The 144,179-nt window shown below is 29.5% G+C and overlaps 3 protein-coding genes across 4 annotated transcripts; all 3 read right to left on the bottom strand.

Annotated features, from left to right (window-relative positions):
- Positions 1 to 37,448: 37,448 nt before the first annotated feature.
- Positions 37,449 to 76,526, bottom strand: LOC107456247 (putative sodium-dependent multivitamin transporter). Of its 2 annotated transcripts, none has more exons than XM_087153247.1 (11): positions 76,062 to 76,526; positions 67,280 to 67,345; positions 65,571 to 65,690; positions 62,881 to 63,038; positions 61,142 to 61,282; positions 57,278 to 57,416; positions 55,471 to 55,678; positions 53,087 to 53,241; positions 50,827 to 51,014; positions 50,317 to 50,414; positions 37,449 to 37,706 (listed from the first exon to the last, which is right to left on the bottom strand). In XM_087153247.1, exons 1-11 carry the CDS (start codon positions 76,395 to 76,397, stop codon positions 37,477 to 37,479), a joined length of 1,839 nt encoding a protein of 612 aa, XP_087009373.1. In that variant the 5' UTR covers positions 76,398 to 76,526; the 3' UTR covers positions 37,449 to 37,476. The 2 variants fall into 2 exon arrangements, with proteins under 2 accessions (XP_087009373.1, XP_015929555.3); XM_016074069.4 differs by lacking the exon at positions 37,449 to 37,706 and adding an exon at positions 48,891 to 49,259 and having other exon boundaries at positions 76,062 to 76,520.
- An 815-nt stretch (positions 76,527 to 77,341) lies between these two features.
- LOC107456245 (putative sodium-dependent multivitamin transporter) lies at positions 77,342 to 110,857 on the bottom strand. The gene is made up of 11 exons (XM_043053909.3): positions 110,474 to 110,857; positions 108,338 to 108,403; positions 106,888 to 107,007; positions 105,267 to 105,424; positions 103,177 to 103,317; positions 99,344 to 99,482; positions 97,337 to 97,544; positions 91,934 to 92,088; positions 83,903 to 84,105; positions 79,214 to 79,311; positions 77,342 to 77,659 (listed from the first exon to the last, which is right to left on the bottom strand). The coding sequence occupies exons 1-11, from the start codon at positions 110,807 to 110,809 to the stop codon at positions 77,538 to 77,540; spliced, it is 1,746 nt and encodes a 581-aa protein (XP_042909843.1). The 5' UTR covers positions 110,810 to 110,857; the 3' UTR covers positions 77,342 to 77,537.
- Positions 110,858 to 115,698: 4,841 nt separating this feature from the next.
- LOC107456244 (sodium-coupled monocarboxylate transporter 1) lies at positions 115,699 to 143,457 on the bottom strand. Its single transcript, XM_087153246.1, has 11 exons — positions 142,996 to 143,457; positions 137,975 to 138,040; positions 136,165 to 136,284; positions 134,841 to 134,998; positions 133,852 to 133,992; positions 130,605 to 130,743; positions 127,673 to 127,880; positions 124,024 to 124,178; positions 122,199 to 122,377; positions 119,720 to 119,817; positions 115,699 to 115,925 (listed from the first exon to the last, which is right to left on the bottom strand). Exons 1-11 carry the CDS (start codon positions 143,329 to 143,331, stop codon positions 115,843 to 115,845), a joined length of 1,683 nt encoding a protein of 560 aa, XP_087009372.1. The 5' UTR covers positions 143,332 to 143,457; the 3' UTR covers positions 115,699 to 115,842.
- Between the last annotated feature and the right edge of the window lie 722 nt (positions 143,458 to 144,179).

The following is a 144,179-nucleotide window of genomic DNA, read 5'->3' as shown; positions in this document are numbered from 1 at the left end:
ACGATAGCAACTGATGTTAAATTTCAAATCAAGTAAGATCGAATGCTTTAATTTTTTGATGAAGAATAAAGTAGTTAAAGTTAAGTAGTAAAGTTTATTGAGTCATCAAAGTACAAAATACTGTTACATTTCAAATCGTGTCAGATTGATCTCTTCAATTTCATCAGTATTTACAACAGCGTCTAAAAGGAGGCATTGCTCCTGAAAAATAACGGCCATTTTTTGCTTACATAATTCATTATCTTGCTTAGCCTGTTTCATATTTCTTGCATTGAATATTGAATTGAACTCTTTTTGCAATGAATTGAAAATTTATACAGTATAATACATTAAATGCCGAGTTCTTTAAGTTATAGATACAAACATGCAATAAGTAAAACGTTTACGGCAAGGTATTATTCCTTGAAAAATAAGTGCCATTTCACGCTGGTGAAAGTTTTTATCTTTGTTTAGCCTATTTTATACCTCTGAATCAAATATTGCCTTTGGTTCTTTTTCAGATATATAGATTATAATGCGAGTATACTGTGTAAAATTGAGCTTTCTAATTTCCAGAAGAAAAGATTATAATAAGTACATCAGCGTTTAATGCTACAAGGTATTGCTCTGGGAATATTGATTTCCCCTACTCGCTGATACTAATAATATATTATTTATTCTGTTTCATATCCATAATATTGACTTTGTCTGTTATTATGCATTAGATGTAACGCTCGTAAAATGGAGTTTTTAAAATGGTAGAAGCACATCAGCGCTTACAGGTAGGTATAGCTCGAAGAAAAAGGAGGCTCGTTTTTCGCAGATAGAAGTTAACATCTTGTTTAGCCTGAATATTACTAGCTATGAATTGAAGAACTATGATGGCTCAAGGAATAAAGACAACGCTCGACTCACAATGAAATGAACCAGGATTGAATCCCAACGATGACTGGTCAATACAAATTCTGCACCCGAATCACTCCGACTATTGTACTGACGCAAAATATCTTCAGTGGTAAACGGATCATGGGTTAGAGTCCCCTAGCCATCTGGTTAACCGTTGTTGGTTTTAGTGGTATTCCTCTCCATGTAATGCATAAGTGGGGCAATTCCACTGAATAGTCCTCGACAAATGCGGATTAATTTCACCAAAATTCTTCAACGAAGGCAAATTTTTCCCAATACTACAAAAGTTCCTTTGTTTTCTGAATTGGGTTCAAAATTGTAAGGCTATGGAGTTGAACATTGATAATCATTAACTCCATTTTGGTGGTTCAATGACTGTTATAAAATATAAACCATGAATTGAATAGTATTTTGTTTCTTTTTGTGTTAAACTTTAGACACATTGATTCTAACTACAAAAACATAAAAACCTTAAACATCAAAGTTTTTTTATTTGGAAGCTTAGATGCCAGATGAATTTTATAATCTTTGTAATCATTTAGATTCTCTGTAAAAAAAGTAAGTATTATGTTACCTTTAACACTTGGTAAAAACACTTCTAATCTTTGCTTAATAAGTTTGCTTGAATGTATAGGATAAAAATAAATAAGGTTATGCTGTATGCACAGTAGGTGGGTATTTCAAAATGTAATTTGGTTCTTTGTTTATTAGAGAAAAAACAATCGAAATATTATACTTAAATATATAAAATTGAATGAATGATAAAATGCAAATTTACAAATAAAAAGAGAAAAGAGGTCACAAATATTACAATATCACTATTATATTACTAATATTACAAATATTATTATTATTCGAATATTACTAAGGAGATTTTGCCCTACAGTGTATAGCTGATGCCCCTAGTCCATCAACGCGCTTAATCGAGAATATTAATCAAGAATTATATTCTACATCTTAAAAAAATTTTAAATAGTTTTTAAAGAAATTAATGTCTGTAACAAATTGTTATCGAAATGTCTAGACATGAAATTTTTCAAACACACCAATAGCCTTTTTCGAAAACTTTTTATTTAGAACATTGAACTTATTTTTATGCTTATGGTGCTCTGGTCTTGACAATATTCAACAAAAAATAGTAATTTATTATACGTGCTATGAAAAAAGTTCCAATGACTACATTTTGCCAATTTAATTTTAAAAATAATGAAGTATTAATAAATTTATTGTTTGAAATGAATACAAACCATTACTGTAAATGCATACTTTATTATAAGCTCATGAAATAGCTTCATTTAATTTCAAATAAATAAATAATTCAGAATAGTTAACTAGTGGAAATAAATTTCAGATTGGTTTAGTAAATAAACATTCTGAGAAAAATGTATAATGAATGGCTATTTTACATTTTTTACTTACAATGAATATTCTGGAAAGTGACTGCAAATAATTAAAAACACTGGTCCAGCAATATGTTATGGATATAGAAAGAAAAGAATTTAACTTAAGTTTAACTGGTTAAGTGGAGATTACAAGTCACAGTCAATTAAATCTCGAATAATTGAAATTATTCCATTTTTAAATACCTAAAGCAAGTAGGCCAGACAAATCTAAGTCATTTAGGGGTTGATGTTTAAAAAAACAATATATAATTATGTAATAAATAACTCTTCTAGTGCAGTGTCCACAAGTTTCGTTCGCTATTACGATTCACTACACTGATTACTTTTTACGGTTAAAAGCTATTTATTTTCTACTCTGATATTTTTTTAAGTTTGATGACAATTGTTAAATATACACTTGAACATTTCCAACAGATTCTTACCAACTTAGGTGTAGGCAATGAATTCTTTTTGAAGCTTTAACCAATTCTAACTGGATTTACTTAGTTTATTTATTCTTTTTTTACCGTAATAGAAACAGAAAAATTTGTTTAAGATAATTAGTATGCTGAGGATGTGATTCTTATTTAATGTTTCAATTTCTGTTTTTTGAAACAACACATAATACAATTTTCTACAATTTATATTTATCCTAATATGGAATGATATGATTTAATGTTCAACCAAATTTTCAATGTTTCCTCCATTATGGTGACCATATATTTGCTCTTAATGTGACATGGGTTAGATGGTGGCATGGAGGCATGGTTAAGGAAGCGTCTAATTTTTAAAAAATACCCTTAGATGTAAAGAAGTAAATACCCAAAATCTTTAAAAAACAACATTTGTTTAGTTTAAATCATGCTAAAGTGCAGGTATATAGTTAAAAAAATGGAAAACTATTTACGAATTTTTATAATTTTTGCGATTAGGAATTATTTTAAAAGTTTTTTCAGATTAAGAAATGAGCCCCAAAGTTTTCAAAAATATCCATTTATGTAAAGAAATATATATAAAAAATTTTAATAAGCAATTTTAAGTTCGCGCAATGTTACGTAAAGCGTAAGTATATAATTAACATAATTGAGGACATTACGCAAACTTTTTGTAACCTTTTCCTGAAAGTTTCTATGAGAAACTTTAGGAGTAAAAATTGATTGCTTTTTAAAAATTTTCAGTACTTATTTTTGACTCGTAAGAGTATTTCTTTAAAAAAAAATTGACACTCAATTTATAATCTAAAACAAGTGTAAAACTATTTCTTCATTGTAAAAAACCAAAAAAAAAATTCGCAAAGTTTTTTTAATACGTTAACTGGGGGATGGGATAGCCTGGTTCGTAGGGCAGGAGTTCGAGGGTTCGATCACAGGTCAACCGAAGACTCCCCGTGTAGTAAATGGTGACTGGCGCGCTTTAAATCTGTCGAGTCGCAAAATCCTCCATGTTCCCATAACAAATCATACCTCTGGGGGTACTAATCCAGGAGCTTCCTTGTCTTCTGGATTGATTCAAAATTACAAGACTACAGAGTTGAACATTAATAGTCGTAAACCCAAAATTGGGTCGACTGTTCAACGAAGAATATATATAAAAAAAATATGTTTACCGTAAATATGCACTTAACATTGTATTGTTTGGAGTAAACAAAAAAGACTAAATAAAATTTTGAGTATTTATTTCTTGAAACATTTCAGGAAAGAATTAGAAAAAAAAAGTTTAGATTAGATTAAAAAAAGAGTGTCTTCAAAGAAATCCATCTTGAAAATTTTGATTTCTTATTTCGTGGCACATGTGGGTATTTCTGGAAAAATTGGCACTTACTTTGTGTTTTGGAACAAATTTCGAAAAATTTCTTCACTGCAAAATTTTTTAAGAAATTAGCAATGTATCCATTATTATGCTAACTATATTAATGCTCTGGGTATTTTTTAAGAAAGAAAATTACGCTCCTTTTTATAATCTAAAACAAGTTTAAATATTTTTCAGTGCCAAAATAACATGCTGCTGCACTAAACATGTTAGTATTTTTCACTTCCAAACTTCCACTTTCCCAGCCAAAACTCTATGTATGAGTTGGGTGAAGCATCGTACTAGCTACAATGCCACCCTGGCGGTGGCAGGGGCCAGTTCTATGGATCCGGTCGTCGGTACCGCGGGAAGACGGAAACCAAACCTAGTTTCGTTTTTCCGGAGACCACATTTCTAAGCAGAATTCCTCCTTTTCCTTAAAATCAGGATTAAATCACCCCATCTTAATCTCCACCTAATTTTTAATATTACCATGTCTCAACCTCACTCTAACCATAACTATTTCATTTTCCAAATCTCACTCCAAATCACCAAAATTATAACTTTTCATTAACCGAAAATGGTTCACCATTTATCAATTAACGTCATTCTCAACTGTTCAGTCAGATAATTCTAGTATTACATACTTCTAAAATTAAACTCCAAAGCTTCTGCATTCTCACGATTTTATTCATTATCAATTTTTGTAATTGTGATATTTATGTAATATTGTAACTTTGTCTAAACTGCTGTACTGTTGTTATTTATTACCACTAGTTCAAATGATATTCAACGCCATTAATTGTAATGTCATCAATCTACCAATTTAAGAAATTGTCAACTTTGTCCCACGATTATGTTACTTCGAATTGATTTTTCGAAATTAATTTTGTTAACAATTGTAATGTTATGTGATTTTTACAATTTAACCATCGTTGAACCTTTTATTCCGTTCATCCAACACTGATTATTTGATAATTGTGATCACTTCTCCCCACCCGACTCTAACTTTTTAATTTTATTTGTTATATCTATTTTCAATTCGGGTAAAGGTTTTTTGTATCCTCAATCTCAATTGCCCCCTTTTTAGTTTTTATCCCCAATTTAATTTCTAGTGTTACCATATATTTTTATTGTTATGTTAGTTGTAATCTCAATTTAATTTTGTTATTTTCCATGTTCTAACCTTTCAGCAAGGTCAGACAGACGAGCTTAATGGATCTGTAGGGTTGTACGATTAGGAACTAGGTGCGCGGGACCGCGCATGTGTCTTCTGGGTGACGGGTGTGGGGTTTCCGTTCCCGAGGGTCCTGGGTCCTTCTGACCTATGGAAGCGCAAGAGATGATGTTTTACGCAGTGGCTGGGAAAAGCTGCAAACGCGCTCCGTCGCTTGGCTGGCCACCTCCGCTGACCAAACAATACTGTGTTAAGAGCACATTTCTAGTTAACATGTTGGAGGACAATTAACAAATTTTTTACTATTTTTGGAAATGAGGAATTTGCTTGAAACTTGTATTAGATTGCAAAGTAAACGTCACATTCTTTAAAAATACTCATGAATGTGAAGAAATAAGTAAATACATTTTTTAAAGAAGTATTTGTTAGTGCAAACCACGCTACTTTAACAGCAGTAATATAGTTATTTTAATGGAAGACAATTGGAAAATTTTTTATAATATTTTTGCAATGAGTAATTTTATTGAAACTAGTTTCAGATTACAGCCGGCCAGGTGGCCGAGCAGTTAGCGTGCCTGACTGCGAAGCCATAGGCTTCGGTTTCGAATCCCGCTCTGGGCATGGATGTTTCTCTCTCTCTTTATACTGTCCTCTGTTGTGTGTGTGCATGATGTGTGAATGTGACCCACCCTATAAACGGGTTTGTGGCAGTGTGGCGTGGACAATGTTGCTTGCCTCCGTGACTTTGGTTCACAGGTGCCTACTGGTTAACGCGAAATGAGCAACAATTCTGGCATAGTATAGGCAAAGATACAAATTCAGTGCCTGCCATTGGGAAAAAAAAGTTTCAGATTACAAATAAAGCGACCTTTTTTCAAAAATATCAACGTGTTTCAGAAAGTAAGAACTCAAACTTTTTAAGAAGCAATTTTTAGTCCAAACAATGCTACGTTATGAGCATACATAGGGAACAAAGCAGGACATTTGGCGAATTTTTTATAATTTATTGTAGTGAGTATTTGTTTTTAAACTTATTTCAGAGGGGAAAGTTAAATTGTTCAGATTTAAAAGTGAGCGTCACTTTTGTCAAAAATAAAAATTTGTTTACTCACGATATGAGCATACTTAATGATAACATAATCGAGAACACTTTGTGAATTTTTTTAATATATATATTTGCAATTAGAAATTGCTTTAAAACTTTTTTCAGATGAAGCGTAACTGACAAATGTTTCAAAAATACCCTTATTTGTGAAGAAATAAATACTCAAAATATTTAAGAAGCAAATAAGTCAAAATCATGTTATGTAAAGAGCATACATATAATTAACTTATTTTAGTTTATTTTGCAAATTTTTTAAAAATGTTTTGCAATGGAAGAATCATTTAAAACTTGTTTCAGATTACAACCTGCGCATCAATTTTTTCATAAATACTCATATGTGTTAAGATATAAATACTAAAAATTTTGAAGTTTTAGTTAATTTATTTGTTGAAGTGAATGTTAACTTCAAACAATATTGCATAGAGAGCATATATGGGTCATTCTCACGAAAACTGTCATTTTTCAGTTCATAAAATCCCAAAAAAGTAAAGTCAATAAAAAGCTCTGAAACTTTTTATATTAATAGAAATATGTAATGGCATTATAAAGAAAGTATTTATCCTATAAATTATACTTAATATTTGAATTAATTAATTTTTTAAATAATTAATTTATAATTAATTAATTTATTATAATTAATAATTAATTAATTTAATAAATAAATAAATTAATTTAATAAATAAATAAATTAATTTAATAAATTAATTTATTAATTTTTTAATTTATTTTTCAAATTAATTAATAAGTAAATTAATTATTTTCACTATTTAAAAAGTTAGGGAATGGCACTAATAGTGAGGGAATGATATTTTACTTTAATACATGTTTTTATCTAAGTTACATCTACCTAAAGTTTGAAAATGATAACATACTAAGTATATCTAATATTTATTATAATTTAGTCTTATATATTTAATAGTTTTTACAGGTTTGGGAAATAAAATTGGCTGGCACGATTGAACAACAAAAAATTTGATAATATACTCATCTTGAATCATTCCCTCACTTCAGCGTCATTCCCTCACTTTATACACTAGTGAAGAAATGACGAATTCAATAAAATTTTAAAATAACAGTTGGGCCTAATTAATTTCTGAAGTCAATCACATACAATTATATTCATACAAGAAAGTAACATATGATTATCCACTTTCTCGATGAAGTTGTATTTTATTTTACTCTAAAAAATGACATGAGGGAATGACAAATGTAAAAAATTTTACCTGGTTTGATTCATTCAAATTTATTCCACAATAGAGCTTCTTTAAGTTGAAGATGGAAACATACTGCAATTTTGTTCTCTGATGCCAGTTGCTAACTTATGAAGTTTTAATTAAAATATTTTTATTCTAAGAAGATTGCAGGTGATAAGAACATTGATGTGAGGGAATGACGCGAAACACTGGGGACAAAGTTTAAAATAGTGCTGTGTTAATATTTTTATCAGAAATTAAATTTAAAATTGATTTTCTGAATTCTATATTTCAGTATTCTGAAATAAAAAACACGAATTTGTAAAAAAATTTTTTTTATTTCAGTAACAATTTTTTTCTTTTTTTAAATCAGCAGTGGGGACAAGTGAGGGAATGACATATTCGTATATTTTAATTACCTAAAATAAATAAAAAATAAAAATTGATAATTTTATTTTTATTCTTTTGTTAGTTTGCATTCTGAATGACACTTTCTCTGAATTTTTTCTTTTCGTAAGCTGTAAAACAAACATTAAATATACTGGGGACATGAAAATGACTGTTTTTGTAAGAATGACCCATATATAGTTAACATAATTGAAGACACTTTCCGAATTTTTTATTATTTTTGGAAATGAGGAAGTTATTTGAAATTTGTATTAGATTACAGAGTAAATTTCAAATTTTTTAAGAGATACACACAAATGTGAAGAAATAAATACCCATTTGTTTCAGAATCATTTCTTAGTGCAAACCATGTTACTTTCGGAGTATTAATATAATGATCTTAAGAAAGAATAAATTGCGACTTTTTTTTAATAATTTTTTGTTATGAAGAATTAATTTGAAACTCGCTCAGATTACAAATAAAGCGACATTTTTTAAAAAATGCCAATATGTTTCAGAAATTAAGTACTCAAAATTTTAAGAAGGATTTGTTCAATCACGTTAAGAGCATATATGTATAATTATTGTGAAAAAGGACAATTTGCTAGTTTTTTTTAAATTTTTTGCATTCAGGAAATAATTTTAAACTTGTTTCAGATCATAAAACGCGAGTCAATTTTTTTCAAACATTCCACACGTGTCAAGAAATATGTACTCAAATATTTTAAGTAGCAATTTTCAGCCGGAACAATGCTACGTTTTGAGCATGTATATGAAAATAAAACATGAAAATAAAACATGAAAATAAAATATTTTTTATAATTATTTGCATTGAGAGCATACTGAAACAAGTTTCATCATATGAAACTTGTTTCAGATTTAAAAGTTAGTATCAAATTTTTAAAATATATTCATAGTTTTTAAGAAATAAGTACTCGAAATTTTTAAGAAGCATTTGTTTAGTCCAAACCATATGCTGCGCAAAATGCTATGCTACAGGAGTTATCAGTGGACTCTCTTCCATACTGAGGAAGTTGGATGTAGCGCTCATCCTGAAACGCTCTAGTAAGTGAGCTCATTAACCCTGAAAGTAGGGTGTAGCGCTCATTTTTCTCTTACTTTCGTATTTGACAGTTAATGAAAAAAATTCTGACTTGAAAATCTTTATTTAAAAAGTATTATTGAAAAGTATTATTACTAAAATAAAAATTTTAAAAGTGTTATTAATAAAATATTAGTTTCAGTGACAAAATTGTATTAAATATTGTTCAATATTTTGATCACTGGGTCTCTCTCTCTCGGAATTATAAGGTAATTAAATTGCGTTTTTTTAAACTATAACAAATTATTTAAATATTAAGAGGGAAGAACAATTAATATCCATTGCTTTTTTTTTTTTTTTTTTTTTTTTTTTTTTTTTTTTTTTTTTTACAAAAATAGCGATTAGATCGTAATCTGTTTAAAATTGAAAATTACTCAGTTTTGTCAAATCTACAACGATGAAAATCTGTTATACCTGAGAGTTATTACGCAAAGAAGATGGATGGGTTTGGGAGAAAAACGGTAACGTTTACCATAAAATCCGCTCTCCTTCTCAGAATCAATTTTCATGGATAAGAACCGTTCTTCCAGATTGATCTTTTTTTTCAGTGTTGCTATCAATTGAGCTACTTAGTTAATAATAATTCTATGATTTATCAAATAACAATAATAACAAGGAAACATAAGAAAACAGAAACAATAATCGTCGAAAACTGTCATTTTTATTTAATTAAATACCGAAAAAGGCCAAAATTGAAAATTACATCATTTGAACATGAAATGAAATTCATCTGCCTCGATAAATGACAGAAACGATGGCTTCGACGAGATTTCTTTCAAATATATCTTTCTGAGACTGCGTTAATCAGTTTCATCAGTCACTTTTCACCTCTAACTATTCTTTGTTTTTCCTCAAGCAGGAACAGAAAAACTTGCGGAAGAACCTTCTAACACGTTTCTTTTTTGTCTTTTTAATCTTTTTCTGTACCCCTGCTTCACCAATCTCATTTTTGGCAGTCTCATAACTGCTACTCCTAAAAAAAGAATCAATGCGTTCTAATTCTGTATAGCAAGGCTAATAAACAAACATTTATATCATATAAAAATGAAAAACTATTGATCATTTATTTTAAATTTTACGAGCATTAAACCTTAAATGAAATTTTGTAATGAAATGCAGCAGCAGAGCGTTAAGCATTTTAACTTTTAATGATTTGTAACTTTTAGGGGGAAAAAAAAGATATGAATATTGACAAATAGGATGCCTGCAAGTGACGTAGTGTGGGTATCTCAATCCTGATTGGTCAATTCTTTTGCTATGGATTTCTAACTTAACATAAAGATAGGCACTTAGCTATGTAGAACGTAAAAAAACTAATTATGCATCGAATTTGCCAAATACACGAAACAAAAGTATATCACCGTTACAATAAAACACCCACAACTAATAAATCTAATTTAAGTAAAAGATGTACACGAGAGAGAATTTTATTTTTAAAAAAAATCTCTGTGTGAAACGGAGTTGTATTTAGTTATCTTCACGTAAATTAATATTCTAACTTATGTAAAGAAATTCAGTTCCATCTTAACACCCCATCCTGTTTATAAACAATTAGCAGGTGCTGATGTCTGAAGTCACAAGTACCCAATTGACCATAAAGATGCACCTACTCTTTTATTTTAGTATTTAAAAGAATTCGAAAAATATTATATCTTATTGCACTACAAGGACATTATTCTAATGTAATTTACATTATGTACCGTAATCGCCTAGAATAAAGATATATTTTTTAAATTTCAGTTAGAAATAAATTCATTAAGTATCTTTGAATAATTTTATTATTTATGAAGTTAATTTCTCAAATAAATTTGCTCATTAAGGTTAGTAAATGAATAAGCAATTAAAATAAATAATTAATGGTGAGAAGAAGTTCTCCATTAAAATCTGGCAACTTATTTGCGTGAAGGGGGATATTAGAATCATTAGAACTACTTTCATTGCCAGATGACTCTTTGAAGTGCTACTAATAAATACCTCTCAATTTATCTGCAATTACTTTCTTATTCTTTATTAATTTAAAAATTGATTATTTTCCAAAACTACTTAATAAATGGAATAGAAAGACCTTTAAGTATAGAAAATTTGGTATTAAAGATAGAATAATTAAGTTGAGGAAGATGATTTATAGTTAACTTTAATTCACTTAACTTTTAATTACTTAAATTCACTTATTTATGATTATTTTGTTTATGCTTATTTTGCTTATTTATGCTTATTATATTAATTTATTTATGCTTTATTTATGCTAAGCACGAACGAGAATTACAAGATCGTGTTAAACACCCTTTTTTTTAAGCCAAAATGACTAAAATTGCTAAACTTCTGAATAATATCAATTGTATAACAAAGAAATTTTCATTCAGCTTTAAACATTGTTATTTTAAATGACAAAAAAATTTAACGAAATTGGTACAAATTCTCATATTTTAAGTAGACGTAAACTTTAAGTTTGATTTTTTGACCACTATTAAATCAAAACTTTAACCGACTTGGTTTAAATTATGATTTTTGTCATGCATACATGATTTAATTTAGCATAGAAATTTGCATACCTTGGATCAAAAAACTATAATAATAAAAATAAACTGATAAAAATTCTGATGAAACTATTGTAACATTTCAAACACAAACTTATCAACTCAAACAAAAATATAATACCTTTCTCTGCCCTCATTTCCATAACCCAGTTCATGGGTGAAATTGTCTGCCACAATTTCAGGTTTCACACAGGATGCAATTTCCACATCCAGAATATCAACACTAAAACTATAAAAATCCAGTGTTAAAACTTTATTTGCACAATTCAATCATTTCCGAAAATTTTTTTTATTTATTCGTGCAATTTAAAAGCTATTCTATATTGTAATTTATTTCTTCTAATTCAATATCGCATTTCTGAGAACAAAGTTTTATGAATATTCAGTATTAATGATTGGTATGGATAAAAGATTTTGGTATGTTTAAACAATGATTAAAGAAGAAGTAAAAAACTATTTTCAATTCCAAATTAGAATATGAAAAAATTTAAATCCATTTTTTATGTGCTCAATGCATTTTTTTTCCATCAGATTTTAAAATCTATTTCGTATTTTTCCTGTAAAAATAAACAATTTAAAATTTGTAATTTAATTCCAATTATCATTAATTTACTTTGTTTAAACTAACATATATGATCAATTATATGTTTCTGAGAAATCAAATACTAGAAATTTTAATAAAATGAGCAAAATATTGATATCATGTAAAATATAATAGAACAAGAATCATATATATATATATATATATATATATATATATATATATATATATATATATATATATATATATATATATATATATATATATATATATATATATATATATATATATATATATATATATATATATATATATATATATATATATATATATATATATATATATATATATATATATATATATATATTCTATAAGTTAGATTTAATTTAGTTAAAAATTTAAGTACCTTTCACAATCCACCTTTGCGAAACCCTGATTATGGGTGAAAGTTTTTTCAAAAATTTCTAGCTGAGCAGATGCTTCAGCTTCCTTTTCTAAAAGGCATATTCCAACTCTGAAAATGTAAAAAGCTGTTATGAACTTTCTTTGCAGTTTTTCCTAGATAATTGTTAACAGATAAAAAAAAAGCACTGTTATGCATGTCATTTAAAAAATAACAAATAATTTAAACCCCAATTGTCGTCGAGAATCAATTTATCTGAAAGTCGAGCATTAAATTAAATATTTTATTTCTGAAACCAAATATTTTGCATCCAAACGTTAAGTCTGTAAAGTCCCTTATCAGTAAAGTCCATGATTGCGTACCGAAAGCTTAAAGTTTTCTTTCTATTTTAACTTAAATTTAAACATGAAAACTAACAGAACCACTGTTTAATGGTCACTCTATATCAGTTGTATGTAAAAATCAACTTCATGTTTTTAGACAGAAACAATAGAAGTTTCGTTGATAGCTTCATATACACCTTTTTTAAATTTGCATATAGTTCCTGAATTATCCTTTTCTTAACAGAATACAATAGAGATTACAAAATTAATTTCATAAATTTCATTTATTTATTACATGCACATTTTCCTTACATATAATAACTCGGAAAAATATTTTTAACTTCTAAGTCAAAATATCAGTAAATTAAAGCATAATATGGAGTAAAATTTGATGTAAATGCTTCAGTTCGTCATAATATTAAGTTTGTAAAAAAAAATTTAAGGTTCAAAACCTTACAATTTACCAAAAATGTAGCATTTTTGGAGTTCTGAATTGAAGAATACAATTTTTTACCACATAGAAAGTTTTACTACTCTGCTTTTAATAAAAATAAAATGTGTAGTTTTATTTCCATTTTAATGTTTACTTGCAGGTGTTTTAAAACGTAATATTCAAATAAAAAATTATGCATCAAAGTATTTTAATTTGTTTAATGTTCGAAATATAGATATTTTTCGAAATTTACAACATTTATAATTATGAGCCTGTTTAGCAGATCTCTCTCTATTGCACAATTTTGATGGTGTTGACAATAATGTTGTAACTGAAAAGTTTCAACAATTATTTGCTTTTTGATGCTGGCAAAAAAAATATTTTTTGCCTTATCTTTTAAAAGGTTTCGTATGAATTTTTATTTTAAAGTAAACTTGCAAGCAAAAAAAGAATGTTCCTAAAATGTTTTTCTCAGAATTGATTTTCCAGAAGGAAAAAGGAATCAGACTTTTTTTATATTTCAATTAAATAATTTGCATTATGTTCTAAAATAGTTATAAAAATAATTAATAAAAATAAAAGAAATACAGGCTGGAAAAGGTGTAATATGTATTAAAATGTATGGGGATATTAAAATGCATTTATGACAGTACATGTGTTTCATTGAAGATGTTTCGATAAGAAAAATAAGTAGTTTTCGGTTGACGTTGCGAAATTTTTTTATTGTTTAGATGTTTCAGTCTTTGTCATTTCTGGTTCCATAATTAATTAAATAAAAATATTCATTAATCAATCAAACAGAATACAAAATCATTTTAAAAGTATTTAAGAGCTGAATTTTTGTTTTTGGAAAATTTTTTTGTTACCAAATCAGGCATGACATTATTTATAAGTATTTATATGAGAAATCGAAATATATAATGATTTATAGTTTCAAAATAATATTTGAGGAATATTTAGCTGGAATGTGAAAAATATTAGGTGATATGGTGACTTTGTAGGAATTGAAGTTTTTAAACAAGAAGAAAAAGACAAACTGAAGTTAAATACATACTTTAGTAATTTTTTTTGTAATTATAAATCTTGAAATATTAAAAAAAATATTAAATTTCCTTTGTTTTACAAATGAAAATAATTTTTGAATTTTTTTTATTACATTCATCTTGATGTAATAAAAAAATTGATGCTCAAAAGAAACAAGATTTACACAATGTCAACTAAGAATTTTATATTCTGTTGATTTTATCATTAATTAAAAACTATTTGGTATGGTTTAAGTGTCAAATTCATTTTTTGGAGAAATTTTGTTCTAAAGATTTAATACATACCTTTCTGTTTCAGCATCATCCTCACAAATTTGCACAGAATCACTTTTTTCTGCGAAATATGATGCTTCAGAATCTACTTTCCAATAAATATACCTAAAATAATAAAAAAAAATATTTTTAATTTTTCTTATTTTTCGAGGCAACTAAAACATATGAACACGTGCTTTTATTCCCTTTTGTCATTAGATCAAAATGTCCTTTTTATAATCAAATATTATTATTTTTTAATTATAATGAAAAGAGCATAACACTTAAGTAATAAAGAGTTTTCTACTTCAAATTTGAAAAATAAAAAAATGCTTAATCCTTATAACAAGTATAGAAGTCCTCGACTGCATTTTTTTTAAAATGAAATTGTGATTAATTGTGAAAAATTATGTTTACTTGATTAATTTATTTTCCTTTTTTAACTGTTCTAGAATTACTTTATAAACTTAATGAATAGATTTGATAATAAATTGTTATTTTATGCGTTTTTCTGAACATTTTCTATACTTTTACATATTTAAGACATAAATTTTAATGACAAGTCGTAAGCATACAGATAAGCATTTAAAGACTCGACTTTCAGTAGAAAATGTTTAGATATATGCATGCATGTATAAATAGATTTTTTTCTTCCAAAAATTTAACTTTTTTTCATTCCATGCAACCATCATTTATTTTTTGAATTAATTAATTTAAATGTATTTAATACCGAAATGAATTATTATCCTTAGTACAATTTATGACATTGAAAAATATGTTTCTTTTTTATTTTAATAATAATCAGAAACTACTTATAAGTACTAAATATAATTAGAATAACTGCACTGCCTTCTTTAGAAATTATTGTTTTGTTGATATAATAATTTTAATGTAAGAAAGAAACTAAAGAATATATCTATTGAAAAAATTTTTTTTAAAGAAAACTTTAATTTAAAATTTTGAATAAATACCTTTCATCATCAACAACCTCACTCACCAGTTTAGGAGGGACACTTTTCTCCACATAGGCATATTCGAAAGAATCGAACATCACATCATCCCATGTATTCTCATCGAGTCTGAAGTAAAACAATATAGAGTTTATTTTTTTTTGTTTGGTTAAATTTTAACATTGAAGTTCTTACATAAACTCCTTACTTATTTATGTTATTTAAATAAGAAATGTAAATTACTAGAATAGACGAATTTTCTGAAAAATATTCAAAATTAAAAACATACCTAAGGTTTAGTAAGCTTAAGAACAGCCTTTAATTATTTTTGTAGCTGAAATATGTGAAAGTTTTAAATACAGCTGTTAAACGAAAATAAAAAGTAAACTACCTCAATCACCTCTGTTCTGATTTGTTTGAGGGCCTAATATTGAAAATGATAAATAATTAGTTCTCCTGTCGAAATTATTGAGACTTTATTTTCAGAATTGTGGCTAAACTAATATAATGAGAATTAAGAATCCAAATCTATGGAAAAATGCTGTCGTCCGTATTTGTATCTTAAAATATCATATACAGTAATTAATTAGCAAAGTTATATGCAAAATGATTCTTTTGAACCAATAAGGGTTCCTAGTATGTGATTATCTAATAATTATAACCAACGTTATTCAGTATATTCGGTTTTTGAATGCACTATACACATTGTTACAAAGTATACTGTAATAAAATAGATTTAAGTATCAGCTTTAACAGTGCACTTTTGAAATGGTCAGTATTTAATAATTTAATTAAATTTTTAAATAAATGTAAACATAAAACTTAAATTGCAAATTGCAAAAATCAGTTATTTTTAATGCCTCTTTAATATTTAACAACAGAGCTTTTAATAATTTTTATTAGCCTAGTTTCTCTAAAAACTCTTGCTCAGATTCAGTTTTTATTTTTCATTCTATAGTGATGAAAAAACTACATTTTTTATGTATCAAAATATTAAAAAGGATACAAGCGAAATATTATGAGTCAAATATTATAAATAATATGATATTAATATTATGAGAAATAAAAAGATAGATAGATATACCTATGTACTCTGACATAATTTTCCGGGTCCCTTTTCGGAAACCACTTGTTAATAATATTCCAAAAAGAAAACGTGGACTCAGGTAGAATGTTTGGCTCTACAGCATCGCTAATCACACTGTTTGGAACATCAAGTTCTCCTCTAAAATGAAAACATGGTGTTATAAAACCTTATTACTTTCTTTATCTATTCTTCATATATGGTTACACTTATAAGATTTATAAATATATATACAGAGAAGGAGTAAAAACAAAACAAAAAAAGATACAAAAATTTTTCAAACGAAAAGAAAAAATTATAAAAATTTCTTTTTAGAAAAAACATTTATTTCAAAAATAAATAAATATTTGGAAAATAAATTAAAATTTGGAAAAGATATAAGTTTGTCATCAGCTCACACAGTTATATACGAAAAAAACAGTGTCTTCTAACATGTCATTAATATAGCCGAAGCAAATTTAATTTTCTTCAAATTCATTTTTCTTATTTTAATTTTCTTGCTTAATCTCTCTTTTCTTTTATCCCATTTGTCTTAAAAATGTTATTATAAATATAAGTGAATAATCAGATTGAAAGACGTTATTAATTGCAAGTTAGGAAAAGATGATCATTCGACCGCTCTGGCCTCTGTAAGTTATTTTTATAATTCTTGTTTTAGTTTAAAAATAAATTTAATACTTTTGAGCCACAACATCATTCTTTTTTGATTCGGAATGTGTTTCTTTCAAATCTTTTTCCACTGAAACCTTTTTTGCACTTTCCATTCTAAAATTGTAATAAAATATTGCTTTATTCATTTAAGCATCTTGCTATATATTCATTTGAAAAAAGAAATTTATTCTATCGAATTAATTAATAAAAATATTTCAAAACATTTGGTGAAACATCCAATTATGTGACAGCTTAGAATTGAAGACTGCTCTAAATAAATAGGTTATATCCTAAAAGCTTAGTTACAAGTTAAAAACTGTAATTTGTTTCTGAAATTGAAAATGAAAATCTGTAAAATAAATTGGCAAATTATAAATTCTCTCTTTTTTCTCTTTCAGAGTTTTAATTAATCTTTTTAGTTAATTATTGTTACGTTTGTGAAGCTCTGCTTAAAAAAAGTTGAGGATTTCAATTAAACTTCTTTTATTTGAGTTAATGTTTTTTTTGCCAAATATTGTATTTTCAGTCAATGAAAAGGCTTCTTAATTGATATACGAACTTATAATACCTACATAATAAAAATTCCTCAATATCTCGAATATTTTCAACAAGTTTTAAATATCAGAAACTTTGAATTTTCTAGGAAACTAGTGAGCTCATCAATAAGCAATTTCGCAGGAACAATTAAAAAACATAGAAAGGTAAAAAACAACAATTTTCTATATTTTAATTAATAAGTAAGAATTTGTTTTTAATTCTTATTTCATAAAGACTACGGTGAAGTATACGAAGAAAAAAATTCTGGTAAAATCTCCTAACTGTATGACAGTAATATTTCTGGTAAAAAAAAAGCAGAATTATAGTTATTAAAACCAACATATACGTTATTTAAACTTTTCAATTGGAAATTTTTCCTGCTCATATCTTAGCAATTTACAGAAAATACTGGTTTTTAAAATTATCGTTTAATAAAACATTTAATAAAAAATACACATTTAATAAAAAATACGCATTTAATAAAAAATACAAAACTGAAAAGTAAATGTAACCGAATAAGCAATTGTACTATGCTCTAAAGTATCCTAGTTCAATTGCCAAATGTCACGACCAATTTTTACATTTACCAAATTTTATCACATATTATAAAGCTATATTTTATTATTAATTTTATCGAAATCATTACTAAAGCACTTCGCTAAAAATTACCAAAAATTTTTAATGCTCTCATTGAACTAGAAGCACGGTGATGAATTTTACCATATTATGGTTGTTTTAATCATAATTGTTTTCTTGGTGCATATGCTTAAAAAGTTATCCTTTACTTGTAATTTGTTTCATTTTTTTATTAGCAGTAACACTGAAATATTACTTGCTTGAATCATGATTTGCTCAGATGCCGAAATTAATATTTTTTTAAGTTTTTGAAAACCCTTCTTAATATTTCACCCTTTCTTCCTTTTCTGCGAATGCATTTGAGCTCTTCAACTCCATTCATAAGTCGTTAAACTGTAAAAATTATTCCTGTTCCTTTCTTTAAATTTACTTCTTGGTTATAAAATTATGGAACAGTGATAGTGGAAGGTCTAGTTAGAAAACGGAGTTTTAAGTTAGAAACAGGGGGTTATATTTTTATTCAACTTTACATTTTAAGTAAGAATCAAGAAGAATAGTGTCAGGGTTTAAGTTTTATTTTTTTTAAATTTTTTCAGTACAGAATAGTTGATATGAAAAATATCTAAATAAAATTTAGTACAAGCATTATTTTTAAAAGATTTGTTCATACCTTTCTAATACTACACCATTGTCACCTGACTTTTCAGAAACACATTCTTCAGTATAGATCAACTGTTTAGAACCATCGTCCCACATAAAATCTCTAGAACAATAAAAAAGTTTATTTTAATGCTTTCCATCGGCCGAATTTGAAGCATTTATTAGCATTTTGCAAGTTTGAAGCATTTATTAGCATTTTGCAAGTTTGAAGCATTTATTAGCATTAGCAAATTTGAAGCATTTTTTAAATTTTTCTTTCATTTATGTAATAAAATTGAAAGCAAATGACCAAAAGGATATTTTTTTTAGTTTCGGGTAAAAATTATCTTGTTTGAAGTAAAAATTAACTCTAAAATGAGAAGATAATTTTTAATTACTTTAAAACTTAGTTTATGTTGAAATGTAAAAAAATTAATTTATATGGACTAATTTTTTTTTCTTTAGATTCCTTTTTTTTTTAAAAAAAAAGCCCTTAGGAACAGACTTGTTACTAGTATGTTATTTTACGCTCGTATAAAAAGCAACGTATACTGTAAAGCATAATAGATAAATGCTGAAAATGTTAAAATTGTTGGACAGTCAAGTAGCTTAAAAATACAAAATAATTTCCTTTTTTTATTGCAAGTACCAGTATTTTTTAAAAAAATTATCTCAAATAGTAGTTTTAAATTATAATTTTGTTCTTACATTGAAACATAAAACATTTAACTCAAATCTTTTGTCTGTAAAAGGCTCAAACCGTTTAGGGATAGCATGATTTATTCGGAAATGGAATTCTTCTGAATTTTTTAAATGCCACAATTTGTACTTTTAAAACCATCTGTGATACAAATACGTTTTTAATTTAAATTAAAAAAATTAGTATTTAAGATTTTCATAGATACCTGTTGTTTTCAACAACTTCATCTCCCAATATAGGATGGAAACTTTTTTCCTCCCATTTGTATTCATCAAACTCAACCATCGAATCATCGAACACTCTTTTATTCGGTCTATAATAATAATACAGTGTATCGTTAATTAAATACTGGGTTTTCTAAGACCTTATGACAGGAAAATAGTTTTAAAAAAATTTATAAAGTTCAAATGGGACATTTTCCTTAAATTAGCACTTTCGATGACTACATGTTTTAAGTAAATGTTGATATATATCGAAATTGGTATTTTGAAAATAAAGAAATGGCAGCATTTTTAACACGTCAACTACATTGCTAAGTCCCGGACTTCTTAGCTTCCTACTTTACTTTAATTAAATCAACTGCTGATGGAATTTTTTTTTTAAATTAATGTAGTTGAGAAATTGCACTATACATGATATAAAATAAAGCTTATCAAACATGCACGCGAGATTTAGTGCTACAGGTGACTACGAGCAATAGGGTGTATCGATCAACGATAACGCAATGACATACAGTGGATGATAATCTTCTTGCATAGTGGATGATAATCTTCAAGATTAAACAATTCAGCATACAGAATGTCCTTCTAGATCACCGGATTTGAATCGCATCGATCATGCTTGGAATGTTTTAAAGAGACGCGTTACTGCTCTTAATCCTTCTTATGAGACCCTTACGACGCTTGCAACTTTGTAAAAACAATGGCTCGCACTTCCAACAGAACTAGTTGCCCACTTAATTGAAAGCATCACTCATTGCTGTATGTGGTATCTGTTACAGGAGATTATATTTCATTCTGAAGGTGCTTTTTCTATTTCAAACCACACCAGATTTATTCATTTCACACGTATGCTATTTTATGTAACACCATAACTGTCTGGTTAATACATTTTATGTTGTATTATACATTATTATGAGCATTAATTAGGGGACAAAGTTTTTTAATTATCTGCGTAACGTCTTGAGTTAGGGTCATTTTCACGATTTTTCCTTAATTGATGATAAACAGTTTATGAGGATAGAATTGCATGTAAGGACAGAGTTGTTTACAATGACATTTTAAGTAACTGATTTGATTTGAATAAAATTACGATACCTCCAACCAATTATATTCCAGATGGAAAAACCAGGTCCAGATAGAAACTCTGGTTCAACATATCCACTTATCTCATCATCTTGAAGACCTAAGTCTTCCCTAAAATTATAGTAAGGTATTTCAAATTTTTTACACTTTATACATGTTAAAAAAAAGTATTATAGTTTCGGCATATTATAATAGTATATATATATAATATGCCAAAACTATAATGAATGATGAATTTTCTTTTTTTAATATATCAAGAAATTCAGATTTTATAGATCTAAAAACAACTGAAAAGCGGTACTTCATCCAGTTCAGACCTTTGATCAACATTTCAGTGTGAATATCTGAACAGGAAATGATAGGTAATTTAATTAGAAATCACTTTCTTTAGTTATATGAAATCGCAATAATTTTAGCTTAAATGGTCATTTTTTTTTATTAAATTTCCTCATGAGATGCAGAGATCCAGTAGAAACCTGATTACTCTAGATAGCTGGAAAGTGGTTCCAATATTCCACTCATTCACACATCCGAAATTGACTTCTTTAAAAATGTAGCTATAATATATCACGAGTATGAGTTGTTGCCAAATTTTTTCAACTTATCTAGTTTCACTACAATACAGCAATATATCTTTATTTTTCTACATATCCGTTTAAGAAAAGCTTTACTTATGAAGAAATTCTAACACAGCAAATTTCATTAAAAGTACTTACTCAATATTATCCAACTCATCATCATCAGCATTATTAGTCTCCTCTGAAGCTAAAAATAAATTAGAAACATAATTTTTATTTAAACCTTTCTTGTTTGAATATAAATTTAATTTTTCAAGTCAGAAAATTTGGCCAAGAAGAGTTTAAAACTCCACATTCTAGAAACTAACAGTATGGGAGTAGCCATGTAATCGGCATTACATATCGGCTAGGCAAGTTAAGACCTATTGTTCAAACCTGTTAGGTTTCAATCCACAGTCCAGAACAGAACTTCTGCCCAACACAATGGCATATAATTACTTTAAATATTTTACCATCGAGACTCAAAGTTTACTGTACAATAAACAAGTTATATCGGAACCATTATTTATCTAATATCAAGCATAATGCCTTTCAATAACAAATAATTTTCTACCAAATAAGCTTCATACATGAAGCTTTATCAATATGAAATGTGTAATTTCATTAATTATACAATTATTCAGTAATTATACAATAATTAAAATATTCTTATAAATCCTGAAGATTTATGTGCATTCAATATATTTCTAGTTGCTTTTGGAACTCTTGAAGTCAAAAATCACAGCTGTATAAGGACATATCTAGGGATACTTAAAAATATTAGAACAAGATGTATACATAGTATTATAAGAATTTAAAAATTATAATAGTTTAATAGGAGAAAGTAAAATTTTGTCTTTGTACTTTTTCACGCATCCAACAAGTGAGGTATATGTTCCTAAGCATTATTAGTAGGTGTATTTTCTCTTTGCATTAGATACGACCAAATACGAGTTAGATAAATAAATAGTTCAGAAGTTAAGAATTTCTTATGAATAAAAAGTATATGCTTAAGGGGATACTTAAGGGGGGGATACTTAAAAATATTAGAACAAGATGTATACATAGTATTATAAGAATTTAAAAATTATAATAGTTTAATAGAAGAAAGTAAAATTTTGTCTTTGTACTTTTTCACGCATCCAACAAGTGAGGTATATGTTCCTAAACATTATTAGTAGGTGTATTTTCTCTTTGCATTAGATACGACCAAATACGAGTCAGATAAATTAAGAATTTCTTATGAATAAAAAGTACTTTTTTCTTGTAATTATTCCCTCATCTAGCACTGCTATCGTGTTGCTGTTTCGACACGAAACATATCTTTATGATTAAATTTAAGCAGCATGAAATTTTCATGTATAATTTAATATGTGTAAATTATGTGAAATATATGTGAGATTAAGATTGCTTTTGAGCAATAATAAACTTTGACTACATCGAAGTCGTAGAAAAACTTTTGAAGTTAGTCCTGCTGATAGACTCTATAAATTCTGCTACCGGGATCATATTCTAATCATATTTGGAAAAAAAAAGTTTTTTAAAGTTCCAAGAGTTTAAAAAGTTCGTGGTTCATACATACCTGTTATTTGAGGAAACTTTTGCACCTTTTGGAGCCAGTAATTTAATACTGCTCGGTTATATAAGAAGCTCATAATTAAATATGAAAATCGCAGTGAATTCAAGCACATTCACCAAGTAAAGTTCAAAAGAGAATGATTAAAAAATTATTTTATGCTTCTCTGTTGCTATTCTTAAAAATGCATGTATTGTTAACAACAATGATTGAAAATATTTCAAACAATGTCTCTCAATTATTTTTTGATAGTTTTCGAATATTTCCAAGAATCGAAGTATTGTTGTAAATGGTTTGTATTTGATTTTTACATTTGAATTACGCATAAGAACTGACATTGTTGGTAAATCTTAGTTTAAAAGATTTTTACTAACAAATTAGAAATTTTTACCGAGATTTTTCATGTAACTAATTAACAGTATTAAGCAGTTTTTGTTTAATTTTATGCGTTAAAATGTGCTCAATTAAACTTAGTTGCACAATTTTGAACTTTAAGATTATAAGTTTTCTTGAAACAATAAATTTGAAAAAGTTTCATAAATGCTTACATCACTAAACTTTGAAATTATTTCATTTATTTCAGTGTCAAAAAAAGCAAATTCATTTATTATTTATTTATTAGGTAATTATTAATTAAAATAATTAGGGACATATTATTCTCTGCGGATTACGATTTAATTGTGATTGGTAGAAAAAAGTTGACAGACACTAATACGTTAACTAAATTATTAAATAAAAGCAAATATTTAAACTCTTTATTCAGTTATAATGTTATTTACTGACTAGATACTTAGAATGTACGGTTGACTTTGGTTTTTTAATGTGTGAACAGTGTGCAAGAAGAGAAAAAAACGGAACACCCTTAATAACTTTTGTTTTAATGTCATCAAGTTCTAGGATTCATTCTTAATGATTTGAAGGGGTGACCTCAAATACGCTTATTAATTAGAGCAGATATCAATTAAGTTATGAAATCAGACACAAAAACGTGCTTTCTCTGAATAAACATACCTTTTTATCGACGGATTTGGATTTCTGATCCCCAAAATATAATGGGTAGCCACAATCTGGGAAATACGGTCACATTAGTTTGATCAGAAGAACGGCCCAAAGCTTGAACCCCTTAATGTTAATTTTACTTTATGCGTATATCGCCATGTCTCGAGAAATTTTTAAGCGAGTTGAAAAAATTTCGCCACAAGTATCGAACCTGCTTATCCAAAGATAATTGCTAGCATAAAATAAGTTTTCATCAGTATTTATTATTTTTTATTATTTTATTGAATATTAGTCGAAAACATTTCGAATTGTAAGGTATAAAATTTTTAACATCATTTAAAAAAATATAATTTTACATGACTAAAAATAAAATGTGAGTCAAATCATTTGAATAGTTCCAGAGAAATCAAATTTTTAAAATGCGATTTTTTTAAAAATCAATTTTTCAGGAAAAATTCGACCAATTTTACTCAACTTTTCATTATCCCTAGTTAAATTATATTCTTTAATATGATGTTAAAAAATTTATACCTCGCAATTCAAAACGTTTTCGAATAATATTGAATAAAATAATAAAAAATAATAATAATTGATAATAATTCTAGGAAGTTTTCTTTATGGAATTATCTTTGGAAGAATTAACTTTATAATTGTGTGCAAAAACTCTTCAATTCATATAAAAATATCCTAGAAATGAGGACAGCTCTCCTGACCAATTTATTGGAACCATGCTTCCGAGATTTCGAGATTCCATTAAATTTTTCGTTTACCTACAAAATAGTACTACACTTTAAAAATGTAAATTTCAAGTCGTAGAAGTAGTTAAGATTTTTGATGCAGAGTAAAGCATAAAGCTATTAAAAAAATGAAATAATATATAGTCCAAAGGAAACTAAAAAAATTCAATTCGCTTACGATCGAGCGTCTAGGATTCTAAATGCACCGTGAAGTAGCTAAGTATAATGAATCATTAAACTGCAAAATGATGCCACGTAATAAAAAGCAACTGAAGACAAATTTCAAATTAAGTAAAATTAAGCTGTAAAGATTTGTGCTGCAGAGTTAGGTTCTTAAAGCTTTTGGGACATTAAACTAGATGCATGCATGCAATAAACAACTGGTGTCAAATTTCGAATTGTCCAAGATCGAGTTTTTAAGATTTTTACTGCACAGTAAAGTAGCTAAAGCTGCTGAGCCATCAAACTACAAAATACTGCTGCATAATTCAAGAGCAATCGAAGTGAGATTTTAAATCGCGTAAAATTGAGCTGCTAAGATATTACGTTGCAGAGTTAAGTAGCTAAAGCTGCTGAGACATTTAACTACAAAATAGTGCCACATTATTCAAGAGCAAGTGAAGTAAAGTTTCGAATCCCGTAAAACTGAGCTGTTAAGAATTTTTGCTCCTAAGTGAAGTAGCTAAAGCGGCTGAGTCATCAAACAACAAAATAATTCGTTATAATACAATAGCAACTGAAGTTAAATTTCAAATCATGTAAGATCGAATGCTTTAAATTTTTGATGAGGAGTAAATTAGTTAAAGCTACTGAGTCATCAAACTACAAAATACTGCTACATTTTAAATCGTGTAAGATCGATCTCTTAAATTTCATCAATATTACATTAATTACATAAGGCATTGCTCCTTAGGAAATAAAAGTCCTTTTAGATTCACAAAATTTATTATCTTGTTTAGTCATTTTCATATTCATGCTCTGAATAATGAATTTAACTCTTCTTGTAATAAATTGCAAATTTATTATTGTAATGCATTATTCATTAGACAGCTACAGACTGTTTTTTTTGGATTAAAATTTAAATAATTCGATCATTCGAGTTAAACATAATGTTCTGTTGTCAACATTTTGTTTGTTTATTATTTCAGGAACTAATATATCCGTAACAATTAAGTTTGGAAACAAAACATTCAACACTCTGCCCATTTGAATGTAGAAATGCGTTGTCATCACAAGAGCATCTTTCGGTAAAAATTTATAAAATTTTTTCCGTCTTGTTTCTGATTTACTTTGAACAATCTGAAAAGTAAACGTTTGCATAACTCTATCAATACATCTAACAATAGTAATTTTATACCGATGGGAAGCTAAAAAATTGAATGTTTCATTGCCTAAAACAATATCAAATTGTTCTTCGTCAGATTTCAAAATTCTTCAGATTTAATTTTTAGTTGCACAAATATTATTACCAAGAAAATTATATAAGTAATTGAATAACTATATTTTATTTTAAGAATACTCCTAATGTAGTTATCCGTGATCTGTTAATGATTAAAAGTTTTAGAACTCTGAACAGTTTCTAATTCCGTTAATTTGGATTTTAAATTAATCCCGAATGAAGTAATTAACAGGCATTTGTATTTTTATTACAAATTTTCTTTAGGATAGTCCTTTTGAGTTTACGACTGCAAATGTTCAACTCAGTAGCTTTGTAATTTTGAACCCCATCCAGAACCCGAGGGAACTACTGGATCAAGTACTGGGGGAAATTTTGCCTTCGTGGAGGACTTTTTGATGAAACTAACAAGCATTTTCATTATATGGAAAGAAAAACCATGAAAACCTTCTATAGTTAGCCTGGCGGAAAGGGAACTCTAATACAGGATCTCTCTACCACTAAGGATATTTTACGTCGCACGTTACACTGTGGTTGATGTCAGCCGTGTGAGAAATTCGTTTCGACCAGTCATCACTGGGATTCGAACCCGTCACCTCATCTCCTGAGCCACCACGGCTCTTTGTGACTTTTAGTGGATATTGGATTATTATTTGTGTGTACTTTCATCTAATAATTACAATAAGAAGACTTATGCTTCGGAAAAAAAACACCAACCACCGAAACTAATATTTAAAAAAATACAATTAGCTTTGCAATAAAAAAAGCTGGTAATTTTACTTAAAAATAAAGAAGCAATATTATCTAGGAACTCCAACCTCATATATGATTTTTAGGCCAACTTATCCCTAAAGTAATTTCTTCGGATCAGCTGCTGAAAATTCAACCTTGGATTTCGATTTAAATTTAAGTCCAACCCCTATAATTACTAGTTAATTTGAGGTTTGTCTGTCTTAATTCTTCATAACAAAACTTTCGAATCCCCTATGAGAGAAAAACATTGTTAAATATTATTAGAATAGAAGCATTTTTGAACAAGCAAATGAGTTTCCTGCAATTAATTAAACGGATTTCAGTAAAGATTCAATAGCAAACATCCCAGAGCAAACGATGCATAAAGTTGTTGAGTTCCATTTATCTGAATTTTATTTTAAATATTCAAAAATCCTTCATTTTGAACTATGCTTATTTACTGGTAAAAGTAACAAACGTTGATTTTTAATATATAAAAATTAAGCAATGAATTTACGTGTAGAAAATAGAGATCATCAAGGACACTTATTTAACTTAACTTAATAAACAGACTTGTGCACACTTATAAATCGTAGAAGCAGCAGAAAATTTAATTTAAACTTATAATGCAAACAATCAAATTATTCAGACAGGAGCAAGATATTATTGGAGTGGAACTTAGAAATTAAACAATAATAAACTAAACTCAGTGGCACGACAGCCCATGGAGAGCCAAGGCCTACTGTGCCCATCTCAGTTTTCTTGACCTTAGGCTTTGGGTGCAGGAGCACAGGTCAGGTGGTCAGTCAAACGTGGAACCCTCAGTCTTTAGTTCCCAAGCAAACAGTAATAAAGCTAATATTTTTAAGCAGTTGATGCAAAAATTAATTGTTTAAGAGATTTGTAGGCCTAAAACTTAAATCTGAAGTAAACATTCCTAGATATCATTGTTTTTTAAATTGTCCATCTTAATTTTTATTTGTTATAAAGGAAATTTATTATCTTTTTTTTTCACTAAAAAGCAACTTGTTAGAATTTTCTTTTTTCCGTAACCATTTTTGAGGTAGGTGACTTTTTTTTTTCTTGTAATAAATAGGAATTTATTGGAGTTTTTTTTTGTATCAATACTTTTTAAAGAAGGGTTATTTTTCAATAGATGGCACCACTATGATAAAATTTAAATGCAATCAAAATTATATTTTAGGAGAAATTTTTATTGATCCTTTTAAAATTGTATTTTTGGGGTAAATTGTGGATATAAATTGTATTAACATTTAAGGAGGTTTGGATTATCACTTTTATGGCGTATTAGTGGGGTTGTAGCTGGTTTTTCTTATGGATCTTTTTTTTTTGTTCTGACGTCCACTGGATGCGGGATGACTTTTGAGAGAGTAAACAGGTCAGTATGGATTATTCCGCCTTGCTGAGAAAAGTATAAGAGGCGTGAAGAGTGGCTGAAAAAGTAGTGGGACTGGAAGTTTAAAGTAAACGGACAAAAATCGAAACTACTAATCATTCAACATAAAAGAAAAACGATCCTCCCCAAAAAACAAGTTGTACTCTTTAACGAAACGATACCCATAGTCAAAACAGCAAAATATCTTGGTCTGGTCATAAACAGCAAATTTAATTGGAAAGATCACGTCAAAACAGTCATCAACAAAGCACAAACAGCCTGCCACAGATTACAAATCCTTCTTCAGAACCCTAAAATGGAACTCAGACTTAAACGTTTACTTTACATCTCGATGATCCGTCCCATCCTGACTTATGCATCTCCAGCTTGGTGCAACATCTCTACATCACTCCTTAAAAAACTCAAAATATGCCAGAACAAAATCCTCAGGAAAATAACAAAAGCAAGATGGTTTATCCGCAATAAAAACATACATAGCGACCTCAACATAGATTTTTTAGATCATCACATTGCAAAGCAAAACTTCAGATTTTTTGAAAAGACCATATATTGTGACACCGCAGGATTCAATGAAATTTTTACGTTCGAAAACTTAAGAGAAGACATAAACCTCAGGCCGATTGCAGCTCATTTTTGTAGTGACATAATTTTAACTAAAATACAAAATATTTGATTTCCTTTTACTCCAGTTACCTGAAAGAACCACCTTAAAGATTAAATACAAGATGAATGGGAAAAAGGCCGCTAACGGCCCCAGGTGCCCAGTTATATTTCGATGATGATGATGATGATGATGATGAAAAAGTAGTGGTTCTATTTTCGGACCGATTTTCGGATTGAGATCAGCTAAAGCCTTGCTCAAAACAAGACGTATTTTATCTCTGCTCTGCAATGGCGTATAACAAAACAGCTCGCGGCGGAAAGGTGCTACCGCCTAGCCACCCAAAGACTCCAGAACCAGTGGAATCTGATGGTGAATACGTTGATGTCTATGAATACTATTCAATGGAAGAAGCCCTGTTAGCCAGTAAAGTCCCAGCGTGCTTCATACCACCAGATTACAAGACTTCTGGACTATTTGACTTCTACTATCAATTTAGCAGAAAAGAACTGGCGTCAGCATTGAACATTTTCGATGCATTTCTAAATTCTTGCGAATACGGACAAATTTATGACTGTTTCCAGAATTGGAGATTTGGAATTAACAATGCCCTCATTTGTAAAAGAAAAACTGCAGAAGATTGTAAGAAATGGCGTGAACAACAAGAAAAAGAGGAACCCGAGCCAACTAAAGAAAAGATCACTCCAGTTCCTGAGAATATCACTCCTGTGCCCGAGATTACACCCACCCCTGCGGCGGAAAAAATGGAACTCAGTGCCGAGCCTACGGCCTCGGACTCTGAAAATATCACCGAGCCTCCAGCGAAAAAGAGGAAAAAGAGGAAGAGGAAGAAAACCAAAGCCAAGTCAACCAAGCCGAATAACAGCTCTCCTGCCTCTGCTTCCCCACTTCTGCCGGAGACCCCCAACTTAGCCCCCATGGAAACTACGGAAGAGAATCCCAGTCAACAGAAAGAGACTCCTATTACTGATGGAAAAGAGCATTCGAAGTACCTAAAAGTTCTCATACGTGGCCTTCCTAAGGACTTTGACCCTGCAGAAATTTCCCTTGAATTGGGGAAATTGAACTTAGAAATCTACAAAGTTATTCAGTTCCAGAAGAGGGTGGGTGGAGCCAATAGGCTCCTCCCACTTTTTCTAGTTATACTGCTCAAGCTAGCCAATCACGAGAAAGTATACCGGACGGAAGAAATCAAGCATCACCCGGTTAGCATTGAGCGCTTCTACGGCGGCCGGCGGCCGCTACAATCTTTCCGATGCCAGGGATATGGACATTCTCAGCGAACGTGTACAGAAAAACCACGATGCATGAAATGTGCCGGAGGGCATCTTTCGTTTCAGTGCAATAAAAGCCGAGACACACCAGCCACCTGCTGCAATTGCGGAAAGAATCATACCTCGAACTACTCTGGGTGCGAGGCCCGCCCCAGTAAAAAGAAAATCCAGACCAAAGCCAAGACTCCTGCAACCACAGCCCATCGACTTGTATCACTAGTGAAGGAGCTACAAGACCTCATGAAAGACCAGGAAGTGCTGTCCCTGCTGCAAACGCTACTCAAGGGGGTCTCCCCTTCCAATTGAAGACTTATCCCTGCTAAAGATGTTGAACCCCATCAAAGATTCTAATTGGAACTTTACAGTTTACCTTTTTAAGGTTAACTTAGGACTTTTTAGCTTATGACCTCACAGTTTAGACGAATCGGTGAGTGGCGCTTCGCGCCAATATACCGAGATTATTCTGATTCATAGCTCATAGCTCATAGCTGAAAAAGTAGTACGACGGGATCGTGCCCGATGGAATGTTGAGTTGAAACATCACCGCTGACAGGATCTATCATGGCTGTTAGAAGTATGTTCTGAGCCGGTATCATCGAGAATGAGTTTAGATTTAGCTGGAGTCTCGGAGTGAGTTGATCTAGGCGGAAATGCTGAATGGTTGATATTTGGAAAGAGTCCCTGGATACCGCGACTAAGTACGCCACATTGATCGGATGAGCTGTTGCCTGGGAGAAAGTTGATCTGAAGCCTCAGAATAGTTGAAGGGAAATGATAGACGGAGTGTCGCTAGATTCAAGATGGTTGACAAGAAGTGAGCGTTCCTCGGCGGAAAATCGAATGTTTCTAAAGAACTGAATGGCGGTCGGAATGAAGAAGTTCTCATAGTCCACAAGTCTAGCTGCAGGCCCGGTGGGCGTTCCAGAAGGTGATCTGCAAGTTCCTTTGTATTTATAAACTCTAATTTCTTACCTTTTTAGTAACTTTTTAGAAGAGCATTTTATTCCGTATTTTAAATTATTTCTATCCGGTGTTAAGATACCTATTTTAAGATGAGCCTTGGATATTTAATTTTAATTATCTTTTGTAGGAATATAATGACCTAAAATTTAAATGTTTTTGTAAATTTAGAATGAGCTAGGATTTTTATTTCGTAATTGTCTCTTGTAGTGTGAATTAATTGAATGTTATGCCTATGAAATTTAAAAGTGCTTTTTATCGAAAAGTTTAATCTTGAGTATAACCATTTGGAAATTTAAAAGTGTATAAATTGAAATTTTTAGTGCATATGAAGGCATCTGGAGATGATCGGGATTGTGTTAGTTGATAATTTATAGTTATAATAAAATTTACTTTTTATTGTTAAAAGTTTCATGTACTTCATTAGTTAAGTGTCTATTTTTGAACCTGGGTAACCGTTACCAAAATTCAATTAAAAGATCACCCACTGGCCAAAGTTTAAAGGGGTAACGGTACATTCTTTTTAAAATTTATTTGATGGCCTAGCAAAACATGGCCTAACAGATGAGTCTTAATTTGTAGGTAAAATGATAAACACGATAAGCTTATTTAACCCATTTCTCTAGTATTAATTTATTTTCGGCATTTTTTGTATTTGTCAATAAAAAAAATAAAAGCCGTAGAAGAAAACGGAAGAAGAAAAAAATTTAATTTAATTTTTCATTTTTTTAAAAAAAATTATTCAATTAAAAAATTATTTTTTATTTTTTTTTTTTAAATTTTTAATCAAAAAAAATATTTTTAGATATTTTTTATACATTTTATTTTACTTTTAAAAAGTTTCATTTTTTATATTGGTTTTAATTTTTAAAATATTTTTAATTCTTTAAACTAATTTTTAATAGTCATTCTTTTATCCGGTATTATTAACTTTTTGTCCCACTGATAAGGTATATTTTATGGTTTTCATTTCCTGATTCCTCCCAATTCAAAGCAACCCCTTTCTTTCCTATGATTTAACAAATATATCTTTCCATTTACTTACTTAAAACGAAGATTTTACACTATATTGTTGGAAATCAAGCAAAAATGATAGACAAAAAATATCTAGGAATAACAGATTATATCGCAATTTGTTCATCCCTTTTGATATCAGTAGGTATAGGAATAACTTCAAGATTATTATCTGGTGAACAAAAAGCTGAAAAAGAATATATATTGGCTGGAAAGAACATGGGAAGAATTCCTGTAATTCTATCGATTATCGTGACTCTTACATCACCTGTAACAATTCTGGCAGTACCAGCTGAGAACTATAAGTATGGTATAGGACATGCACTAGTTCCAGTTTCAGTTCCAATAGGAATTTTTCTTGCATCTTGGATATTTATACCAGTGTATTTTAAATGCGGGGTTTCAACGATTTATGAGGTAATTATATAATTTATTTTTTTAGGTAATTGTAGGCCGGTTCAACTTTTTCACCAAAGGCACATTCGCCGAGTTCTTCAAATGTGAATCTCTTATTTATTTATTTTTATTATAATTATTATTTTGTCTTCTGTATTTTAAAACGGGTCTCAACGATTTATGAGATAATTATAATTTTTTATTGTATCTGGAGTAACTCTGCCATATTGTAAAAAATAACTGCAAAATAAAAACAAATTTTGAGCTGAAAAAAAGTGTTTAATGATAAATACATTTTTTTCTGATTTTAATCGTTACTGCACGATGCAACATATTCCCTTTTTTTATAGACTTCCTCAGTATATGTGACGGCCTACAGCTGCTTTTCAACCTAATTATAAACTGATATTAAAACGGTCTGCTAAATTTCTAATTTTTTCTAAGCAGTTAGTATACTAACAGTATGCTAACAGTAGTAAAACTATGCCAACAGTAGTAAAACTATGCTAACAGTAGTAAAACTATGCTAACAGTAGGATAGTTTTATCTTTTTCAGATCATTTTACTATTATTTTCCAAACTAGCTCTTATTTTTCTACAGCTATTTTATAGTTTTAAATATCGCATAATTAAAACTGCGATTCGATTTTATTGGTAAATTAATACTCTACCTGATTATTTATCTGTCTTTAGATATGTGTCCGGTAAGTTAAATAGCGAAACATTCTATAAAGGTGAACAACTATAAATTTCAACGTTTTTGCATTTGAATATGATTTTAATACCTAAGATTTTTAACTCAAAGACACTTTAAGATTTTTCTCCATTACCAAAAATATAACTGTTGCTGATCAGGGTACAGGGCATGCGCATCTCAATCAAGCTACCAACCTGGAATCAAGACCCAACGTTCGCTAGTTTTACAAGTATTCTTTGTGACTGGTCATGCAAATATTTCAATCAGCATTTTTCAATGATTCATTTTTATTTATAATATTTTGGATGCATTTTAAATGGATGCAACCAGTTCTTAAAGTGCATTTTTTTAGCATTTCATTTTTCGTCGATTTTGACCATTTTGCCAAAAGTAAATACTATTATATGTCCTTTTTTAAATAGGCAATTAATAATTCTTGGTAGGTAATGCAAATTATGTACAAACAACGTCTTTCTAATCTATTTAACACTAGTATTACATACAAAAAAACTTAACACCAGCTGTAATGTTATTTTATTAAAATTATTGCTATCCTCCATAAAGGACTTAAAATTATAATATATATATATATATATATATATATATATATATATATATATATATATATATATATATAGTGTTAGTGACTGAAATATGTTAGTGACTGAATGGCAAAGAATGCACTCTACTTTTAACTAATCATTTTATAAATAAATTTAGTATTAAATTTATGCAACGGATTTTAACTCTGCCAAGTAATAAAACTTTACGAAATAGTTTAGCCATATATGCTAGCATATTCAAGTTTCTATATGGTTGAAGCCAGTTTCAGGTACGTAAATTCAATCTTCAGTACAGAAATAAATCAAATGTGGAGCTTCAAGGGGATTTAAGATTAAAATTGACCAATTTTGAACCCAATATAGCGAACCTTGCAAAAAACACCAGGCACATCCCTCTCATTGATTAAGAAGCCATAAATCTGTTGTTATTTTATTTATTATTTCTACTTATTTATAATTACTTATACTTTAATAAGTATTAAGGTATTTAAATTTCGACATTAATATATTTTTCATAAAACTATTGTTACACAATGTACTATTATTTTAATAAATGCTTAAAATCATAAAATAAATGTACAAACACAGTATCTAATGGAGTTTAATTTTAATTAACAGAAAATTACTTTTATGGGGGTCTATGGATATTTCGAAAAATTATAAAGGGGTCGATGATCAAAAAAGTTTGGCGACCCCTGATCTAGAGAGTTAAAGGATGCGAATTCATCTGACAACGGCGTTGCAGACCAATTACAAATTTTTTTTGTTACATAGTATGATTTAAAGGCCTCTCCCTTGTTATTTTTAAGTGTATTTAAAAAGTCGTCGAATAAATTTCAAATAATTGATTTTTAATTAATATCACAATTTTATTTAATCAAACATATTTATATTCAATAAATCTGATTATTTAATTAAAATTACAAAAAAAAAGTTTTAGTTATATGTTTACGCTTATTTCTTTCTTTTTTATTCCTTACTGTCTTTTATGTATAAGTTATTGCCTCATTCTGAATAAAACAAATTACTTCTAAAAAAATATAAATTTTTCAAAACATCTTATTAACTTTTCATGACAAGCTTTTAATATATCCTATGAATAAATTATTGGTATTTCATTACTTTCAAAATATAAATATAAAGAAAATTGACTTCGAAAAAATACAATCAATAGACCACTCAGTAGAATTTGATCAAGTATTTGTGAACAAGTACTTTTGTGTGGATCTCCCTTCTTTTATTTTGAATCACTCACGTTATTTCTACAATAAAAAGACACATTATTTTGATTTAAAAAAAAGATACGGTTTCAATCAATTTAATGAGAGGTTTCATGAAGCAACATTATTCATTTACAATTACCAATCATATAAGCCATTAAAAATATTACCATACCTCACGAAAGAAGTAAATTAATTTTCTAAATGGTCTTTTTAATCAATCCAATTTCTTTAGAAAACTATTGCAGCTTCAATTTGATAAAACAGTCTTTTGAACATTTGTATAAATATTTCGAAAAAATCTAAGCCTGCAAAATAAACTATAAAGCTTGAAGTTTTCATATATTTAATATAATTGGAATGATTTCGTTAAGCAAATCCAGATCCTCTAAACACGGAATACTTCAAAAAATTTATAATTGTGTTGAATAGAATATTTTATCTGAAACTATATCGTATCATATATTTTTAGTTTATCCCTACTTTCTCTCGCACTATACAAAAACTTAATTATTACGTTGGAAGAGTGTTCTCAAAATTGTATTAAACACATTTTTCTACAAGAGAGGAAAATATTTTGAAGAAACATATTTGCTTGTATAATAGATTTATATCAGTTTTCAGATAATATACCTTGTATAGTTCCTTTTTTTTAGTTCAAGTAATGTATTTTTGTTGAAAATTGCTTTAAATAAACTAAATAATAAAATGACATCCTGAAAATGTATAGAATATGTATGCATGAACCTTTTACCCCATATAATTGCAGGGTACATAAGATAATTGATTTGTTGTCATTATTTTGGTGATAAATTAGTATACATTTTCTGTTCTGTACTTTCAAATATCATGAAATTAAATCGTTCTACCTGTACTTTTACTATCGTGACGGTTCTCAAAGTCTCTTTAAATGATATTTCTAAACATTTTAAATAAAATCTTGTACGGATTCTTTTTACACTTTTAAAATACGTAATCAGTTCTATTACTTTGTTTACCAGTTTTTTCAAATTCCAAAAAATACGGCTACTGTAATAATTATATTATAACAGCTATCGTTATGAATATTTGTAACGATATTTGAACTTAAGTTTCTCTGAATATTTTAAATCATAGTCTTTACTTCCTTATTATTATCATCATCCTTAATTGCATGTTTTGTTTTAGTTCCTTTCACTAAAACAAAAGTACTTTGTTTAGCAGTTTTTTCAAATTCCAGAAAATATTGCTACTGTAATAATTATATTATAACAGCTATCTTTATGAATATTTGTAACGATATTTGAACTTAAGTTTCTCTGAATATTTTAAATCATAGTCTTTACTTCATTATTATTATCATCATCCTTGTTTACATATTTTGTTTTAGTTCCTGCATTTATTTAGCATTACCAATGTTTCATTATAATGTCTTGAATATTTTGATACTTGTCTTTAATCCTTTGCTTTCATTTAGCCTTGTTAATGAATCTTTGCGAATATTTTTATTTTATATTATTCTTAAATATTTTTATCCTTTTTCTTTTTTTTAAAACTTAGTTACGAACGTTTTAGTATTTATTGAGCCTCAGCCTTGAATCCTACGGACATTCAGAAAGTAACCTCACTACAAGCTTGTAGAATTTGCTCGTAGAAATGGAGAGTAAAAACTCAAAAAAGCAATTACTCTATAAGGACTCATCTGCAATCTATGAAAATATTTGGACATCATTAGCTCTGAAGATAATTGGTGTTTTGCATTTTAAAAAGCAGAATAAACTGAGTAAATGGATTATATTGAAACATTATTTTTATCCTCTAAGTGTTGGAACTCATTTGCTTATTTTTTATCCGATATATTTAATGGTTAGAGTCCTCGGTGCTCAGTCATTTAAGCATACAAGTGGAGTTGTGTTAGGATATATATTTGCTTTGTTTATTTGGCACTACATGCGTTTAAATTCAAATCGATTCTTGAGGTTCCTACGAGCCTATCGACAAGTTCAGTACATGGTAAGCATCAGAAAGGAAAGGAAAGAAGACGTCGCTGTAATGTTAATATTATTGTATCCGTTATTTCTTTCTGCATTTATGAACATTACAGGCGATTATCATGACAAAAGGGTATCATTTTGGCTGTGTGGTTTTAAACCACCCGAAAATTATTTTATAAGTAGAATTTCTGTTTTTACTTCAATGAGCATCTACTATTCTTCAAAATTTGTGATTCCTTCTTTATCTGTCGTCATTATTTCTACATTTTCTAACAGATTGTCAAAGGTTTTGCAAGTTCAAGGTCAAATAATAGAGAATTGCTTATTCTCTGAGAATTTCTATGAGGAAGTTCAAAAATATCGATGCGTCATTGATTGCTGCGAGGTACTTGAAGTTGCGACCAGGAAATTGGTGTTCTTCGTCATATTGTCATATTTTGTTATTATATATTCTGGAATAGGAATTCTGTTGACGAGTTTCAGAGCAATATCAAGTGCGAGAAGAGTTCTTGAATCTTCTTTCACTGTAGCTGCATGCGTTATTGGTGTTGTTAGTTTAGTTGCTTTTGCATCTAGAATACCTAAAAGTATTGATGATGTAAAAAAGAAATTTCAAATGCTACACTTAGAACAACAAGTCACTAAACAGACATTAAACTGTTCCATAAAAAGTAGAATGAAATTGTTGAAATCTATCGGGGAATTGCAGCCGGTGTATTTAACAGTTTTTGGAATGTCCCGTGTCGAAAAAAATATGATATTATCATCTATTGGCACTATTTTAACATATTGCGTCTTGATAATGCAATTAGATCAGCAAGATCACCATTGATGTTAGTTTAACAGGTTATCAGCTAGAGTAATTAACTTTATTTAACAGCTTGTGATTGTCTCACGTGGAGAAAAAAATGATAAACTGTTTCTATTTTAGCATACTGTGTACTACTTCTATGTAACTAAAAATTGCTTAAAAAGCCTGTGTAACAAAATATGATGTTATTATCTATTGGTAATATTTTAACAAACTGTTTGTAGGTAAAGGCAATTAGAACTGCAGGAATAACAATTGTGTAATTTAGTGTTAATAATATGTGAAATGCTTCGTGTAGATCAAATTATAATCTTTTAATGTACTGCCACTACTTTAAAGTATTGTGTATTAATAATGCATGTAGGACAGCAAGAATTGCCTTTATTTTCATATAAATAAATTTGTTTAACAGTTTGCGAAAGGTTCCATGTGGAACAAAATATATTATCATTTTTTTGGCATTATTCTGACTCTTTATAAATTAAAAATGCAAGTAGAACAGTGAGACTAATATTTATTTTCATTTAGTTAACAACAATTGACCATGTGGACTGTTGCCTGTGGAACAATATTCTGTCCATTCTCGATGCAATTAGAAAAGCAGAAGTAATGTTTCTTTCCGTGTAAATAATGACATGATTTTTAATTCGAAAAGACATTTTGGTTAAAAATATTAAACAGCCAACTTTGCATTTCAACAAAAAGAAGTATTCTTTTTTAGTAACGTTTATTTAAACTTCTCAATCACTTAAAAATTGCTCATTGCAAAATTTTTGCATAGTTTGCTCGTGTATGTTGCCAATACATGGACAGCTAAAGATGAGAACCACAGAGCAGAAAAAAAATTTTTTTGAAAAAAGGAAATTATCTCCTTTTAATTATTACAGAAATGTAAGATATTGATTACCTTTCTATATTCGGATTGGTTATCTTTCGATATTAGATATTTCGATTTTTATCTTCGAAAGAAAAAAGAGAGTCAAATATGGAGAATTCATATTTTTGTTCAAGGATTTGTTAATATTTTCATTTCCTCTCTTGTGTGCTATGTGATCAGCCTGAAACACTACATCTGTAGAAATACTACAGCACGGCTGAGGCAAATCATTACAGCATCTGCAGTTTATTTTTCATCTAAGTTTTCAATTTATTTTCAAAAAGCCATCAAAAAAATATGGAAAAATTGCTGAAACTCTTGATGAAAACATCTCTAAACTTGTTTCTCATGAAAATTGAAGAGCTGAATTGAGAGAGCACCGCAAACAAGGACATTTTTCTGTTACTTCCATTGAAATTTTTTCCTATCATTGTATAAAATTCAACCTAAATTTAAGCACTATAGAATTTTTAAGTATAATTTTCAAGATCTCTACATTTGAAAACTAGACGTCCAAATTAACTTGACCAACGGTGTCTCACCCATTGTGGTGGTCCTGAAAGAGTGGATACCACCTCTGGCCACCGGCAGACCGATGCTCATCGGCAAGACCGATTGTGCAGCTCATTGGAAATAACATTTGAAAATTTCGCTGCATGTACATTAGAGATTAAGCAGAATTTTTGCAATTGATGTGTTTTCTCCGCTAGGATGCGTTGCAAGCTCTTTTCTGCCTTTGTTCCTGGTTACAGTTTTCGATGCATTTTCAAGACATTTTGCTCACAACATGATCATTGCGTTCTTAAGTGTATTTGTTACCTAATTTACTATTTTTGTTTTAGAAAAAAGAACGTCGTTTGAAAACCTGTAATTTCAAGACGTAAGAATCATAATTTGAAAAAAAAAAAGAATCGTTATAAAACACTTATTACCTTGTTAACAATATACCAACTTCGAAATTTAAACCTAAATGATAATTTGTAAAAAGAACCTAATATCGCTGCTCGAACAATATTCTAGCACCAATATATGATGGTGCATATGGCTTGCAACAAGAACAAGAGTAATAAACAAAACAAATAGTTTGGTCACCGCAAGGCGATCTCACGTTATCCATTGGCAAAATGGTTGTCGTCTAATTTTGCTAGAAAAGCAACTTTATAGTATTTTCATCTTAAACACCTTAAACTGTTAATCCCGAACTGCTCGGTACGCAATTTTGCAGGCATGTTTGAGTGCAGCTCGGACACATTCTGTGTAAATTCTTTCGATGACAGAATAAACATTGAACAGCCAATCGAGATCAATATTAACATTTTCGGATTGGTACAATGGTGTTTGAAGGAGATAGTAAGCGGCATCATACTCCCGTTTCGGATTCACAAGTTCATACATGAAATATAATTTGAAAGCTAGTTTTTTTTCCCTCCAGTTTATATTGCGTGGAAGACAGTCTACGGCCTTGCGCAAGGCATTGGGTACGTTGACAATGGATCCTTTTATTCCTAACACCCAGTTCTCGTATTGGCATGAAAGGATTCGAAAAGCCACCATTTGCTCTTCGGTACGGTTCAATTCTCTCAAGCATTTTGGTATTTTTGTGAGGGACGGACTTCATGCTTACGTTTGCGATCAGAATCCTTTCGTTTTTCCGTTTCGGTAAGTTTTCGGCCTTGGCATCGCTTTATTCATGCTTCAACTCTAACTTTTGGGACCATGTCAATCAGTTTGGACCTTCTTTATTTGTGATATTCACCTGAATTAGTATTGAAAACGATCCAGTTTGAGCTGTAGGTCAGAATTTCTGATTCTTAATTAATTCAATAAAAACATAAGTTTTGTTCAAATGATGAATCTCTTTTATTCACAATTCAGGAAGTGTTTATGGGATCTCTCTGGTCCCTCATCGCAAAAATAAATTCCCCTACTTAATGCGTAACAAAATTAAAAGTGGAAAAAAGAATTCTAAAAAAATTATCGAACAGCAGCTGTCGCCATAGCAAAGTATAGGTAGTAAAGAGTTTACAGTGCACCATAGTTTTGAAAATACCTTCCCTTCTATACCTATTTCAACTATTCATTTAGTAATATTCTTACTCACATGATAACTTTTTATCAGAAATTCTGTTTTTCAAAATTTTAGTTCTTATTACCAATATTAAGCAGCAAATACAAAACTAATAAGTAAATTTAAACGAAATATTTTTTTCATGTAAAGTTTTAAACTACTATGAAAAATTATCAAATTTTAATGCGTGTTTTAAAATAATATATTACTCATAACTTTACCGAAATCAATACCAAAGTGCTTGAACAAAAATTACTCTACTTTTTCTTGTTCCTATACACCAAGAAACACTGCAAAATTCACCATATTCTGGTACTTTTGACCATCTCACTGTAGTGAGTCTTTCTAACTTAGAGTGTCTTTAAAATATACTTTTAGAAATATTTAACCTAATGTACTCAAATTTGCTTTATTTTTTCAAACGATTTGGCTCTGTCTACATTGCTCAAACAAAGTATTCCTTACACATCAAGCAGTTTTGTATCAAACAATATACAGAGCACAAAATAAAAAAAACTGACCACCCTAAATATCTTTTGATCTAATGAGCGGATCTTCTAGTTCTATGACATAATCTTATATTTTTGAGGGGGTGACCTCATATAAGCTAATTAATTAGTGTAGATGATATTTTAAGTTACGAAACACCAGACAGAAAAATCAACTTTCTCGAAATAAACTTACCTTATTTTCGAAGGATTTCGACTTCTCAACACCCTAGGTGTAGGGGGAAACCGCAATCAAGGAAATATGGTTCCAATCATTTAGACCTTTTAATATTATTTAAATTTTTACCTATTTTACCTCAACTCGAGAACTTTTTAAGCGAATTGAAAAATTTCTGCACAAAATTATAAAATTCGTTTATCGAAAGATAATTCATTCAAAATACAACTTTTAGCAATTAGCTATTATTGTTTATTATTTATTGTTTGTATTAGTCAAATAAGTTGCGAATTGTTAGGTATACAATTTCTTACATTAATTTAAGAAATGTAATTTTACATAGCAGAGTACAAAGTTTGTGCGAAATTGATCGAATTGTTTCTGAAAAATCAGATTTTGAAAAAGTCATGATTTTGAAATTCAATTTTTTACTTTATTCGCTCAAATTGTGCATTTTGCCAAGTAAAATTACATTCGTTAAACTAATGAAAAAAAAAGTGTATAACTTTCAATTCAAAATATTTTCGACTATTAAATAAACAAATAACTATTTATTTAGAATTATACTTTGAATGGAATTAACTTTGGATAAGTGAATTTTATAATTGTGGGCAAAAATTCTCGCTAAAAAGTTCTTCATATGTGGACGCAAAAAAGGAAATTAACGTTAAGGAGTCCAAACTTTGAACCACTTTCCTGATCAAACTAAGGGGACCATATTTCAAAGACTGGCCCCTCCATTTTTGCTGAGAAAATACCGAATCCATCACCAAAAAATGTATGTTTATTCAGAGAAAGTACGTTTTTGAATCTGATTTTATAACTTAAAATATCGTCTACCCTAATTGAATAGTATATTTTGGGTCACCATCTTGAACCATTAAGAATGTGCTGGAACTCAACATTAGTTTAAAAGATATTCAGGGTGATCCGTTCATTTTCTGTGGACTTTACATCACAACATAATCTAACGCATAATACAACTCCAAAATCTAAATTTCGCCCATTAAATCCATATGAGGACTAAAACATATATGAAATAATTCTAATTAGTATAGGAATAGGATATGCACAATTAATATGAAGCATGGTTACATTTTAAGCCTAATTCGACTCAACTATATTAATTACGAAATCAATCTACTATACACCAGTTTCTATATCTATTATTAATAGTGATGATCAAGGTTATTCCTACTTATCTTTGTAAATATTTAGAAAAATTAAAAATTTTTGAAAATTTGTTATTTTAAATCTTAATCTTTTTACAGCATACGAAAATGATACTACATCGATTGTTACGTCGTGATTTATAATATTTACATTAAATTTTAGTAAGACAGCTGAAAAAAAAACTATTATTTTGTAAAATAATAGTTTTTGTAATATGTACTGCTGTTATTATGGTAATTGGTGCAGTTTCAATATGAATTCTACAGCGGGTTTTCCATAGTTTCAGAAAATATTTTTAGCAGTAGTAGCAAAGATAGTGTAACAATATACTAGTGAATTTGAATTAAAAAGTTTGTCTACCCCTATTTTTATGTACACTCTAAAACAAAAAAATCGACGTACCAAGAAGCAATCATCCGATTGCTTTGAAATTTCGAATGTATGAATGTTTTGAACAGATATGACTGGAATGATGCCGACTGGGAACGTATAGACTTTAGCGACGAATCCCGCTTCCAACTGTGTCCTGACGATCATCGAAGACGTGTTTGGAGACGTACAGGGCAGAGGGGGGATCCTGCCTTCACTATTGCACGCAAAAGGGCATTATGGTCTGGGGAGCCATTTCCTTTGACAGCCGGACTCCTTTGGTCGTCATTAGAGGTACACTTACTGCACAGCGGTACGTCGACGACATCCTAAGACCTGCTTTGCTACCGTTCCTTTTGCAGCGCCCTGGGCTGGTTTTTCAGCAGGACAATGCCAGACCACATACGGCATGTGTTGCTATGAACTGTCTGCAAGCTTTCCAAACTCTTCCTTGGCCTGCCAGATCATCAGATCTCTCTCCCATCAAGCATGTCTGGGATATGATGGGAAGGCGATTGCATCTGGCACGGAATGTTGATGACCTAGCTCGACAATTGGATCGAATTTGGCAGGAAATACCTCAAGAGACCATCCAGGAGATTTATCGGTCTATGCCACGCCGTGTGGCAGCTTGTATTCAGGCTAGAGGTGGGTCAACACCTTATTAAACTTGTTACTGTAACTCTTCAATAAATTATTCAATTATTCTGAAATTTTCAACATTTACTATTCTGTACATTGTCTTCCTATCCACCAATTTTCGTTTCAATCGGACAACTCCTTCTTCGTGCGTCGATTTTTTGTTATAAAGTGTATTTTAAGCAGTAAATTGAAGGTCAGATAGAGAAAAGGTCATGCTTCAAAATCCTTACCAAGTTCTTACTAGAATTTTATTTGTTTTCAATATTTCGCTTTTAGTTTGCTGTTAGGTTCAGTTAATTTCGATTTTAGTTGAGAAATGTATTTCGCACGTAAACTCAAATGTGAAAGGGTTATGCAATAAGCACCAAATATACTAATATCGCTATAAAATGTTTTGTTATGATGATTATTAAAACTGCACTAATCTTAAGCAGGAGTTCTAAGGAGCAGCGATACTAAGGAGAAACGTAAAAAAATTGTCTTACACAAGTATTGCGTTACTCCAATTATTAATAAAAAGTAATGGACACTACTGCTATTATGGTAATAAGCGCACTTTGAATTGGTTCCAAATATATTAATATACACTCTATAACAAAAAAGTCGACGCACCAAGAAAGAGTTGTCCGATTGAAACGAAAACTGGTGGATAGGAAGACAATGTACAGAATAGCAAATGATTAAAATTTCAGAACAATTGAATAACTTATTGCAGAGTTACAGTAACAAGTTCAATAAGGTGTTGACCTGCCTCTAGCCTGGATACAAGCTGCCACATGGCGTGGCATAGACCGATAAAGCTCCCGGATGGTCTCTTGTGGTATTTCCTGCCAAATTTGATCCAATTGTCGAACGAGGTCATCGACATTCCGTGCCAGATGCAATCGCCTTCCCATCATATCCCAGACATGCTCGATGGGAGAGAGATCTGGTGATCTGGCAGGACAAGGAAGAGTTTGACAAGCTTGCAGACAGATCATAGCAACACGTGCCGTATGTGGTTTGGCATTGTCCTGCTGAAAAACCAGCCCAGGGTGCTGCAAAAGGAACGGTAGCAGAACAGGTCTTAGGATGTCGTCGACGTACCACTGTGCAGTAAGCGTACCTCTAATGACGACCAAAGGGGTCCGGCTGTCAAAGGAAATGGCACCCCAGACCATAATGCTTTGTTGATGGCTGGTGTGGCGTGCAATAGTGAAGGCAGGATCCCCCCTCTGCCCTGTGCGTCTCCAAACACGTCTTCGATGATCGTCAGGACACAGTTGGAAGTTCGTCGCTAAAGACTGTACGTCCCCAGTCGGCATCATTCCAACCGTATCTGTTCAAAACATTCATGCATACGAAATTTCAAAGCAATCGGATGATTGCTTCTTGGTGCGTCGATTTTTCTGTTATGGAGTGTATTTGCAATTAATATACTTGGTATCTATTAAAATTGCACCAATACTGTGCCGTTTTAATATAAATACTGAGAAAAGAGGTTCTTTTAGAGGCCCTTAAAAAGTATAAATACCAGCAAAAATAGCTTGGTTGTCGCAAATTTTCACGGTCATGAATTTGTCTCAAGCAATAATGAGAGAAATTTTGACTGTCATGAATTATTTATCTCAAGCAATTCATGTCTCGCTCGCATGAGACATGTGTGCTAGACATGTGACAGATCAAATGATACTGAAAACCGTTGATCTTTATTTTCAAGGAATAAAGTACTAAAAGCACTTAACTTGATAACGTAAAGCCACTGACAGGGACAAAATATAATAATAAATGAAAAAATGGGTCTATTTTAGCTATATAATTCCTGTTGGTATATGTCTTTCAATTTTGTGTCTGATTTTGTAGTATTGATGAGTACTGATTCATTGATTGTTTTTCCTCATACGAAAAACGGGCATTCAGCTACTACTTAATAATATATCTTATAATAATTTTGTTACATTTTAATAGTTTATAGTTTTATTCTTAATAAAGAAGTAAGGGATTAAAATAAGCAATCTATAAAATATTTTGAGATTTATATGTTTTAATAATTAACGTAGCATAAACTAATCAATGTTAGAGATTTCAATTTAATTAAGGTTAAAAAAAATACAAAATTGATAAGTTATGATAGATTCCCTTAGGAAAATTTGCCATAGGTTTGCCATAAAAAATGCCATAGGATATTCCTATGGGGTTTTGCCTATGGCAAAATTTTGCCATACACTTTTGCCATACATGTATGGCAAAATTTTGCCATACGTATATGGCAAAAGTGAATGGCAAAATTTTACCATAGGCAAAACCCCATAGGAATATCCTATGGCAAATTTTTGCCATACATGTATGGCAAAATTTTGCCATAGGCAAAACCCCATAGGAATATCCTATGGCATTTTTATATGGCAAAATTTTGCCATATACGTATGGCGAAATTTGCCATACGTATATGGCAAAAGTGTTCATAGGCAAAACCCCATAGGAATATCTATGGCATTTTTTTGTATGGCAAAGTTTTGCCATAAGTGTATGGCAAAATTTTGCCATAGGCAAAACCCCATAAGAATATCCTATGGCATTTTTTTACATAGCAAATTTTTGCCATAAAACTAAGATGTGCTACAGTTTATGAAGAAATATTTTTCCATAGGTTATGGTACACCTTTGCCATACAGCTATGGCAACATTTCTCGTTGATATTTTACCATACGTCAAAAAATAATTACTTACAAGAATCTTTCGCAATGGATATTAAAAATGCAAAACTTAATAATTGTAGAATAAATATATATCCAGAAAGCTTTTTTTTAAATTTCTTTGATAAACTTCTCCTGTTTTACTTGCAGAATAATTTTTGTATGCGGTTCTTATTCAAATAAATTTCAAACAGTTAGTACTAACCGCTAGAAAATGGGTCCGGTGGTCGGAGGGAGTGGGGAAAATATTGTATATGTTGATTAGGAACAAAATATATTGAGTACAATCAACTAATATTTGTTAAAGCTGTAAAAACAAGAAAATGGAAAGTGGGTCCGGAGGTCGGAGCGAGTATAAAAAACGTTAATTTGATTGATTGGTATCATAATTAGTTAGATAAGCGTCAGATATTAGAGGAACCTAAAAGAACGCGAAGCAAAATAGCTGTCCGATGGTTGGAGCGAGTATGAAAATTCTTTAAATTTTGATATGTGATACTAAACTAAAAATTAAACAGACTACTAAAACAATAAAATACTATTAAAACTCAAAAGATAAAGAGTGGGGCCGGTGGTGGAAGCGAAATTAGTTTAAAATACATCAAACGGGACAAAAGCTGAATATGTAACGGTGCAACCAGTGGTGGCATGTGAACAAAATTTTATCTATAAAAAAGATGGTATTAGACTATGAAAAGCTAAGAATAGAAAACAGGCTAAATTAGTTGATCCCCTAATAGTGAGATATAAAACTCAGAAAATTTATGTTGAGTTGTGTTTAGCACAGTTAGAAAAGAGAACGCAATATAGAAACATTGGTAAATACAAAACATGTTTAAGACATGATTAAAATTGGTGAAATTAATAATTGTTATTGACAAATTTACACTTGGTCAGGGATAGTAAATAAGAATTAATTGGGTATAGGGCATCGCTATGACGAAAAAAATGTAAACTTAAGGAAAGACTGAATTGTTAAAAGCATTTTTGGTTACAGCAGCAGATGATATGGACAGGGACTGTCCAGTTGATGATATTGAAGCAAAACAATTGTCAACCAGTAATCCAGCAAATCTAGTTAAGTGATGACCCTAAGCTATGTATAAACATGTAACAGAACATTGTATAAATATATGTGGATACTTAAGAAATATTAGTTGTAAAATAGTAAAACACAGAGACATGATAAAAAAAAAACAATTTAATGGCAAGCAAAAATTAAACACAAAATATAAATATAAAGCCCTAACATATGTAAGATAATGTAAAAAAGCATTACAAGAACCTAAGTGGAATTAAAATAAAAAACTAATGAGAATGTAAACACTGATAAAAGTACCAGACAGCCGGAAATTAAAAAACTTAATAAATTCAGATAGATAATTGCATAGGCGTTTGCAATAAAATGTTTTTGACCAAGAATGAGATCGAAAAAATATAAAAATAAGTAGCCAAAGTTAGCGAAAGATTCCACTTGTAGTGGATGACACGTTAATATGGCGGTCTGATACTCTAAGCCTAAATCAATGGAACATCGGATTTTAAACACTCAAAAATGGAAAAATTGGCCACCCGGAGGCCGGAAAAGACTCACCAGGAATGCCTTGTGGGTTTACATGTTGGATTTAATTAACTTCGGGGTGAAATAATGGATATTTATCTCTTTTAGAAGATGTTTTTGAGGACTCCATAGAAGTTGTTGTTTCGTTGGTGGAGATCTAGATCAGCTTTTCTCTATGGTATACTGCCATACAAATCTTTAAGGTTACCATTGGCCTATGGCAGTGTTTCCCAAAGTGTGGTACGCGTACCCCCAGGGGTACGGGAAGAGTTCAACGGGGGTACGCGCTCGTATGCTAAATACCTTGCAACAAGCGAAAATTTCAAAAAATTTTATTTAAAAACAAAGTTAGCCATAAAAGTTTACGATTACGAATTTTTCTATTGTCTATTTTTTGCAGAGTTAACAGTTAATTAGTGGTGTCAACAGCCAGTTGTGATTTTTAACTTTTGTGCAGTTTTTTTAAAGTAAAAAATTTATTCCCTTTCTTTATTAGTGGTACACAGCGTTACGAAAAATTTAGAAAGGGTACACAAAAGTCAAAAGTTTGGGAAACACTGACCTATGGTATACTGCCATACAAATTTCTGTGGTTGCCATAGGCCAATCGTGACGTGCCATACAAATCCTTATGGTTACCATTAGTCTATGGTATACTGCCATACAAATCTTTATGGTAGCCATAGGCTTTTAGGGTTTTGTCATACAAATCTCTATGGTAACCATAGGCGTATGGTATCTTGCCATATAAATTTCTATGGTAGCCATAGGCTTATGGGGTTGTGCCATACAAATCTCTATGGTAACCATAGGCGTATGGTATCTTGCCATACAAATTTCTATGGTAGCCATAGGTTGCCATAGATTACCATAGGCTTCTCTATGGCAAATTTTCCTAAGGGTTATAAAAGTATCACAAATTAAATAATCAAGATTTAAATTTAATAAAAAATCACAAATTCCTTAACAAGTTTTTTTAAATGATCCAAATCAATTTACACATTTTTAGATCAGATGTTACATAGTTCAAATCGTAATAAAATCCAATGCAAAAATTTAAATCAAAGAGTGAATTTTTGCCACTTAAGTTTGAAGCGTAAAATATGATGTTAATTATTATATGTGAATATGTGAATGATCAATTAATTTAATATAATTGAAATCTCGTATTTAGTTTTCCACATTCATTGCTTCCAGTTCGGTGAGTTCATATTTAGTGTGCTGTTTTCTCCTATTCCAAAGTATCGGGCTTAAACATTTTGAGTCAGCTGGTATTACATTTTTTCTCCATCCTGAAAACGCAATTAAGTAGAAATAAATATTTTTGCTTAAACAAAATGTAATACTAATTGCTTAAAAAATTGATAGCCATTTAAATTATAAGAATTTAATAGTGTCTCATAGAGAAGAAATTACTATGAGACCCACTGTAAAAAAATTCAGATCAAATTACGAAAAAAAGTACCGGTACTTAGGTGCCGGTATTTTCAATCCCTTTTAAGTGCCTTTTTATCGGAACTTGTTACGGAATATAAAATCGGATATACCATAATTTTTACAGTAATAATTACCTTAAAATCACTGGACCACAATACTTAAAAAAATATCTCTGTTAAAATAACGGTATAATATTTTACGGTAAAATGGATTTTAAGGATGATGCACTAAAAGCGCCGCTACCTTATACCGTAATTTGATCCCGTGTCTTTTACAGTGTACATACGTAGATTTCTATACAGAATGATTTGTATAAATAAGGACTAAACAATGCATCTGTGTTAGTATTTAGTTGTTGATTGTTACTCAATTTCTTTTTTAAGAAATTTATTTTTTCAAATGCTAATCATTTAACAGTTTTTTAGGTTCATTAAAAATTTTTTATATTTACAAATCCCAATTTTTTTTATAAACTTTAACGCTTTTTTCTTTTCACTACAAAACAAAATCTTATTGTTTTACTTATTTATACTGTTTGCAAAAACAAGAATAAAACAAATGTAGGATAATAAAGAGATTAAATGATTGAAAGTAATTCAAAGAAAATAAACTATATTAAAAAATATTCCAAATTTGGATCATATAATTTGAAGATAAAATGCTGATATCATCTTTTATATAATTTAAAAGTTTAATTTCAATTTAATTGTAATTTTTTTTGCATTACTTAATGCAATAATATTTACTAATTATCAAACTGTTTGACCATTTTAGAAAAATACAATTTTAATAGTTTTATTTTAATAGTTTTATTTTTCTTGCTTTTACAATGATCATTACTCTATGAATTAAATTACTTATTTATTTGAAATATTAGTTTCAATAAATAAAAAAATTTGAAAAAATTCTCACCTGTTAATAGCACAGTAACAAATATGCAAACTGAAGTTAAGACAAATCCAATTCCACTGTACCAAACATGTGAAATTCTATACAGAATAAAGATATTCCTGAAATTATAAAATGATTAAATTATTACATTTGAGAAGATTTTCGTTACAAGACGGCAAAATTTAACTGGGAGTTGGAACGCATCTACACGAGGAATATTTTTCATAGAATGTATGAAAGGAACACAAGCAATGAGGAGTTAAAAATAAGTTTTTCACTGTCACATTTAAAGAATTAATGCAGGAATGAAACAATTGCTTCGGAAAACTTTGTTTGTATCTGATTTCGTCATTTAAATTATAGTCTGCTTTAATTAACCAGCAGATTTAAGGTTAGGCCCTCAAACTATAACGATTGATTCTTAGCAAGTGAAAATTAGATCATTAGGGGATCAAAAATTATACTGTGTGTTCTTTTCTTGCGCAGCGAAGGGCGCTAATTTTCTGTTAAAAGATTGAATTGAATACTTACTCTGTTGAATTATCTTTTGCAAATGATGGAGTAATTAATGATGCGTTAACTGAAATGGCAGTGCTTTCAAATGATGGACATCCGCTCACACTCATAGGCAGCAATGGTTGGGAGTAATCAGAAAATAAAGAACCATATGATATCCAAGAAATTAGTATAACTCCAAAAAGGAAAGCAAATGAAACACACTATAGAAACACATAGTAAGGTTAGATTGAGTAATTTAATCATTAAAAATGATCTCTTTAGAGTTTGATGGTTTGCATATTGTTAGAAATTTCACAGAAAAATGGTTAAATAACAATTTATTTAATTGTCATTTTAATATATTCAAACAAAATAACCATAAGTAAGATGGTAATCCATAACCATATTAATAACCATAAATAAGATGGTAATCCATAACCATATTAATAACCATAAATAAGATGGTAATCCATAACCATATTAATAACAATAAATTAGCTGGTAATCCATAACCATATTAATAACCATAAATAGGATGGTAATCCATAACCATATTAATAACCATAAATATGATGGTAATCAAACTGTTAAATGTGAGAAATTCCTTCTTTTATCTGCTTTCACTAAATACGGTTAAACAAACAGAAGTTTATTGCACCAACTAAGCCCACCTAAAGAAGCCACTTAGTTTCTTGCATTGCTTACATTTTATAGCCGAGAAGGCTAATCTGGTTGTCCGACACAACTGGGGTTTGAGTCTTAGCGTTGACACCACAATATTTCCACCATTCCCTCTACACATGAAGAGTTTCCAGTATCCTGCAGTCTTCAATTTGTGTAATGTGCTCGAAAATGCAAAAGTAGCAAAAAACCGAGCTTCTACGTACAGTTAAATTTCTTTTTTACGGTTTTGAAACAGTGCTACTTGTAAATATTTAAAAAACCGTACAGTTTTGTATTCATGGATTTATAATCATACAAGTTGTAAAATGATTCAAAATCGTACTATTAACTTCAAGGTTAATTGGATGGACAGACTGCTTACCATAATTTTAGAATGAAAATTCTAACAGTCTATCAAATAGAAATTGTTTTTCAAGTTTTAACTTTTACTTGTGCAGTTTTACAGTAGCCTATATTTTAAGGCAAAAATACTAGCTCAAAAATAATTCTAATCTATATACATATTTCTCTTGCACGGCGACAAAAAAAACCCTCATTACAACTCCCTGAATGGCAACGCTAGAAAATCGACCAATGATTGTCGCTAAAAATGTTACATGCCAAATCTAGCTGAGGTGGCTCAACATATAGCGCTTTAAAAAACAGAAACTGAAATGACCAGAGAGAGCATCAGCTGCGGCAATCTCATACTATTAAGCTAGGCAGAAGTGAGTAGTCTTTGTCGATAGATCTCTATTTTAATATTTTGTCGAAAGCGCTTTTTTTCACGAATTTATATATTATGAATTTATTTGACGATTTTAGATTTATAACACGAATTTATATATTACGAATTTATTTGACGATTTTAGATTTATAACACGAATTTATTTTTTTTATTATTGTTATTAGTTATTCATTGAAAAATGAGTCTCAGTCGTGCTGTTACGCTTTAAGATTTTATACTATAGCACATTTCTAATAGGTTTAACGAATTACATGTAATTTATTTAAATTCAAATTTATTTTAATGACTTAGTATTTACTTAAAAGATGCAATTTTTTTAAAAAAAAAGTTGTTATATGGATTTGAATGATTGTTTTGAATTCATAGAATTTTGTGCATTTGCAATGTACCTAAGTTAGTGGCGAGCGAAGCGTAGCAATTAAATTGCGTAGCAATTATCAGGGGTTGGCGAGCGTTAGCGAGCAGGGGGCCCAGCCCACTAGTTTATTTTGTTTCTGCTATTAACTTTTCTTAAACTAATTGGTTAATTGATACGGTCGAGCTTAAAAATGGACCTTAAAGGATTATTATTTGCAGATTATTTTTATCAGTTAAAAACATTTCCATTTTCATTTATTATGAATCAAATATCGATTTTACGCCATCAGTTTTACATAAAAAAATCTTGATAGATAATAAACTTCTGTTGATTGAAACGAATTTATTTTATTTCGAAAAATATTGATATTAAAACTATGATTTTAAAAACTCTTAATTTTTATATTCCGTATAAAACTCTTAATATATATATTTCAGCTTATATTTTTTTATTTCGAAAAAGTGCTTAAATGCGTATAATTTTTTTTTTTAATTTTACATTTATAATTTACTAGAGTGGCTTACCTTGTCACTGGCCTTTCTTGATAGAACTGCAACTAAAAATAGTGCCAAAATTGGACCATCTGCTGCGTAAATAACAACGAGTGCCAACCGTTTGATACTTTTTACCCCCAGAAAACAAAAGCTGAGACCAATGCAAATTCCACCATAGATGAGAGCTTAATAAAAAATTAATAGTTAATTTAAATAATTCCATAAAAGATATGCAGAATTCCCCTGAATACATGAGCCAAACTATAAAGGGATTCAGGCATAAGGATTGAGAGTTGCATACCAAACCATGATAGTAACTGTCATCAATAAGCGGGCTTACGTAATATGAACTGGCTATTTGTGCTCACTTGAACTGATACATTTTTTAATTGTTAGTGAACTGATTAACTGAATTAATTGAGTTAATTTTGAATTAATTATAAATAGATTGAATTTATTAATTGATAAACGGATTAATTGAATTAATAATAAATTGATTGAATTAAATAATTGCAATAATTAATTGAATTAATTGATTGTGTTATTGAATTGATTTTAATATTATTATTGAACTTACACATTTATTTAACTGAATTATTTTAATTTTATTCTTTTTTATCATAATTTTCGAAAACATCTTTCAAAGTATGTTGCAGAAAAGGCGGTTTCATGAAAATTCAATGATTTAGGGACCGATTTGTATAGTAGGTCACTAAGCTATTAAATTACGATAAAATAACCTTTAATTTGCCTATTTGAGGGAAATTTTCGATGATTATAATTAAGAATCAGAGTTAATATAATTTAGATGAATGAAAGTGCCAGATGAGGGGTTTAGGAACAGCCAGTCTATAATGTGTCAGTGCCCCTAGATGCTTGTGGCAAATATTCCGTTGCTTGGTAATTCTTTATATTCAATTTTTGTTGTACACCGACTCTTAAAATTTGGCACCATGAATCCACAGATACCATGCATATTTAAAAATATTTACACACATTCTTTCTCTAATAACATCGTTTTTCTTTTTTGTTAAAAAAAAATTGATAACTCTATTCTTATGCGTTAAGAGTGGTGAAACTGTTTTATTACGGCCAAAATTACTGGATAACTTTTTGCTTACGGCTAGTGCAACTGATAATTCAGAATAGCAGGCAAAAGGTGAAACTTGGAAAGATTTTGAAATATCACGTGAAATTGGGTATTTGCACTTCAAGAAGAAAATAACTCTTACCCACACATGTGACCTATGACGCCAGCACCAGCTGATAAGCAAAATGGCGTGTTAAAGTTGAGCTAAATTTCTACACATGAGTTAGAATGTTTATAATGCGAAATTATTTAAATGCAACATCGTATCGCGCATCGAATTTTTTGAAATACAATTCTTTCTCGTCTGCGTCACTTACTTAACTTAGATTTATTATTCATTTATGTATTTTATAGCAACTGTGAGACATTTTTGTTTTGTGTACCTGGCAACTTCGATGCATTGTTAGTTTGTTTATGATCTGCATGACTCCATGTCTTTGTTAAATAACAAATATATAGTGAAAGAATTGAAATCTTTGTGTAAGAATATAGAATGTGACCACTTAAGAGTATTGATATGTGCTGGGCTTAGATGAAATAAAATGGAAAGAACAGTTGCTAACGTAAATAAATGGTATGTTTCAACAAGGGTCGAGGTACCCACATTGAGTCACTTAGAGGTATAATCTTACGATATTGTTATCGAAGACATGATTGCTAGAAACAAATTCTCTTTCTTGTGAAGAAGAATATATGTCACGGCGAAAGACCGAAATCGGTGGTTGTTGACTTTCACCGGTGTATGTCGACAAGCACAGATATGCTTTGGTGAATGTCCGAAATATTTATTACATTCGATTTGACATGAATTTACTCGTGGATATAATTACATTTATTCGATATTTTAACCCTACACTGATGTTTTTTTAAGGTTAAGTGCCACTGCCCGGTATATCCTACACTGATATTTTCTTAAGGTTAAGTGCCACTTCCCGGTATACCCTACACTGATGTTCTTTTAAGGTCAAGTGCCATTGCCCGATACTCCAAACACTGATGTTTCTTCTAATCTATCGTCAGTAAGTATTAAAATATAGAGTAAATATAAATATATCAAATAAATATAATAATATTAACGAATAAATTAATATAAAATTGGATATAACAAATATTTCGGACATTCACCAAAGCAACTATGTGATTGTTGACATTCACTGGTGAGAGTCAGAAATAAGGCTATTTAGCAAATATTTCGGGCATACACCAAGCGACTACGTGAATATTGACATTCATCGGTGAATGTCGACATTCTCCAGGTTTCAGTGTTTTACCGTAACATATATATTACTTTAAAATTTTGTTTTGTAAATTGCACAATACCTACACGAAATTTTAGCTAACCAAACAATTTTCTCCTCAGTAATCTGCTTCGATTTAAGAAGAGGTTTTATGAAATCCACAACTGTTACAGTTGAAGCGCAGTTCAGCGCTGAAGATATTGTACTCAACGAAGCACAAAAGATACCAGCTATGCAGAGACCAGTCATCCCAGGAATATTGCTGAATCTCTTTATAATGAATGCCGGGACCATCTACAGAGAAGGATCTATTAATAGATATTAAGTTATATTTGATTAAAAACAATGTTAAAAATACAGTATAATTTTAGTGAAACTTATATGTGCGTCGGTGTCCTATTGGTACACTTCATCTGACAGACAAATGGTAGGGTTACAAAAACGCAAATGTTGCAATACAACAGCGGCTATGTCATAATAAAGAGATAAGTTTACGTTAAAAGTGAGAACTTATTTCAAATTTATCGCAAAGGACTACTATCGTTATTTTAAGATATTAAGACACTTTTTAAAATGAGTGATGACAAAAACAAAGAATCCTGAGTAATTTCAACAAAGTAATTTCGAAGACATTTTAGGACATTATTAAATATTAAAAATGCTTAAAATGGGCAAATAATTTTTAAATCAGTTATGGCTTAGTGAGAAATTTCTAATTAAAAAAAAGCAGCAGTCATTAACAGTATTTCTTAAGACCAGAAAATTTAATTGAACAAAACTTCGTAAGTTTGAGAATACATTTTTACATAGCAGTACCTAAAGAAATTTTTCAAAGCTGTTTACGTTTTTATTTATCAAATCCTCGAAAAATATATTTAAGTAGGTTTTGGAACACATTTATTTACTAAATGTGGGATATATTCCAATTTTTCCCACATTGAATTGCTTAAAAAAAATACGAAAACCTCATTTATAATATTTGCAAAAATTTCAAAATGAAACTTTATTGAAAAACTATATTTTAAGATTTTTAAAAATACAAAAATGACTGTTATTTGGAATATAAATGTATATGTATATTTCGATCTGCCAGCAGCATTCTTTTTGTTATTAACATGTAATTAATTTTTTAAGTTTGTTTCAAATTTTCCTATAATTACATAGCTCATTTTTGATTTCAAAGAATTTTTTAAACGATGAGGGCGTTAATCACGAACCTAATGATTTTCAGAACAGGAAATATTTTATATCAAAAATTTATTTTTGCTTACATTTTTAAATACGTACAGAAATTCCGTTTTTGAATCATAGTAAATATCGCTTTTTGGTTCATTTTTAAAAAAACGCCTTCAACGTGAAAGGAACTTTCGCTTCTAGCGATTTAGAATTACACTGCCGGAATAGTCTGGTTGATAGAACGTTGGACTCGTGTTCGTGAGTTCGTGAGTTCAAATCTTGCTATCCATAGAATCCCCGAGTTCAAATGATGACTGTTGCACATTAATTCTGTCGGGATCACAAAGTCCTCCAATTTTCCTTAACAAATCAATACCTCTAGGAGTACTAAATTGGAGATTAATCGTTCTCTGGCTCATGTCAAAATCACGATATGTGGATGAATAAATGAAGTATGAATAGGTCCTCCCCATAAAACGGACTGTGACATGTGTGTGGCTGAAATCATATTCGGGGCCATAGATGGGGCCACTGAAAAACAAGAAACCTACCCTCTGCCTTAAAAATTCACTTGGTTTCAAGCAGGCTTGCTGATATTGGCCATTGGCATCAATAACAACGGCAGAATTACACTTGTTCTACATAAACTGTTCAATGAAGTGAATGATTTAATATAAGTTGCTCAGAAATTAGTAATAAATGATATTCGAATCGTACTTGATCATGCTTTGTCAACCCTGAATGCTCTTTATCTAATATTGGATCACAGTCATGATAAATTCCATACAAAACAATACCAAAAACTTGACACAAGGCATACAAGAAGAAAGTTGGAATCGCACTCATTCTCAGAGTTCTGAAATGAAATTTATACAAATGCAATTAACTTTGAACAACATACAATAAAAATTATAATTGCGATGACCTTTTAAAAGTTTTAACTTTCATGAAAAGAAACTAAGCCTAATTACTTGTTGTTTTGATTCAAGAGATGAGATAATCACGTCTTCCATCGTAATAAATATTGATTTATATCTCCATGTTTCTTTCGAAATTTCTTATTTTCAACAACCAAATAATTGAGAAAAGTAATAAAAAAAACTTCAAAAATCAATCGGCTTCAGTGGTTGTAAAGATCGCGTAAAATGTAACATACATGTTCATAAAAAAGGAAAGGAACGGAAAAAGTTCGAAGTATTAGCAATAATACGTATATTGTTAGAAATCATAGTATCACTCAAATTTGTGCAACCTACGTTCAGCGCAAATTAATTATTTTTAAATTGAATTAAATGTGGCATTATTCAATTTAATTATTGTTGAATTAAGCAACTAATATAAGTTTCAGCTAATGTATAAGTTGTTTTGGCTTAAAAATCCGATATTTTGGTTCTATTTCAAGCGTATTTTCAAATTTTCTCTGAATGTATAATTCTTAATAACTAAAAGCTTCCATAAAATGTAAGTGAAAGTAAAGTAAGACCGGATAGCTAAAATTCAAATGGCTGTAGGAGCAAAACTGTTTAGAACTGTCAGATATTGACAGATTTAATCACAGTTGAGTAGAACATAGAAATCCTAGAAAATCATAGATCATTCCTAGAAAATCATAGATGTACTATTTTTTTATAAACGATTTTTTTTCTTTTAGAGGAAGTTAAATCATAGCAGACCAAAGAAAAGGTCAAGGGATGATGTCTTTAATCGATTTAAAATCTTTCAAGATCTCCAACTGGAAGATCAAGGTCGGGAACGGAGTTGTTTGTAGAAATATTGTGCGGCAGGCTAAGACCCACCCCGGGCTGTAGTGCCAATAACGAAGAAGAATTTCCGTTTAAGAATTCATTTGCGAAGTGATTATTTATTGCTCAGATTCTCTGTAGCTTTTGTGAGACCCAACAAAAACACTTTCTTTATTAAATCCACCCTTTTTTCTTTCTCTCTCTTTTTAAAAAAAGTTAGAAAATACATCATTGCATAGCTAAAAATGGACATCTGATGTACACTGGTGGACAAAATTAAGAGATGGAAAGCATTTTCGCTCATTCATTCGCACATGCAAGATACCCGCACACCGCTCCATGTGTTTGACAATGAATGCCCAGAGGAACAAGCAGGAGGTCCTGAGCCCTATATGCGTCTTTTCAGGGACGCTGTTGGCCCTGAGTTCACTGTTATGGACGACAATGCGCGACCACATAGGGCTCTCATGGTTGATGAGTATCTGGAAAGCGAGGATATTCAATGAATGGATTGGCCAGCCAAATCCCCTGACCTGAATCCTATTGAACATGCTTGGGATGCTCCTGGGAGAGCTATTGCGATGCGCCAACCTCCCCCCAGAACCATTCTGGAGTTAAAAATTGCTCTGGTGGAAGAATGGGAGGGTCTTCCACAAGTCCTCCTTAACTCCCTTATTAACAGCATGCATACTCGTTGTGCATGCTGTCTGTCAGGGGTGACCATACACCATACTAGAGGCAACACACACTGTACAAGCCTCACTTTTATTGTCATCTTTTATCCTTAAGTTCAGACTACATTGCATTTATTGGCAATAGATCTTGTGCCAGTGAATGGCACTTTCATTTTTGTTTTGCATGTTTTATTATCATGGAATAAGCTACATCCATACCAAATTTTATTTATTTGTATTTAGTATTTTTTAAGATATTTGAGACAATGTCTTCCATCTCTTAATTTTATCCACCAGCGTATTTTTCTTATCTTCACCAGTTGTGAGGTTTTGCTTCTGTTTTTTTTTTTTGAGTCACTGCAAAACAACTTTGGTTGAACATTTTTCCTGTTTTTTTATTCCTTTCTTGCTCTGTTATTCTAAATCGGTTTCATATTGTGAGAGTAGTACCCGGTCATATCCCGATGACAAAATTGTCGATACGTGATGAATAATTACATTTATTAATGAATGATGATGAATAATGAATGAACGTAATGAATGATTGAATTTTCATCCACTAGAACTAAATCTTCATCCTAGGGCGTGACCTCAAATATGCAAATTAGTCAATAAAGACGATATTTTAAGTTACGAAATTGGACACAAGAGCTACTTTCTTTGAAAACATATGTGGATTATGATTTCTGACAGAATCTGGTCCCAATGAAAATATAGTCCCAATAGTTTGGTCAAGAGAACGGTCAAATGATTGAAGTCAAATGCGATACTGTATAGTAACAAAAAAAGGACCAACCTGAATTACTTTCGATGTAATGATCGAATCTTCACGTTCTCGTACTTAATATTAATGGTCCGAGAGAGTGACTTCAAATAGGCTAATTAATTATTGCGGACGATATTTTAAGTTACGGAATCAGGCACAAAAACCTGTGTTCTACGCATAAACATAACTTTTTTTAGACAAATTCGGATTCCTTTCCTTCAGAATACAGAAAGTAGCCGCAATCTGAGAATATGGTTCGCATAGCTTGGTCAGGAGAGCGATCCAAAGTATGAATCCCTTAATGTTAATTTTCGCCGTATCCCAAGAACTTTTCAAGCGAATTGAAAATTTTTTGCAAACAGTTATAAAATTCGTTTATCCAAAGACAATTCCATGCAAATAATAAATTTTAGTAAATATTTATTATTCTGTTTAATAATAATCGAAAAAAATTGAATTGTAAGGAACTAAATTTTTTACATCATTTTAAAGTTTGCAATTTTGCATGACAGAATACAAGATTTGAGAGAAATCAGTTCAATAGTTTATATACGTCTACGAAAATATACGAATTATTAAAGAGACTACTTTCTTGAAATTTGATTTCTCCGGAGCTACTCAACCGATTCCCTCAAATTTCTATTTTGTTATGCAAATTTACATACTTTAAAATGATGTCAGAAATTGTAAACCTCACAATTCAAAATTTTTCACTATTATTAAATAAAATAATAAAAAAATGTAAAACACACAAGAAAATTTTTTGCATGGAAATTTAGTTGGAAAGACGAATTTTATTATTACGTGCCAAAATTTTTCAATTCTCTTAAAACGTTCTCGAGATATGGCGAAAAACGCAAAGAGTAAAATTAACATTAAGGGGTCCAAACTTTGGATTGCTCTGCTAACCAAACTATGGATACCATGTTTCGCATTTTCACTGAATAAGTACGTTTTTGTTTCTTATTCAGTAACTTATATCGTCTGGACAAATTAATTATGATAGATGAGGTCACTTCCTTGAACCATTAAGAATGAGTTACAGAACGTGAAGATCTGATGTTTAGTTCAAAAGTTATTCGGAGTGGTCCTTTTTTTTATTTTGCGCACTGTATATCGTTTTTGCCTTCCATTTTGAATATTAATTAATCTAATAATTTCCCTGCTTTATAAATGTATAAGAATAATAGTTTTCGTCTGAGAATAATATGAAAATATCTAAAATAGCATTTTCTGATGGCAATTTCGAGACACTGTATTTTTTCCAGACTGAAAAATTCAGTAGACTTTATAATAATTTTAATGATCTCTATAAGAAAATTTTGGAAAATATAGTACTTGAAATGGTAAATAACTCATTTAATATATCCGAATTTGTTTAATTTTTATAAATACTTACGACTTCGCTCTGTCAACATTACTCAAACTAAGTATCCTTTGCACATCAAGCTGATTTGTACCAAATATTGTACATCCTATCGTTATCCCACGTATAATACAACTCCAAAAGTTGAATCTTTCCATGAAATCCAGACGAGGACTGCAAAAATTATTCAGTGAAATATAAAATTGAAAACATGCACATAAGTGTGAAATATAGAATTAATTACGAAACCTAATTACCTTATGAGACAAATTTGACGGAATAAACCAGGCATTTGATTAAAATTGTTATTTATACTTAACTTAATAAACAATTTAGTATAATCATCATCTAATTTGCGTTTAATTAATTTGAGAGTCCCATTCAGGCGGAAAATAGATTCTGCTTTTTTCATATTACTCTACGAAAAATAGTATAAATGTAATTTAACTATTAAGTAACTAATTAATGTTTTAAAATTAGTTTGTTTTATTTCAGTTATTGAAATTTATGATTAAAAGAAGTAAATTTTATTTTTAAAGGTTGAAATCATTTTTAAAATTTTTTAATAAACTTTCTCATTTCTTTAATGAACTATGATCCTATATAATTAAAAATTTAAAATGTATAACTTGGTAACTAGTTTTAATAGACCTCATATTAATGAATAAAATAAAATAAAAAAGATTCCATGAAATTCATTAGCTGCTTCAGAAGTACTTTATTTAAATCACACTAGAGCTGCACACTGGGCTATTGGCGACGGTCTGGAAAGGATGTTCCGAAGGCATGGCATTACAATTTTGATCCTCTGTGGAAGAAATGCCCCTCCCCCTTTGGAAGCGTGACGGTCTGGCCGCAAAGTCGAGCATTTTACGGTAGAACATTTTAACGAAGATGCGTACCGTGCACCCTCAGTCCTTTTGCAAGCTGATTAAAGTAATCATTCCCCCGATTACTGAGTGCTGCAAGCGATACTTGGCATTAGTCCACACTGGGAACCGTGTCATGCGATCAGCCCACTGTGGCACTCTTTATGGATGGTTTGATGTGTAAAACTATACACACATGGCACTAGGGGTTAAAATTTCGGCATAAGATTTCCGGGTTACGACTTTCAATTGATTTTTACGCTTAAGCTTGTAAAACGGCGCCATCCAATATTATTAAACTTGTAAAGTTTACAAAATAATGCGTTCTTTCAACTTAAATTTCAACGAAACAAACAACGAATGAATTCGGAAGACTCTGCAAGCATGCTATGGTGCTATCCGAAAAATAAAAAGCGGTGATATTTTTCACTAAAATAGCCAAAGAAGGGATAAAACTCAAAACAGGGCAAACCTCACACTTTATTTGTGATCTTAATTTTCTAAAATTTTCTTTAGGCTCACAACCTAGAATTTATAAATTACAGGAAACTCTTATGAATAGATAAATTGAGCTTAACTTTAAACGCATAAAACTTTCTGGAATATAAAGTCTATTCACACATCTATTAACACTATTCACACTATTCACACATCTCCTTATAAGCATAACGTTGGCGGAGAGATACACCGGAAGCTTTCTAAATTTCTTCCGGTTTTATAAGGCTTGCTAATGTTTACATTCAATTAACAGTCCATATAAAAAAAAATTGTGTTCAGATTATGTGCAACAAGTTAAATTTGAATAAGAATAGTCCATTTTCTGTTAAAAGAAGATCGTAAATAGAAAATTTTCATATTTAAAATAGAACAATACATACACAGAATGCATGTTAAATTATTTACTTGAAAATATCATCAAGTCTGTGCCCTGCCTTTGCTTTTTCATAAATGTTGGATACACCACCTGCATCTTGAATACCGGTAATGAAGAAGGACAGAATACAGATCAACATAAGAATGATTTGGAAGACATCTGTCCATAATACAGCTTTCAAACCACCCTAAAAACAGAAACAATTTGAGCAATGTCAGGTATGTATTTGAGATATGTATGATCAATTATGAAAAGGAATCACCCTAGCCTGTTCATATTTAAACATTTATTTAGTGGATGGATTAATTATAGCATCAAGCAGAATAAAATGTTTTTTTTTCTGTCAGCAGTTTTTAAATAAAATCAACGATAAATCACACATGATATCATTTTTATCCAGAAACTTATTGCAACTAGGAGGTTCCGGTCACCAATCTCCATATTGGCCCTCATTCATCTTTATTTTTTTTCCAAAAAGATTAAGTTTGTTAATAAATAATATAATTATTATAGTTTTATGTAAAAATATATTTTACAGTGAAACCTCCAGGATAGACCTCTTCCATGCAGCGACATCAAAACCTCTCCCAACGGTCTGGCAATTCTCTGCACCAAATGCTAAAACGATCAAATATAGAAACACGAAAAAAAAATAATATCTCGAACGATAAAAACGATATAACAAAACACGATATTAAAACATTACATATAAAAAAAATTAAAATGCATGCAAAATATTTGTGTGAGGCTCTCATTTAGGGAACATTTTTTGATATATATATATATATATATATATATATATATATATATACACCGAAGAGCCATTACATTAGGACCCATAATCCTCATAGAACAATCCTTGACGTCTGTAAGCTACTTGAACATAGTTGCAGAGCAGGTTCACCTATTCATGGCAACAGTTTTTTCTACGTGGGATGGTGTTTACCAACGGCATAATGCACCATGTCATAAGGATCGAATCGTCATGGATTGGTTCGAGGAACATTCCAGGGACTTTCAAGTCATGTCTTGGCCCCCAAATTCACCCGGCCTTAATCCAATAGAGCATTTGTGGTCCGACTTGGAAAACCAAATTCGTGCTGCCACGTGACCCCCTCGCAATGTGAGGGAATTGCAGGACCAATTGGTGAGCGCTTGGTACCAGATACCTTAGACTACCTATCAGCACTTTGTGGAGTCAATGCCACGGCAGGTGCGAGCAGTTTTGAGGGCTAAAGGTGGTCCTACATGTTATTAACAGGGTGGTCATAATGTAATGGCTCTTTGACGTATATGATACCATAATTGGCATTACATATTTCCTAACTTTTAAAATTTCTTTAATTACTTAAAATTTCTTTTAATCATTCTTAATCGAATTATATTTAAATTAAATCTATGAGTTAATCTTTATAAAAGCGAACATGAAATATTTTATTCTTTTCTTGTCGATCAATGTAACGGCTAACTTTTTATTTCAATTATAATGCAGACTCTTTGATTCACTGTAACGCCTAATCGAAAACAAGAATCTATTTATAACTCTTAATTCTTAAATTTCTTAATACAAATGTGTTTCAGTTGCATGGTTATATTAATTCTCAGTTGGCAGTAGATTGGACAACATATTTTTTCACTACTAGTTTACCAGCTGCTAGTTCTCGAATTAATAATCGAATCTTATTTTTTGAACACCCAGTGCATTTTATTTTGCTTCATTTTATTAATTTTTATTACTTTTCATATATTTTCAATCGCGAGCCTCTAAATTGAAAATTTTGAGAGAGATTAATGTTTAGACAACAATAGATAAATAGTAAGTATTTAAAAAAAACTGGCAAAAAAATTTACTTGAATGGCACTTAAAATTGCAGTACCTTTCAAACTAATTTAAATTTTGAAAAAACTCGCTCTCAGTTTATAGTTAAAAATGGCTAACTTAACGTGTCAAATTTTCAACTCTGCAGTTGCATTTCCATTGGCCAACATATACTTCCCTTACTACAAGTGTAACAGCTGATAATTCTCGAATTAATTATTAAATGTTAATTTATTTTCTTCTAGTTTACACCCTGTACATTTTTCTATACATCTTTGTAATTCGAAGTATCTAAATCATATCTTGTTAATGATGTTAATTGGAAAACCCAAAATTACTAAATATGATGTTAATTAGAAAACACAAAATCACGCGGTTCTTACGAATTTTTTATGTGGCGAGATAATTATTGGAAATTCTTTTTTATGTACCATATCATTTACATTTGTAGAAAAAAGCTTATTTTAAGGTGACATAATTATCTACTATGTTAACCTTCATCTATTAAAAGGTGCCTTTAGATGAACATGTCGTATATACTGTTGAATTGGTAATTAATCTTTATAGTGGTATTTACTCCACAATTTTAGTAATTAATAGTTATAGTGTTAGTTACGCCGCAATTTCTCTGTGTTTTTAGATTTTACAATAAGCTAGTATATTTATAATTTACTTCTATTTTTTGTTTTCAAAAGGAGGGACTGATAAAGAAGGTTTTGCTCTTCACGTATTTAGTACTTCTGTCAAACAGAAAATCGGAATCGGTTTAAATCTTTTTGGCTATAAAAATTAACGTTCTATTGTTAAACGTAAAGTCAAATGTTTTCAAAATGATACTTAGCATGTTTTTTCACTACTTTTCAACTAATACAAAAGAAATATTTACATCTTGCAACTTACCAGGAAACAATATAAAGTGCAGATGGCTCCCAATGATACAATTGACGTTCCAAACGATAAATCTGATACTGCACTTAAGGCTAAAACTGCTCCGTAAAGAGCAACTGACATAAAAAGCATCTAAAACAGAGTATTTCAAAATTACTGTGAACTTGCCTCTGTTATATAAATAAAACTGTAGTGGAAGTATGAGAGTTATCTAATCAACTTTGACACACAATTGTAGAAAAATTATGAGTGTACACCGAAGAGCTATTACATTATGACCACCTGCTAATAGCATGTAGGACCACCATTAGCCCTCAAAACTGCTAGCACCTGCCGTGTCATTGATAGCACAAGGTGTTAATAAGTAGTCTGAGGTATCTGGATCCAAGCGCTCAGAAACTGGTCCTGCAATTCCCTCACATTGCGAGGGTGTAGCGTGGCAGCATGAATTTGGTTTTCCAAGTAGGACCACAAATGCTCTATTGGATTATGGTCAGGTGAATTTGGGGGCCAAGACATGAAAGTCACTCGAATGTTCCTCGACGATTCGACCCTTATGACATGGCGCATTATCCTGTTGGTAAGCACCATCCCCCGCAGGAAAAACTGCTGCCATGAATGGGTGAACCTGGTCTGCAACTATGTTCAAGTCGCTTACAGACGTCAGGGATTGATCCATGAGAATTATGGGTCCTAATGTGCCCCATGAAAACATTGTTCCTGGGAGAGAAACCATGAAAACCAGGGCGAGCCCATTGATATATAGATGGACGGTGGTCATAATGTAATGGCTCTTCGGTGTATATTAAATATTCATTAGTTTAATAAAAATTCCAGGGGGGAAATAGGTCTACATATTTAGAGAGTTCGAAACAAAGGCAAACATTTTCAAGACGCAACAGACGTAAATGAGAAAAATAAAAGAGATATGAAAAAAATGTAAAGTTGGTGTAATGATTAAAAGATAATCTAGTCCTTAAAGTAAAATTGTTTTTCTACTCTATTTGCTGCAAAATCGTTATTAGGACATTTTCAGATATTTTAGCTGATTAAGTTTTATTAAGCTGATCCTTCGAAGGATGATAATCTATGAGGACTTTACCAAAGATCTTCCCAATGGACTCTTGGCAACATTGGATATACCAGACGCTCTTTAAAATTTCTATTTAGGAAACATGATTTATATGCCAGCCATCAAGAATAGGATGAATCATCTATTGTTGCACATTGTTGGAACCTTGGTCATAAATTTAACTTTTATAGCGACAAAATTCTTTCCATCATTGTAACATCAGCTCATCTCGATGCTCTACGATCTTTTAGTCTCTTATCTCATTCCTACGAATGCCGATTCTCTAGTTTTAACGACATAAACTTCTCACTCTCCCTTTACTACTTGAAAACATATTTCTACCCTAATTTACCTCTTTCGGCCTCGAACTTTTCTCTTGACTGCAGATTTTTTTTCATTTTTTCAAATCTGTTTTGCTGTTCTCATTCACTTTTCGTTCGTCTTGAGATTGGGCGCCCTTTATTTTGAGCTCTAGAAACAATATTGATTTTTCCTATCTTGGTAACTTTTAATGCTAATGAATTCTGTTCCATTATTAAATATTTAAGTTTCTGTGTTGCTGTGGTACAAAAAACATAGTTTAGCTGTATTATTTTTAAGGTGTTTGTCAAAGTTGATTGGATAACACTCATTTTTCTCTTACACTCACCATTTGCAGAAGGAAGAATGTTGAAAGTATCCACTTGATAATTTTTCCAAAGCGCATCTCAAGAAACTATTGAGGTAATGAGCAAGTACATGAAAATATTGAACAATAATTCAATAAACGTCTACGTCTATTTATTCTTTAATTAATTATGGTGCGATAATATATGGCGGTGAATATAAAACTAATTTACTTCCCTTAATCTCAGTTCAGAATAAATGCTTCAAGATTATTAATTCTCTAAATATAAATAATTCAAGTGTAACTACTACCAATATATATACAAGAATTAACCTATTACCATTTCGCCATAATGTATTTTTTCGTATTTTACTCTATTTACACAACAATAAATTAATATGCAAATTAAAAACTAATGTGTCTGAAAGGAGACCAACTGAAATGTATGAGATTCCCTTCTTTACAAAAGAAATTTCACGAAAACAGTTTTTTTACTTAGCACCTAAATTATATAATAAATTACCATTTCAGTTGCAAAACATCAAAATATATTCTTCTTTTAAGCGTGCTTTATTTCAATTTGTGATGAACATTGACGATTTAGATCTCTATTTTTCACTTTAAAGGAAGCATTTGATTTTTTATACCAGTCTTGTGCCAATCCAAATGAATTTCTTATGTTACCTTTGTTATTTTTTTTTATTTATTTATTTATTTTTTTATATATATAGTTTCATGCATTTTTTTTTTTTGTTTTCTATTATTACAGTGTTCAACAATATATGACGTCTTATGATGAGCAAAATAATTTATGATTGTATTTTTTTTTTTTTTTTAATTTCTATTTTAAATTTATTGTATTACTTTTCTTTGTCGCCTGGACAGGATTTTCCTCTTGACGACGAATATATATTCTTTGTATTTATGTGTTTTTGTTCTCAATAAAGTTATATTTGTTAAAAAAAAAAAAAAAAAAAGAAAAAAAAAATAGATGGAAACACAGCATAGTTTTTTTTACAATATCTTTTTCTTTTAAATTTAATATTCATTATTGATTCGTATAGTTTAAGTCAAAAATTAATTTTTACAGTTTAACAAACTTCTTCTAAATACTTACTCTATCTCATGATTTATAATAAATAAATGTTTGTAAAATGCAGTATATATTTGAGATAGGCACGATAGCACACATTCAATTATGGCTCCTATTACAATATAACAAATTAAATCCAATTGAGTTAATAAACCATATTTATAGATATTTAGTTTTTTTTGTGTATTTTTTGAAATGCATTTTTAATTAAATATACAAATAAAAAAATTGAATTATCAAAATGAAAATAATAGCATTTGAATATTGCAATTAAAAATAAAATGACTTCATTTTATATTTTATTGCAATTTAAAAAAATATTAGAGATGTACCCTTTGCAAATATTTAGCAGAGTCTGGGTACCCAGTAAAGGTTGAATATTTTACTCTGTTCGTTCCGGGTTCTCCATAAAATTTGAATTTAATTCCCGGTCTAAAATTACACCGAAGAGCCATTACATTATGACCACACTTCTAATAACATGTAGGACCACCTTTAGCCTTCAAAACTGCTAGCACCCACGGTGGCATTGATTCCACAAGGTGCTGATAGGTAGTCTAAGGTATCTGGTACCAAGCGTTCACCAACTGGTCCTGCAATTCCCTCACATTGAGAGGGGGCAGCGTGGCAGCACGAATTTGGTTTTCCAAGTAAGACCACAAATGTGCTATTGGATTAAGATCAGGTGAATTTGGGGGCCAAGACCTGACTTGAAAGTCACTGGAATGTTCCTCGACGATTCGACCCTTATCACATGGTGCATTATCCTGTTGGTAAACAACATCCCCGACAGGAAAAACTGTTGCCATGAATGGGTGAACCTGGTCTCCAACTGTGTTCAAGTAGCTTACAGACGTCAGGGATTGCTCTATGAGGATTATGGGTCCTAATGTGCCCCATGAAAACATTGTTCCTGGGCGAGAAACCATGAAAACCTCGGTGAGCTCATTGTTGTAGATGGAGGGTGGTCATAATGTAATGGCTCTTCGGTGCATAACAGTTATAAAAAACGATGCAAAAATTATATAACTTTCTATCAAACAAAGGTTTTACTAAACATAATAGCAAGGAACTTTATTGAGCGCCTATACGAATAAAAATATGTTTTTATTTTTATATATAAAAATATTTTTTTATTTTTATATTTTTTAAACTCAATTTTAAAAAAAAATTCTAAAGAAAATTAAGAATGATTGTTCCGATGTAGAATGAATCACGTAAAACTTTTAATTGAAGTGGTGACATCGCTAATAGTGGGCATTCTAATAAATAAATTTTTCATTTGATTTAATTAAATTTCCTTCAACATTTTTAATGTAACTTCAGTTAAATGCAGGATATTTTAAAAATGACGGCATATTCAATGAAAAATATTTTGATTATCAGGGATAATTTTTATCATATCCGAAAACTACAAAAGTAATTTACGTGCTATCTCTTAAAGTTTTCACAGTTTTGTGAAAATATGTAACCAAACCAAACCAAACCAACTTATAACCAAATATCAATAAATTAATTATTCTTTTTCCATACCATAGTAATTTTGAACAATCGAAAAGTAAAGTAACTCCTAGATATAGCAGCAAACAAAACAAAGAGCAAATTTTCTTTCATGAAAAACTTTTTTTTATGAAACTAACGCGCATTTGCATTACAGGGAGGAAAAAAACACGAAAACATCCCATGGTTAACTTGACTTTAAAAGAACATTAACCAGACTGGTTAGAAATTCTTACTAAACATGTGAAAATAAAAACTATAATTTTGAAAACCAGAATTTCTGGTAAAACGTAATCATATTAACAAAAAATCGCTGATTGAATAGTTTAAATATCATATATATTGGTTTTACCAACTATATTTAGGGTTATTTTTACCAGAAATGTCATTACCTTTTAGTGAGGTAATTTTATCAGAATTTTTTTCTGTGCATATAACTGAAAACTTTTGTCCCTTAATTTACATCTTCTGTTGTCATACACTTTTAAATAATGTTTTACTAACTATAAAATTAGAATGTTTTACTAGCTATAAAATTAGAAAATATGTCATTATGAATTATGTCATACACTTTTAAGTAATGTTTTACTAACTATAAAATTAGAATGTTTTACTAACTATAAAATTAGAATGTTTTACTAGCTATAAAATTAGAAAATATGTCATTATGAATTATGTCATACACTTTTAAGTAATGTTTTACTAACTATAAAATTAGAATGTTTTACTAACTATAAAATTAGAATGTTTTACTAGCTATAAAATTAGAAAATATGTCATTATGAATTATGTCATACACTTTTAAGTAATGTTTTACTAACTATAAAATTAGAATGTTTTACTAACTATAAAATTAGAATGTTTTACTAGCTATAAAATTAGAAAATATGTCATTATGAATTATGTCATACACTTTTAAGTAATGTTTTACTAACTATAAAATTAGAATGTTTTACTAACTATAAAATTAGAATGTTTTACTAGCTATAAAATTAGAAAATATGTCAGTATGAATTATGTCATACACTTTTAAGTAATGTTTTACTAACTATAAAATTAGAATGTTTTACTAACTATAAAATTAGAATGTTTTACTAGCTATAAAATTAGAAAATATGTCAGTATGAATTATGTCATACACTTTTAAGTAATGTTTTACTAACTATAAAATTAGAATGTTTTACTAACTATAAAATTAGAATGTTTTACTAGCTATAAAATTAGAAAATATGTCAGTATGAATTATGTCATACACTTTTAAGTAATGTTTTACTAACTATAAAATTAGAATGTTTTACTAACTATAAAATTAGAATGTTTTACTAGCTATAAAATTAGAAAATATGTCAGTATGAATTATGTCATACACTTTTAAGTAATGTTTTACTAACTATAAAATTAGAATGTTTTACTAACTATAAAATTAGAATGTTTTACTAGCTATAAAATTAGAAAATATGTCAGTATGAATTATGTCATACACTTTTAAGTAATGTTTTACTAACTATAAAATTAGAATGTTTTACTAACTATAAAATTAGAATGTTTTACTAGCTATAAAATTAGAAAATATGTCAGTATGAATTATGTCATACACTTTTAAGTAATGTTTTACTAACTATAAAATTAGAATGTTTTACTAACTATAAAATTAGAATGTTTTACTAGCTATAAAATTAGAAAATATGTTATTATGAATTATGTCATACACTTTTAAGTAATGTTTTACTAACTATAAAATTAGAATGTTTTACTAACTATAAAATTAGAATGTTTTACTAGCTATAAAATTAGAAAATATGTTATTATGAATTATGTCATACACTTTTAAGTAATGTTTTACTAACTATAAAATTAGAATGTTTTACTAACTATAAAATTAGAATGTTTTACTAGCTATAAAATTAGAAAATATGTCAGTATGAATTATGTCATACACTTTTAAGTAATGTTTTACTAACTATAAAATTAGAATGTTTTACTAACTATAAAATTAGAATGTTTTACTAGCTATAAAATTAGAAAATATGTCAGTATGAATTATGTCATACACTTTTAAGTAATGTTTTACTAACTATAAAATTAGAATGTTTTACTAACTATAAAATTAGAATGTTTTACTAGCTATAAAATTAGAAAATATGTCAGTATGAATTATGTCATACACTTTTAAGTAATGTTTTACTAACTATAAAATTAGAATGTTTTACTAACTATAAAATTAGAATGTTTTACTAGCTATAAAATTAGAAAATATGTCATTATGAATTATGTCATACACTTTTAAGTAATGTTTTACTAACTATAAAATTAGAATGTTTTACTAACTATAAAATTAGAATGTTTTACTAGCTATAAAATTAGAAAATATGTCATTATGAATTATGTCATACACTTTTAAGTAATGTTTTACTAACTATAAAATTAGAATGTTTTACTAACTATAAAATTAGAATGTTTTACTAGCTATAAAATTAGAAAATATGTCATTATGAATTATGTCATACACTTTTAAGTAATGTTTTACTAACTATAAAATTAGAATGTTTTACTAACTATAAAATTAGAATGTTTTACTAGCTATAAAATTAGAAAATATGTCATTATGAATTATGTCATACACTTTTAAGTAATGTTTTACTAACTATAAAATTAGAATGTTTTACTAACTATAAAATTAGAATGTTTTACTAGCTATAAAATTAGAAAATATGTCATTATGAATTATGTCATACACTTTTAAGTAATGTTTTACTAACTATAAAATTAGAATGTTTTACTAACTATAAAATTAGAATGTTTTACTAGCTATAAAATTAGAAAATATGTCAGTATGAATTATGTCATACACTTTTAAGTAATGTTTTACTAACTATAAAATTAGAATGTTTTACTAACTATAAAATTAGAATGTTTTACTAGCTATAAAATTAGAAAATATGTCAGTATGAATTATGTCATACACTTTTAAGTAATGTTTTACTAACTATAAAATTAGAATGTTTTACTAACTATAAAATTAGAATGTTTTACTAGCTATAAAATTAGAAAATATGTCAGTATGAATTATGTCATACACTTTTAAGTAATGTTTTACTAACTATAAAATTAGAATGTTTTACTAACTATAAAATTAGAATGTTTTACTAGCTATAAAATTAGAAAATATGTCAGTATGAATTATGTCATACACTTTTAAGTAATGTTTTACTAACTATAAAATTAGAATGTTTTACTAACTATAAAATTAGAATGTTTTACTAGCTATAAAATTAGAAAATATGTCAGTATGAATTATGTCATACACTTTTAAGTAATGTTTTACTAACTATAAAATTAGAATGTTTTACTAACTATAAAATTAGAATGTTTTACTAGCTATAAAATTAGAAAATATGTCAGTATGAATTATGTCATACACTTTTAAGTAATGTTTTACTAACTATAAAATTAGAATGTTTTACTAACTATAAAATTAGAATGTTTTACTAGCTATAAAATTAGAAAATATGTTATTATGAATTATGTCATACACTTTTAAGTAATGTTTTACTAACTATAAAATTAGAATGTTTTACTAACTATAAAATTAGAATGTTTTACTAGCTATAAAATTAGAAAATATGTTATTATGAATTATGTCATACACTTTTAAGTAATGTTTTACTAACTATAAAATTAGAATGTTTTACTAACTATAAAATTAGAATGTTTTACTAGCTATAAAATTAGAAAATATGTCAGTATGAATTATGTCATACACTTTTAAGTAATGTTTTACTAACTATAAAATTAGAATGTTTTACTAACTATAAAATTAGAATGTTTTACTAGCTATAAAATTAGAAAATATGTCAGTATGAATTATGTCATACACTTTTAAGTAATGTTTTACTAACTATAAAATTAGAATGTTTTACTAACTATAAAATTAGAATGTTTTACTAGCTATAAAATTAGAAAATATGTCAGTATGAATTATGTCATACACTTTTAAGTAATGTTTTACTAACTATAAAATTAGAATGTTTTACTAACTATAAAATTAGAATGTTTTACTAGCTATAAAATTAGAAAATATGTCAGTATGAATTATGTCATACACTTTTAAGTAATGTTTTACTAACTATAAAATTAGAATGTTTTACTAACTATAAAATTAGAATATTTTACTAGCTATAAAATTAGAAAATATGTTATTATGAATTATGTCATACACTTTTAAGTAATGTTTTACTAACTATAAAATTAGAATGTTTTACTAACTATAAAATTAGAATGTTTTACTAGCTATAAAATTAGAAAATATGTTATTATGAATTATGTCATACACTTTTAAGTAATGTTTTACTAACTATAAAATTAGAATGTTTTACTAACTATAAAATTAGAATGTTTTACTAGCTATAAAATTAGAAAATATGTCAGTATGAATTATGTCATACACTTTTAAGTAATGTTTTACTAACTATAAAATTAGAATGTTTTACTAACTATAAAATTAGAATGTTTTACTAGCTATAAAATTAGAAAATATGTCATTATGAATTATGTCATACACTTTTAAGTAATGTTTTACTAACTATAAAATTAGAATGTTTTACTAACTATAAAATTAGAATGTTTTACTAGCTATAAAATTAGAAAATATGTCAGTATGAATTATGTCATACACTTTTAAGTAATGTTTTACTAACTATAAAATTAGAATGTTTTACTAACTATAAAATTAGAATGTTTTACTAGCTATAAAATTAGAAAATATGTTATTATGAATTATGTCATACACTTTTAAGTAATGTTTTACTAACTATAAAATTAGAAATTATGTATGGCAACTTTTGCTTATAATTGAAGACAGTTTAGGAAAGAAATATTAGGTATTCATTTCAAATGTTTTAGTTTTGTAAAATAAAGTAAAAGCTTTTTAATAGTAAGAATTGATTCACTATCTAAAGTATTTATCTATTTTTTTATTCAGCTGAGTTAATATTTTTCTAGAGCAAAATCAAATTAAATTTTAAAGTTTCCATGAGTTGTGAAATTCTCTGAATTTTTTTTTTAATCGTTAAGTTTGCTACCCGATCCAATAACAAAAACGATATTATTTGAGATACTTTATTTTAAATAATAAATTTTACATGATATTATTAATATTAGGTAATGTATCAATTAATTTTGTCTAGATTATACAAAATGTATAGAAATTTCAGATAAATATGACACATCACATCGAGCTTGCCAAATACATATCAATTAAAAAAAATAATAAAGAGGGAGAAAAAAATAGCTGCACGACGAAAAAAAATATTTTTTCAATTTCTTAATGCAAAACACGACAGAACTACATATAACATCTTGAGAACTTTGACACAAAATTTTAAATTTAAAATATTTTTGTTAGTAATTGTTTTGTTCAACTATTTATATGCATTGATCTGTGCATAAATGTATCGTATTGTTCCTATTGAAAACACTTCACCTAAAACTTTTTATAATAGCTTTAAAATTAGTTCAACACCATCAAAATGAAAAATCCATTTGTGTGAACAAAAAAAAGGGAAATTATCTTACTTTAATGGACAAAATTCGTATATGTTTATATACATGATAAAATTCTTAAAAAATACCCAAGATATTAAGGAAAATAACGTGTTTGTCCTCTAAAACAAATATATAACGTAAACTATGAATAAAAATATTTTCAAATTAATTTTCACATTTTGCTAAATTTAGAGACAGAAAGTATGCTGCCAAATTTTAGCTATAATCAATTCTGAAATTGTAGTCTTTTACGTTTTTTAAAATATTATTTAATATAAAAATAAAATAGGTCTATTGAGTTATTTCTTTTACAAAATTCTCTACGGCGATATATTTTATATTCTTGCAAATAATTTTAAAATATTTTCTCAATAAATATTTCTGCTGATGTTTTCTGCATTGATATAATTTTCAAAGTCTGTTGAACCATACACATTTTCTTTAACCTTAATGCGACCCCGAATTGAAACCTACAATCACAAAATTAACGCTTTTTAAATTTGAGCGCAGTGATACAACGTACCCTAAAATATCGTTCAATTCAATACCTCAATGAAATTGCAGCAATCTTGTGACATATTATGTTTTAAATTACCTATGCGGTTCAATATTGAACTTATCTTTCGTGAAATATATTTTAACACTAGGAGACAACATTTTTAAATAAGACTCTTTCGACAACTATACCTCATTCACAGTTGATACTCCACATTGATAGTAAACAGGTATAAAGAGTAAAGAAGCCAAAAACATACCAAAAGGCATAACAAAATATGCTATAATATATTTCAAACCGTATCTATATACTTCAGAAGGAGCCCCAATCACTGATATTGGGGAAGTTACAGTTGCAGCAATTGATAATATAACTGGAAGTTTTGCCATTTTCCCGCCGGCCAGTAAATAATCTTTTGCTGTTTTTTGGCTTCCATAATATTTAACAGCAACACCAATGCCTGCAGATATTAACAGCGAAAAACCGATAACTATGTAGTCTGTTATTCCTAAGTAGTGCTTCAACATGATTACTACTCTTTGTCTGCTGCATACAATCGTCGTTTCAGTTATTCTTTCGAACGAAGAACAAAAAGAAAATATAAAATTCTCAAAAATGTTTTTTAATTAATATATTTGACAGTAAGTTATAAACCATAGATTTGATTCTCTAATTGTGAGAGCTATTACGAAAAATGCGAAACAACTTTTTTTTACTGGGCTTCTTACAACTTCGTAAATGTATTTCATAATTAATTATAATCTAGATGGCATTTCATAAATTAATCAAAAGGTCATCTCCAGTGATGGTCAGTCCCAGGCAGAAAAATTTGCATTAAATTCATGAGAGGAAACTATAAAATGTTTAAGCAGTTGATTTGTGTATTTCATGCAAGATTTACGTTCCATCGAATATCACATTTAAAGGATTATTGTCACTATGTTAAAGAGTGCACTTTAAAATTGTTCAAATATACTATAGAACTTCGTGATTAAAGTTTTTTGAAGTTGAATTCTTTTATTTTAAAATAAACATATACACTACTGACTAAAAAACTACTGACAGGAACTCTCAATAATTTTTGTTTCCATTACACTGTTAGAAATGTCTCGAAACAAATGGTTAAATAAATATTCATTTAATGTTTATTTTACCATATTCAAACAAAACAGTCAAATAGCCATAAATAAGATGGTATTCATAGAGCTAACTGTGAGAGAAACTATGTTATTAACTGCTCACCCAATATGGTTACGCACCCGGAATTTTATCACACCAACTAAACCCACCTAATAAAACCCCTTAGTTCCTCGCAGTTGAGTACAAATTATAGCCGAGAGTGCTAATCTGTCAATATCAGGACCGAGAGAACGGGGGTTCGAATCTCAGCGCTAACACAACAATATTTTCTCCGTTCCCTTCAACACATGAAAAGTTTCCAGTGTGCACAAGTTTTTAAAACAAGTACAACAAATTCCATTTTTTTTAATGATCCAAATCCATTTATACATTTTTAGATCAGATGTTATATAGTTCAAACCGTAATAAGATCCAATGCAGAAATATAAATCAAAGAGTGAATTTTTGTCACTTAAGTTTGAAAATATGATATTAATTATTGTTATATGTTAATAATCAGTTAATTTAATGTAATTGAAATCTCGTTTTTAGTTTTCCACATTCCTTGCTTCCAGTTCGGAGAGTTCATATTTAGTTTGCTGTTTTGTCCTATTCCAAAGTATCGGGCTTAAGCATTTTGAGTCAGCTGGTATTACATTTTTTCTCCATCCTGAAAATACAACAAATACATTTTCTTATAAATAATATTCTAGGGAGATGTAAATATTCTTATTTAAACAAAATTTAAATTATTTTCTTAAAAAATTAATAGTCATTTAAATTATAAGAAATTAATTTTATTTTATAGAGTAGAAAATGATGGAAAATACTACGAGACCAACTACAAAAAATTTTGGATTAAATTGTGAAAAAAAGTACCGGCACTTAGAGTGCCGATACTTTTTATCATGAAGTCCATTTTTACCCGAACTTGTTGCGAAATAAAGAAATCTGATATTCCATAATTTTTACAATAATAATTACCTCAAAATCATTGAATCACTATAATGAAATAAATATTTCTGTAAAAATTCAAGTCTAACATTTTACCGCTGGAATAGATTTTGAGGATAATGCACTTAGTTTTTTACAATGTACTTACGTAGATTCATATAAAGAATGGTTTGTAAAAATAAGAGCTAAACAGCGCATATATGTTATTATTGGGTTGTTGATTGTTACTCAATTTCTTTTTTAAGAAATTTATTTTTTCAAATACAAACTCTTTAACAGTTTTTCAAGATTATTAAAAATTTGTTATGGAAACAAGTCCAAATTTTCTTTATAGATTCTTACGCTTTTGTTTTTTCATTACACAACAAAATCTTATCCTTTTACTTATTTATACTGTTTGCAAAAACAAGTTTGAAGCAAATATAGGGCAGTGTTGTCGTCGTCGACCATTAAGGCAGAGGGGGAGCGATTGTTCTTGTTTTACAGTGGTGCCATCTGTGGTGAAGAATTCGACATCTTCCAGACCCATACGTCACACCCGTTTATAGGACGGACCCATTCATATATTCACTCAATCATCCATGAAGCGTAATTCTGACTTGAATCAGAGAACAATCAATATCCTATTCAGTCCAGAAGCATTGATTAGTTATGTGAACAAGGAGGACTTTGTGACATGATAGGCTTAACGTACACCTGTCGCCATTACTTCGGCCGGCTGGATTCGAACTCCCGTTCTCACAAACGTGAATTCAGCGCCCTGCCAACCAGGCTATCTTGGCCAAAATATAGGGCCATAAAGAGATAAAATGATTGGAAATAATTTAAAGCAAATAAATTAAATTAAAAAATATTCCTACTTTGGATGGTATATTTTAAAGTTAAAGTACGGATCCTCTTTTATATAATCAAAAAATTTAATTTTAATTTTATTTAATTTTTTTTAATTCGCATTACTCCTTGCAATAAGAAAACATAATTTATTACTTTTTTTTCTCATAGCAAGTAGTAATAGTAGGTACTTATCCACTTTCTCATATTACTCTATTTACATGAAAGATAAATAGGAATGATACTTGGATCGAAATTATTTACTCATGAGTGAATGAAATTTACTAATTATCAAATTGTTTGATCATTTTAGAAAACTACAATTTTATTAGTTTTATTTTCCTTGCTTTTTCTCTGATCATTGCTCTATGAAATAATTACTTATAATTAATTTAAAATTTTAATTTTAATAAATAAAAAAATTTAAAAAAATTGTCACCTGTTAAAAGCACAGTAACAAATATGCAAACTGAAGTTAAGACAAATCCAATTCCACTGTACCAAACATGTGAAATTCTATACAGAATAAAGATATTCCTAAAATTATAAAATGATTAAATTATTACATTTGTGTAGGTTTCCGGCACAAGATGGCAATACTTAACAGGAAAATAAGCCATATCTACACGAGCAATATTTGTCTTAGAATATATGATCGTAACACAAGTAGGGGAAAGTTATAAAGTAATAAAGTTTAAAGTAATAAAGTTCCACTGTTACATTTAAAGAATTAATGCAGGAATGGAAAAAATATGCTTCTGAGAACTTTTTATTCTCTAGAATAAGATTGATGATGAAAGAAATTTGCTCAAAAGAAAAAAAATGTATTTTAAATACAGAAATTGCTTAGAGTGGAGACATGCCCAAAATATTGATCAAAAGATCATCCGTCAGCTGCAATTCAGCTTTCACATTTGAAGTTTAGGAAGTGAGGTACATTTGGGAAAACACCAGGTATTTCTTTAATGGCACAGCACTAGCAACAGAGCAATCCAGTAAACGATTAAAGTAATAAATGCAAACTTCAATGCTTAAAAAACTTCACAAAGATTGAAAAAAAATGTGCTGGTGGCTCCAGAATTTGACATGACTCATGAAAACTTAGTGCAACGTGTTACGCCCGTATTCACCATTGACCCTAACCATAACCCTCGGTACGAGTTCAAAACAGGCTTTATGAGAGCAACTCTAGGTTAGAGTTCAAAACTTCATTTCACCGTGTACGTAACTGCGAGTTACTCTAACCCAGAGTTAAGTAACTGAAGATATTCCCGGTTAGAGTAACCGCGCATGCGCTGTAAACGAGTGTTTGTTCATTTACTTCGTCTTCTTCTTCGGTATTTTTTATATTTCAGCTCTTTTTTGTTTCACATTTTTAATTGTTTTGAATTTCGATTCTTTTTTTGCATTTTTATTCTGAAGATTTTCCCGGTTTGAGCAAACACGGCTACGAAGAAGGAGATTTTTTATTTATTTATGTTTTCAAAAATAACACTTTTGATGTTCGGTTGCTCATGTTCAATGAGGTCAATTTTTGCACTTGATGCAATTATAATTAATTTATATCTTTGCCTTGCCTTCAAAAAAATATAGCATACCATAATATTAATAAAATGAAAACATATTCAATAAATGAAAATTAAATAACACTTTTGATATTCGGTTACTTTTTTTTATGTTCAATGGGGTCAATTGTTTTTACTAGCTGTAACTATAATTAATTTATATCAAATAAGTGCTTATCAATAAAATGAAGATTAAATAACACTTTTTATGATTGGTTGCTCTTTTTTATGTTTAATAAGATCAATTTTTCTACAATATGTAACTGTAATTAATTTATTTCAAATAAGTGCTTATCAATAAAGTCAAAATTAAATAACACCTTTGATGCTCGGTTGCTTTTTTTATGTTCAATGAGATCAATTATTTTACTACATGCTTGCTTTTTTTTATGTTCAATGAGGTCAATTTTTTTACTAGATGTAACTATAATTAATTTATATAAAATAAATGCTTATTAATAAAATGAAAATTAAATTTTCCAGAGTTAATATCTTCTGTAGAAGATACTATATCTATTTCTCAGATTATTATTAGCACTTAAATAATTTTTCCCTCGAAAAAAAATCGTGGATAATAAAGATTGCGGCTACAATAATTCAAATAAATAGTGTAAGTAAAAGGATTCTAAATAATTTAACTAACTTTCATTTATTTTTTTACAAGAAAAAAGAAGCAATCTATACTTGAAAGAAATATAAAATTTAAAAAAGAATATAATTCATTAAATGTTTTTAGATTTTGATAATATCTATCAAGATGATAGATCTTGCCCGAAAATAAAATTAGTTTAGAGATGAACTGGTAAAATAAAGTGCAATAATTGGACATGAAGATAACGAAAAGAATTAAAAAAATTTTTAATCCGTAAAATGAAGCTATTAATTGAATTAAAAACATATACATTATTTTAAATATATATTAGAAATTATGCTGAAATAAATATTATGTAATCAATGCAAATTTTGATCCGAAGTAACATTTAAACTACACAATAGTCCCGCAGTGGACTGATCGTTAAGTCACGGTTCCCAGCAGATCACCGAAGTCAAGCATCACTGGCTGCGGTCAGTGTGCGAGTGGGTGACCACTTGGATCAGACTGCGTAGGGACCGAGGTTGTGCGGTATTGGTCCTCGTTAAACTGTTCTACCGTAAAGTGCTCGACTTCGCGTGCAGGTCGTCGGACTACCAAAACGGAGGTGCCATCCTCTCCGCAGAGGATCAAAATTGTGATGGCATGTCTTCGGATCATCCTCAGGGATGTTTCCCAGATCGTCGCCAATAGCCCATTGTGCAGCTCTAGTGTGACGTAAATGAACAACAACAACAAACTACACAATAATCTGCATCAAATAACTTTGCAAATCTGGAAATTTAGAATTTTATAACCATAAAATAATCTGCTGAATATTTGGAAAAAATAGGATCATTTGGAAGAGATTTATTGCGTAAAACTATATGAAATTAAAATGCCCGTCTTTAGTTCTAATTTTTAATATATAGCCTGACTACTTTATGACATATGGGGCATTTATACAACTGATATATTTCCATTTACAATTATCTAAATAATAAAATTTTTAAAGGCATGTTTTTTTTTTAAATTCTAAAAGTTTTGGAATATTTGTTCCGATTATAACATTTTCCTTTAAGAAAATTGTTATCTTATTCACCATGTCACCGACGGTGATTCTCTCTTATCATCGGCAGATGGCAGCATAATAATTGTCATTTATAACTTATCAATAATATGAATGTGTTGATTTATGTTTATCTGAGCTAAGAAGTTTATTTTATACAATTTCATTTAAAATTTAAAAAAGAAATTCTTCTCAATGGTTTAAGTTATCGATAATATGTTATGAAGGGGGGGGGGAATTCAAAATAAGCGAACAAGGAAGATAATGATGTTAGCATAATCCCCTTGATCATAGTGTAAAATGGAAGTATTAAATAATTGTGTGAAATGAAAGTATTTTTAATTGAATTTCAGTTGCATTTCTATGGTTGCTTGCGGCTTTATGCTATCCATAATAATAAAATATCTAAATTCATAATAATAAAATATCAGGCAGCAACAGCTACTGTCGTATGAATCTGTGATACGATTCGCCTACCAGACAATGTGGCAGAATGGGTTTGGACCAATCAAATGGTCATAAAGGATCCCTTCCCAAACATTTACGGAAAATCACCACTCAAACGAAGGAAGATGCGTGGCATGCGGGTTCGAAGTTGCCAATGTGTGTGAATTGTGGGTATTACCTGGAATAATCAAAGTGCGAAATCGACACGTAGCTGATAGTTCGCGGTTGACAACGCTTATACCTATTATGTACGACAGGTGTATCCTTATGCAGCACATTCCAAACAGTATTTTGGGACATGTTCACAGCACGTACAACCGCTCACGTGCTACTTCCCTGTTTATCATCCACTCTAGGTAGAATATCCTCAACTTCCTTACATTCTTTTCACTACCTTGTCTTTTGCTTGGATTCGGCAAAAGATCTTGTTTCACAATGTCATCGATGAAAACTCTCGAATGTCTTATCGAAAATCGTTCCCGATGAATTTTCTCTACCATACTTGCATTCACCGCACCGTGCACGAAGCTCCCATATCCACCTTTCCATCCTTTCCACCAACCATCATCTCAGCAATCCGCATTAGATATGCCCTTTGGATCCTTCTCATACCACTTTCAACGCCACCTAGGGTTGCGTCTATACTTTCTACGACCAATATTATTTGCTGCCTGAATTAAACAAATGGTTTCTTGAAATTTGTTACAAGAAAGAAAGCAAGGTTTAAAAAGGATGATAAACACAGACATAGAAAATGATCGCTTTTTTAATATTATATAAATATATCCTCTTCAAGAAAGTGTATTATGTTAAATATAATGACCCACGAACTGTAGGAGGTATCCGTAATCTGAGAAATATACCCCAATAGTTAGGTAAGACGGGAGATCAAATGTTTTAATCCTATAATGCTTTTTTCTATTTTTAAAGTGAGTTGAAAATTTTTCCATACAATCATAGAATTCGTTCGTGCAAATGTAATTCCATGCAGAAATTAGTTTGATATGCGTATTATTTTTATTAATTTATTTAATAATAATCAAAAAGTTTCCAATTGTGAGATATGAAAAATGTTTACATCATTTTAAGGAATGTCATTTTGAATGGCAAATACAAAATTTGAAAAAAATCGATCGATTAGAAATCGAATTATAAATAAACAAATTTTTCAGCATTCGAAATCCCATAAATAATTCGACTAATAAATTAAACAAAAAAGGAATATTTATTCAGAAAACGTACATGTTTGTGTATTTTCCGTATTTTAAATTATCGTTGTTATTTGATTTCGCAATTTAAATATCGTCTGCTTTAACTAACAAGGGAATTCAGGTTAGGCCCTCGAACTAATAAGAGTGATTTACTACGTAACAATTTTATCATTAAATCAAAAATTATACTGTGTGCTCTTTCATGCACACCGTACAGATTTTAAGCAATGCGTTTTAATTTTCTATTAAATGATTAAATACTTACTCTCTTGACGAATCTTTTGTAAATGATGGAGTTATTGATGATGGAGTAATCAATGATGCATTTACTGAAATGGAAGTGTTTTCAAATGATGAACATCCGCTCACACTCATAGGCAGCAATGGTTGGGAGTAATTGGAAAATAAAGAACCATATGATATCCAAGAAATTAGTATCACGCCAAAAAGAAAAGCAAATGAAACACACTATAAAAACACATAATAAGATTAAGTTGAGTAATCGAATCATATAAAAGCATGTCTTTTGAGTTTGTTGGCTTGTATATTGTTTGAAATTTCAAAGAAAAAATTTGTTAAATAACATTTTATTTAATTGTTATTTTAAAATATTCAAACAAAATAACCATAAACAAGATGGTAATCCATAACGATATCAACCATGAATAACATGGTAATCAAACTAATAACTGTGAGAAATTCCATCTATTAACTGCTGTTACCAAATACAGTCCCTCGGGGGAGCCTGTAACCCCTAGACGGCGCGTCCCCAGGTGGCGGAGCGGGGAATGCCTCCATTGGTTTCCTTTGGGTGGTAGAAGGGCAATAAAATACCTTCCTCGGACCAACAGGCAGAAGTCCAACCTCCCAGGAGGCTCTGGCAACCTTCATCCATGAGTAGTGCAATATGTGGTTCTAGTCTTAACCTAAACTGTGATCGAGCCATTTCCACAACAATAGCTAGATTGAAGACTAAACACTTCAAGGGAATGAAAATATCTCCCGATGTCCATCGAAGCTACAGAAGCTGTCCTCACTGCATCGACATCGAACTCTCTCCCGACCATGTCTTTGATTGCCCAGCCATACCGGCAAAGCTCCTCAGAATTCATCTGGATCCCCCGCAGCAACTCCTCTATTTCTTAGAGATTATTGATGTGGCCAAAGCTGTTATAGATACTTTTGGACAAATTTAATTTTCCTTGCACCACTGGACAAGACAACAACAACAACAACCAAATACGGTTAACCAACCAGAATTTTATAGCAGTAACTAAACCCACCTATTGAAACCACTTAGTTCCTTGCACCGCTTACATCTTATAGCCGAGAGGGCTAATCTGTCTGCCTTATGACCGACAGAGCTGGGGTTCGAGTCTTAGCGTTGACAACACAATATTTCCACCATTCCCTTTAATGCATGAAGAGTTTCCAGTATTCTGCAGTCTTCGATTTGCGTCCCCTTATGAAAATTTAAGGTATATTTAAGGTTGATTTGAGGTATTTTCGAGGTATTAAGGTTGTTTTGAGGTATATTTGAGGTATGTTTAAGGTTGCAGAGAAAACAGCAATAAAAATTATACCTCGTAAAGGTTGTAATTAAGGTGTACGAGGTTGATTTATATATACTTCAGCTTGTTTTGAGGTTGTTTAAAATTCACTTCAAATCAACCAGACTGATAAGGAGATTTTTAAGGTATACCAGGTTTATTTTCTAACACTTGTAACAAAAGAGGTATATGAAGTCATTTTATTTATACCTAAGCTTATTTTGAGGTTGTTTAAAATTCACTTCAAATCAACCAGACTGATAAGGAGATTTTTAAGGTATACCAGGTTTATTTTCTAACACTTGTAACAAAAGAGGTATATGAAGTCATTTTATTTATACCTAAGCTTATTTTGAGGTTGTTTTAAATTCACTACAAATCATCCAGACTGATAAGATGATTTTTAAGGTATACGAGGTTGTTTCTATTACACTTGTAACAAAAGAGGTATTTATGAGGTTTAAAAAAATCAACCTTATTTCAACTAACGAGAGTGAGGTAATTACGAGGTATAAAAAATATACCTTATTTCAACTAAAGAGAGTGAGGTATTTATTGAGGTGTTGAAGTCATTTTATTTATACCTAAGCTTGTTTTAAGGTTGCTTAAAGTACACTTCATATTAACTAACTCACTTCCCAGAGTTCCATGCGAGCCGGCAAATGGCGTGTGTGTTGACAATCGAAAGTCTATTCGGTAAGTGTGCTTGACATTTATTAATTTAGTTTTATCACTTTTAATCAAATATGCTTCAATTTTGAAACTTAAATTTTATTATTTTTGTTTTAACGACGCGTCCTGATCTTAAATAATTTAAGTTGGAGGATATTCTTTGAGGCTATCGTTGTAGGCTTAGCAATAAGAGAGAATAACCGAAATATTTCTCGTCACTGTTTTGGGTAACATTACTGGTGAATCGTTACAGCAGGTTATGCACAGTATATTTTATTGTTTGTAGTTCGTATATTTTATTGTTTGTAGTTCAGTTCAATAGAACTATTCTTTTTATTTTGCTTAAATGTATATGTTTTAATGTAGCAGTATGCACACTAATTAATTGAGAAAAATGCTCACAATTTCTCTTATAAATAAATCATTGAAAAATTTTTAAAATAGCAACTTTGCTTTGAAATTCTACTATAGCTGTATGCCTATCGTTTGGATATCTGTTGCAAAGTTTATACTATTGTTTATATATATACAAAGTTTATATATATATATATATATATATATATATATATATATATATATATATATATATATATATATATATATATATATATATATATATATATATATATATATATATATATATATATATATATATATGGGTCATTCTCACGAAAACTGTCATTTTTCAGTTCATGAAATCCCAAAAAAGTAAAGTGAATAAAAAGCTCTGAAACTTTTTATATTAATAGAAATATGCAATGGCATTATAAAGAAAGTATATATCCTATAAATTATACTTAATATTTAAATTAATTAATTTTTTAAATAATTAATTTATAATTAATTAATTTATAATAATTAATAATTAGTTAATTTAATAAATAAATAAATTAATTTAATAAATTAATTTATTAATTTTTTAATTTATTTTATTATAAATAAATTGCCCGCCTTTTTTTTTTAAAAAAAAGTGAGGGAATGACACTAATAGTGAGGGAATGATATTTTATTTTAATACATGTTTTTATCTAAGTTACATCTACCTAAAGTTTGAAAATGATAACATGCTAAGTATATCTAATATTTATTATAATTTAGTCTTATATATTTAATAGTTTTTACAGGTTTGGGAAATAAAATTGGCTGGCACGATTGAACAAAAAAAATTTGATAATATACTCATCTTGAATCATTCCCTCACTTCAGCGTCATTCCCTCACTTTATACACTAGTGAGGGAATGACGAATTCAATAAAATTTAAAAATAGCAGTTAGGCCTAATTAATTTCTGAAGTTAATCACATACAATTATATTCATACAAGAAAGCAACATATAATTATCCACTTTCTCGATGAAGTTGTATTTTATTTTACTCTAAAAAATGACATGAGGGAATGACAAATGTAAAAAATTTTACCTGGTTTGATTCATTCAAATTTATTCCACAGCAAAGCTTCCTTAAGTTGAAGATGGAAACATACTGCAATTTTGTTCTATGATGCCAGTTGTTAACTTCTGAAGTTTTTATTAAAATATTTTTATTCTAAGAAGATTGCAGGTGATAAGAACATTGTAGTGAGGGAATGACGTGAAACACTGGGGACAAAGTTTAAAATAGTGCTGTTTTAATATTTTTATCAGAAATTAAACTTAAAATTGATTTTCTGAATTCTATATTTCAGTATTCTGAAATAAAAAACACGAATTTGTAAAAAAAAAATTTTATTTCAGAAACAAATTTTTTTTTTTTAAATCAGCAGTGGGGACAAGTGAGGGAATGACATATTTGTATACTTTAATTACCTAAAATAAATAAAAAATAAAAATTGATAATTTTATTTTTATTCTTTTGTTAGCTTGCATTCTGAAGGACACTTTCCCTGAATTTTTTTTTCTCGTAAGCTGTAAAACAAACATAAAATATACTGGGGACATAAAACTGACTGTTTTTGTGAGAATGACCCATATATATATATATATATATATATATATATATATATATATATATATATATATATATATATATATATATATATATATATATATATATATATATATATATATATATATACAGAGCTTATCCACAGTTCCCTGATATTACTGAGATGGCCTAGGCTGTAAATAGCACATGCGCGGCGGCGCAGAAGAAGTGACAAGCAAGCTACAGCTCAGCTTTCCCCTAGGATATAGTTCTGAATTTATACCTAAAAGAAAAAGTAATCTCTCCTAATAAACTACAGAATTTATGTAATTGTTGATAACAATAGTTTGCTAGATATTTGATAATTGAAAACTAGTAACTGTACTAGCTCACTTCTTCATGTTTGATCACAAAACTGCTATTTTCACTACATGTTATTTTCTCGCATTTTACCCACGTTAATTATTTACTAAGCAGATTGTTATTACTTATTAGAATATTGGGCAGAATGAAATTAAATCCGATTTCAAGTTTATATGACAATTTGTTTCAAGGTTATGAGCTTTTTCATGCAGCTGTTTATGGTTCAATACTTCAAAAATGTGCGAATTTCGGAAGTCTTAAATATTTTAGAAATAAGTCAGTATAGTATGCAATTTTAATCCTGAATTGAATAAAATCAATTGCAAATTTATTGTTAAAAGTAATATGCATTATTTTGAGTTTCATCCTATGGGATGTGTATTTATATTTAAACAAGTGTTTGTAACAACTAACTATTAGTTTTATTCTGCTCGGTATTATAAGTTATATAGGAGATGTTATACTCAACTTATTTTAAAAGTATTATTTCAAATCATTCTCTCTTAGACATTTTCCTCTCATAAAATTACTCACAACTTTAAAATAAATGCCCCTTATCCGCTTGTTATTTGTTCTATTCGATTGAGTGTAAAAAAAGAATAAAAATTGGTACATAACTTTAAAATTTTAATTTATTAAACGATTGTAGATTCTTGATTACATTGATTAAAAATTATAAAAATAACTATTTTTTAAGAAACTCTGATGTGATTGACAATAATAAGTCCTTTTCAGAATCAGCGTCAAAAATTTAAAAAAAAGCTGCTAGTTTCATGAAGTCTGACAAAAAGTTGAAAAATATAGACTAGGTTTATTGAGTTTAAAGATTTTTAAAAAAGAAAGGGAAGGAATACTAATTATTAAACTTACAAGTACCATAATGTTACAGATGTATAGAAAAATAAAAAGTGTTAAAATTGCATAATAAGATTGAAATTATACAGGGTGTTTATAAAGTCCCGGACCCATTTTGATGTTTAATAACTCATAAAAAAGATAGATTAAAATTAATAACATTAATGGTTATATAGACTCAAAAAGTTTCATGACCCTTGTCAATGAAATTCCACGTATGCCCCCTTCGTCGCACGGAGAATATCAAGTCGATAGTCAATTTCACGAGAGGTAGCTTTCTTTTTTACAGAAAAGACAATCTCATCAGTCGTATACTTAGACACGTTGGAAAACTTCGTATTTCCACAACTAGAAGAGCTTCAGCCACATGTCTTTTTGCAACAAGATGGTGCACCACCTCATTGGGGTATCATCGTTCGTAGTTCTTTGAATGACCATTTAACAGGAGGATGGATTGGGCGAGGAGGTCCAATTCCTTGGCCACCCAGATCACCTGATATAACGCCGCTGGACTTTTTTCTTTGGGGATTTATAAAGGACAATGTTTACAGGAGGATCGTGTCGAACATTGATGGCCTAAAAGCCAGAACTACAACCGCAATAGCCTCTGTGGATGCCGACATGCTTGCCGCTACCTGGCGTGAAATTGACTATCGACTTGATATTCTCCGTGCGACGAAGGGGGCACACGTGGAAGTTCATTGACAAGGTTCATGAAAGTTTTTGAGTCTATCTAACCATTTATGTTATTAATTTTAATCTATCTTTATTATTTTATGAGTTATTAAACATCAAAATGGGTCCGTGACTTTATAAACACCCTGTATATTTGAATTTCTGTATATGTTGTTAATGGTAATACTGTCTTCAGTGTATTTTATTTTGTGGCTGTGATACATGTCATGCTTTTTAGCTACGAGGATTGAATAGAAATGGCAGAAGATATTTATCTGAAAAGGAAAATTAAGTTCATCCAGTTAATTTAAATGATAAAAAAAATACTTTCTAATATTTTGAGACCTGCCACTATTATTGTAAATATGACTTTCTTACTAATTTATATTTTTTTTCCTTTTAGGTTCCAATAATTACAAGTTTCAGCATGTAGACGGAAACAGTATTTAAAATAATTTTGTTGGTTTGTAAAAAAAGTGAAATTTTAGTTTTAAATAAAAGTACTTTGAATTTCAGCTGACTTATTATTTAAATTTGTAGTTTTATAGCTTTAAAAATTCAAGCACCTTTGACAACTATCTTCTAAAAATACGAGTATGAGTTCCCATAAATAATTTTTACTAACTGTAGAATTTGGATAAGTGTTATTTTAAGATGATTTAAATCAATCTATTAAAATTATAGAAGAATTATGCATTTGAAACTTTCTTTTATAGTTTAACAAAAGAAGCAATTACTGCCGAAGGTTTAATATTAAAAATTTCAGGTTGATAAATGATCTCTACTAGTGAAAAAAATGTAATGTACATTATTCTTCACATAATATATATAATATCTTTATATATATATATATATATATATTATATTTTTTATATAGTGAGTCTAACAATTAATAAACTAGGTGGTCCGTATAACACCTCACCTTCGTAAGTGCTAAAAAAAACATCTTTGGTTGATAAATTAATACTTCTAAAAATACAAAAATATATACTTGAGGTTACGAAATAATAACTTAAGGTAGAACCTGGAACACATGGCGCTAATTAAAAATAACCTTTCCAATTGTTGAAAATACACTTCAGGTTGATTTATAACAACCAGAAGTGTAAAACGACACACCACAGGTTGATAAATATATACCACTACAAGCATAAAATTATATACCTGAGGTTGAAAAACCTGATGTCGAGCAAAATACACCTGAGGTAGATTTATAATAAGCTGAAGTGTAAAATGACACACCATAGGTTGAAAAATATCTAAATCTACAAGCATAAAATTAGATACCTGAGGTTGAAAAATAATTACCTGAAGTCGAACAAAATATACCTGAGGTTGATTTATAATAACCTGAAGTGTAAAATGACACACCTTAGGTTGTTGAATAAATACTTCCACAAGTGTAAAAAAATATACTTCAGGCTGAAACATATATACCTCTGGAGGTATATTTAAGGTATATTTGAGGTTGATTTTGAGGTATTCATTTGCACCCTTTTCAACCTTTACGACGTATTTAAACAACAACCTTCTTTATACCTTTAAAATATACCTCGTTTATACCTCATTTATACCTCGATTTTTTCATAAGGGTCATGTGCTCGAAAATACCCATTAAGTAACGAATAGTCGAAATTTCTTTTTTACGGTTTTGAAACGTAAATGGTTTCAAAACCATAAAAGTAAAAAAGGTTCTTTGCAGTAAACTTCACGGTTAATGGAATAGACAGGCTGCTGCCAGTTGCTTTACTATAATTTTAAAATTGAAATTCTAACAGTGTATTAAATATAAATTTCTTTTCAAATTTCAACTTTTCCTATTTAATCATACAGTAGTTTATATTTTAAGACAAAAACACAAGTTCAAACACAATTTTTTTTTCATTTTCTTTCATCTGTTTTCCTTCCTTTTTTTCAAAAAAATTGGTTAATTGATCGGCCGTACTTAAAAATAAGCTTAAAAGGATTACTATTTCTAGACTATTTTTTTATCAGTTAAAAACCATTTCCCTTTTTATTTCTCATGAATTAAATGTAAAATTTACTACATCATTTTTACGTAAGTATTTCTTGATAGATATTAAACTTTTGTTGATTAAAACAATTTATTTTATTTTGTAAAATATTGGTATTCAAAATATGATCTTGAAAAATCCTAATTTCTGTATACCACTTTTATTTTTTCTTATTTCGAAAAAGTGTTAAAATATGAGTCATTTTTATTTCATTTCACACTTATAATTTATTTTAATGGCTTACCTTGTCACTGGCTTTTCTAGATAGAACTGCAACTAAAAATAGTGCCAAAATTGGACCATCTGCTGCGTAAACAACAACGAGCGCCAAACGTTTGATACTTTTTACCCCCAGAAAGCAAAAGCTGAGACCAATGCAAATTCCACCATAGATGAGAGCTTAATAAAAATATTAATAGTTAATAGAAATAATTCCATGAAACCCTGAGCATGAAATCCATAGCAAACCCTGATCGGAAATATCATCGCTTACCATTATGGACTGACTATTAGTGCGTACTGGAACTCATATATTTATTAATTATTATTGATCTGATTAATTGAATTGATTAGAGCCGTGGTGGCTCAGGTGATAGATTCTCCCAATGAGGTGATCCGGGTTCCATTCTCAGCGATGGCTCATTGAAAAGAATTCCACGCCCAGCTTGTACTGACCACAGTGCTGATGCAAAATATCCTCTGCGGCAATCGGATCACAGGTTCGAGTACACTTGCCATCAGGCTAACAGTGGTAGTTTTTTGTGGTTTCTCTGCCCATGTAAAGCAAATACGGGTTAGTTTCATCAAAAAAGTCTCACACGAAGGCAAACTTTCTCCCAATATTTGATCCAGGAATTCTTTTGTTTTCTGGATTGAATTCAAAATTACAAGGCTACGGAGTTTAACATTAGTAGCCATAAATCCAAAATTGGGACGGCTGTTCAATGACGGTTATAAACTAAAAATTGAGTTAAAATTGTGTTAATAATTGATTGAATTGATTAATTAATAAATTGATTGAATTGATTAATTAATAAATTGATTGAAGTGATTAATTAATAAATTGATTGAATTGATTAATTAATAAATTGATTAATTAATAAGTTGATTGAATTGATTAATTAATAAATTGATTGAATTGATTAATTAGTAAATTGATTGAATTAATTAATTGGATTAATTGTTATTGAACTGATTTTATTATTATTGAACTGATTTTATTATTATTGAACTGGCATATTTATTTAACTGATTTATTTTAAATTTATGTTTTCTTATCATAATTTTCAAAAACTTCATAAACATATTTCACATTCAATAGACAAATTTGTACAGTATCTCGTTAAGAACGGTGGAACGGTTTTATTACGACTAAAATTTAAAGTGGTTTGGAACACTTTTAAACTTGGAAATATTTTGAAATATCACGAATAAAGTTGAAATATACCTATCCTAGAAGCAAAACAGCTTGGAAACTCATTGGGCCAATATTCACCATTCTTGGATCACCAAGGCTTAGGGACATTATTTTGCCAAAATTGAACAAATAAAGAAATGTCCAATTCACCCAATATTTTATAGTCACCATTCAGCCAGTGTTTACCTAATGTAAAATTGTCAAATTCATTGCTCTTAATTAATTTGAAAATCTCTTTGCCGTTATTTAGGCAATATCGTCCCTACACAGATTTGTTAAGTTCACCCGATAACTTATAGCCATTATTCAGCCAATATTAACCCTACATGAATTGTCTAATAGCTGTTATTCATATATAACTTATGTTAGTTCGATCTAGAAATGTCCGACTCAACCGAAATTATATTGTAGTTAATCGGCAAATATAAACCATATATAACATTATAAGATTCACTCGATATTTTATTTCTGTTAAGCAGTCACATAGAACAGTTCGATTCATCCAACATTTTTTAGACATTATTTATCCAATATGGACCCTATTTAAAATTGTTCTATTGATCCAACATTTTTTAGACGTTATTCATCCAATATAGACCCTATTTAAAATTTTTCCATTGATCCAATATTTTTTAGACGTTATTCATCCAATATAGACCCTATTTAAAATTGTTCTATTCATCCAACATTTTTAGGCGTTATTCATCCAATATAGACCCTATTTAAAATTGTTCTATTGATCCAACATTTTTTAGACGTTATTCATCCAATATAGACCCTATTTAAAATTGTTCTATTGATCCAATATTCTTTAGACGTTATTCATCCAATATAGACCCTATTTAAAATTGTTCTATTCATCCAACATTTTTTAGACGTTATTCATCCAATATAGACCCTATTTAAAATTTTTCCATTGATCCAGCATTTTTTAGACGTTATTCATCCAATATAGACCCTATTTAAAATTGTTCTATTGATCCAACATTTTTTTGACGTTATTCATCCAATATAGACCCTATTTAAAATTGTTCTATTCATCCAACATTTTTTAGACGTTATTCATCCAATATAGACCCTATTTAAAATTTTTCCATTGATCCAGCATTTTTTAGACGTTATTCATCCAATATAGACCCTATTTAAAATTGTTCTATTGATCCAACATTTTTTTGACGTTATTCATCCAATATAGACCCTATTTAAAATTGTTCTATTCATCCAACATTTTTTAGACGTTATTCATCCAATATAGACCCTATTTAAAATTGTTCTATTGATCCAACATTTTTTAGACGTTATTCATCCATTATAGACCCTATTTAAAATTGTTCTATTGGTTCAACATTTTTTAGACGTTATTCATCCAATATAGACCCTATTTAAAATTGTTCTATTGATCCAATATTTTTTAATTATATTATTAGTTTACATACAAAGCTTTTTATCAACAACTGGAGGTCGACATAGAGTAGAAAGAACAGTTGCTAACGTAAATAAATGCCATGTTTCAACAAACAATCAGGATCAATATTCACCATTCTTGGATCACCAAGGCTTAGGGCCATTATTTTGCCAAAATTGAACAAATATAGAAATGTCCAATTCACCCGATATTTTATAGTCACCATTCAGCCAGTGTTTACCCAATGTAAAATTGTCAAATTCATTGCTCTTAATTAATTTGAAAATCTCTTTGCCGTTATTTAGGCAATATCGTCCCTACACAGATTTGTTAAGTTCACCCGATAACTTATAGCCATTATTCAGCCAATATTAACCCTACATGAATTGTCTAATAGCTGTTATTAATACATAACCTATGTTAGTTCGATCTAGAAATGTCCGACTCAACCGAAATTATATTGTAGTTAATCGGCAAATATAAACCATATATAACATTATAAGATTCACTCGATATTTTATTTCCGTTATGCAGTCACATAGAACAGTTCGATTCATCCAACAGTTTTTAGACATTATTCATCCAATATGGACCCTATTTAAAATTGTTCTATTGATCCAACATTTTTTAGACGTTATTCATCCAATATAGTCCCTATTTAAAATTGCTCTATTGATCCAATATTTTTAGACGTTATTCATCCAATATAGACCCTATTTAAAATTATTCTATTGATCCAACATTTTTTAGACGTTATTCATCCAAAATAGACCCTATTTAAAATTGTTGTATTGATCCAATATTTTTAGACGTTATTCATCCAATAAAGACCCTATTTAAAATTTAAAATTGTTCGATTGATCCAACATTTTTTAGACGTTATTCATCCAATATAGACCCTATTTAAAATTGTTCTATTGATCCAATATTCTTTAGACGTTATTCATCCAATATAGACCCTATTTAAAATTGTTCTATTCATCCAACATTTTTTAGACGTTATTCATCCAATATAGACCCTATTTAAAATTTTTCCATTGATCCAGCATTTTTTAGACGTTATTCATCCAATATAGACCCTATTTAAAATTTTTCCATTGATCCAGCATTTTTTAGACGTTATTCATCCAATATAGACCCTATTTAAAATTGTTCTATTGATCCAACATTTTTTAGACGTTATTCATCCAATATGGACCCTATTTAAAATTGTTCTATTGGTTCAACATTTTTTAGACGTTATTCATCCAATATAGACCCTATTTAAAATTGTTCTATTGATCCAATATTTTTTAATTATATTATTAGTTTACATACAAAGCTTTTTATCAACAACTGGAGGTCGACATAGAGTAGAAAGAACAGTTGCTAACGTAAATAAATGCCATGTTTCAACAAACAATCAGGATCAATATTCACCATTCTTGGATCACCAAGGCTTAGGGCCATTATTTTGCCAAAATTGAACAAATATAGAAATGTCCAATTCACCCGATATTTTATAGTCACCATTCAGCCAGTGTTTACCCAATGTAAAATTGTCAAATTCATTGCTCTTAATTAATTTGAAAATCTCTTTGCCGTTATTTAGGCAATATCGTCCCTACACAGATTTGTTAAGTTCACCCGATAACTTATAGCCATTATTCAGCCAATATTAACCCTACATGAATTGTCTAATAGCTGTTATTCATATATAACCTATGTTAGTTCGAACTAGAAATGTCCGACTCAACCGATATTATATTGTAGTTAATCGGCAAATATAAACCATATATAACATTATAAGATTCACTCGATATTTTATTTTCGTTATGCAGTCACATAGAACAGTTCGATTCATCCAACATTTTTTAGACGTTATTCATCCAATATGGACCCTATTTAAAATTGTTCTATTGATCCAACATTTCTTAGACGTTATTCATCCAATATAGACCCTATTTAAAATTTTTAAATTGATCCAATATTTTTTAGACGTTATTCATCCAATATAGACCCTATTTAAAATTGTTCTATTCATCCAACATTTTTAGGCGTTATTCTTCCAATATAGACCGTATTTAAAATTCTTCTATTGATCCAACATTTTTAAGACGTTATTCATCCAATATAGACCCTATTTAAAATTTTTCCATTGATCCAATATATTTTAGATGTTATTCATCCAATATAGACCCTATTTAAAATTTTTCCATTGATCCAACATTTTTTAGACGTTATTCATCCAATATAGACCATATTTAAAAAATTTCCATTGATCCAGCATTTTTTAGACGTTATTCATCCAATATAGACCCTATTTAAAATTTTTCCATTGATCCAACATTTTTTGACGTTATTCATCCAATATAGACCCTATTTAAAATTGTTCTATTCATCCAACATTTTTTAGACGTTATTCATCCAATATGGACCCTATTTAAAATTGTTCTATTGGTCCAACATTTTTTAGACGTTATTCATCCAATATAGACCCTATTTAAAATTGTTCTATTGATCCAACATTTTTAGACGTTATTCATCCAATATAGACCCTATTTAAAATTGTTCTATTGATCCAATATTTTTTAATTATATTATTAGTTTACATACAAAGCTTTTTATCAACAACAGGAGGTCGACATAGAGTAGAAATAACAGTTGCTAACGTAAATAAATGCCATGTTTCAACAAACAATCAGGATCAAGATATCCACACTACATCGCAGGTAATCTTACGCTATTGTTATATAAGACGTAATTGCTAGAAAAAAAATATCTTTCTAGTAAAGAAGAATCTATATTATTTTAAAATTTAGTCTTGTAAATTATACAATACCTACATGCGATTTTAGCCAACCAAACAATTTTCTCCTCAGTAATCTGCTTCGATTTAAGAAGAGGTTTTATGAAATCCACAACTGTTACAGTTGAAGCACAGTTCAACGCTGAAGATATTGTACTTAACGAAGCACAAAAGATACCAGCTATGCAGAGACCAGTCATCCCAGGAATATTGCTGAATCTCTTTACAATGAATGCCGGGACCATCTACAGAGAAGGATCTATTAATAGATATTAAGTTATATTTGATTAAAAACAACGTTAAGAAAATACAAAATACAAATAATTTTATTGAAAGTTATATATGCTTCGGTGTCGTATTAGTACACTTCATCTGATAGACAAATGGTAGGGTTGAAAAAATGCAAATTTTGTAATACGACAATGGCTATGTCATAATAAAGTGATAAGTTTACGTTAAAAATGAGTATTTATTTCAAGTTTATTGCAAAGGATTACTATCGTTATTTTAAGATATTAAATTACTTTATAAAAATAATGATGAAAAAAACAAAGAATCCTGATTAATTTCAACAAAGTAATTTCGAAGATTTTTTAGGTTTCGAAGATTTTTTAAGATTTTTTTAAATATTAAAAAATACTTAAAATTGGCAAATAATTTTTAAATCAGTTATGGCTTAGTGAGAAATTTCGAATAAAAAAAGCAGCAGTCATTAGCAGTATTGTTTAAGACCAGAAAATTTAATTAAATAAAACTTCTTGAGTTTGAAAATGTATTTTTACATAGCAGTGGCTAAAAAAATATTTAAAAGCTGTTTAAGTTTTTATTCTTCAAATCCTCGAAAAATATATTTAAGTAGGTTATGGAACACATTTTTCTACTAAATGTGAGATATATTCCAATTTTTTCCACGTTGAATTGTTTAAAAAAACACAAAAGTACCACAAACCTTTTTTAATGTACTTTTAGAAATTTTAAAACGAATTTTTATTAAAAAACTGGGTTCCTAGATTCTCAAAAACGTAAAAATGAATGTTTTTTTAAAATTATTTTGAATAAAAATGTTTTTACTTTGATTTGTTTTCAGCATTATTTGCTATTAGCATCTAATTTTTTTAAGAAAAATCTAACTAAAGTTTCATATTTTCCTATAATTACAAGGGTTACTAAAAAAAAAAAAAATTTTTTTCGATGCGTGCGGGCGTTGATCTACAGCCTAATGAATCTCATAACATATATTTTTATGTCCAGAATAAATTAGGAAAACATTTCAAAATAAATTAGGTAAATACTTTAAAACATATTTTTTTACAGTAATTTATGAAAATATTTGAATATTAATTATAAAAGTTATTTTTAAATGAATTATAAATTAAAAATAATATTTAAAAAAATCTTTTGATTCAAATACAAAGAAATTAAGTTTTAAATAATTATTATATGAAATCATTATTTCGTGAAACTGTTTTTGATTTGAAAGACTTGCAATTCTGTAATCTTGAAAATTGCTCCATAAAATTTGCATTTGATTATTCACATGAAATGCTGGGATAGTCTTGTTGTAGGACGTTTGGCTCGTGTTTATGATATCGAGTTTCAATAAAGCCTGCCAAAGAATCCCAGTGTTAAATGGTGACTTCTGCACATTCATTCTGTCGGGGTCGCAAAGTCCTCTCATTTTCCATAACAAATTATTACCACTGGGGTACTGAGTTGGAGATTGATCGTTCTCTGATTGAGGTCAAAACCACCATCTGTGGATGAATAAATAAGGTTTGAATATATCCTCCTTGTAAAATGTGCTGAGACATGTGTTTGGCTAAAGTCTCATTCTTGTTCTTGGCCATAGATGGCGCCACTAAAAAACATTAAACGTACCCTCTGACTTGAAAATTGGCATGGTTTCAAGCAGGCTTGCTGATATTGGCCATTGGCATACGTAACAACAACAGAATTACACTTGTTATACATAAACTACTCAATGAAAATAATGATTTGATATAAGTTACTCAGAAATTAGTAATAAATGATATTCGAACCGTACTTGATCATGCTTTGTCAACCCTGAATGTTCTTTATCTAATATTGGATCACAATCATGATAGATTCCATACAAAACAACACCAAAAACTTGGCACAAGGCATACAAGAAGAAAGTAGGAAACGCACTCATTCTCAACGTTCTAAAATGAAATTAACAAAAATGTAATTACCTTCCGAAGAAGATACAATAAAAATTATAATTATGATGACCTTTTAAAAGTTTTAAACTACATGAAAACAAGCTAAGTCGAAAGCCTAATTACTTGTTGTTTTCATTCAAGCGATCGGATGGTCATGGCTTCTGTTTTAATAAATATTGATTTATCTCTCTGTTTCTTTCCAAATTTTTTGTTTTCAACAACCAAATAATTGAGAAAAGTAATAAAAATCTGTAAAAATCAAGTTATTAGGCTTCAGTGGTCTTAGATATCGTATAAAACGTAATATACATGTTTTTAAAAAAGGAAAAGGAACGGAAAAAGTTTAAAATATTATAGATAATACATCCATTGAATTATTTTTTTTAAAAAAAGGCAAAATATTAAAATCTACACTACGGATGAGAATTCCGTTTGAAATTTTGAATCATAGTATCGCTCAAATTTGTGCAACCTAGATTCAGTGCAAATTAATCATTTTCAAACTGAATTAAAATTACAGTGATTCAACTTAATTATTGCTGAACTGGATAACTAATATAGGCTGCAATAAATGTGTATGGTGTTTTGGCTTAAAAATCAGATATTTTGGTTCCATTTGAATCGTAATTTTTAATTTTTCTCAGAATGTATTCTTCTCAATAACTAAAAGCTTCCTTATGGAAGCTTTTAGTTATAAGATAGGAGAAAGTAGGGTAAGACCGGGTAGCTAAGATTCGAATCTGTACGAGCTAAACTGGTTGACCCAGAAACTGACAGATTTAATCAAAATATTCATTGTTTAGCTGTGTAAACTATACCATACCTAGAAAATCATAGATCAATCATAATCATAGCACTATTTTTGTATAAATAATTTTTTGATGAATGAGATCCGGTGTAGATTATCTAAGATATTTAGAAATGCCAAAATTTCAGTAAAAGTGATTATTTGATAGTTGATAGCTTTAAATTTGAAGCCGTCGATAGCTTTACATACCTAGGAGCAGCAATTATGAACACTTTAGATACTATTTCAGAAGAAATTATTTGCAGAATCCGGAAAAGCAACCAAAGCTATTTTTTCTATCAGCATCTGTTTAAAAATAAATTGATCCCGAGAGCAATTAAACTAAACAGTTACATAACAATCATCCGTCCCGTGGTGACATATGACTGAGAGACTTTGACACAAAAAGATATAAATAATTTACTAATTTTTAAACGAAAAATATTTAGAAGCATTTATAGGTCAATACAGCAAACTAACACTAGATTGCCCGTGGAAGTCATTTCGACTGCTTTTTAATTTCAATTAGAAAAACAATGATGTATAATGACTTAGAATTCTTAGAATTTTGTGACTTTTTGTTCAACATATAATTTTTTCTGTTAATATTTACTAATAACGTGTTATATAACTGTAAATAATTTAAATAATATTAAAAATTAATTTTTACCAAATTTATTTACACATTAATTATTCTTTTACAATCCAGTCATTTTGACTGCTTTTGAGCAATATAGGTATTTACTGAGTTTGAGTCTTCCTAGTGCTAATAATTATTGGAGAATAAGAACTAATGTTGAACTGGAAGCTCTTGCATAGAAATATTGTAAAATTAATGAAAACACAGAGGTAACGGGAGTAGTACAGATCTTGCATTGGAAGCCCAAGTGCAATAGGCCAATTGGCAGACCTAAGAAAAGATGGATGATATCTTGAATGATTTCAAAACTTTAAAGATCTCCAACTGGAAGATCAGGGTCGGGGACAGAGCTGTAGGGAGAAATATAATGCGGCAAACTAAGGCCCACCATGGGCTAAAGCCCATGGTGGGCCTTAGTTTGCCGCATTATATTATGCCAATAAAGACGTGCCAATAAAGACGAATTTCAGTAAAAAGTTGAAGACACTTTTGTTTATGACAATTTAGGAATTCAAGAGTCGGGACAGCCTGGTTTGTAGGTCAATGGGCCCATGCCCAAGAGGACGTGTGTTCGATCCCCGTGGGCCGGAGACTCCCGTGTAGTAAATGGTTACTAATGCACGTTAAATTCTCTCTTTCTTTCTCCCTTTTTTTTAAAGTTATAAAATACATCAATACAGAGCTAAAAATCAACATCTGATGCATTTTTCTCATCCTCATCAGAAGAAACATTAAAAAAGGATTTAGGATTTTTTTTTTATGTTTAGGAAATCTGTTTTATTTTATTATTTCAACTTACACTTCTCCCTCTGGTTTGTTTTCAGGATTTGCTTTTGGTTTTTTGAGACACTGCAAAATAATTTTCTCTTCCTCGATTGAATATTTTTCTTCTGCCTTTCTCCCCTGTTATTCTAAATCGGTTTCATATAGTGAAGATAGTACCTGGTCGTACCCCTACATGCTGTGCCCGATTTTACCACGATAATAGAGATTATCGAAAATGGAACAAATAGTGATCCAATATTCACCCACTAGTACCAAATCTTAATTATCAGAGGAAATTACCTCAAATATGAAAATCAGTTTGTAAAAAAAATATTTTAAGTTACGGAATCAGGCACAAAAACGTACTTTCGATGAATAAACATACCTTTTTTAGACGGTTTCGGATTTCTCTCCCGAAAATTTCAAGGATAACCGCAATCTGGGTACATAGTCGGCATAGTTCGGTCAAGAGAGAGATCCAAAGTTTGAACCCCTAAATGTTAATTTCAATCTTTGCGTATTTCGCCGTATCTCAAGATCTTATTAAGCGATTTGAAATTTTCTCCCTGGCAATTATGAAATTCATTTATCCAAATATAATTCCATGCAAAAGATAAATTTTACCAAAAAGTAATATTTTTTATTATTATTTTTTAATAATAGTCTGAAAAAATTTGAATTGTAAGGTATATAGTTTTTTACATCATTTTAAAGTATGTAATTTTGCATGAAAGAATACAAGATCTGAGCGAAATCGGTTAAATAGTTTATATACAGCTTATATGCGTCTATTATTCCGTAACTTAAAATATCGTCTGCACTAATTAATTAGTATAGATGCAGTCACTCTCTTCAATCGTTCAGATTGAGTCCCAGAACGTGAATATCTGATAACTAGATCAAAAGTTATTCGGTGTGGTCTATTTTTCAGTTTGCGCATTGTTTTTGCCGTCTATTTTGAATTTCTATTAATCTAATGACCTCTGTACATTATAAAGCATAATAATATTTTTCGTCTAAGAATAATACGGAACTATCGGAAATAGCTTTCCTGATAGTAATTTTGAGACACTTTGTATTTTCTTAACCGATGAAAAATTCAGTAGACTGCATTAACTTTGAGTGTCTCTGTGAGAAACTTTTAGAAAATATAGTACTTAAAACTGTAAATAACTTATTTCATATAATCTAATTTGTTTAATTTTTATTAGTACTTACGATTTTGCTCTGTCAACATTGCTTAATATAGTACTTAAAGCTGTAAATAACTTCTTTAATATATACTTATTTGTTTAATTTTTATAAATACTTACTCTTTTGTCTTTCAACATTATTTAATATAGTACTTAAAATTGTAAATAACTTCTTTAATATAATCTAAATTGTTCAATTTTTATAAATACTTACGATTTTGCTCTGTCAACATTACTTAATATAGTACTTAAAACTGTAAATAGCTTATTTAATATATCCTAATTTGTTTAATTTTTATAAATACTTACGATTTTGCTCTGTCAACATTACTCAAACTGAGTATTCTTTGCACATCAAGCTGATTTGTACCAAACAATGTGCATCCTACAGTAATCCCACGTATAATACAACTCCAAAAGTTGAATCTTTCCATGAAATCCAGACGAGGACTACAAAAGTTATACAATGAAACATGAAATTAAAAAGATATACATAAGTATGAAATACAAAACTAATTATGAAACCTGATTACTTTTTAAAACATATTTTTGACAGACTATATCAAACATTTGATCGAAACTGTTATTTATACTTAACTTAATAAAAAAATTCAGATAATCATCATCTTTGAAAATAAGTTATTTTGATTTTTTTATCTTTCCGATTACATAAAAAATTGTTATTAAATTATCATGTCATGCCCCATAAATAATTATTTTACATCCAATTTTACTGAAATAAATCTAAAAAATGTATGACAATTTTTCTAATTTGCATTTAATTAATTTGAGAGTCCCGATCAGGCAGGAAATATATTCTTCTTTTTCCATATAAATCTACGGAAAATAATGTAAATTCTATGTCTTATTTATTAAGAAGCTAATTGCTGTTTTGGAATTCGTTTGTTTTACATTAGTTATTAAAATTTTCGATTAAAATTGAGAGAATTTTATTTTTTAAGCTTGAAAGCGTTTTTAAAACTTTCTTATTTCTGCTTTGATCTTGAGCTTTCTTATTTCTTTAATGAACTATCATTTTATCTTATTAAAAATTTTAAAGCTATAATTTATTAACGATTTTCAAAAGACCTCATATTATTGAATAAAATGAAATAAAAAATATTCCAAAAAAAACCTTAGTTGTTTAATAAGTATTAGTTGAACTTAATTTACATCACACTAGAGCTGCACAATGGGCTATAGGCAGTGGTCAGGAAAACATACCTAAGGAAGTTCCAAAGACATGTTATTACAATTTTGATCTTTAGTGGAAGGAATGGGTCGAGCATTTTAAGGTAGAACATTTTAACCATAGAACATTTTAACCATTTAAGGTAGAACCTTAGTTGTTTAATAAGTATTAGTTGAACTTAATTTACATCACACTAGAGCTGCACAATGGGCTATAGGCAGTGGTCAGGAAAACATACCTAAGGAAGTTCCGAAGACATGTTATTACAATTTTGATCTTTAGTGGAAGGAATGGGTCGAGCATTTTAAGGTAGAACATTTTAACCTTAACATTTTAACCATAGAACATTTTAACCATTTAAGGTAGAACCTTAGTTGTTTAATAAGTATTAGTTGAACTTAATTTACATCACACTAGAGCTGCACAATGGGCTATAGGCAGTGGTCAGGAAAACATACTTAAGGAAGTTCCGAAGACATGTTATTACAATTTTGATCTTTAGTGGAAGGAAGGAGTCGAGCATTTTAAGGTAGAACATTTAAATGAGGACCGGTACCGTGCACCCTCAGTCCCTTTGCACTCCGATTAAAATGGTCACCCACCCTATCACTGAGAGGTGCTAGTGCAACGGGGTACCGCGACATGCAATCAGTCAATAGTGGGACTCTTTATATAAAAATATAGCGCTCATAGTTTGTTCAATGAAATAACAGGAGCCGGGGTGGCTCAGGGGATAGAGCGCTCGCCTTCCAATGAGGTGAACTGGGATCGAATCCCAGCTATGACTGGTCCATACGAATTCCGCCTCCGGCTCGCACCAACCACACTGCTGACGTAAAATATCCTCAGTGATAGGCGGCTCATGGGTTAGAGACCGCATAACGTTAGGCTAACCATGGGAGGTTTTCGTGATTTTTCTCGCTTTGTAACGCAAATCCTTGAAGGTGAATTTCCCAATACTTGATCCAGGAGTTCCCTTGTCCTCTGGACTGGGTTCAAAATTTCAAGGCTACGGAATTGAACATTAGTAGTCGTAAACCCAAAATTTGGGTCGGCTGCTCAGCGACGGCTATAAAATAAAATAAATTAATGTAAGTTAGCGTAGATTAAGTAGATTCTATTTTCTTTTGAAAGAAGATCCTTAATGGAAATTTTTTATATTTTAAACAGAATAATGCATACACAGAATGCATGTTAAGTTATTTACTTGAAGATATCATCAAGTCTGTGGCCTGCTTTTGCTTTTTCATAAATATTGGATACACCACCTGCATCTTGAATACCGGTAATAAAGAAGGACAGAATACAGATCAACATAAGAATGATTTGGAAGACATCTGTCCATAATACAGCTTTCAAACCACCCTAAAAATAAAAGAAATACTCTGAGCAATGCTAGGTATGGATTTGAGATCCAGTTGACATTAATTATCAAAAAGGAATCATCCTATATTTTTCATATTTAAACATTTATTTAGCTGATGGACTAATCGCAGCACGGCATTAAGCAGAATAACATCTTGTTTTTTTTTCTGTCAGCAGTTTTTAAATAAAATCAAGTAAAATTCACATATCAATTTTATCCAGAAACTTATTTTTGCTAGGAAGTTCTAATCATCAACCTCCATGTTGGACTCTCATTTATCTTTTTTTCATCCTGAAAATAGTTTTTGTTTCAAAAAGAATAGTTTTGTTTATAAAAAAACATAATTTTTATAATTTCATGCAAAAATATTTTTTTTTATTAAAATGTTAGTTTTATAGTTAACAAAGTGAACGATTAATTGGATTTTAAATTCAATATTTGAAATAGAACTTCTGTTATAGAATATTTGAGATAGAACTTTTAAAATGGAATATCTGAAATAGAAAATTTGAAATAGAATATTTGAAATAGAACTTATATCTGATAACATTAATTTTTCTTATCTTTCAAACGAAAATTGAAGTAAATATTATGATTTATATCTGATAACATAAAATCTTTTGATTGATTTATTTTATTTTATTTATTAATTTTTCATTAATTTTGACATCAAATCAATCGCGAGCTTTTAAATTGAAAATTTCACGACAACAATAGATAAAGTGTAAATATTTTAATAAAAAAACTCATAAAAAATTATGTGAAAATCACTTAAAATTGCAATAAGTTTCGAACGAATTCAAATTTTGAAAAAACTCGTGCTAAATTTATAATTAAAAATGATTCTCTTAAAATGAAAAATTTTTAGCTCTGCCGTTGCATTTCAGCGGGCAGTAGATTGGTCAACATATTTTTTTACTACAAGATTAACAGCTGCTAATTCTCGAAATAATAATCGAATCTTAACTTTTTTATTTCAGTGTATTATTTTTATATGTGTATATTTTTCTATACATCTTTGTAATTTCAAGTTTCTAAATCATGTCGTTTTTGCGTAACGAAACTAAATGTGACGTTAAATTGAAAACTCAAAATAGCAGTGATGAATACGAAGTTTTAATGTAGAGAGTTTATAATTGCAAATTCTTCTTTTAAGCACCATATGTCACTTACATTTGTAAGAAAAATTATATTTTTCTGTATTTTTAGCTTTTACAATTAGTCAGTATAGTTATAATTTATTTTTCCTTTTTCTTCTTCTAAAAGACTGAGTGATAAGGAAGGTTTGGCTCATCGTATTAAGTACTCCTATCAAAGTAAAAATCAGAGCGTCTCATTTAAATCTTTTTGATTATAAATATTAATGTATTGCAGTTAAAAATAGAGTCAAATGTCTTATTTAGCATGTTTTCTCACTACTTTTCAACTAATACAAAAGAATTATTTACAGCTTAAAACTTACCAGAAAACAATATAAAGTGCAGATAGCCCCCAATGATACAATCGACGTTCCAAATGACAAATCTGTTACTGCACTTAAGGCTAAGACTGCTCCGTAAAGAGCAACTGACATAAAAAGCATCTAAAACAGATTTTTTTAAAAAAAACAACTGTGAACTTGTCACTGTTATAGTATAAATAAAAATGCATGTGATGAAAGTAAAAAATTATTTAATCAACTTTGACAAACAATTATTCATAAAAGCTAAACGATTGATAGTTTTATGTTGCTTATATGTTGCAGACACATAGTTTTTTAGCTCAGCTCTTGCATAGGTTTTTTCTGATTTCTTGTGTTTTTGATTGTGTCGCTTTATCTATTCTCAGTACCTTTTTGAATGCATTATTTTATATATTATAATATTTTATATATTTTATACATTTAAAATGCATTATTTTGAATGCATTATTTTTCATAGTTTTTTTTAACGTTTAGATCCTATTTTTTTTCAAAATAGGCTGTAGTTAGTTTCTTGTCAGAAAGTTATAATTATATATAATAACCTCTAGTTTAAAAAAATTCTAGGTATAAAAAAGGTCCACATCTTTCGAGATCTCAAAACAAAGGCACACATTTTCTAGACTCACAAGACGTAAACGAGAGAAATAAAACAATGTGAAAAAAAATGAAAATATGTTGTAATAATTAAAAAAACTAATTGTATCCTTATAATAAAATTATTACTATACCTTTTTTTCTATTAGTTTTACTGCAAAATTGCTAAGACATTTTCAGATATTTTAAGCTGATTAAGCTTTATTTTTCTGATTCTACCAAAGATGATAATTGGTGGAGAATTTACCAAAGATCTTCCCAATGGAATCTTGGCTACATTGGAGATACCAGACACGCTTCAGAATTTCGATTTAGGAAACTTGATTTATATGTCCGCCATCACGAATCAGATTAATTATCCACTGCTGAACATTCTTAGAACCTTGGTCATAAGTTTAACTTTTATAGCGCCAAAATTCTTTCCATCTTTGTAACATCAGCTCCTCTTAATGCTCTGCAATCTTCTCTCATTCCAATGAATACTAATTCCTTAGCTAACGACATAAATTTTTCACTCACCCCATACTGCTTGAAAACATATTCCTACCCTTATATACCTCTTTCGGCCTCTAACTTTTCTCTTGACTACCGATTTGTTAACATTTTTTCAAATTTGTTTTGCTGACCTCATTCACATTTGGTTAGTCTTGAGATTGGGTGCCCTTTGTTTTGAGTTCTAGAAACTTGTCGATTTTTTTTCTACCTTGGTAACTTTTAATGCTGATGAGTTTTGTTCCATTATCAAATATATGGGTTGTTGTGTTGCCGCGGTACAAAAACCATAGTTTAGCTGCATTATTTTTTAAGGTGTTTGTCAAAGTTGTTTGGATAACAATCGTTTTTGTCTTGCACTCACCATTTGTAGAAGGAAGAAGGTTGAAAGTATCCATTTGATAATTTTTCCAAATCGCATCTCGAGAAACTATTGAGGTAATGAACAATTACATGAAAATAATGAACAATAACTCAATTAAATGAACTTAAACAGAAACAAATATGGAAACACGGCGTAGCTTTTTTTACAATTTCTTTTTCTTTTTTTTTCAAAATTTAATATTCCTTAATAACTTATATAGTGTAAGTCAAAAATTTATTTCTATAGTTTAACTAACTTTTTGTAAGTACTTACTCTATCAAAAGATTTGTAATAAATAAATGTTAACAAAATACGGTATATATTTGCGATAGACACAGTAGCACACATTCAAACATCGCTGACTACCTATTTCAATTTAACAAACTGAAACCAATTGAGTTAATAAATCTTAATTACACATATTTTGTATTTTTATGTATTTTTTAAAATGTACTTTTTATTAAATATAAAAATCAACAAATGAATCATTATAATGAAAATAATAGCATTTGAATTGCAAATAAAAATAAAATAGTTTCCTTTTATATTTTGTTATAAGTAAAAAAAAATATTGGAGATGTACCCTTTGCTAATATTTTGCCGAGTCTGAGTACCCAGTAAAGGTTAAATATTTTACTCAGTCGCTTCTGGGTATTCCATAAAATTTGAATTTAATGTCCGTCCTGGAATTATATCAGTTAGGAAAAACAATGTTAAAATTGTATATTTTTTATCAAACAAATTTTTTGGTTAAAAATGAACTTTTTTTTAAATTAACTTTTACATGTTTTAAAATTAACTTTTACCTTTAGCTAAATTTACAGACAAAATATTATGTTGCCAAATTTTAGCTACAATCAATTCTGAAATTGTAATCTTTTACATTTTGTAAAATATCATAAAAAATAAAGTAGGTCTATTGAGTTTTTTTTAAACAAAAATCTCTACAGCGATATATTTTATATTCTTATAAATAATTTCATAATATTTCCTTCATAAACATTGCTGCCTTGGTTTTCTACAATGATATAACCCTTGAACCATGCAAATTTTCTACAACCTTAATGTGGCACCAAATTGAAACATATAATCACAAAATTAACGCTTTTTAAATTTGAGCACAAAGATGTTAAAGTTCAACGTACATTAAAACATTGTTCAATTCAATACCTTAAAGAAATTGTAGCAGTATTGCACAATGTAATGTTTCGAATTATTTGCATAGTTCAACATTGGATTTGTTTTCTTCAAGTATATTTTAGCAACAGGAGCATGCAGAGCAATACTTTTACTCTCTATACTTATAACAAATATAAAAGTTAAAAGTGCGTACTTTTACTTGAACATCGTTACCTTCGTAATTTAATAATTTGATTTGATTTTCCTTTACATTGTTGGGGAAAAGTACAAGTATTTGTTAAAAATTCTAAAAGAAATCATTACTTTCTTCTGAAAATTTTGTTAAAAAAATCCCTCAGAAATTTTTTTTTTCGAAATCTTTGATTTTTTTTTAATTTATAAGTTTAATGCATTTTATGTTCTAGCTTACTTCTTTTTCCTAAAACCTTTAAGGATTGCAATTTCCTGAAAGGTAAAAGACAACTCTTATAAACACTCAATAACTTTTTTACAAAAGTCACTACGAATTTGAAAGAAGGAAAAAACAAAATTTCCGAATATTTAGTAGTTTTAAAATTAACTTAATTAGAAACTCCTTTTAATGTGCAAACATTGAATTAATTTTTGACTTCTAGTTTAGTTTCCAGATATTTTCAACGTTTACTATTTCAATGAATTTTGTAACATTTTCCAGCATTTTAAAGTTTTATAAACTTAAATTAAAATTAAAGGCATTTTAAATTTTAAAAAAATATATTTGCTTCCTTTTTCTTATAAAAAATAAGGTGATTTTGAATTTTTGATTTTCTCGAAATGTACTTTGAAGTCGTTAATTTTTTGTTTTGTATTTTTACTTTCACTTTTTGCTCGTTACTTTCTAAATTTAAGACTTTTTAATTTTAAAAAGTTACTTTTGCTCAAAGTACTTGTACTATTACTCGTTACCTTTCAAAAGTAACGTTCCTATGTATGACTAGAAGACAACATTCTTAAATAAAATTCTTTTGACAACCATACCTCATTCACAGTTGATACTCCACATTGATAGTAAACAGGTATAAAGAGTAAAGAAGCCAAAAACATACCAAAAGGCATAACAAGAAATGTTATAATATATTTCAAACCGTATCTATATACTTCAGAAGGAGCCCCAATCACTGTTATTGGGGAAGTTACAGTTGCAGCAATTGATAATATAACTGGAAGTTTTGCCATTTTTCCTCCAGCCAGTAAATAATCTTTTGCAGTTTTTTGGCTTCCATAATATTTTACAGCAATACCAATGCCTGCAGATATTAACAGTGAAAAGCAGATAACTATGTAGTCTGTTATTCCTAAGTAGTGCTTCAACATAATTACTGCTCTTAGTCTGCTGCATACAATCCTCGTTTTAGTTACGAAAGAAGAACAAAAAAAACCATCTAATTCTCAAAAATATTTTTCAATTAATGTAGTTGACAATAGGTTATAAACTATGCATTTGATTCGCTAATTGTGTGAGCTATTACAAACAATGTGAAATAGCTTTATTTAAAAGGCTTTTTGCAACTTCGCATAAATGTTTCATAATTAATTTTAATCTAGAGGGCATTTCATTTATTAATTAAATGGTTTTATCTTCAGTAACGGTCAATGCCAGGCGCGAAAGTTTGTATTAAATTCGTTGGAGGAAAATATATAATTTTTTGACATTTGATTTGTGTTTCTTTATATACAAGATAAAAAGATTTTTGTTACTATTTTAAAGCATACACGTTAAAATAGTTAAAATTTGTTTTTTAGAATTTCGTGATTAAATTTTTTTTAAAGTTTTATACTTTTATTTTATTATAAACATATACACAACTGACTGACAAAAATACTGATAAAAACGCTTTTTAATGTTTGTTTCTATTACACTGTTAGAAACGTCTCAGAAAAAATGGTTAAATAACTATTTATTTAATCATACTCAAACAAAGCAGTCAAATAATCATAAATAAGATGGTATTCAAACTGCTAATTGAGAGAAAAACTGGTTATTAACTTTTTTCACCTAATACGGTTACACAAGCAGACTTTTATTGCACTAACTAAGCCTCGCAACTGGGTACAAATTAGAGCCGAAAAACAAATCTGTCTGTCTCAGGACTGACAGAACGGGGGTTCGAGTCCTAACGTTGACACCACAATATTTCCTTCATTCCCTTTAACACATGAAAAATTTCCAGTGTGCTGCATTCCCCAATATGTGTGTTATCCACACTCTAATGCCCATTTCCTAAAGAAAAGCCTAGATGCTTAGACAAATTTTGTTTTTACAGTTTTGAAACAATGTTATAGGTTAATGGTTGAAATATCTTATAGTAATATAGTTATAACCATTTAGTTATTAGTTAATATAGTTAGCTTCATAACCATACTAATTGCATACGGTTTCAAACTTATAAGGGTAAAAAAAAAAATTTACCGGTAAACTTTGCGGTTAATTGGATGTGCAGACTGCTGTTTGATATTTTATTATAATTTCAGAATGAAAATTCTAGCAGTGTGGAAAAAAATTTCGTATTCCAAAAAAAATTTTTTCATTAAAAAAATAATTATGTTTAAGTTGTTCTCTTTTTAAAAATCTGTGCCTTTCTAAATTGCAGCTGCATTATGAAAAGCAATTTCTGAACAATTACTGCAAAAAGTATCGGCATTCAGGTTGTCAGCACCTTTTATTGTAAAATCCATTTTTACAGTAATATTTAATATCGTAGTTTTTATAATGATATTTACGGAATTACAATGATTCTGTAAATATTATTTTAAAAATTACGGTACGTAATGTATTTTTTCCTGTAAAATTTTCAGGCATTTTGCGGGAATTTTAATTTACAGTGTTTGTTTGACATTATTGCGAGATTACCTTTGCAATCAGGGGGGGATCTTGTACAGGGAACCCATGTGCAATAGGCTAAGAGCAAACAAAAGAAAAGGTGGATGGACGATGTCTTGAGTGATTTAAAGACTTTTATGATCTCCAACTGGAAGATTAAGGTCCGGAATAGAGCTGCGCGGAGAAACATTGTGCGGTAAGCAAAGTCCCACCCTGGGCTGTAGTGCCAATAAAGAAGAAGAATAGTGTTTCTTTAGGCAGAAGGTTTGAATCCGAAAAATGGTGTGCAGATTTGAACAGAGATAAGGTGCTTACGATGCGGTAGTTCCTTGAAATGCGACTTTGCTGTTGAAGCCAACGTATATAGTTATTTCATCAAATTGCTAAATGTTATGCAAAAACGACAGAAATTCTTCCTTTGACAGTAGTGTAAATATGGATAAGGGATGTTTCAAAAATTCCATTGTTGAGCATATAAGTTGGTCATTGAAGTATATGTCATAGACAAATGCAAGTGAGTGTTTTGTTATGGTCTGTACTGGCTGCCTCCGGCGACCAGTTAGACTACTTTCTAAAAGATTTTTATGCATTTTGATATTTAAAATCAAATATTCAAAACAGTATGTAAACATGAACTCATGTTGTCAAGTGAAAGTCTATTTAATTATTTTCTCGTACATTTTTTTTTATTTTCAGACCTGGCTTAGTTTTGGAGTAATTTTTGGGGTAATTTATATATATATATACTGTAAAATCGTCTATAACTAAGGTCTAATATTTTAAAAATTCGAGTTTAAGTATGCGATATGTTTTGGTAGTATCTTTGTACGATCCTGTATTAAAACATCTTTTTTAAATTTGGCTGATATGTTAACATTTTCTTCTGAGATAACATTATGTTGTTGTTTTTTTATTAGTTCTGCCTAATGCCTCATAACTAATGATTTACACCTGTCACATGTACACAATATATAATAATATTGATCACCATAATAATTGTTATGTTCTGAGCTTAATTTTAAAAGGAGCGTTCATTATAGGGAACCGTTCCGTTAATGACCAATGCAAAAGAATATTTAGAGCTGCGCATCCGTTTTAGATCAGCTTTTACGGCTTAAGAGCTCAACTACAGCACAAAAACGTAACTCGCACAAAATATTTTATTTTTAAATTTAATAAATAACCTTGGAATTTAATACTAAATAAAATAAGACTTTTTTACTGCTATTGCTATGATATGATACTTAATTGCACTTTTCAGACTTCTTCATTTCCAACAGTTATTTTGAGTACACGATTACCTCTACTTTGAAAAGCTTCATACTTGATACGCTATTAAGCCTCGCAATAAGTATTAGATTTCTATTATGACTTAATGAATTATTTTTGTAAACTAAATAATTTGAGTTTGATATATATTTTTACTTTTATCAATAGATAGTAAAAAAATGCCTTTTTTAGTATTTAAAATCATGCTAGCTTTAATTTTTTTTCTTGTATTTAATGAATTTGCAAAATTTATAGTCAGTGTGCTTAGAAATCACATTAAAATCACTTAAATTGGAGAATAAGTACTTTTTACAAAACAATTTATCCATGGTTCTGTTATATTTTACAAAATATGACTGGTAATAAATTTTGCTATTAATAGCTCCATTTCTCGTCTGTAGTTCAGAGTCTTTAAATAAGTTTTAAGTATATATATTACACATGGATAAAAATAATTCTTCGTCAGATGTTCCAATTTTAGTTGTTTTTTTTATGCATTTTGATTTTAGGCTCTCCTAGTTATTTCTAAATCATTAATGAAAGATAACGAGCAGTTTTATAAATACTTGCTTTTTAATTAATTTTTTTTTATTAATAGGCACTTAAACCTTGTCTTACATTGGTATCAAATCTTACCTTACATTGCATTTAAATCTATTTATATTGGACATAAAGTAGAAAAATTGTAAAAGTCAGAATTATAAGAAAAATTTCTAAGAGTTTGAAGAGCAACTGTATGAACAATCAATCTTTAGTTGCATTTTTCGCAAAAAAAAAAAAAAAAAAACATTTAAAACGAATCTAATTAGATATAGAAGCGTGAAACTAAGCAAAAAATCAAATATATTTTATTTTATTCCAAAATTGCAATTTTAAAGTGTGTTGAAGTGCTTTTCGATATAAAAGTAATTTATTAATAAACGTTTAAAAAAAATTTCTTTTGTTAAATCATAACACTTACAAGGGAAACTAGGGAAGTGTGACTCGCCAATTTTGAAATAAACTAGTGGGATGTATGCCTTATGAGGAATAATTTTAGGGGGAAGCATTCGTTTCGGCCCATAGAAGGTTCAGTGAGAGATAAAAAATAATTCAATATATAGAAAAATCGGTATTTTATTACTTTAATACAGACTATTAGTTATTGTAATTGTCTCATACTCCAATTAATTTTGTGGTACTTTCACGAACTATAAAATGCATATTTATTGTCAAAATTGATTTCAAAAATTTTATATATCTGTAGTTTTTCAGAAAAACCTGTTAGGATAATTTAAAAAAAACAAATTGACATCAAATTTTTTAAATTTTTTTTCCAAAAAACTTTCCAAATTAATTGGAGTATGCAATTGCAAATCAATTAATTAATAAATTATAATTAATTAACAATTAATATATAACTAATTAATAACTAATACATTATTAAAAATTAATTAATGAATTATAAATAATTAATTAATTATCCAATTAATTACAAATTAGTTGGATTGTGAGACAATTACAATAACTAATAGTCTGCATTGAAGTAATAAAATACCGATTTTTCTATATGCTGAATTATTTTTTATCTCTCACAGGACCTTCTATGGGCCGAAACGAATGTTAATTTATTAATTAGCAAATTAATTAATTATCTAGATAATTACAAACTAATTGGATTGTGAGACAATTAAAATGACTAATAGTCTGCATTGAAGTAATAAAATACCGATATTTCTATAGATTGAATTATTTTTTATCTCTCACAGAACCTTCTATGGGCCGAAACGAATGTTGCCCCCTAAAATTATTCCTCATAAGGCATACATCCCACTAGTTTATTTCAAAATTGGCGAGTCACACTTTCCTAGTTTCCTTTGTGAGTAACATCAACATTTGTAAGACATTGTTGATATATGGGAGATTTCTATCTCCTCTTGCTCGTTTAAGAGAAAAGATAGTTCAATATAACAGAAGCTTGGCTCAGTGTTTCTGTTTATAGTTGTTGAACGATATAGTTCAACATAATATATTGATACTGTAGAATAACTTTGTTAAATGCTATGATTTCAGTGGTCTTTTCTCTTCTTCAAAATACTTCGATATGTAATTTATGTATTTCACTTACACAATAATAAACAAAGGCTTAATAAAAGTTTGATTTGTATATCATCCTCTATGGCATGATGTAACCTAATTCGTTCAGGAAAATGTGACGTGGTGTTCAGCAAAATTTGCATTCATTTCAATCCTCTTTTCATCTTCATCTTCTTTTATTTCAGGCATTTTGTTGTTTTGATTTCTTCCATAGAACAGGACTTAAACACTTTGAATCAGCTGGAATCACATTTTTCTTCCAACCTATTAAATGAAACCAAATTAAGAAAACTAAATTTCTCAAATTATTGAAAAAATATTGAATAGCAAAAATTTCTAAGTAGTCGTTCATAAATGATAACGCGCTTTATTTTTACCATTCTTCAAAAAACTCTCTTAACATCTAACAGTTTTTTAAAAAAACCACTTCACCATGCCCTAACTCCTCTTGTTGAATTTCACACAATATTATATGGTCGGATCTCACTCCCTTTAGTAAACCAACTGCGGACCTCGCAATAAATCCACTGTGAGCGATGATTCATTATATCCGTTTCTTTGAAACAATATTCAGCAGTATAATTAAACAATATAATTTGTTTCATAAATTATTAACTATGCAAATATGTAGTGTTTCAGAAAAGCAAAAAAGGTTCCATTATAGCAAATTTTTAGCAGTAACGAAATCTTCAATCGGAAAGCGTGACCCACCGGTGGTTCACGCTAGATTGTCTCATCGGGCGGCGTACCGGAGTAAAAACTGGTAACAAATAAATTTTATTTTTTAGTTTTTTTCCGGGAATAATAAAAATCCATAACTACCAATTGTTTTTAACGGATGCAATTTTTATATTGAATTGCTTCTTCGCCGGGATAAATTTCCTTACAGTGAATTGTTAATGTTGAGAATATATTAACTTCTCCCGAATATTATCTAATATTGAAATAGTTCTTCTACCAGTATTTTCTCTTTTCCGTCCCGCTTTCAGGCGCAACACCCGGCGTGAGCGTGTTAATAAATTCTTATCTTTTCAGTTATCGTCATTTTTTGGAATAATTTTGCTTGTTCATCGTTTCAGTTATAGTCATTTTTGGAAATTTTTAGACGTTTATCTTTTCAGTTATCGTCCTTTTTTAGGAATATTTTTAAACGTTTATTGTTTCAATTATTGTCAGTCTTAGAATTTTTTAAATGTTTGTTTTCCATGATTTTTTTTTAAAAAGTTACTAATAAAAGCTGGAATTTTTGTGCTACCGAATTGGTTCCCCAATATGGCCGCTTTTGCATTATTCCACAAGCATCATTCTTTCCAGGAAAATAATTTTAAATTCACCCATGTAATATGCCTCATTTCAATTTTCATGAGAATTCTTTATGATATACTCCTGAGCTTATAACATGGAATAAAAATTTTACAATAAAAATTAGTAGTAGTAAACTTATTTTAATGAAAAAGATGTTGAACAAATATTTTAAAATATGGGATACCACACTTCTGGTTACCCCCTGATTCATCCTTGATACAATTTGTTGCAATTTCACTCTTACCCCTCCGCGCAAGACAAGATTGTTGGTCGGTCCATTTATAAATCTGAAAGTCAAATGTATATTTCCGATGAAATCACCATTTAGAATAAAATTTAATTTAAAAAATTTCATGATTTAGTCGATGCATACTTTTAATTTCCGTTCATGAATGTTATGTTTATAGCTGAAGATCTGAGAGATAGTCTACGTTTTTACACTTCATGAAATAATATACATATATATATATATTAAATTTTCAATGGACAAGCATAAAACGGGGATCAAAAATCACTTAGTGATATCGCAGATTCTATCCGGTGCCATTAGAGGGCGTTTAAAAAGTATTACAAAGGGGAAAAAACCAGAATTATTGCACATTATATTTATATTAATCATATGTTATAAATGTAAGACCATTGCAAAGTTTTTTCCAGATATATCAATGCACGCCTGACATCGATGGTGCATCGACACACCCTTTAAAAGTCACCAAGTGTGTCTGGAATGCCACCTACTGCCTTTATTTCTTCTTACTAAGTCTTCCGAGCATGCAATAGGTGTTTCATACGCACAACTTCTTTTAAAGCAAAGAAGAAATCTATTGAAGAGAGGCCTGATGATCGTGGTGGCCATGTGATTGGTCCACCTTCATACTTGCTTGTGTATATGCTCCTTCGTAACTTTATCACCCTCTAATGCCGTTTGAGATCCTATGTGATTTTTTTGATTATTATATAATGCCTGATTTGTCATGTCATTTTGTAAAGATTTTTTTTAATTATCCTGTATATGCTAATCTAATTTCAGGTGAAATGGATAGAAAGGAAATATATAGGTATACAAAATGCTGTTTCGTATGCGTCAAGGTAAAAAGTGACGTTCCTCTCTATCGTACAGTTACGATTTAAGTAATTTAAATAAATAAGGGAATGGATCATTACATAAGATATATCGTAAAGTTACGATTTAAATAATTTAAATAAATAAGGGAATGGATCATTACATAAGATATATCGTAAAGTTACGATTTAAGTAATTTAAATAAATAAGGGAAATGATCATTGCATAAGATATATCGTAAAGTTACGATTTAAGTAATTTAAATAAATAAGGGAATGGATCACTACATAAGATATATCGTAAAGTTACGATTTAAGTAATTTAAATAAATAAGGGAATGGATCATTACATAAAATATATCGTAAAGTTACGATTTAAGTAATTTAAATAAATAAGGGAATGGATATATCGTAAAGTTACGATTTAAGTAATTTAAATAAATAAGGGAATGGATCATTACATAAGATATATCGTAAAGTTACGATTTAAGTAATTTAAATAAATAAGGGAATGGATCATTACATAAGATATATCGTAAAGTTACGATTTAAGTAATTTAAATAAATAAGGGAATGGATCATTACATAAGATATATCGTAAAGTTACGATTTAAGTAATTTAAATAAATAAGAGAAATGATCATTGCATAAGATATATCGTAAAGTTACGATTTAAGTAATTTCATAACATTATCATTACATATCATTACATAAAAAAAGGTGAATAACAGTCATCGCAGGAATTACATAAAAGGATAAATAGAAGATCGTATAGTTTTAAAAAAAACATAAGTCCAAATGAGTTACCTGATCCTTCGTTCCAGAAGGATCCCCAGATTCTGTTGCTGGTCAATTGCTGTTGAAATTGAATCATAGAGGACACATGGTTTAAATTACTAACTTCACTTTATTTCGTAGATATCACTGGTAAAGGTTCAATTCATGAAGATGGCATTCAGTCGCTCACGAGTAACGCGAACTTTGTATCATATTTTTGAATCAGACGAGACTTCCTTCTTTTTTAAAAGGGAAATTCGAGAATCAACGACTTGTAACAATCAGGATCATCGTAGATTTGGTGACTGCTACTATGAAAACTCGCCAACTATTGGCGACAAGGCACACGCGTTCAGCATCTAAATTCGCTAACTTTCAAATTGGAATAAAATGTAATTTATCTTTAAATTCATTTGATAAACTTTAATTTAAATATAGTTACATCTTGTACTTTAAAAAAGGATAAAATACTAGCTATTCAACTGGAAGGCGAGAGCCTGAAAGTTTTAAAAAATAAGAGCGTTGTTTCTCTCATACCGTGGCTTCCTCAACCGACGCCAAGAAGGCACGCGGAAAGAAGCAAAGCGCTACTCGATTAAAGTTAAGGTGGGAATCATCGATATGAAAAAATCAATTGATCAATTTAAATTTAGTGGAAGGCTATTGTGGTTAAATGAACCAAAACTGAAAAAACTATTGAGTTGAATATCGTCGCACGTGTGATGTAACAACATCACACTCTCCCTTGTATTTCGTTTTATATCATTCTTTATTCTTCACTCATGTTAAAAGACAATACAACCATATTAGCATTTTGTTATATTGTGTGAAAATCAAATTCTGGACTTTTCAGAAAACTTTACAATGTGTTTCTTTTAATATAATACCCTAAAAATGATTAAAAAATGTTTTACCTGTAGCTAAAACAGAAATAAATATAACGACTGAAGTGAGTATAAATCCTAACGTGGGATACCACATGTGCGCAATTTTATACAGGATGAATATTTCCCTGAAATATAAAAAAAAAGCAATATTATATAAAAAAAATTATTAATTACTTATTAACACTTACTATGCATTACTATTAACAATTAATATTTAATATTTTTAACAATTATTTCTTTAGTTATTGATGAAATTATTTACGAAGGAGAAGTTTCCCTGTCGACTGTAGACAGAAGTGGATATAAAAGAAAAAATAAAAGGATGTTGAATGTACGACGAAATTTTATATTTCTACATAATTATCTAGTACGTTGAGACATGTGTCCTTCCTCTTCTAAAGCTTCAAAAAGTCTTTCAGAAAGAAATCAGGCATTGTATATGGAAGAAACGTTTACGGGTTGCATGACTGCAGCATTGCTTTTAAAGCGCCTTCAGCTGAGATTTTTCTTGTAAATCCGGACATAAATAGAAGTCACTGGAATCCAGATAAGAACTGCATGGCGGATGATCAAGGCTCTTGCAACCAAAAGTGGCATAATGGCTTTGCTTTGCCGTCGTCGATGCACGTGCTTTCTTATTGTCATCCGACAACACCTGCTGAAAGACGGCCAGGTCGCTTTTTCCGATTGACCACCTTATATTTCAATACACCGTAGCATTGATGATTTCAAACTCCGATAACTCCGGGACACGATTTAGAAACTCGTCTCCATTTTGCACAGGCATTGCACCAGCGCCATCTGTTTGATCACAGTCAAACGATAGCCAATGGTGCATAGGTATCTTTCACATTCAACAACTATCTGTTCGATTTACTAAGGAACTAAGGTTCGATTTACTTATTAACATATGAGGGAAAGTAGAAAGGAAATTTATTTTTGAACTTTCCTTCCTAATATCCACACCCATTGCAGCACTATAATGCTCCAAATAATCTAATTTAAGCTTAAAAATGTTAATCTTATAAACATTCCACGATTTCATTACAGTTAGTAGCAATTTAGTAAATCCATTTCAATTTCTCCCCATTTATGTTAATACTATTTAATAATAAAATTATTGCAAAACAGTGATATTTGAGATATTAAATTGAATTGTTTCTTTAAAACGAGCATTTTACTAAGAATAATAGAAAAACTATATTCTGGAAACAGTATTTAAAAATTTTAAACAATTTCAACCAAATATATTCTAATACTGACAAAACAGTTTGGATAAAAATTGTACATCCTAATTTCTTTAATATAATCTTGTTTTTGGAAAAGAAATTTAAGAATATATGTTCTCAATTAATTGACCTGATTAAAAAAAATTCATCAACTCTGGTAATAGTTTTTATAGAATATCAAAATTTTGAATTCCAATTTGAATTGATTTTCTTAAACGAACTGATTCAAAGTAGAAAATTTTCTGTACTCAAAGTTTAGATAAAAAAAAAAAAGTAAAATGAAATTAGATTGAAAAACGAAATACTTTGACTGTGAGATTTTAATTCAGGGCACATCCTGAAATGTGTGTTTACAAAAATGTGAACATGCGCGTTTAAGAAAATGGACACAGCTCGAAATGCGTGCTTACGAAAATGAACTCAGCTCGAATTATTTGTTTACAAAAATGGACATATTCAAATACGTGTTTACGAAAATAGACACAACTCAAATTGCGTGCTTACAAAAATGGGCTCATTCAAAATGCTTGATTGAGAATATGGACACACCTCGAATTGCGTGCTTATAAAAATGGACATATTCAAATACCTTCAAGAAAATAGACACAGCACAAATTGCGTGTTTATGAAAATAGAGCGGGTTGAAATGTGTGTTTACACAAATTGGCACAACAAAAAATACTTCCTTTCACTATTCAATCCAAATTTAACTATACGCAAGAAATTACGTGCTTACTTTTCCTTACTTATTTAAACATTAAACGTAATCATTACGGGGCAAAGTCCCAGACTCCGAGATTGCTGAGGCTAGGTGAATTATTTTTTAGGCTAGTTTTTTAATTCAAATCTCCTAATGATAAAATGAGTATTTAAACTTCGGACAACGTAAATTTACTACCATTATTATAAATTTACAGTAACCATGGCAACCTTGCAAATACAACTGTTGACTTTTAAAGTCTAATTTAATCTTACGTTTCTAGTGTTCTTTGCAAATGAACGATATCAAATTACGAATTTATTTGGGTTCATTAGTTTATCCTTTAACAAATGTTCATAAACGAAGTTTGAAAAATGAAATCAAATGTATACCCACTTTCTTAAGCAGCTAAGAGTATTTTCATGAGCATGCCTTTTCGCCGTTTTAAGTTTTAAAAACTCACCAACGAAATGTTCGATCTTAAAATCTTACTAAAACTTCCTAAATTTTCTATTATTTTAAACCTAAACTGATAATAATTGATTAAGCTTAAGAGAGAATAATAATAAATATTTACTTGGAGTTTGTCGTCGGAGTCATAATCGTTGACGAGTTAAATGAAGTTGTTACGTTTTCAGTCGATGTGCAACCACTGATACTTAGAGGCAAAAATGGTTGATGATATTTGGAAAACAGAGAACCAAAAGAAATCCAGGAAATTATTGTAATACCGAAAATAAAGGCAAATGATATAAGCTGTAAAATAAATGATTAAGAAATCAAACATTTTTAAAAATACACATTTAAGAGTTCAAATAATTTAAAAAAATTACATTTAAGGCTTCACATTTAAGAATTCAAAAAATTTAAGAATTTAAAAATTCAAAAAAATTAAAAGCAACCAGATGTTTTAAAACACAAATATTTACATAGCAAACAAAACATAACCAAAATAAACAATATTCTAGTAAAAAAGAGATATACGAAAAAAGAAGAATTGAAAAATCAATTAATGAAAAATTGTCGGAGATAGAAAAGTACGATTTGACTCGTTAAGCTTAGGAAACAAAATATTGATTCTCATTAACATTCAAAACAAATTTCTCAGTTTCTCATGAGATGGTGCTTTTAATTAGGTGAAACTGTAAAACACTTATGCAGAATCAATATTTTTATTAGTCTGAGGACAAAGTTAACAGACAATCGTACCAACAGTTCAGTTAAGTCATGCAGCAGAAAATGTTGCATTGTAGCGACATCTGATTATAAACTTTGCAACTAATTTTGAAATTTTAAGAGAATAAATTGATTGGTTTCCAAAGTTTAAGGTTATTTTCGATAGTATTTTGTTAAGATTTCTGCCAACGTAAATTTAGTAAAGAAACAAGGTTCAAACACAAGAAAGTGTTCGAATCAGATTGGTACAAATCTTCGCGGGTCTTCAATGGAAGCAGAAAGAATGCCCATGTAGCTGAGCGTTAATATCTTTGGAATTACAAGTTACTGATACTTAAAGCAGCGTAGCCAATTTATATATATATATATATATATATATATATATATATATATATATATATATATATATATATATATATATATATATATATATATATATATATATATATATCAGAGCAAATAAAAAATACTATTAACACTAGATTAAACTTTAACACTAGATTGTCAAAGGAAGAAAGGAAGTCATTTTGACTGCTTTTGGGCAATATAGGTATATACTAAGTTTCAGTCTTTCTAGTGTTATGAAACATCGCTACATTTGTAATAAAGAGTTGTAGTCAGTTACAAAAATAAAGAAGTTTTCTGATCACTGGTAAAAAATATGATATGAAATATATGAAACTGGTGATATTGATTAAATTCTTTAATAAGATATCCTACTTTTGATGATTAAAATAAATATTTTATACGTCATCACTTTCACATACTTGCCAAAACTTAAAAGATATGCACCTGGCAATAGACGCAGGTAAATTCTGCAAAAGGAAATTTACTTGTAATGATTGAAACACCAGTTTGTATGTAACACTTATTAAGAAATCACTAACTTTATAAAGAATTAATTTAGAACGCCATCTTATCTGCCCTATAATTGAGGTTTTGTAGCAATTGGCCGTCAAAAGCAATTTGGAGTTTAAAAAAAATTTATACGAGATAAACTATTTTACTTTTCCTTTCACTGAAATTTTTTGTCTCAATAATAAAAAAAAGGAATGAAAATTTGAAAGAATATTTTGAGCAAAATAGGTTTATCTCTAGACTATCATAGGTATAGGTTTATTAATCTAATTTCTTATAAAAAATACTCTAATATTAGCTATGAAAGTTATTTTAAATATAATAAATGAAAAATATTTCATCAAGTTCAAAAATGATTAAGTACGTACTTTATCACCGGCTTTTCTTGTTAGAACACCAACCAAAAAGATGGCCAAAATCGGACCGTCTCCTGCAGAAATCACAACAAACGAAAGACGTTTAAGACTTTGTATATCCAAGAAACAGAAGCTGAGACCGATGCAAATTACGCCATACATAAGAGCTTTAAGAAACAAGTATACAAAATGTACATAATTGGTTAATTGAAATTATAAAAAAGAATTTATGTTTCTAATTTCAATAAACGTGTCAAACAATGATAAAAATACCCCCAGATAGCAGAGTTATCAGATTGTTAGTTATCCGTTATTATCAGAGTTATCCGTTATCAGATTGCGACATAAATGCGACAGTCAAACACTCCTACAAGAGATAATTCCACTGCACGGGTTACTATAAACGGTAAATCCAATCCTTTAATAGTCCGATTGCAGTGACACGTTTTGTGATATCCCACGCTGCGCAGTTTAGTATCCCGAACGTAGTCATGCTTATGGAAAATTTCCCCCACTGCGCAGTTTTTGCCCGTTCGCACGGACTACAAAATTGATCCTTGACATGACCTTCTTTCTTCTAGTTTAGAAAAAGTTAGCAAGTTTTGGGCTGGTCACGGATACTTATTTATGAAATCACGTGACAATTTGCAACATCACAATTTGACCTCACCCAGACACTAACATGAGACATTAAATATCATAGTGACGTCACGGGGTGACGAATATGGGATACGTCCACGTTTCAACTCAGTCACACTGTGACCCTGTTGAGAAGTATATATGCTACAGTTTAGTCACACCGCGACAAACATATTACTATCATAGCAAACATAGCACAAAACGCCGTGACAAAAAACATAGCACTATCGAAATCTAATCTACCTCCCCCAAATACTTCTAAATTAGTTGGCTTTAAGTACGAGATCTGGATGTAAGATGGTTTGTTTGTCTGCTTGTTAATTGTATATCTTTGTTAATGTTGTTTTGCCAATAAAATATGTTATTAATTAGTGCTGGTATTATCCTGAACCTCTTAAACAGTGACAAGCCAATTAATGGAGGGCTTGAAAATAGAATAGGTTTCGAGTTTTTCCCAACAAATTATCGGATCCGGTAGCAGAAATCTTCCAGCGTGACAACGGGTGCTGTGGATTATTTCAGCACCTTCGGATTATTTTTCATCTAAGATTTATTTTAAAAAAGCAAACAAACAAACAAGGAAAACTGCAGAAAATCTTTTTTAACTCTAATCTAATCTCTACATTTGCTTGGAATAAAAATTTCGAAAAAAAGCTGAATTAAAAAAATATTGCAAAGAAAAAAAATTTGAGAATTTTTTCTGTTACTTGATTACAGGCTTGCTGCAAGAATTTTTTCCGATTTCTTAGCATATAAAATTAATCTTAAATTTAAACAACCTAAAGTTTACTTTTAGGAATATCGGCTTCATATAATGTACAGAGTAAGAAAATGGATGCGCCCTGAATAACTTTTAATCCTTATGATCGGATTTTCACGTTTTGGGACTCGAATTTAATGGCTTGAGGGTGTGACTTCAACTGTGCTATTTAATTAGAGCACATGATGTTTTCAGTTACGAAATAAAATACAAAAACGCACTTTTTCCGAATAAACATACCTTTTTTTCGACGGATTCGGATTTCTGATCCCCCCCCCCCAAAAAAAAAACGGAATAGCCGCATTCTGGGAAATATGATCCCCATAGTTTGATCGAGAAAGCGATCCTAAGTTTGTCATGTTAATTTTACGTTTTGCGTATTTCGCCATATCTCGAGAACTGTTTTAGCCAATTTTTAACTCAAAATTTTTTTTTACTCTATTTTAACATTAGTTTATCCAACGATAATTTCATGCTCAAAAAATGAATAAATTTCAATAAATATTTTTGTTTTTAATTATATTTTTTTTTAATAAGAGTCGAAAAAAATTTAAATTTTACGATGTGCAATCTTTTTTATCATTATGAAGTATGTAATTTTACATGGCAAAATGCAGAATTTGAGTAAAATCGGTTGATAAGTTCCTGAGAAATCGAATTTTGAAGAAGTGGTACATTTAAAATTTGATTTCTTAGGAATTATCAAACTGATTTCGCTCTTCCACATTCTGTTATAAATATTTACTAAAAATTTTTGCGAGGAATTATCTTTGGATAAACGAATTTTAATTGTGTCCAAAAATGTTTCAGTTCGCTTTAGAAGTTCTCGAGATATGGCGAAATACGCAGAAAGGAAAATTAACATTAAGGTGTCCAAACTTTCAATTGTGATCCTGACCAAACTGTGGGCTACCATAATTCCCATATTGCGGCTACCTCCTATATTTTTCGGTCAAAAATCTGAAACCATTGAAAAAAGTGCGTTTTTTTTGTCTGATTTTGTAACTTAAAATATAGTCTGTATAATTTAATTACCATATTTGTGGTCACTCTCTCGAAATAATAAGATTGAGTCCTAATTCATGAAGATCCGATCATTAGATAAAAAGCTATTCTGGATGGTCAGTTTTTTTGGTACACTCAGCACATTAAATTAAACTGAATTTATAAAAAAAATTGTCTCTGTCTTACTGCGTTGAAGTCGCAGGCAAATTTGGATTTACGAAGATAGAGCTGCATGTTCACTCCATAAAGTTTGCCACCGGGATAGAAGCAGTCTAGAAAAGGCGGTGCTTACCTAAAGGTTACTAAAAAATTTAGGAAAGACTTTAAATACGGCTAAATAACTTTTTATCATTTTGATTTGCGTGTTAACATGCCAATCCCAAATTCTAAAAAGAAATTGGTTCATGTCATTTCATGGTTAATCTCATGTCATGTTCATTTAAAAAAAAATTCCTTATTTTTAATGTACCATACATTTTAGTTATTAGTCTGCTATTTAGGTATACAGAATGGCCGAAGATGGATACAGATGGCACGTTAAATCTGTCGAGCCGCGAAAATACTCCATGTTCCCATAACAAATCAATACCTCTGGAGGTGCTGGATTGGAGATCGATCGTTCTCTGATTCAGGTCGAAATTACGATCTGTGGATGAATGAATGGATGTATGAATGAGTCCGCCCTATAATTGGGTGCGACGTATGGTGTGGCAGAAGTCGAATTCCTGACCATAGATAGCTCCACTGAAAAACAAGAAACGCACACTCTGCCATAAATTTGCTCGGTTTCACCAAGCAGGATTGCTGGTATGGCTTGTTCCATTGGAAACAACAATAACAACAGGTATGCAGAATGTACTAAAAGGCAAATTAATTTATGTAAGGTTCCAAGAATTATAAGGAGTAAAAAGAAAAAAAAGTATTAAAAAGTACATTTCCATTGTCTTCTTAGTCCAAAAATACGAACTGTAACATAAATGTTTATATATATATATATATATATATATATATATATATATATATATATATATATATATATATATATATATATATATATATATATATATATATATATATATATATATATATATATATATATATATATATATATATATATATATATATATTAAGAACATTTACGCGCATATTCAACTAAGATATATTTCAAGGATTTTATTGCTAAATAAAATTATTGGTGGCATCAATGTTGTTTGCTTCCGTGGTTTAAAGATAGGTTTTTAAAAAGAAGGTACTTACACAAAGTTTTTGCTAACCACACAATTTTAAGGTCAGAAATTTGTCCAGATTTGAAAATAGGTTTTATGAAATCTACAACTGTTATAGTAGAGGCACAGTTCAACGCTGAAGATATTGTGCTCAGTGAAGCACTGAATATTCCAGCTATGCAGAGTCCGGTCATGCCAGGGATATTGCTGAATTTGTTCACAATGTAGGCAGGTATCATCTGAAATGAAATACAGATCAGTGTTATCTACTAAAATCATCTACTTAAAAGAAGGAATTGGGACAATTTTACAAGGGTTAGTAAAAGAATTTAAGCATGATTTTGCAGTGTGAACAAATCTTTTACTAGCCTATGATTTCAGATATGCCATATATATGAATAAGAATTTTCATTTTCTTGATGCGTCGTATATTAAAGATATGACTATCAACTTTAGTACTGGATGAAATATTTGTACACAATTGTAAAAAAAATTCTGAATTATTTTCTGTGTCAACAACAAACATGTCCAATTTAGAACAAGAAAATTTCAAAAAATGCAATATCATTACTTTTTTCGTTACGAGCAACTATTCAGAAGGATAAGCGCGATGACTTGTCTATACGAGATTCATACTTAGCTGGCATCCACGCGACGGCTTGCGTGTATTAAAGCCGTTTAGCCCGTATCCAAATGATAATCTGTGTTTACGAGTACTGTATTTAATCGGCATCTACGCTATGACCTGTGTGAACAAACACCGTATTTTACCTACATCCACGCGATGATATGTATGTGCAAGAGACGTGTTTAGCTGGCATCCACGCATGGACCCTTGTATATGAAAGCCGTTTAGCCGGTACGCGAGTAATGACCGGTGTACGAGAGCCGTATTTAGCCGTCATCAGTGCGAGGACCTTTGTGCACGAGAAACGTTTAGCCGGTAACCACGTGATGACCTGTATGTACGAGTGCTGTGTTTAGCCGGCGTCAGCATGATAGCTTCAGCATGAACCATTAAAACGACTAAAACCATATTTCAAATGTCTTTGGTATATTTTATGAGTAGATTAAAATTTTTAATCATAATGCTTTCAAAATCTCTAATCATAATACTTTCAATATTGTTATACAACACTTAAATAAGAAAACGTTAGCATCAGTTTACTGACTTCTAATTTGCACACTTCGCGGTGCACTGTTCAGTGGCCTCACTTCAGTAGGAGTGGTCTGCCGTAACGAAAGGGTTGACTGTTGTCAAAATATTTTTACATCTTCGTTGAATAAAAAAGCTTTTCCTTAAAACAAATACCTAACCTTTTATATTAATAATAATTATAATATTTTAAAACGTCATAGCAATCTTAAAATATTAGATTTTTCAATAAAACTGTATGAATAGATAATGTTTCATAAAATGATAGAAATGATAATGTTTGATAAATGATAACTATTGAGAAAAATTATATATCGAGTGTTTTAAAATTGCTGATACGAAATCGTCTTATCCAGATGCAGAAATTATCTATCCAACTTTGAGAAACAATAAGGAGTTACTAAATAATGCAGCCAATTTCTGTTTCAAGTATGTAACTAGGTTTTGGTATCTTTGTTTATGTTATTGATGTAGAAATATCAAAGCTAAAATCTAATTTTCCCCCAAAAAACAGAGGAGAATACTCTGAGATATTTTATTTTAAAAACCAGCGGTGATCAGTCGGACCAATTTTTAATTAACGGCTATCAATGTTCACCTCCGTACACTGTAAACAATTTTGATGTATAGTTGCCAACATTTTTGGTGTTGAGGTAACCAAAAAAAATTTTTTACAGTCACGTTTATAGAATTTTTCGTACTTATAGTTTTAATTATTCATTTTTTGTTTTTTTCTTTACTATAGCATATTTTTACGAGAATCAATTTATGGCTTCATTGCCAAAACATTTCATTTAAAAAACAAGCACTTTTTTAATAGTATGTAAGCATTAGATCTCTGGAATAATACTTATGTAGTCAATTTCATATAACTTTTTGCACGGTAACTCTACAGTTCTGTACTTATAAATGTATTTAGTTTGTCTGAACATTAAGAATGGTGGCAACTAAGCACAAATTTCTTTTCAATGTAGCCTTGAAATTTTTTAAACAACATAGAAGGGAAAGTATTTTTTGGATCAAATATTGGGACAAACTAACTTTCTTGAAAGAATTTTTGAGGGAACTAATCCGTTTTTAGGTTACATGAAGAGGAAAATCGAGAAATTCTCTCACGGTCAGCCCTAAGGCAAGGGGATTATAACCCATTTAAGATATTTCAAGTCAGCACTGTGGTCGATGTCATTAACCAGTCATCACTAGGACTCAAACCTGAATCATTTCAATAGAAGGTGAGTGCCTTCTCCCTTGAGCTACCGCGACGCACTTTAAGGAATTTGGTCGGAAGAAACCACTGTTAAAGTTCCCGTTGATTTGGAATTGAGATGAGTAAGGGAAAAATTATTTTATCTTGTTTTTTAAGGAAAAAAAATTTACTGAGATGATATTTTTTATTTGTGATCTTTCTTTTTATTTATGTTTTCTTGCGCTTGGGTATTTGCGTTCCAAAATAACTTCAGAAACTCTGTATTTACAATGAAATAATAAACAAATAAAAATTCATAAAAAAAGTAACTTCTAACAAAATTATTAGCAAAACCTTCGTTCGTCACATTCTTAATTAATAGAACTTATCTAATTAATTCTAGACGTTATTGCGCTGTGAAGATGAAAAAGTAGTATTTACTGAAAATCTATTTCATGACATTCTACTCAGGCCTAAACTACACTTCAAGTGTCACCCTTCTCCATCACAGGTTTAAGCAATAGTTATTCTAATGAAATTTAGTGGATTAAAAGGTCAATAGATAGTATTGTTTTTGAAGCAAAATTAAATTCTAAGCAATTAAAAAAGGTTTACCCTTACTTGATCATGCTTCGTCAGTCCTGAGTATTTCTTATTCAATACTGGATCACAATCATGGTAAATCCCATACAATACAATTCCACAAAGCAAGCAAATTGCAAACAACAGAATTTGTGGTAATGCACTCAGACGAAGTACTCTGCATGGAAACAGTACATAGTTATTATTCAATAACCAAAATTTAATAGTATAACTACATTATATAACTATATCGGATTATTTGATTGGACTCATATAACCAGAATTCTTCATTATTTTATTTTATCGTAAAAATCTACTTATCATTAAACGCGAAATGCTTATTATTTATATGCTTCACTCTACATTAGTCCCGCAGTGGATTGATCGTAAAGACACGGTTCCCAGTAGAACACTGAAGTTAAGAATCAGTAGCTGCGGTCAGTAAGTGGGTGGGACATCACTGTGATCAGCATGTAGTGGAACCGAGGGTACTCGGTATCGGTCCTCGCTAAACTGTTCGACTTCGAAATGCTTCGAAAATGCTCGACTTCATGAGCAGGTTGTGGGACTACCAAAACAAGGGAGCCACCCTCTCTGCAGAGGATCAAAATTGTGATGGCATGTCTCCGAATCATCCTCAGGGATGTTTCCCAGACTGTCGCCAATAGCCCATTGTGCAACTCTAGTACAACGTAAATAATGTTCCTACCTGTCGCTCTATATTTAAGAAAATTGTAGGCGCTCTCTTATCATTATTTTATTAGCTCGCTTATGTTAAAAGTAACAAAAGATGTATAAAAAAATAAGGAAAATGGATCAGATGTTGCCCGATATAAATCATAACGTTTGTAATGAAAATTTTAAAAATATAAATGTCAAAAAAAGATACAAAACAGTTTGCAATTTGAACTGTTATACACTCTAAGGTTAGAGCTGTAGATAGTTAAATAGCAGAATTACTTCTCAATTTTTACTTCTGATAGTATCAAAAATTTTGTATTCCTAAGCTTAAATATTTTTTTTCAGATTCATTTGATTATATATCAATCTAAGTAATAGTTTATTTTGTTCCGATTTACATCTGAACAAATTATTTTTACATAAAACTATAATAATTATATAATTTATAAACAAAATAATCGTTTTTCTCCCTTTTTTCTGAAGTACAGAATTTTAAAAGAAAACAAAAACAAAGATGAATGAGAAGCCCTCGCAAGTGCTAAGTAGAACGAGCTAGAAGCAGAAAACTTTCCAGTGTCTAAACGTTAACTTGTTTTATACTTGTTAAATTAACTTTATGAAACATTATTTGTTTTATTCAAATATTTAAAGCCCTAATGAAATAAACATTAAAATAAATTGCAGAAAGTTTCAAAAACAAAGAATTATAAAAAGGTGCAATGTTATAACTGTATTTTCTTTAAATTTCATTGATTGAAAGTAAGGCAGTCGGATACCTGCAAGTGACGTACAAATATCGTATGATGCAAATACGTATCGTATGATACGTATGATGACGTACAAATATCGTATATACAAATTCGTATGATCAAAGTAAGGCAGTCGGATACCTGCAAGTGACGTACAAATATCGTATGATGCAAATACGTATCGTATGATACGTATGATGACGTACAAATATCGTATATACAAATTCGTATGATCAAAGTAAGGCAGTCGGATACATGCAAGTGACGTACAAATATCGTATGATACAAATACGCATCGTATGATACGTATGATGACGTACAAATATCGTATATACAAATTCGTATGATCAAAGTAAGGCAGTCGGATACCTGCAAGTGACGTACAAATATCGTATAATACAAATACGTATCGTATGATACGTATGATGACGTACAAATATCGTGTATACAAATTCGTATGATCAAAGTAAGGCAGTCGGATACCTGCAAGTGACGTACAAATATCGTATGATAGAAATACGTATCGTATGATACGTATGATGACGTACAAATATCGTATATACAAATTCGTATGATCAAAGTAAGACAGTTGGATACCTGCAAGTGACGTAGTGTGGGTATCTCGATCCTGATTGTTTGTTGAAGCGTGGCATTTGTTTACGTTAGCCAACTGTTCTACTGTACTACAAACATTCTACTTTGAGTAAGCCAATCTCGTCAAGTATTAATTCTCGCAACTGGCACATTCTATATTCTTTCGCAAAGATTTTAATTCTTTCACTACATATTACTTACTTTATAGACAGGCATAAAACCGTTCAAAACACAAACAAACTAATTATGCATCAAAGTGACCACGTGCGCAGAACGAAAATATATCACATTTGCAATAAAATACATAAACAAATAATAAGTCTAAGTTATGTAAAAGGCGTAGACGCGAAAGTATTATATTTTTACAAATTTGGTGTGCGATACGGAACTGTATAAAATTAACTTCACGCTAATTAACATTTTAACTTATGCGGAGAAACTTAGCCCAAATTGAACATGCCATTTTGCTTATAAACGATCAGCTGGTGCTAGCGTCATAGGTCACATGCGTGGGTATTCGTAATCTTCCTCTTGAAGTGCATGTACTCAATTAATAAACTACTAAACAATTAAAATTTCATTATCGAAACATTTGAAATACCTTTAACAACTTTAAAAAAAGCATTCAACGAATTCATAAACACTCGAATGAAAAATATTTGTTGCTATTTACTTTTTATTATTTATTTTATATAATTTACTTTAGCTTCGACCTGTACAGTAATTATTGGATGTGATTTTAAAATCTCTCTTTTAAAAAACAATAAATTTTAAATGTTTTTTCGCATTTCAATAGACGTAAAATAATTTAAACAAACTGTTATGCAACACTCTACGTCACGAATTTTTTCAGGTATTTTTTAAATGAGTGTAAACGTATTAGTTTTACTTTATTTTTGATTAACTTTTTAAAAGTACCTAAATCGTAAAGATAGTTAAAGATGAACTTGTACGTACAATTGCGTTAATTATGCACAAGTTATATATAGTTTGTCTGTAGAAAAAACTCCCCTCGTCGCGAAATCTAAGTCCACCGGCTGCTATGGAAACAAGAAATAGTTCATTTATAGAGGGGAGCTTCTTTCTCACCTGATTCCGTTTCTCTCACCGAACCAAGCCAAAAACTGTCTTAAATGATAACCCAACACCCCTACCTGCTATAGCTAAACCTAGTAACTATATTCACCATCACTACTCCTGACGAATGGCCAGGGGAGTCCTTCACATAGACAAACTATACTGATATGCAACATTCCACTTACGATTTTGCTCTTTTAACATCGCTCATACTCAGTATTCTCTGCACTTCAAGTTGATTCGTTCCATAAGTAACAATTCCTGCAATGAATCCACGTAAAATACAACTCCAAAAGTTGAATCGTTCTAGAAAATCCAGACGAGGACTAAAACATTTCGAAAAGAACAAAATATTTATAAAAATAATCTACATATAAAAAAATCTACTTAAAAGTCGTCAGAAACACAAAAAAGGGAAAGGGAGAAATGCTTAGGGCCTTTAATTTCCAATGCAACAAAATTGAATTTCAAATGCCTTTGTCTTATTTTAAACAGATCAAAATTCATAGAAGATTCCCATTGATTGAATCCTAATTTGGTGTCATAATGCTTTTCAAAAGTTATAACACTTTAACTTTCACTTCTTCGTTCTGACTTGCACTTCTTATTAATTAACCTCAGTCTCAAAAATATTTTAACATAGCATAAGTATAAAAAATTGTCCCATAAAGAGTTATCATGTTGTTTCGAAAAATTTCTATTATGGTAACAAAACTTTTGCTAATGACAGTTGCGAAGAATAAACCAGGAAAATAGGTTGCTTTGAGTATAGTTTCGTTCAAAAGTTTTATACAAGAAGTTAATCCTACGTATAAAAGCACCGCTGCATACTACAGCAACGCCAAATGTGGCGCAGTCGTTTGGAATTTTACATTTTGTTAACATTTTAAATTAAAGTTTCTTGTTTCGCATTCATGGCTTATTATACCAAACCCCACACTTATACTCTAATTTATTCTCTGACGTAACAAGGAATTTTTAATATTTCATGTTTATTTTATGACATTGCGTCATATGATTGTCATAGTCAATTAGCAATTTTTCTTAATGCTTTAATGCAATTTTTAAGTTATAATATAATTTAAATGCTTTTATACAATTTTAAGAAAAATAACTTATGCCTTGCATGTTTTATGCATTCGTGAGAAAAAGAGTTATTTTTTTAGATATTTACTTGAATATGTTATCAAGTCTATGACCTGCTCTTGCTGTTTCATAAACTTTTGATAGACCTCCACCTTCTTCAATTCCAGTTATGAAAATAGACAATACGCAGATAAACATAAGACAAGCTTGAAAAACGTCAGTCCACAAAACAGCTTTCAAACCACCCTGAAATAAAACAAGACAGATCAATTTTAAATACATGAATTATTTTTTAATGAATTGATTGTTTTCACTCGTCGTTAAAATTTTCTTTCAAGTACTGGATTTTGAAAGATTCAAAATAAATTATTATTTTGATGGACTCATAAGTTAATTATTAATTGAGGAATAATTCAGAAGACCCTTAATGAAATACAACGTAAAATGCTTCACATCATCAAAAAAAGAAAATATATAAAACTATCATGTCGTTTTTGGTTAGGTTGGGCCAGAAATATATATTATTGCCTTTTGTACATTGCCTTTTGTACATTGCCTTTTACGTTTTACAGCTTAAAGGGAAAATCTTACAAGTAATCACTATCACATGTGTTACAAGGGATAATTCAACAATTACAATAGGTTAGAATATTTTGTTTCTCGAGGGATTTCATATTTACTTAAGGGAAACCTTCAACATCATAATTGTAACATTTTTTATTCCAAATTATATATATATATATATATATATATATATATATATATATATATATATATATATATATATATATATATATATATATATATATATATATATATATATATATATATATATATATATATATATATATATATATATATATATATATACATATATATATATACATATATATATATATATATATATATATATATATATATATATATATATATATATATATATATATATATATATATATATATATATATATATATATATATATATATATATATATATATATATATATATATATATATATATATATAGTTACTTAAGTTTTAAGTTTTTCTCTAGTTCTGAAAGCTTTTATAACTTCTTGTCATTAAAAAGACTATCTCGGTTATAAAAATTATTTTTTACATTCTTATTCATTGCTGCATTGTCTTTCTTGTAATTACGACATTACGTTGACGGACACAATACTTTGTCTTTCTCACTACCCATTTATTTACTAATTCTATCTCAATTATCATCAATATTTACGCACAGCGTTTCGAAGCTTATTAAATGTATTTCAAAGTTTTTCTTTTCTTTTTAATTTACATTTTTTGCTTTTTCTTGTATATTAAAAAATTTATTTTTAATTAATGTACGAGATTTATTTTCTGTGCAATGTAACTTTAGAATAATGAAGTATTATACAAGCACTTACCAGGAAACAATATAAAGTGCAAACAACTCCCAGTGATACAATTGATGTCTGAAGTGGTAGATCAGTTACAGCACTGAAAGCTAAAACTGATCCATAGAGCGCAACAGCCATATAAACTACCTAAAAACAATATATAACAGTTCATGTCTAAGATAAAAAAAAAAATTGGACTTATGCCTTGTCAACTGAGCTAATATTTTTTCTGTCCAACCCCTCCCCCCACCATTCCAAAGATTGCTAAAATTTAAATGCCTCGAACCTATCAAACTAGGATGGACGAATTTCACAGAAAGTAAGAGTGAGAAAAAATAACATAGGATATAAAGAATTAAAATCAAGTAGTTCACTTTAAAAGACAAAATAAATATTTATTAATAATGTCCAAAGCTCTCATAATAAAAACTGTCAGCAGATGGCGCTGCAAGCGTGGAAAAAATAATAACTTTCTTTCTCTCAAAACTTCGAAGTTAGTTGCATGTTGGAAAGGAGATTAAAATGCGGCCTGCCGCAATCAACTGTTATTAACACTCATCACCTTTTTTAATAACGAAATTCATGTATCATTTTTTTGCAATATTAATCATCTTTTCTTATACATTATGAATTGAACGAATAAACTTCATTCATGGTAAAAAACGGGAAAACATTCTAAAACTTTTAATTTTGCTAATCATAGTTTGTTTTTGATTAAAAATAAAATTAAATCATCTACTCTAAGCAAAAGATACAATAATGTGATAGGATTATACGCATTACTTATAGGATTATAAGCATTAAGATTTTCTAGCTCTTAAAATTTCTTTAATTTCATAAATTTAATTTTTTTAATCAATCTTAATCCAATTATGATGAAATTAAAGCAATTATTTAACTTTTATCACATTTTTAAAAAAGCGAATATAAATAAGAAAATTCCTTATCACTCAATGTAACGGCTAACCCTTTAATTCAAATATTTCCATTAATCCATAAACTTTAATTCAAATGGCTAACATTTTAAGTCACTAGTTCACTATAGCGACTAAACGAACATCAAAATTTACTTTTAATAAAAAAATTGCTTTATTTCTAGAACCCGAAAAATGTTTCTGTTACACTCTTATATTAATTTCTCGCAATCTTCTGTTGTTCAAACTTTAGCCAGATTATTTAAAATTCAATATTAATAGAGCAAGGTTGGCTTTGTTTTTGACTATATTATCTGTTGATAACTTGCCAACTTAGTATCTTTTCCCATGCTCTTAAGTGTTCGTTGATAACTATTTATTCACTCACTAGAAATTTATAATTCTTGGCATTAAGACTAAGGATGTTTTAGATGCCCGATAGCCCTCAATTCAACCGTTAATAATTGCAAAAATCCATGTTCTAATTCTCGTTAAATACAGCAATGTTTGATATAAAAATTTACCTTGCTATAATTATGCCTCTACAAAACTGCTAGAAATCATGCTTCTTCTCTACAACTGGATTAATTTCTACCACAGGGAGATATCCTAATTACGAATTTAAATTCAAATTTAACAGTCTTAGTATGCAGAAATTATTAATGAATTTACGAAAATCTTGATGGACGTTAAATTTTCTAACTGGAAGTTAAATTTTGGACATTCTTTCTTTTCAAAATAAATTTCAACTTATACACCTATTTCCAGTTGTTTTGATTTTAGCTACTCCAAATAACTGCGCACCAAATTTTTTCTTTAAGTAATTAAAGACGTTTATTTAAATATGGATAATTTTGAGACTCGGTTTAACTTGACATGGCATAGCCCAACAATAGAAAGAAACTTTCAACATATATTCTTACCAATTGTAGAAGGAGGAAGGTTGACATCATAAATTTCATTATTTTGCCAAAGCGCATTTCTATGAACTAAAAGAATAACATATTATTAAATTTTTTGCATAAATAATAAATATTAATTTTTAGTCTTTAGAAATAAATCGAAAATAAGTATAATATATTTCGCAGGAAATTCCATTTCTTTTTTGTTGCTTTACGTTTGGTAATCAAGAATAATTTATGCATGATGTCTTTTAATGCACAACTGTGTCAATTCCCCCCAAAAAATATAAGAGATTTCGATTTATATTCGAACATAAACTAAGTTTTGTGGAAATCGTATTGAAAGTTCGTACAACAAAAGAAAACTTTTTGTGAAACTGTGTGCAAAAAGTTGTTCTATTTGAGCTGGATTTAAAACTAAATAAACTTAAAAACTTCTAAATCGAAAAGTTTCTTATTTTCTAAGCCAGCGTTAACAATTCCAGTCATGTCGTCTTGTAAATTTAAATTAAGGCTTATTATATTACATTTAACATAATATTACTGTTCCATGGTAGACTGATCCTACACTGATGAGAAAATTAATGATCCAAATTACCAGAATACGGTAAAGTGTAAAGATTTTCTGGCTCTATGGGAACATCAAAAAGATCAGTAAATTTTGCCAAAGTGTTTTGGTAATGATTTTGGTAAAATGAAGACTGAAAAACGGTTTTATAATGTGTGATAAAATTTGGTAAATGAGGTAAAATTGGATGCTTTTACCTTGATAACTTAGAGCATGACATTAAAATCATTTATTTGCTAAAATTTGTTATATTTTTTAATTTTTTACTAAATGTGTGCTAATTTTGATACCATATAGTTAGATTTTTAACTCCAAAATTAAGTTGTGTGGTTTAAAAAAATATAGAAATGTCATTACCATACACTAGGGTAATTTAAAAGTAATTTTTTTTCATGATTTCCAGTAGTTCACCAAAGATAAACATCCCTGGATGCAATTAGTGCGGGATGCGTGATCAAATTCATCTGCCTGCGAAGGGTATGAGAGTGCGCTGTATCAGTCCTCCTTAAACTGTTCTACCGTTAAGTGCTCGACTTCCTGAACATTGTTACGCTACTAAAGCGGGGGAGCCATTCGCCTCCACATGGGTTAATATCATGATGACATGTCCCCGAATCATCCTATTGACAGACGCTTTCCAGACCTCAGTCAATAGCCCACTGTGCAGCTCTAGGGCGATACGAATAAAGTACTAGTACATAATGATTGATGTTCTTCTTTTAAATGCTTATTTACATTAAAAAAATTTTTATAAAGCTACAAATTTATCATAGTTCCTTAAGATGTGTAAATAATTAATTGAAACTATGGCAGTATGTATAAATTACATACGCCTTGTAAACTTGTAAATTTTTGGTCCCACAGATATATATTTCGAATAATTAATTACATCGCTTTCTCATTTTTAAATTATTTTCAAAAAAATTAAATGAATATATTTTAATTAACAACAATGAATTATAGAATATTTTGTAAATTTTATACAAAATACAGAATGCAGTATTAATCCAGGGCAGCTTTTTTAAAATATTTGGCACCATGGTAAAAACATTGAGGATAATAAGAAACACAAAAGTACCAGAATTTTTTTCACCGTGTACTGAGAAAATATTTCCGGTAAAACTATTGTACTATGTGGCAATGACTTGGCAAGAAAAAAACATAATTCAGGTTTAATAGAACGAAAATATACGGTATTTAAATCATTGATTAGGCAATTATCTGTACATATAGTTACGGTTTACTGGAAATTCAGGTTTTCAAGATTATAGCTCTTAGTGCCACGCATTTCATTAAAAATACCGAAAAGTGGTCTTTATGCCATATTCTAAGGAATAGCAATAAAATTGTCATATTTCATCACAGATTATAAAACCATATTTCACTTCCAATTTTACCAAAATCATTAACAAAGCACTTCAGTAAAAATTAGCGAGATTTTCTAGATTGATAAAGACGATTAATTTTATCATTTTCTGGTAGTTTTGACCATACTTTTTTTTGAAATGCAGTATTAAAATTTTACCGTTTTATCAAAAAGATTACCAAATAGTATGAAATCTTCAAAGTTAATTAAAAAAATTATTTAAATCTAAGTTAAAATTACTTCTTTGCACAGATACCTCCTTACAGTTTGTACTCTTCATTGATTGAACACGAGTATACAAATAGTAAACGTTGATGGTATACCGACAGGAAATAGTATCCGAAACTTACGGGATACTTCAGAAGTTTCAGCAGACAAACCAATTATTGATATATTTGTGCTGAACATGCATGGCCATACTTTCGTTACATGTAACGAAAAGTAGGTAAAATGCAAGTAAAAAGTTCGTAATTTTGCTGGTACTTCATTACTTTCGTAATTTAATACTTTTACATGTTTTTCCGTTACTTTTTTGGGGGAAAAAGTACAAGTATTTGTAACGAAAATGTCAAACGTAATTACTACTTTCTTCTGAAAAATTGTTAAAAATTTTCCTTAAAAACTGTTTTTCTCGAAAACTTGGAGATCATTTTTTTTAAATTTATAAATTTAATGCATTCCATATTTTACCTTACTTCTTGTTTCAAACACCTTTAAAGATTACAATATTCAGAAAGGGAGAGAACGGTGTTTTTTGAACTCTTAATAACATTTTTTGCAAAAGTCACAATGAATTCGAAAGAAAAAACAAAATTTCCAAAGATTTGGTAGATTTAAAATTAACATAATTTATAATTGCTTCGTGTGTGCAAAAATTGAATTTTTAATTCCGGTTTGGTCTTTGGACATTTTTAACGTTTACTATTTCAATGAATTTTGCAGCCTTTTCAAGTTTTGTAAATTTAAATTAAAATCAAACGCATTTTAAATTAACAAAAAATAAACGCAGAAACGCACTTTCTCTGAAAAAATATACCTTTTGCTTCGATTTTTTGATCTTTGAAATAAAGGGAAAAAAGAATCTGAGAAATATGGGCCCAATAGTTAGATGAGGAACGCGGACCAAAATTTGGAGTCTTTAACTTTTATTTTACTTTTTGCGTATTTCACTATATCTCGAAAACATTTTTAAGCTATTTGGAAATCCTTGCACGTAATTATAACATTTGTTTATCCAAAAATAATTCAACATAACTGTTGCAAAACATAACTGTTAGTAAATATTTATTGTTTTTTATTATTTTACTAGAAAATTTTATCATGTAAGGTACACAATTTCTCACACCAATTCAAGGAATACAAATTCAAAAGGCAAAATACGAAATCAGTCCGATAGCTCCTGGGAAATTGAATGGCAGAACTTTTTCAAAAATCAATTTCTCAGGAACTATTCGACCAATTTCGATCAAATCTAGTATTTTACCATTTAAAATTACATTCTTTTAAATGTTGTAAAAAAAACTTGTTTGCCTTACCATTCAAAATTTTTCGACTATTATTAAATAAAATAATAAGAAATAATAAATATTTACTAAAAATTATTTTTTGCGTGGATTTATCTTTGGATAAACGAATTTTAAAATTGTGCGCAAAACATTCCAATTTCGAGATACAACTAAATACGCAATGTTAAATTTACTTGTGTTTATTCTCATATTGCATATTTTCCCTAAAAATGCCTAAAAAAGGGTTTCGATAGTGGAATTTGAAAACTCCGTGTACTCATTGTCAAGTAATTCTGCAATAAAATTTCACATTTTTGCAATAATTCTCAATTTTACGAAACCCTTGTTTACAGTGAATCTATGCAATGATAGATACGTTTCCCACTATTTAAATACATTTCTTACTTATATATCTCACTTTGGAGGAAAAAGCCAATTTTTTTTAAATATTACTCAATTTAAAACGAAAGAAAAATAACATCTCCTTTCGATAAATGCTTTTATTATTTTATGAAACGCTAATTTTACTCTAAAAGGCTGCTTGTTGGGTTATTATTTTTTATAAAAAATTTTATTATGAAAGATATCGGTGTCGAGACTACTGGGCCCTTTATTAAACTTAAATAAATATCCAACTTAAACTTTAAAACCATTATTTAGTGGTATTTAAACTTATAAAACTTATGTTTTTTAGTTGAAAATCAGTGCATGGGATACACATACGGGCAGTTGAGTATTTCTTTTTTTATTGAACATTCCTGTGTTCATCGGGCAAGCCAGAAACATGTTTAGTTTGTTTAACAGAAACATGCAAATCGATCAAGAGGTATTGCGAAATGTATGAAAAGTAAAATTAACATGGGGTGCATTAAATATTCAAACAAAACTATAGGAAACATGAAGATTAACTTTCATGTGTTGCATAGATTGAAGAGTGTTATGTGACAAGGGCTAGATTCAGCTGGAGACAAACACGAATCTAAGCGATAACTGCTTGACACGAATTCTGCTCCCGGCTCGCACCGACCTCAAAATTACCCTCAGTGACTTAAAATATTTTCAATGGCACACGGATCATGGGATGGAATCCCCTTGCCATCGAGATAACCGTGGGAGGTTTTCGTGGTTTTTCTGTCTATGTGGCACAAATACGGGTGGTTCCATCAAAAAATTCATCACGATGGCTAGTTTGCCGCAATGCTTGATCCAGGAGTTCCATTGTCTTCTGAGATGGGCTCAAAATTACATGATTGCGGAGTTAAGCATTAATTGTTGTTAACTCAGAAATGGGTCGGTTGCTTAACAACGGTCATAAAATAAAATAGATCACTGAAGTTTGGGAATTTACATTTCATACATTTCGCAATACCTCTTGATCGATTTGCATGTTTCTGTTAAACAAACTAAACATGTTTCTGGTTTGCCCGATGAACACAGGAACACTCATGCTTTCCAAAATAAGTTCAAATATATGGGTAACATATAACATATACGTTCGTGACTCAACATATAGCATGTATGTGTGACACAACATATAATATATAAACTCAACATGTAACATATATGTTTTGCGAGATACTCAGCATATAGCATGCGGTTTTACCTCATTGACTGTTGATACACCACATTGGTAGTACACAGGAACAAAGATAGAAGATGCCAAATATAACCCCAGAGGATATAAAAGCAAAGATGCAATAAATGCCAAACCATACTTGTAAATGTCGGCTGGTGCACCTATTAACGATGTAGATGAAGTACCAGTTGCAATTATTGACAGCATAACAGGAAGTTTTGCCATCTGTTTTCCTGCCAATAAGTATTCTCTTGCAGATGTTTGACTTCCATAATATTTTGCAACAACTCCTATGCCTACAGATATTAATAACATAGCGCCTATAACAACATAATCCGTGATTCCAAGATGATGCTTCACCATGTTCGATCTGTTTCTTCACCAACTCGAACAGTAGATTTTTTTCGTTCTTTTTGGTAAAATAAAAACTAAAGAAATGTCGAAATTTCAATCGCTTATTTGACGTAAGTGATTACGATTTCTTGCTAGACAGGAACATTGTTTATAAACGTTTGAACGATAAATTTACAGAGGCAGAAATAACAGAAGCCTTGTTAAAGATGATATACTTTATCCAATTAAGTCACAACATTTATTATTACGTGAAAGAAGTAAGTTATTATTTATTATTTTATAATCTCCGAAGTTTTTCTTTGGAATGTTTTACTAATTGAAGAAAAAATATGATGTTTTGGATTATTTGTGGTTTAGAAATAAGTGTGTTCAAACTAGCGTTTTTAAAAATGGTTATCATTTTTATCATATCCAATTACTACAAATATATCACTTTGGAAAATTTAATATCTTTCCTGTTCTGTTGTCTCCTCTTTGAAAATAGTTATTCTGACTTTTAAGTTACTAATTTTAAGAAAGTAGCATATTTTTTAATTATAATGTGTTATTGTTAGTAATACTCTGTATGCATACACTTGCTTTAATGAATGTTTGAATGTCTGTTTGTGTGTCCTTCATTAACTTCTAACCCATCCAACAGAACGCGATGAAATTCGGCATACATACAGTTTGAAGCACAAGGAAAGTCACTGTTGACATTAGAACATTTTATGACAAACCGTTCGAAGTGTGATGAGATACAAATTAAATGGAATTTTCTGATTGGTTAAGCGCTAGATATTGTTTTAAATTTAACTGTAGACAATTGTATTTCTTCAAATATTTTAAAGATAACATCAGTGATATTTGCTCACTTA

Source organism: Parasteatoda tepidariorum, chromosome 10, assembly GCF_982258835.1.
Source record: "Parasteatoda tepidariorum strain Cologne lab strain chromosome 10, Ptep-v5.0, whole genome shotgun sequence".
Lineage (NCBI taxonomy): Eukaryota > Metazoa > Arthropoda > Arachnida > Araneae > Theridiidae > Parasteatoda > Parasteatoda tepidariorum.
Note: the sequence above shows the minus strand (reverse complement) of the source record. Positions and strands in the feature narration are given on the sequence as shown.

What these genes read in the sequence shown, in the direction of transcription:
- LOC107456244 (XM_087153246.1), bottom strand. Translation starts at nt 143,331, where the DNA reads ATGGTGAAGCATCATCTTGGAATCACGGATTATGTTGTTATAGGCGCT. An exon ending in CCTTCCTCCTTCTACAATTG is followed by an intron (nt 136,285 to 137,974) that starts GTAAGAATATAT and finishes TATTGTTTTTAG; the next exon opens with GTAGTTTATATGGCTGTTGC. An exon ending in CAAGAAAAGCCGGTGATAAA is followed by an intron (nt 122,378 to 124,023) that starts GTACGTACTTAA and finishes TTTATTTTACAG; the next exon opens with CTTATATCATTTGCCTTTAT.
- LOC107456247 (XM_087153247.1), bottom strand. Translation starts at nt 76,397, where the DNA reads ATGTTGAAGCACTACTTAGGAATAACAGACTACATAGTTATCGGTTTT. An exon ending in CATTCTTCCTTCTGCAAATG is followed by an intron (nt 65,691 to 67,279) that starts GTGAGTGTAAGA and finishes ACTCTGTTTTAG; the next exon opens with ATGCTTTTTATGTCAGTTGC. An exon ending in GCACTTTATATTGTTTCCTG is followed by an intron (nt 63,039 to 65,570) that starts GTAAGTTGCAAG and finishes TTCTGTTTTTAG; the next exon opens with GGTGGTTTGAAAGCTGTATT.
- LOC107456245 (XM_043053909.3), bottom strand. Translation starts at nt 110,809, where the DNA reads ATGTTGAAGCACTACTTAGGAATAACAGACTACATAGTTATCTGCTTT. An exon ending in TTGGTTGGCTAAAATCGCAT is followed by an intron (nt 92,089 to 97,336) that starts GTAGGTATTGTA and finishes ATTTTTATTAAG; the next exon opens with CTCTCATCTATGGTGGAATT. An exon ending in TGTTACTGTGCTTTTAACAG is followed by an intron (nt 77,660 to 79,213) that starts GTGACAATTTTT and finishes TTGTATTTTCAG; the next exon opens with GATGGAGAAAAAATGTAATA.